Here is a 116188-nt window from a genome sequence, read left to right as displayed (position 1 = left end):
CGGTGCTTAGTTACTATTTTTTCTAAGAATCTTAAAGAAAACAGCATTTATCGAAATCTGTTGTATAACATCGAATGTGATTTTACCGAATATTATGTCTGCCCCCTGTAGCTCAGTGATCAGCGCGAAAAAAGGGCTATCCGAAGGACCCGGGTTCGATTCCTGGTGGAGTCGGAGATTTTTCTCCGCTCGGGGACTGGGTTTTGTGTTGTCCTAATCATCACCATTTCATCCCCATCGACTCGCAGGTCGCCGAAGTGGCGTCGGCTCGAAAGACCAGCATCCGGCGAACGGTCTACCCGACGGGAGGCCCTAGCCACACGACATTTATATGGAATATTATGTTATTCAGTATGTATAGCGAGCAAGCAGTAAAGCAAACGAAAGAAAAATTCGGAGTAGGAATTAAAATCCATGGAGAAGAAATAAGACATTGAGGTTCGCCGATGACATTGTAGTTCTGTCAGAGACAGCATAGTAACAGGAAGAGCAGCTGAACGGAATGAATAGTGTCTTGAAAGGAGGATATGATGAGCATCAACAATAGCAAAACGAAGGTAATGGAATGTAGTCGAATTAAATCAGGTGATGCTGAGGGAATTAGATTAGGAAATGAGACACTTAAAGTAGTACGCCGGTCGGTGTGGCCGTGCGGTTCTAGGCGCTCCAGTCTGGAATGACCGCTACGGTCACAGGTTCCAATCCTCCCTCGGGCATGGATGTGTGTGATGTCCTTAGGTTAGTTAGATTTAAGTAGTTCTACGTTCTAGGGGACTGATGACCACACAAGATAAGTCCTATAGTGCTCAGAGCCATTTGAACCATTGAAAGTAGTCCATGAGTTTTTCTATTATGAAGGCAAAATAACTGATGATGGTCCAAGCAAAGAGGATATAAAATCTAGACTTTCAATAGCAAGGAAAGCGTTTCTGAAGAGGAGAAATTTGTTAACATCGAGTACAGAATTAGTGTCGTGAAGCCTTTTCTGAAAGTAGTTGTATGGAGTGTAGCTATGTATGGAAGTGAAACATGGACGAAAAATAGTTTGGACAAGCAGAGAATAGAAGCTTTCAAAATATGGTGCTACAGAAGAATGCTGAAGATTAGATGGATAAATCACGTAACTAATGAGGAGATACTGAATAGAATTGGAGAGAAGAGTAATTTGTTCCATAAGTTGACTAGCAGAAGTGATCGGTTGGTAGGCCATGTTCTGAGCCATGAAGGGATCATGAATTTAGTATTTGAGGGCAGCGTGGAGGGTAAAAATCGTAGAGGGAGACCATGAGATAAATACACTAAGCTCATTCAGAAGGCTGTGGGTTGCAGTAGGTACTGGGAGATGAAGAAGCTTGTACAGGAGAGAGTAGCACGGAGAGCCACATCAACCCAGTCACTGGACTGAAGATCACAACAATAACAACAATACCGAATTTGTTAAACTATCTAAGGAGTGATATTAAATTCTAATTTTCGTTTTGGCTTCACCTTTGTTCAGAGTTTTAAGGTGATGGGGTGGTGGTAAGTTCCTTTGGGATCAAACTGATGATCTCATCGGTCCCTATTTTTACACACTATTTAACCTAACTTAAACTAACTTACGCTATGGACAGCACACACACTCATGCCCGAGGGAGGACTCGAACCTCCGACGGGGGGAGCCGCGCGGACCGTGACTAGACGCCTGAGACCGTGCGGTGTAGCAGCCTCTCCAAAGTGCATAGCTTATGTTACTTACAGAGTTAATCGTGTGTGTTCCTTGTCATATTGCATACCGTCAACAAATATTTTGTTAATTGCTGTTCTTCCTGGTGTAGCGATTTTAAAGGACGGCAGTCAATATACCGAAGCAGAAGTTGCCTTGCCATCTGGGCAAGCGAGAACATGGCTACTGTGCATCGAGTACACTTTTCACCTAAAACAAGTTAGCCATAATAAGCATTGCCAAAACTGGGGTTTAATGTCTCTTGCTTCGGGGAGAGAGGGCCGTATCTAATTCAGTGGGCAGGCTGTAGAGCTGAACTTAACAACGGCCTGCAATAAACCCTAGTGCCAACGGCCTCGCCGCAGTGGTAACACCGGTTCCCGTCAGATCACTGAAGTTGAGCACTGTCTGGCTGGGCTAGCACTTGGATAGGTGACCATACGATCGGCTGATTGGTGTTGCCAAGGGGGCTGCACTCAGACCTTGTGAGGCAAACTGAGGAGTTACTTGACTGAGAAGTAGCAGCTCCAGTCTCGTAAACTGACGTACGGTCGGGAGAGCTGTGTGCTGACCACATGCCCCTCCATATCCGTATTCAGTGACGCATGTAGGCTTACGGTGACACGGCGGCCGGTCGTTACAGTTGGACCTTCATGGCCTGTTCGGACGGAGTACAGTTTTAGTTTATAACAATCCCTATTGTGTGTCGAGGGAACATAGATGTGTGGAGAATACATACATACTTCATTAAATATTCTGTCGTCTTTTGACGCTGCAGGATCAGGAAGAAAAGCTATTAACAAAATATTACTAGTTGTCTTCACTTTTCTGAGCGCCTGCAGCTTTGTTGGAATGTGTGTGAAATCTTATGGGACTTAACTGCTAAAGTCATCAGTCCCTAAGCTTGCAAACTATGTAACCTAATTTATCCTAAGGACAAAGACACACACTCACACACACACACACACACACACACACACACACACACACGCACGCGCACACACCCATGCCCGAGGGAGGACTCGAACCTCAACCGGGACCAGCCGCACAGTCCGTGACTGCAGCGCCTGAGACCGATCGGCTAATCCCGCGCGCCGCCTGCAGCTTTGCTGTATAGTTAAATAATGAGGGCACACTGTCGGGTAAAATGTTATGGAGGTATGGTAGTCCTCCATGAGGATCTCTGGATGGGGAAAACTCGGGAGGATGTCATCAACAGAAAAAAAAACCGAAACTGGCGTTATAGAGGTCACAGAGGGGAATACGTTAGCCGTTTAGGTTGGTTATAGAATTTAAAAAGGAAGTGAACAGGTTCAATTTAGTTGCAGTGGGAGTAGTGAAGTGTGGTAGGACGAAGGACAGGACTTCTGGTGAAGTCAATATAGGTTTACCAATACAAAGTCAAATGGGGTAATGTAGATGCAGGTCTAACAATGAAGAAGAAACCAGAAACGTGGCTAACGCACTGTAAACAGCGCAGAGAATGCATTATCATGGCGAAGATAAACAGGAAGCTAAAACCAACGAAAGCAGTACCAGTTTTATACGTCAACCAACTTCGCAAATGATACATAAAATGAAACAATTTAATATGAAATAAAAGAAATTATTCATAAGTTAACGCAGAGCAAAATTTAATTTTGGTAGGGGACTGGTATTCGAGTGTAGGAAAAGAAAGAGAAAAAAAATTCACAATGTGATCAAAAGTACCCGGACACCAGCAAAGACATACGTTTTTGGTATTTGGTGCATTGTGCTGCAACGTACTACCAGGTCCTCCATATCAGCGACCACATTAGTCATTAACCATCGTGAGACAGCAGAATGGGGAGCTCTGCAGAACTCACAGACTACGAATGTGGTCAGGTGATTGGGGTGTCACTTATAAGTCTGTACGCTAGATTTCCCCATACTTAAACATCCCTAGGTCCACTGTTACAGATTTGATAGTGAAGTGGAAACGAGGAGGCAGACGTACAGCACAAGAGCGTACAGGCCGACCTCGTCTGTTGACTGACAGAGAGCGCCAACAGTTGAAGAGGGTCGTAATTAGTAGTAGGCAGACATTCATCCAGACCATCACACAGGAATTCCAAACTGCATCAAGATCGACTGAAAGTACTACGACAGGTATGTGAGAGGTGAGTGAAACTTGGATTTCGTGGTCGAGCGGCTGCTCATAAGCCACACATCACGCCGGTAAATACCAAACGACGCCTCGCTTCCTGTAAGGAGTGTAAACACTCGACGATTGAACAATGGAAAAACGCTGTGTGGAGTGACGAATCACAGCACAGTTTGGCAATCTGATGGCAGGGTGTGGTATGTCGAATGCGAAGTGAACGTCTTTTGCCAGCGTGTGTCGTGCCAACAGTAAAATTCAGAGGGCCAACAGTAAACTTCTACACGTGTTAGTTGTAAATAAGCTGGAAAACAGTAACACTAGACAGAGCGGTGGACGAGTATACTCCCATATCTTGTTAAGCTGTTTTCTCAGACCCCAGGTTCCATATCTCATGTTGTTCAGTGGAGCAATCTCTATGTCCTGTCGAATATTTGTTTGGCCTTACGGAAACACCCTGTATGTAATGTTAACAGTATCGGTCCTTTGACACGTCGTTCTGATGCGAATGAAATCACCTTTCCACCTGACGATGTAGTTCCTTTAAGAGCAGAGTGCTGAATTCTGTCCGCAGGGAAGGCTTGAGCCTGGTCCCCTGACCGGCGACGTCTTGTTTCCTCAGCAAACGGAGAGCCTGCACTGTCCCAAGTGACTTCCTGAAGTCAGTAAACTAGCAGGAATCAAGCTGGCCGCCGATGTCTACAGCTCTCTGACACTCAAGGAGAGTACGTGATACGTGAGCATAAAATTTGTTCCATAACTCAACAGCAGCTTGACGTCAGCAATGATTGCTTCTAATTTCCTTCTTGGAAAATGTCAAACCTTGTGCCTTTTTGATTTATTTCGTTGCTCCACTTGTTCTTGTTTTAAAGCTGTTCCTTTGGTTTTTGCCATTCGAATTTTCATTACAACGGCAACAAGAAATGCACTGTCCTTTAGTTCGTGTTATATGGTCGCAAAACGGCACGCTCTGGTGAAGGCGAGGCCAGCGCTATCGCTGGCGACCCCTACGCTGTTGACCCGCGACGCGTCCAGGGAGGGCCTGAGTGTTTTCCTGGTGGACAGTCACTCATCAGTGCAGCTGGCCACTGGTTTCAAGCAAGCTGCGAAACCACAACTAAATAATTCGACTGTCATTCCACGACGAAAGGAGCTCCACAAAACCTTCAAAAATAATTATATCTTAATGTCTGATGATGTGTTCATTGCACTGGTATGATTTCACGTTGTTACATTTCATCTCTCTCATTCTATTAAGTCCATTCATTTCAGATCATTTATTTTACTCAAATATGATATATTATATTTATTTTTCTCATATTAATTGCAAATATATATAGGGTTTGGGAGATCAGCTATTAAAATTACCATATCTACAGCATTTATTGCAAAATTACAAAAAGTCTTAATTGCATCATATATACTGAAGGAGCTGAAGATACTGGTACTCCTGCCTATTTTCATAGAGGACCCCAGCGAACACGCAGAAGTGCCACAACTCGACGTGTCATGGACTCCACTATTGTCTGAAGTAGTGCTAGAGGGAACTGACCCCATGAATCCTGCAGAGCTGTCCATAAATCCGTAAGGGTACGAACGGCTGGAAAGTTTTTCTGAACAGCACACTGCAAGGCATCCCACATATGCTCAGTAATGTTTTGTGGCCAGCGGAAGTGTTTAAACTCAGAAGAGTGTTCCTGCAGCCACTCTGTAGCAATTCTGGACGTGTGGTGGTGTCGCATTGTCCTGCTAGAAATGCCCAAGTGCGTCGGAATGCACAATGGACAGAAATGAATACAGGTGATCATACAAGATGCTTAATACGTGTCACCTATCAGAGTCGTATCTATACGTATCAGGAGTCCCATATCACTCCAACAGCACACACCCCACACCATTATAGAGTCTCCATCAGCTTGAACAGACCTCTGCTGACATGCAGGGCCCATGGATTCATGAGGCGGCGTCTAGACGCTAGATACAATTTCAAACGTGACTCGTCCGACCAGTCAACATGTTTCCAGTCATCAACAGTCAATATCAGTGTTCACAGGCCCAGACGAAATATCCTCAGACCACTGGAAGAATGTGAGAGTTCCTATTTAACATAATGCAGGTGCTCACAAGTGAAAATTCTACACATCCACAAATTTAGTGAGGTACAGTCGCCATATGTTCAGACGAATTACTTATGGAAGAATGGAAAAAGTGACAAAATACCCATATCATGGGAGATAAGCATATCTCCAAGGAAATGCAGGCATACACCAGGCTGCACTTGCCCTGCAACTTTCTCTAGAACAGAAAGGCAAACATTTTGTTATAGCGTTTGTAGATTTAGGGAAATTTTTTGACAATGTTGATTGCAATACCTCTTCGAGTTCTCAAAGACACTAAGATGAAATATACACTCTGTGATCCAACATATACGGACGTCCCAAAAACGTGCGTTTTTCATATTATGTGCATTGTGCTGTCACCTACTCCCAGGTACTCCATACCTTCGACCTCAATAGTCATTAGACATCGTGAGAGAGCAGACTGGGGAGCTCCGCAGAACTTACGAACTTCGAATGTGGTCAGGTGATAGCGTGTCACTTGTGTCACACGTCTGTACTCGAGATTTCCACACACCTAAACATCCCTAGGTCCACTGTTTCCCATGTGATACTGAAGTGGAAACGTGAAGGGACTCGTAGAGCACAAAAGCGTACAGGCCGATCTCGTCTGTTGAGTTACAAAGACTGACGACAGTTTAAGAGGGTCGTAATGTGTAATAGGCAGACATCTATACAAACCATCACACAGGGATTCCAAACTGCATCAGGATCCACTTCAAGTACTATGACAGTTAGCCGGGAGGTGAGAAAACTTGGATTTCAGGGTCGAGCGGCTGCTCATAAGACACAAATCACGCCGGTAAATGACTAACGACGCCTCGCTTGGTTTAAGGAGCGTAAACATTGAATAGTGGGAAAACGCTGTGTGGAGTGACGAATCACCGTACACAATGTGAAGATCCGATGGCAGAGTGTGGGAATGGCGAATGCCCAGTGAACGACATCTGCCAGTATGTGTAGTGTGGTGGTGTTACGGTGTGGTAGTGTATTTTTTGGAGGGGGCTTGCACCCCTTGTTGTTTTGCGTGGCACTATCATAGCACAGAACTAAATTGATGTTTTATGCACCGTCTTGCTTCCCACTGTTGAAGACCAATTCGGGATGGTGATTGCATCCTTGAACAAGATCGAGTAGCCGTTCATAATTGACGGCCTGTGGCGGATTGGTTACACGACAATAACCAGGATGAACTGGCTTGCACATAGCCCTGTCCTGAATCCTATAGAACACCGTCGAGATGTTTTGGAACGCTGACTTCGTACCAGGCCTCAGCGATCGACATCGACCCCTCCCTTCGGTGCAGCACTCTGTGAAGGATGAACTTCTGTTCCCCAAGAAACCTTCCAGCAACTAATTGCAGGTATGCCCGCAAAAGTGTAAGCTGTCATCAAGGCTAAGGGGGGGCCAACACCAAAAGGAATTCCAGCATTACCAATGGAGGGCGCCGCGAACTTGTAAGTCATTATGAACCGGGTGTCTGGATAGTTTTGATCAGATACTGTATGTAGTGAAAGGTTATTCACATTAAGTACAGAAACCAGAAGGTGGTTATAAGTGTCGAGAATGGAGGGAGACGGGACTGTAAACAATCGCCGCTTCTATTGAGTCTGTACGTGGAGCAAGCTTTGAAGTAAAATCAGGAGATATTTTGGAAGGTAATTAAAGTTGTAAGTAGGCTGTTTATGTTTTCTTTATGTAAGTAGGCTGTTTAGGTTCTTATGTAAGTAGGCTGTTTAGGATTTCTTATTGGTAACGCCACCTCTGTATGAAAATCACTGGCTGTGCTGTGTGCAGTCTAACAATACGTTACAGCACAGTACTTTCTTCATCACGGCAATAAGCGTAATAAGTATGATATCTCTACGCAAAGCATTTCACTTTTGTTTATCATGAGGTAAGTACATTGACTTCTGCAGAACTTAGCTTTCGGAGGACGATAGCTACGACACTTCCACAGAGATTATGTTGCAACAAGACGCACATTTAGCGCTACAGGACACGCATTTGAGTGATTAATTTTGTACTTTAAAAATTTATTTTTTAAGATATTTGAAGTACAATGATACGAAGTTTTTCCATGATACATTTCATTCCATTGCAATAATCTGTAGCACCTGAGGGTATAATTACATTAATCCTCAGGGGGGTATACGCCTACTTTGTGTACCATGTGTTTGGCAAGCACAAGCAACCCTAGCTAACATGGTATTTGCTTATACAACTTTACACATCGGTACCATATTTTTCTAACACTCAAATTACACAGCTATCTGATCATTTAACAGAGAAAGAAACTTTTTTACTACATCTGTGACACATGTTTACGCAATTACACAGTTGGGTAACTTCACACTTATGAAATTGTATTTTGTCTGTACTGTGTGAACTCTTCATATTTTTTCTGAACCACTGTGATACTACGAGAGCTTTGAATGATGTATTTGGTAAGGGAGCATGATTTTTAAAGTATGTTTGAGGTAGATGACACTATTGAAATGAGCAGAGAATTTTCTTTAGGTTTTGACATTATTGGAGCAAGCTACGACGATTTTGAGATTTGACTGAGGTGTTATGATGTTATTTTTACGACGACGATGTGTATTATGTTGTTGAGGAATGTTTATTATGCTACGTATTTCTCACGATGAAATATTGAAGAAGTGTCGACGAATATGTATATGTGTAATGAGGTAAGGAATAATGAGTAGTGTTTAGGGACTCTGATTTATGAAAAGGATGTTGGAAACCAAGAAACGTACTTTAAGAGTTATGAAATGTGTGTGTATATTCGTGAATGTATTACAATGCAGACGAAAATTTTTTGGACACTGTTATATCAATAGCATTTTGTTTCTACAGATTTGTAACGCAAATTCTTGACCTGTGAAATGTTTTTATGTGAGACTGTCACTGTAGCGGAAACTGCTGTCGTAAATATTTCCGTAAGAAAGTTAAGTGACCACCTGCACGTAATGCGTCGCGGGCACCCACCTGGGCGACAGCCGCCCGAAAAAAAGCCATTAGCCTTCAGCTGCACAGGTAGAAAAAAAAAAAAGGGGAGGCCATTATAATGACAAGTGTCTTTCTACGAGAGTTGGGAGCTACTAACTTATGAAATGTCACATGACTACTGAATGATATTTTTATGCTTTGCTTTTCATAGTTGCTTATTTCATTTGATATCTGTTTTCCAGCTGTGTTACAGCATTAGTTTTATAAAATAAACTTAGATGCATTTGCTAATGTGAACACTTTCTGTCAACAGATCTATTAAATAATTATTTTATGATCCACATTCTTTAAAAAAGGAGCACTTGGAAAGGAAAGAACAATAAGAAGGAACTAGTAACAGTAACACATAATTTTCTTTTCAAGTACATGGTAATATTTCTTTTTACAATCAGTTGTTGTGGTGCACCACTTTAATTACATAGACATTAAGATGTGAATATACATTTCCCTTATCTGCATTGTTATCTTTAGTGTATTATTTTTTCTGCTTTAGCTATGTCATGTTTAGATATAAGCTGCTGTTTGCCAGGCATAGTGCTACTGAACTTTAATTTGTGTTACTCTGCTAAGCCAGATTTATTTTTTTGTTGCTGCAGATTGGCTCATATTAGTTGTAATTTTGCATTTTTTCTGTTAATTTAGATTTACTGTAGCTTGCTTTGCGATTTTCCATTTTTTTTCATTGCTGTTTATATTAATTGTTTTATGTGCTGCTGCATTGCCTCGTCCCTTAGTTTAGCATCTGAGCTCAGTAGATTTAAGTTAGCTTAAGAGGGGGTAGACTATATGAGAAACTGACTATGGAGAATAGGTAAAGAATGCATTGCGAAGTTATATAAAAAGGATTTGGGCCCAAATGAGTATTGTACACTGAAAACGAACCCTGTCCTTTCCTATTGGTGTTATCCCACTATGTGTTTGTGTACCCTTGTGTATTTGTTTTCTTCCTGTCTCTGTGTAGTTTCATAGAAGTTTTTCTTCTATTAATATTAAGCTACATTCACTATGATGAGGAATACTGTTATCCTCAAATATAATTGGCATTCATAATATGTTATTTACCTTATAAATATGCTTACACATTATTTATTCTGTTTAATGCTCATGTGTGAAGTTGATGTTTCGAAAGTTATTGTGATCTTTTATGTATGTACTCATGTCATAATTCCTGTAACACTGATGTATATGTTATTTCGATTCTTTTGTAAAGCCCATATTACTACAAATGTTATCTGTATTATTATGTTTTTAATGATGTATTTTGTACCTTTGTAATTGTATTCTTATGTTATAAAATTGTAATTGTCACCAGTTCATGATATTATTAACTTGTTAGTTACATTTCACTGCACACGTTTCTGTTGGTCATAGTACATGGACAATACGTGAGAAGTAGGGACTGATAGTGTTTGCACGTGTGTTACTAATTCAGCAAAGGACTGGATAACAGCATTGCTGGTTCTAAGGACAATTCCAAAAACTTTGTGAGTGCACAAGTGGTGGTTTATGGACTTGCTATATTATCCGCAAGACTCTTCAATGGTGATTGTGCACCAGCACAGTCACAACAGATGGCTGCTGGCCATCTCTTCAAGGACTACAGTAGGTCTACATCTTTGATGATCCATCAATACCATTATTTCTACAAGGACTGCAGTGGGTCTGCACCTCTGGTGGCCCACCAATACCGTACTCTCTACCAGGACTACAGTGGGTCTGCTCTGTGATGACCTACCTACCAATATTCATCAAAACTTCGACTGACTCTGCTGTGGGTTTGCTCTGTTGTGGCCCATTACCTGTCTGCATGTCGAGAGTCAGCACTGTCTTTCCATTGGAAGGACAACACTACTTCTTCAAGACTGCATGGAAATCCACTACTTCTGTGTGCATTTTCTTTTACTGCTCAGACTTTGAGAAAAACACTGCTATTCTCCTGTTATGTACGATAAGGACTGTCTTTATGGACTGTGAGAAAATTTTAGCTTTTGACCAACATTGTATCAATAAGTGTGTGCATTTGATTTCTTTGTTATTGTAATTATGAAAAATTTTATCAAATCATTATTGGCCACTGCCCAAAAAAAATTTTGTAAAATTTTTTGTGGGGAGCATGGGGGCTATGTAAGTAGGCTGTTTATGTTTTCTTTATGTAAGTAGGCTGTTTAGGTTCTTATGTAAGTAGGCTGTTTAGGATTTCTTATTGGTAACGCCACCTCTGTATGAAAATCACTGGCTGTGCTGTGTGCAGTCTGTGGCTGCTTTGCATTGTTGTAATACTCGCCATTGTAGTGTTAGGCAGCTGGCTGTGAACAGCGCGTAGCGTTGCGCAGTTGGAGGTGAGCTGCCAGCAGTGGTGGATGTGGGGAGAGAGATGGCAGAGTTTTGAAATTTGTCATGAACTGCTATATTTATATGTGATGATATTAAGGTAAATACATTGTTCGTTCTCTATTAATATCTTTCATTTGCTAACTATTCCTATCAGTAGTTAGTGCCTTCCATAGTTTGAATCTTTTATTTAGCTGACAGTAGTGGCGCTCGCTGTATTGCAGTAGCTTGAGCAGCGAAGATTTTTGTGAGGTAAGTGATTTGTGAAAGATATAGTTTAATGTTAGTCAGGGCCATTCTTTTGTAGGGAATTTTGAAAGTCAGATTGCGTTGCGCTAACAAAATATTGTGTGTCAGTTTAAGCACAGTCATATATAAATTGTTCAAAGGGGACGTTTCAAAGTTCAGGGTAAAAAAATTAGAACATTTAAGTATGGTTACGACATCCTAATGTTATAAGGCTTGCGAAGGACTTGGAAGAGCACTTGGAATAAATGGATAGCGACTTGATCATATATTATAAGATGAACATCGAGATTAGTAATCAACGACAATTAAGTGTGGCAGAATTACATGAGGCAGTGCCACGGTAATTCGATTAGGAAATGAGACACTAAAGGTAGTAGATGACTTTTCCTGTCCCGCGTCCGGCCATCCTGTTTTAGGTTTTCCGTGATTTCCCTAAATCACTCCAGGCAAATGCCAGGATGGTTCCTTTGAAAGGGCACGGCCGACTTTCTTCCCCATCCTTCCCTAATCCGATGAGACCGATGACAACGCTGTCTGGTCTCCTTCCCCAAACAACCAACCAACTTTTACTGTTTGGATAGCAAAATAACTGATGAATACTGTAGTGCAAAGGATATAGAGTGCTGAGTGACAATAGCAAGGAAAGCTATACTGAAGAAGTGTTTGTTAAGGTGTAATATCAGTTTAAGTGTTAGGGAGTATGACATGTAGGTATTTGTTTGGCAGTAAATCGTGGATGATTAGCAGATCAGACAAGAAGTTAATATAAGCTTTTACAGCATGGTTCTATTTTTAAAAATGTTGAAGGTATGATGGACTGAATAACAAATGAAGAAGGTAGAAGAGACAGACAAAAATTTGTACCCAGGCAGGGATTTGAAATGAGGATCCTGCGCACTTCGGAGAAGCAGTAACCACTACGCCTAGCACAACGGCTTTGCACAACTCCACAGACTATCCTAGAGCACCTCCCTCCCCAAACCAAATCCATATTCACACCTGAGGTCGTTTGGTAGGAATGAGAATTTTAATTGAACATTGATGCATGCAAGGCTAGTGCACACTGTTCTGCAAACCCACTGTAGCAGGGTGGCGTACTAACCAGCACACCTGCCTAGTGTGCAGGCCGTACTGGTTCAGATCCTGGCCTTGGTATGAATTTTCATTCATCTCTCCAGTCTACATATATCTGATGTTTCAGACTTGAAGAGATCTCTGGAACCATATACTTTCATTTGATTAGGTGAGGAAGTACTGTTCTCGCTTCCCACACCCGGGTTCCCGGGTTCGATTCCCGGCGGGGTCAGGGATTTTCCCTGCCTCCTGATGACTGGGTGTTGTGTGCTGTCCTTAGGTTAGTTAGGTTTAAGTAGTTCTACGTTCTAGGGGACTGATGGCCATAGATGTTAAGTCCCATAGTGCTCAGAGCCATTTGAACCATTTTTTTTGAGGAAGTACTTAAATGAATTGGGGAAAAGCAAATTTATGACGCAACTTGACTAAAGGAAGAAGCTAGTTGATAGGAGACGTCTTGACGCAATAATGAATTGTCAATTTCATTGTGTAAAGATACGTGGGCAGTGGGGGTAAGAGTTGTGGAAGGAGACCGAGGCTTGAGTAGAGTAGGTACGTTGAAATGAATATAGATTGCTGAAGTTATACAGGAATTAAAAGACTGATGACCTCATCGGAAACAATCAACTGAAGTTGTATAATGATTGTAAGGTAGGACTAAAACTTGAATAAAGGTGGCTGATTTGAGTGTATACCAAAGCGGACTGCCCAACGTGTCTTAACGTTCACCTCCATGTAATGCGACGTGGGAACAGTGATCGTAACAAGCAAGACGAGTGTCACACCTCGTTAACGACAGCAGGCATCAAACCTACTATTGATTGCTGCTGTCACTGTATGTATGGCCATTTCAACAAGTTTGCGAGTGAACTTTGCTGAGAGAACCGTATACACTGGACATTTAGCGTTGGTAGCCAGCAGCACACGAGACTGCAGGTCTTCAGCTGTGCCAGACAGCACAGGAACTGGGCAGTAGCCGGTTGGAGGTGTGCCGTTTGGCCCGACGTATCACAGGTCTGCTCCCTCGTCAAGTGACGCGAGGCCCTGAGTGCACCGAAGAGCCAACGAGGCATTCTGCCCGGTACGTGTGGAGGCTGCAGTTCACGCTGGAAGCGGCTCAGTCAGCTTTCGCGGCGTTTCGTCTACCGTTACTCAGGCCCGTTCATTCAGGTTACTGTGAACGTGGACCACCGTGTGTACTTTGGTACATTCTCGGTGTCCAGGTGTTGCCGTTACTGAGCCGTGATATCCTGCGATGCTCTTGGCAAGATAGTTTCTCTGTCGAAGCTACGCTCTTTGCGGCGTCCAGGTTGGCCAGCGCCCTCTAATTGGGACGGCCGCGGCTCGCGAGGAGAGGCGGCAGTGACAGGGGTAAGAGGGCAGCGCGCGGGGCGCCGCGAGCAGCCGGTCGGCGCTCCGAGAACTGCGGGGACGCACCGTGTTGACACTCCGGCGCCTGGGTCTGGCGGAAGCAGCCACCGGCCAACACGGGCTCTGTTGAAAGAGCCGGGTCTGTCTGGAATCCTGAGCAGAGCGCCGGAGTTTACCCTGGCGTGCAAGTTAACGGCGATCTGCTGGACAAACTGTAAATGGTGAGCCATTTGTTGTAGAACTTTTGGATGTCATTGCTCCGTGTAGCCTCTTTGATTTCCGCTAGTCATTCCTTCAACCACTTGGATGTGGGATACTTGGTATTGCAAGTCCGTCTAACTGCACTGTGCACTGGTTCTGTTACTTTACAAGTGTGGCCGATATTCGGCGATTCCTTTTATTACTATTATTGTTAATACGTTAAGTCGTCAATTTTATGAGTCAAAGCTTATTCTCTGTATAAAACTCGAGCCGCGGCAATTTAAATTGGAATTGCCAACTTCATTGTCGTTGGCAACTGTAATAGTAACAACTTTGCAACTTCAAATGGCGCTTTGCTTTTTAATGATGTGTGCGGGTTGTCTGATCATTATCACCTTGAACTAGTTGTGGTTTAAAAATTTATCAAGTGAAATTTGACGTCATTGGAGGCTGCGTAATGAACTATTGCTTTAACAGTAACTGGGATTGGCACACTATAACGTTTAACATCTCGTCCTGCGTTTGGCGCTACCCAGTACTTGGCTGTTGGTTTTAGGATTTTAGTGAACTGTATATTAATACTGGGTTTGTGTGATCTAGAAGCCGTTATTGATTTGCGCAGGCCCTCCTGCCTGTTGGTGTCACTTTAGCTCTCGAGCACGGAATTCAGACGCGCGGCCGATGTGAACGCCAGACGTCGAGAGGGTGCCGATTGCTGTATAGATCTTTCAGGCTACCGTAACATCATATTGCCGAATGTTTTCCATAATAGTTAATTCACGTATTTATGAGACCTTACCATTTGAGTATTTGTTTTGAAAGCAAATAGCTTTTACAAATTGTAATTTTTCATATTCACAAGTGATTAGTGAGCTCAGAACTGTAGTTATGATACGGTTACATTTGTGTAAAGTAATTTTTTATTAATTTGGAGTTGTGGCCATGAGGCTGTTTCTCTTTAAAATTATGTTTTGAATTATTCTCATTGCTTTTATTCAATTGAATAACCGGTGTAGATCATCCCAATTTGCAAATGCAAATTAAGCATTGTGATGTTAACAGTGCTCTGTTTTAATTAACGTCGTGAGAATAAATTTTTGTGTCCACAAATGAGGCCAACATTCCACTCCAGAAGCCCATGTGCCCTGCTTACTGTTCTACCACCTTACCACTCACTTCTGCACTTCCTGATGAGCATGCTGTAGACACTCCCATTTCGATAGATTACAACAGCCACATTCACAGGACTGAATGGATACGTTCCCCTCTTGACAAACGCTCAGGAACCCAATCACATCTTATTAGCCCCACTAAATCTATCGATCTTAGTCCCATAGAAATGCGAGTCTGCGAGTTCCTGGAACAGCGTTTGATCGCAGCTCACCCCCGACTAGTAGCTCTACAGATAATCATCATTTGGTCCATGTCATACGAAATCCGTGTATTTCCTTCGTAGCCGAATGGAGGCCACTGTCAAGGGTACACGCAGTGTTGACGGTATTTGCATCCTCATGGCGTGCTTGTCAGGGGATGGACTGGAACAGGCTCTGATGTGAGCACCCTGCTGTGAGCAGGTCCCTGGCTAACACGGAGTCGGTTTGGAAAATGCCGCGAAGTCAGAATGAGCAGCAGAGCGGTTGCCATAGTTATCTCGTGCCCTTGAGGTCAGTGCTACGAGGCGTTGCGCAAGAATACTTCCAATGTCGGACGCCGAGAAAATTTGACCAGGAAGCGCGGCACTACACTACACTGGCTGCAGCGGCACAGAACAGAACTCACACATCTGGTAAGCTATGTGTTTCATCCAGCACTGTGCGATGTGCCGTGCGTATCACTTTCCTCAACTTGACGGTCTCCTGTTCTCAATGTTATCCTCCTTAATATCGGTATCTGTGAAAACGAGACTAGCTAGAGGTGGTATCGAGTTTTAACACAATTTTCTCAAATGTTTCTACGACCTCTAGCGCAACAACTCTTGATATGCATTCCGGTATCGGTTCCCGTCATCTTCGCATTTCAGCAGCTACTGAATCTTACGGCACAGTCGACGTAGTGGCGCCACTGGTCACACTAACTATTGTTACATGTTGTGTGCAGTAGACACAGGTTCCCGAGCGCATGCTACTTTCGATGCAAACTTGTCAGATCCGACAACTGAAGGAGTACAGATCTGCTGGAATACTGCTGTACAGTCCTCATATACAGGGTGATTCACGAAGATATGCAAATGTTTAGTTACGGAGTTATGGCTAGTAAAAATTTTGCCTAAAATTTAGCAACTTCGCTAATATGAAGATATCGCAAAACTGGATGAGATTAAAGTAAAGCACGATTCCCATTTATTTTGTTGTTATTGGTCTGATGAATCTAATAAAACGTGTCCCAGGCGTGTATCTACAATAGTTTTCCGGAATATCCAGAGAAGCAAAGGCGTAATTTCGTGAAATTTTAAATTTATTAACTACTTGGCCTAATTTGTTTTTTTAAATTCGAGACAATTGCAGAAAGTTTTCAACAGAAGTGGTAGAGAATTTAATTTTGGAAAAATTGTGGTAAAAGCGTTAACTGTATGAACGTGTCAGATAATCTGCTTTTATTTATACCACAGCACACGTGAATTCGTGTTAAACCGAAAAGAAAAACAAAGCTCACCGTTAAGAAACTTCTATAAAGTACATAAAATTTCTCAATACAATCACAATCACAATAAATGTTCAAAAACGTCTCCACCGAGTTCAGTGCATTTAGCTGCACGTGTATGAACAGATTTTGTTGCTTCTTTCAGTTTCGCAGACTTGTTCATAATTTCGTCTATTGCATTCATAATGCAACCAAGTAGTGCCTCACGTTTATTGACTTTGTCATCATAATCTATGCCTTTCATCCATCCCCATAAACGAAAATCCATTGGTGTTAAATCGGGCAATCTGGGTGGCCACAGACGTATAGCACCACGACCAACCCATTTCTGGGGAAAATGTTCATTTAAATGTGCAGTATCTGCGCTGGTGAAATGTGGAGGCGCGCCGTCATATTGAAATTACATTTGCAGTCGCGTAGCAAGCGGAATATCTTCGGGCAAGTGGGGCATTTCTTCTTGAAGGAATTGTAAGTACGACATGCCAGTTAGACGTCCTGGGAAAATGAATGGTCCAATAAAGTGAGTGTTGATTATACCAGACAACAAATTTATCCTAAATCGCTGCTGGAAATTGCGCTGCACTGTTACTTGTGGGTTTCCTTCAGACCATACGTACTCGTTAAAAAAATTGTTTATACTATCTCGAGTAAACAGTGCCTCATCAATAAATATAACGTATTTGTGTAACTGTCGATTAGTTTTTAACCAGGTGCAAAACTCCAAGCGAAGGGCAGGATCTCTTTGTGTTTATGGTAGAGTCACACATTATTGTACTTCAGTGTACATCACACCTTACATTGTGAAATGCCTAACAGTTGAGAGATACGCCGTGTACCGTACACAGGCTACCTTGAACAGCATCCATAATATCTTCATCATCGTCTTCACGTGTCGAGCTCTCGTACTGATTATGAACGCTAGGTAGAGAACCTGTCTCCTGTAACATTCGAAATACTCCACTAATGATTCGTCCATTCGGAATCCTCCGAGATGGATAACGTCCGCGATATTCGTTAATTTCAGCCGTAGCATTGCCATCACATTTTCCATAAATAAACACTATATCGGCGTATTCATACGTCGTAAATTTGAAAGGCATCCCTATTTCAGAAATAATCTACAAACTACAACAGTTACTATATGGTTTTACTTAAATACACTGTTCTTATTGTGTTCTTTGATTGAACAGTACAGAAAACTAACTCGTGTAAAGGTTAGGGAACGACTGAAACAACTCATTATTGGTAACCAACAATGACATAAACATTTCTACATTCTTAATGAAAAGTAAACAAATTTACTTGTATAACAACCTTGCCTTCTCTGGACGTTCCACTGCCGATAGACGTCTGGGTCATGTTTTATTAGATTCAACAGACCAGTAACAAGATAAATAGAAATCATACTTTAATTTAACCTCTTACAGTTTGCGAGCGTGATGCTTGGCTTATGAGCAGCCGCTCGACCACGAGACCCAAGTTTTCTCACCGCCCACCCAAGTCATAGTACTTGCCGTGGATCCTATTGCAGTTTGGAATTCCTGTATGATGGTCTGGGCAGATGTCTGTTTATAACACATTACGACCCTCTTCAACTGTAGGCGCTCTCTGTCAGTCAACAGACGAGATCAGCCTGTACGCTTTTGTGCTGTATCACATTGGAAATAGTGGACCTAGTGATATTTAGGATTGTGTAAATCTCGCGTGCAGACGTATGACACAAGTGACACCTAATGACCTGGCCACATTCGAAGTCTGTGAGTTTCGCAGAGCGCCCCATTCTGCTGTCTCACGGTGACGAATGACTGCAGATGTCGGTCATATGGAGTTCCTGGCAGTAGGTAGCAAACATTGCACCTAATATGAAAAACTTATGTTTATGGGGGTGTCCGGATGCTTTTGTTGTGGGGGTGTCCGGATGCTTTTGTTCTCGTAGTGTTTGCCTATGACCTCCCACTAAACCCCTGGACCCATTTCACCGAAATATGACAAACAAACAAACTACATGATGTATGAGCATCATCACTGCTCGTCTTGTAGCCTTCCAGGTCGATTGGAGTGGGAATATGGACCATATCGTATTTTGACAGCTCATGCCATATCAGCTGCTCCGTATAATAGGCATGTTGTGTTCATATAGAGGTGGCTGGTCTTAGGAACCTGCTTTGCTGTGATGCCTACTAATCGACTGTACAAAATGGTTTTACAGTGGGTAGGCTGTACTGAACAACAGTGTGTTGGGATCAAGTAAAATTAACCTGGTTTATCGATTTTCTTTGCATGACATCAGGGGCTCTGATTGGTTTCAAGTCCCTGATGAGTAAGCTGCAATCCACAATATGTTTGTTGTGGGAATATTATCAGCCTGCTTTATCGACATGTTTAGTAATGGCTACATATGTGGGTGGGCATGGCTGGGGAATTTCTAAATGGATAGAGGAGGGGATGGACTGAGGGAGGGACCAGGAAATGATGGACTGGGTAAGTGGAGGCAGGGGGAGATGATAGGAGGCGATGGACTGAGAGAGGAGCAGGAGAAGACATAAAGAGAGATGGGAGTGGGAGGAGGTGAACACTGAGTGGCCGGGAGTAGAAGATGAATGATGAGAGGCGGCTGGGGTAGATGAGTGGGGGATAGGAGGAGATGGGTAGGAGAGATGGGCAGGAGGAGAGGAAAAAATGTAGGAAAGAAGAGATGGTTCAAAATGGCTCTAAGCGCTATGGGAGTTAATATCTGAGGTTATCAGTCCTGTAGACTTAGCACTAATTAAACCTAACTAACCTAAGAACATCACACACATCAATGCCCAAGGCATGATTCGAACCTACGACTGTATCAGCTGCATGGTTCCAGACTGAAGCGCCTAGAACGGCTCGGCCACAGTGGCCAGTGAAGAAGAGATGGGTTTGGAGAAGAGGAGGACAGAAAGGTAGAGAGGTGTAGGAGATAATGGAAAGAGAAACGGTGGCAGGAGGAGATGGATAAGAGAAAGAGGCCAGGAGGAAGTGGATAGGGAAGGATGGGAGATGCAAAGGGAGAAGGTGCAAGAGGAAATGTGTATATAGAGGGGGCAGATTTAGATGGAATAACAGATTGGAGGCAGGAAGAGATGGAGAGGGAGAGTGATGGAAAGGCTATGGACAAAGTGGGGAGGAGGATGTGAACAGTGAGAAAAGGGAAAGGAGAAAATGGAGAGAGAGGATGCAGAAGATGGACAGAGTGAGAGGGAGGAGGAGGAGATGTAGAGAGAGAAAATAGAGGAGATAATCAGAGGTAGAGGGAGAATGAGATGAACTGAGACAGGGGTTGCAGGAGCCAGATGGATAGTGTAGGTGAGTAGTTGTAAGATGGAAAATGATGAGGGCATAGGACTGGGCAGACAGACAGAGGGGTGAGGAGGAGATGGATGAAGACAGTGTGCAGGCAGAGATGTATGCAATATATGTGCCATACAGGTTTGCAAGTGAAATTGTGGGAACAGTGACATACAGCTGATCCTGCAAACTGTACACCCATATCACAGACATTATAGTCAGTAAGATTTTGGAATATACAGGCTGATCCAATTTTATAAAGTACCTTGAATCATCGGCACATGGACAGCACTGACTCAGGAAATATCTTTCTTATGGAACCCTACTGGGTTATTGTCCACACAAAGTAATTACTGCTATCGACAGAGGACCTGTAGTTGATTCCATAATTCTAGACCTACAGATAGCTTTTGACACCGTTCCTCACGACCAGCTTCTAATAAAAATACATACCTGTGGAGTATCATCTGTGACTGGATTCGTGAGTTTACGCTATAAAGCTCTCATTATTCATCTCTTGGTGCTCCATCTCCCTTTCCATCCCTCTTTATCCCCATCCATCCCCATCTGCTCCTTTCTCTAGCATTCCCTTCTCTGTGTATTTCAACCTCCCCAGACATGTAGCCCCTATTAAACGTGATGACAAAACAAGCTGATAATACTCCCAAAACACACCTATAATACTGTGTGGCCTACATGTCAAGGGCTTGAAACCATTTTCTTCTCTTGATTTATATGTTGTGGTGCTCTGTATGGCGACTGCAGGGTGAACCATCTCAAACTTGCACTGCAAATATTATGGAAATGGGATGTGATATTGACGTGCAGTTTTCACAGAATGAATTGGAAGCCAGAGTTTCTTACTGTTAGTCAATACACAGATTGTAATAATACTTAGAAACTGTATTTTCTGTACCTGCAATTTTTCAAATGAAACAAATCTTATTGCCAGTAACAAACTAAAAATGGGGTAAACTATTATTTCAGTGCTGTTTGCTGCAGAAGTCTAGTGCGAGCCAGTTATGGGATATCACATTGTGAAAAGTTTCCACATTGACACTTCTTTGTGCCATTCAACCAGCATAGTTGTTAGATCGATGTTGTTACGTTGGTTTACAGTGTGCTTGTGTGTTCCTTGAGTGCACTGCTATGAGTTACTAAGTGACAGTCTAAGCAGTATCTCATGTGTGTACAATGGGATTTATCGGTGCAGAAAAAGCTGACATGTTCATGGTGTATGGAGAGTGTAGGAAGAATGCAGTGCATGCGGCAGGAGCCCAATCTCGGCCATCTTCTCACTCAGTTGTGTGAAAATGATAGTGTAACAACTATGTAACGCAACAGGATGAAACAAGTGATGACAGATGGGGGGAAATTAATTTTCTTGCTATTGTTGCAGTTGATCAACACAGTACCTCCTGTGCAATCGATTGTGGAAGTGGCATGAGTCAGGCAAGTGCCCTACACATTCTCCATCAGCCTAAATTCCATCCCCATTACATCTACCTCAGTCAAGAGCTCCATGGAAACAATTATAAGACTCGTGTTAACTTCTGTACATAAGCATTACGACTAGTACTCCAGATGTGTCATGTGTCTTCTTTAGTGGTGAAGCCAGGTAAACGGTGAAAACGTGCACTGTTGGTATGTTGACAATCCCCATTGGCTTCCTCGGGTGGAACATCAGTGCCCATGGAGTGTAAACATTTGCTGTGGGATAGTAAACCATCAAATCATAGGCATGAGTTTCATAGATAGAACAATGAATGCGCACAACTATCACAGCCTCCTAACAAACCATCTCCCACAGATACTAGACGGCTTTCCTCTGCGCACAAGGAGGAACCTGTGTTACCAATATGACCGCTGTGCACTACATAGTGCGTGGAGTATTACAGTGTGTCTTCACAAATTGTTTCCAAAACGTTGGATTGGATGGCGAGGACCAGTACGTTAGCTGCCCCATTTTCCAGATTTGATGCCTGTAGACTTTTTCTGTGGGGAAAGCTGAATGACGCTGTCTGCAAGGACATACCGACTACACTTGATGATACGCAACGAGTCATAACTGCAGCCTGCTCTGAAATGTTCGACGAAATGCTAGCATGTGTGCAGCAGTCGCTCCATATCAGATAGGAAACGTGTGCTGCCGCTGCTGGTGGTCATTGTGAACACAACCTGTGATGGTCAGTTACCTCGTTACTGCCCGGAATCCACATAACTAGTGCATGCATTTACGTTGTCCTTTAGTGTGTACTACCACAGGTATTGTACAAGTGACAGTGTGGCAACTTTACAAAGTATTTATATTGTAAGCAGCTTGCACTAGAATTATGCAACAGACCAACCAACATTATAATTTACACTATTTTTAGTTTATTAGTGACAGTAAGCATTGTTCCATTCAAAAAGTGTACCTTTGCACAAAAAATACACTTTACAAATATTATTACAAACTGTTTATTGGCCAACAATACGGAGCCCTGACTACATGTACGTTCTGTGAAAACTGCGCATCAATAGCACTTTCCATCTCCACAATATTTTCAGAGCAAATTTTATGTTAGACACCCTGTATGTATGCTTTACATTTTCTGTTACGCATATAGCTGCAGCCAAGCTGCTGTCCTAGAAACTAGCATGAGTTCTTGCAGTTCCTATGTGACCAACCAGTACATCCGAACATTATGATGCACCGGAAGAAAACTATCTATTGACACATAATCAGCAAGGACTCAGAAAATATCGTTCTTTTAAAACACAACTAGGTCTTTTTACTCACGAAGTAATAAGTGCTGTCGACGGGGGATTCCTATTTTTAGATTTCCAGAAGGCTTTCGACACCGTTCCTCACAAGCTTCTTCCAACCATGCCTATGGAATATCTCCTGAGTTGTGCGACTTGATTCGTGATTTCCTGTCAGAAAGGTCACAGTTTGTAGTAAAGGACGGAAAGACATCGAGTAAAACAGAAGTAATATCCGGCGTTCCCCAAGGAAGTGTTATAGGCCCTCTATTGTTTCTGGTCTATATTAATAACATAGGAGACAAATTGAGTAGCCGTCTTAGGATCTTTGCAGAAGATGCTGTCATTTATTGTCTTACAATGTCATCAGATGACCATACCGAATTGCAAAATGATTTAGATAAGATATCTGTGTGGTGCGGAAAATGAGAATCGACACTGAATAAACAAAACTGTGAAGTTATTCTCATGAGTGCTAAAAGAAATCCACTAAATTACGATTACGCGATGACTCACACAAATCTGAAGGCTGCAAATTCAATTAAATACTTAGGCATTACAATTACAAATAACCGAAATTGGAACGAGCACATAGATAAGGTTGTGGGTAGAGCAAACCAAAGACTGCGATTCGTTGGCAGAACACTTAGAAGGCGCAACAGGTCTTCTAAAGAGACTGCTTACACCACGCTTGTCCGCCCTATTCTGGAGTGTTGCTGTGCGGTGTGGGATCCCCATCAGGTGGTACTGAGGGATGACACCTGAAAAGTTCAAAGAAGGGCTGCTCGTGTTATATTATCGCGAAATAGGGGAGATAGTGGCACAGAAATGATATGTGAATCGGAGTGGGAATCATTAAAGCAAAAGCGTTTTTCGTCACAATGGGATCTTCTTATGAAATTTCAATCATCAGTTTTTTCCTCCGATTACGAAAACATTCTGTTGGCACCCACCTACATAGGGAGAAATGATCATCACTATAAAACAAGAGAAATTAGGGCTCACACAGAAAAATTTATGTACTGGTTTTTCCCACGCACCATTCGAGAGTGGAACGGTAGAGAGACATCTTGAAGGTGATTCATTGAACCCTCTGCCAGGCACTTTATTGTGAGTAGCTGAGTAATCACGTAGATGTAGATGTAGATGTAGAACCCTGCGTAGGATATGGGGCTCTATCTAGAAAAATCCGTTGACAGGGTACGATTTCATTCCCCTGCTGAATGTACCCCACAGCCGTTTGGGAAGCTTGAGAAAGGGGTCACATGTTACCACTGGGCGCGTCCTGTTGAGCAGAGGACACTCAAGTCGCCCTCTTGTGACGCAGTCGCCATGCAGAGCAGACACTCCTGTATTTTCAGCTTTCTGTCGTAGCTGACCGCACTTTGCCGACTTTTCCTTCTCTGCTCTCTGGTACCTGAAACCAGCTTGCTCTAAACGCGCGCTTCCTTCTTCTCTCGTTCCTGCACCAGTACTTCCCTGACAGACTGATGAACGTCCCTAAACTCCAGCCTGGCCAAGACCTAGTGTACTCCGTAGTTTTCAAAATGTAGCAGAATGTTGGTTTCTCTGCTAGTGCTCTTCTCTCGCATTCTTGACACAGTCCACTTCCACAACTGGTGCGATTTGTACAATTATTGTGAACTGGTTTTGACTTTACCACTATACAAGAAACTGGTAACATTCTGTGTAATGCTGTGCAAATGCTTTGTTGTACATAAAGACAGTGAGTGAGTAACGTATGAGGGAGTGCCTGATTTTCTCTTAATATATGCGAGATGACTCATATAAGATTTTGACCTTGAAAATACACAATGTGATCAAAAGTATTCGGACACCTGGCTGAAAATAAGTTACAAGTTCGTGGCCTGTCCATCACTAATGCTGGAATGTAATATGGTGTTGGCTCACTCTTTGCTTTGATGACAGCTTCCACACTCGCAGGCATACGTTCAGTCAGATGCTGGAAGGTTTCTTGGGGAATGGCAGCACATTCTTCATGGAGTGCTGCACTGAAGAGAGATATCGATGTTTTTCTGTGATACCTGGCATGATGTCGGTGCTCCAAAACATCCCAAAGGCGTTCCATAAGACTCATATCAGGACTCTGTGCAGGACAGTCCGTTACAGGGATGATATTGTCTTCTACTGCCGCCTTAGGCTCTGCATTATGAAAGGTGCTCGATCGTTTTGAAAGATGCAATAGCCATCCCCGAATTGCTCTCCAACAGTGAGAAGCAATGAGATGCTTAAAATATCAATATAGGCCTGCGCTGTGATAGTACCACGCAAAAAACAAGGGGTGCAAGCTCCCTCCATGGAAAACACGACCACACCATAACACCACCGCCTCCGAATTTTACTGTTTGCACTACAGACGCTGGCAGATGACGTTCACTGGACATTCTCGGTAACCACATCTGCTATCAGCTGGCCACATTGTGTACCGTGATTCGTCACTCCACGCAACGTTTTTCCACTGTTCAGTCGTCCAATGTTTACGCTCCTTACAGCAAGCGCGGCTTTGTTTGGCATTTACCTGCGCGATGTGTGGCTTACGAGCAGCCGCTCGACTGTGAAATCCTAGTTTTCTCATCTCCCGCCTAACTGTCATAGTTGTTACAGTGGATCCTGATGCAGTTCGGAATTCCTGTGTGACCGTCTGGATAGATATCTGCTTGTTACACATTACAACCTTCTCAAGCTGTCGGCAGTCTGTCAGTCAACAGACGAGGCCGGCCTGTACGCTATTGTGCTGTATTTGGCGCTTCACGTTTCCATCTCACTATCACATGTCAAATAGTGGACCTAGGGATGTGTTGTTGTTGTTGTGGTCTTCAGTCCTGAGACTGGTTTGATGCAGCTCTCCATGCTACTCTATCCTGTGCAAGCTTTTTCATCTCCCAGTACCTACTGCAACCTACATCCTTCTGAATCTGCTTAGTGTATTCATCTCTTGGTCTCCCTCTACGATTTTTACCCTCCACGCTGCCCTCCAATACTAAATTGGTGATCCCTTGATGCCTCAGAACATGTCCTACCAACCGATCCCTTCTTCTGGTCAAGTTGTGCCACAAACTTCTCTTCTCCCCAATCCTATTCAATACTTCCTCATTAGTTATGTGATCTACCCATCTAATCTTCAGCATTCTTCTGTAGCACCACATTTCAAAAGCTTCTATTCTCTTCTTGTCCAAACTATTTATCGCCCATGTTTCACTTCCATACATGGCTACACTCCATACGAATACTTTCAGAAATGACTTCCTGACACTTAAATCAATACTGGATGTTAACAAATTTCTCTTCTTCAGAAACGCTTTCCTTGCCATTGCCAGCCTACATTTTATATCCTCTCTACTTCGACCATCATCAGTTATTTTGCTCCCCAAATAGCAAAACTCCTTTACTACTTTAAGTGCCTCATTTCCTAATCTAATTCCCTCAGCATCACCCGACTTAATTAGACTACATTCCATTATCCTTGTTTTGCTTTTGTTGATGTTCATCTTATATCCTCCTTTCAAGACACTGTCCATTCCATTCAACTGCTCTTCCAAGTCCTTTGCTGTCTCTTACAGAATTACAATGTCATCGGCGAACCTCAAACTTTTTATTTCTTCTCCATGAATTTTAATACCTACTCCGAATTTTTCTTTTGTTTCCTTCCTTGCTTGCTCAATATACAGATTGAACAACATCGGGGAGAGGCTACAACCCTGTCTTACTCCCTTCCCAACCACTGCTTCCCTTTCATGTCCCTCGACTCTTATAACTGCCATCTGGTTTCTGTACAAATTGTAAATAGCTAGGGATGTGTAGGAGTGTGGAAATCTCGCATACAGACGTATTATAAAAGTGACGTCTAATCGCCAGACCATGTTCAAAGTCCGTGAGTTTTTGTGAATTTTTTGATTAATTTCAGCCAAAAAATAACAAAGTTGCTCTGTGATATCCGCTGAAGATTGTGAGTATAGTTCTTCAATTACGTGCAGTGTAGCCATTCCGATTTTCACCTGAAATCAGAGAGGATTTGATTTTACGTTACTAACTTATTTTTTAAGAATGTGAGCCTCAGTGCAGGTGAAAATAATGGAAATTAAAAACTGTGCAGACGTTGGAACAATTTACTGCGATTTTCACGTTTTTTTTTCTCCATTTAGGCGAAGAAAAATACCCCTGAAATCATGACATCTCCTCATAAGTTGGTTCATATAATTAGTAATTTTATACAGAATCATACTATCACATTTAATAATGATCGATTCAATACTTTTTGAGTTAGACTGCACACAAATGTGAAAAAAGTCATTTGGAGATGAACGCGTTTGAGAAATCAATTCTTGGAAACTGGAAATTCAAGGAAGTCAACAATAATGTAAAAATACTTACCAATTGATCTGCGATTCCAGCAGCATATAGTAACCATTCTTCTTCCTCACAGGCTTCATTTTGCGCTTGCTGCAGTGCTTTGCGTGCCTTCCGACTTTCCTTCGATTCAAAGAACTACGTCGATTGTGCCAGCATACGCGCTGGTTATCCATTTGTTCGGCGTAACTGAAGCTTTACGTGTCTCCTACAATTCCTGCCTCGTTCATGGCCATCAGAAGGGATGAATTTCCTTCATTGAATAAGCCAGCTGCTAAATACGACGCCAAATCAACCACTTTTAGTCCGGAGTGCAAGTGATTGCGAGATAATCACCAAATAGTGGAATTAAAAGTTTCATTAGCATTTTGTGTGTGGCCACCTACACATTTCTCCAGTAATTCATCCCCTGATAAATCTTATATCGGAAGAATTTCTTTCTGTACGAATGCGAATTTCACTTTGAAATTTTGACAGAGTATTCTTGGATAGTTAGCTTAACGATTTATACAATAAAAACTGGATTTTTCGAACCTCCTAGTATGGTTTCCCCATTAACCATCCTAATCCAGATTAGGTTATTATATTAATTTAGATTTTCTATCCAGTTTGTTGAAAGTAAATAAATTGTGGAGATTTACTTACTCATCAACTTACAGATTCTCCAGCAGTTGTTTATTTGGCCTGACAGCATTGTCCTTACATCATGTTCTGCAGAAGCGTTAGTTGGTTCATCTGTATTTTTGTCGCAGTACTCACAGCTGCCGACTATAGCGACTCTCATCCCAGTACAGGTAAGGATTTTACTTGTATAAATTTACGTAAGTCTGTATATGATAATGAATAACCAGTTTTAGCAGGTAATGAAAAACATATTCCATATTTTCATTAAGTATTTTATATATTTGTTTCTCGATCCTGAACTCACAGGCTACCACTTTGGAACTGACAATTTGAGTAAGTGCCATTATTTTCCATTACTTCCAGAAACTTTTCATGGTTGAAGAAATTCGTGCAGTGCAAACTTATCTCATTGCTAGACTTATTTGATGATTTAATAACTGATTTGGGTCATTTGATTATCATGTGCAAAATCTCTAACTTCACTGAGTTCCTATATTATTACTTTTGTTTTTATAGTCTGTATGAGTTGGAATACAGTTTACATATGTGTTACATACGTATTGGTAGACCTAGACAGTGGTAATCATAGCCTTTTTCTGAATTATTTTCATAAAGGTTTACTGGTCCCGTCTAGGTCAATATAACACATCAATAGACGAAGCTAAACAGCATCTATTTCACATAAGTAGTCGTGGTATACAGGTATTTGACATGTCTTCCAGGATTACGGTAGTACATTGTACATCGCCTTCCATAAATTTATATTTACAGAAAAACCTTCTTACGTTCACAATATTTATATAACCAATTAAAACCACGAATCTGACAATGTTAATCATCTCAGGAGGTATCCATCAGAAATTGTAATGCTTGTGCTGACTACGTTATATCCCTGTTTCTTATCTGTTTAAATTCATTGAGGTATTGGTTCAAAATTATGGTACGTTTGCTTCCAACGTGTCCTTTCATCAGTGACAGAATTTTTAAATTAATGGTGGATGTCATCATTGTGGTTCAGCTGAACATTTGCTTTCATGTAGAACAGAGTTCCATAGAACCTTCACATGGGCACAGACAGTAAATTTTGAAGGAGTGTTAAGTGTTCCCATCTATATAGATAACTTTTAGCACTTACTCCTTCAATTTATTTTGAACAACATACTAGTTTCTCTTTTCTTGGAAATAATGGTTATTTTAGGAAGACAGGTATGAGCTTAAGAGCCAGTTACATGGCACATGCTGCAACTATGCCAGTAGCATTATCGTTCTCTTGTTAGTAACATTAGTAAATCAATAATAAACCATGTTCCTCTTCACAGTGTGAGATATGCCATGTTCTCTATTATGATTGCTATCTGAGTGAATGTCCATCAAATTATTGCTATTTACTTTCTGTAACAATACGTTACAAGTAGGTCTACATTTTTGAAACAGTATGTAGCTGATATGTACACTGTTTCAAAGGAACCACATGGTAAACAGAATGTCATTCAAGAATGGGACGTAATTGATGTCTGTAGATCATAAATTTTAAGTAACCACGTTGGTGTCGTCTGTAAGCATTAATTTAATTTCACACCTAATTAACGCCTGCTGTGTGCAGATTGTTACCAGAAATTCGAAGTATAAGGGGACGCTAGGCTATACAAAAATGTAACACCTTGTTCTGATGCCACAGAAACTTCCTGTGATGGGTCAAGGTTTTAGCCAGTTAACTGATGAGTTACTGATTTTATAATTGCTAATAGCAGGCTGAACAGCACAAAGGCTATACTCCAATCAAACAAGATATTTACAGAAAAAGAATTTCTGTTTCAGTGCTCTAAGGTATACACAAATACAAAGATAGGAATATTCCTCTGAAAGCCAAATTATTTTTATTCCTAATTGCAAAGTATTCAATACATTTAATTGTATGAATTAATTATTTTAATAATTTGAGGTTCTCCACATTTGTAACATCCAATTAGAGTTCCCTGGAATTTTGTGTAGGGCACCTTTTTCTAAAGAGATCATACGATGGTGTATTTCATTTTGATAAGACATTTACTGTGGTGAAGTGTTGCATTAAAACATAAGTGAAATCTGTTTATTCCATCTATTTCCCCAGAGTAGGTTTTCAGCTGTTTACGTGATGTACTGCCACGTCATGTGATGCTTATTTCTGGAAGGCAGGATGGTTTGGTTGAGTTACCAGTGGTTACAGACAGGTGACTCATAACTTTCATGTAAAATATTGGGAGTTAGTTGTTGTACGATATACACTGCAAGTCTAATGTCAGTGACATTTGAGCATCTCATGTACCTGGTCAATGTGTGTCATGTGCCTTCTGCCTAGTCTGATGCACTGTCACGACTTCCTCCCTGTGCCAACCTCTTACCCTCAGAGTAGAACGGGTTATTTCACTTCCACGTTGAAAATTCATACCAGGACGTGATATCTTAGAAATATTTTCCTTATGTTTGGTTGTAGTAGACACCTTCGGCGGAGGAAAGCCATCTTTCCCTCTGCATGTCTGCCTCTCAAATCCGCCTTACTTTGTCCTTCATCTGTAATTTTGCTTTCAAGGAAGCAAAATTCCTTCATCTATTTTGTGATCCCAGACTTTGACGTTAAATTTAATGCTAATCTCATTTCTGGTATTCTTCATTACGTTAATCTTTCATTTGTTCACACTAAGTACATATCTGCATTCATTTGACTCCCCATTCCATACAACAGACCGTATAATTCTTCCTGATCTTCACTGACAGTAATGTTTTCAGCGAATCTTCCCCATGGCACTTTATAACCATGACTGTTAATCCAACTCCTACATTTCGCTTTTATTTTCATTACGGTTTCCTAAATGTACAGATTAGACAGTTGGGGAGAATCACCGTTTCACTACCTTACACCCTCATTAAGCACATCTCTTTTCTCATAGTCTTCTGTTCTTATAGCTTCTTCTGTGTTCCTATACATATTATTGTATACCCAAATTTCCGAGTATATCTAGCCATTTCACACTGTAGAACGCTTTTCCTAGGTCGAAGAATTCTATACAAGTATCCTGATTCTTCTTAACTCTTGCATATATTACCAAGTGGAATGCAGCACTTGTCGTCTGGGTTCTGTCATGTTTCCTATGCACCTACGCTACATCTGTTCTCCAGAACAGAGCTTTCATTGTGGACCAAAGTCTCCTCCAGCCACTCACCGCGGATGTAAGACTCTTAACCTCAACATCGAGGCGATAGCATACAGGAGGATGGCACACTGTAATACTTGAGAATCGAGACAATCCTCTGAGCTGCCAGATCTGTCCTTTCGTTCCTCGCAATTCCGATGTGTCTTGGTACCCAGCAAAAAGACACCTAAATCCCAGTCGTTGTAGATGGAGGAGGGACTAGCTTCCCTGCTGAGTACAAACGTTTTACAGAGTGAAGGGAACTTAGAAAATCGGATGAGACAAGAAATGTATCACTGGAAGAACGTCTCACCTACTCCAATGACCGCAAGATCGCATAAAATTCTGCATAAAAGACAGTAAGCGCTTAAGGCAGTCTGATCTTGAGGACAAGATCTGTCAAAAAAAAAAGAAAGAGCAACCAACAGGATCCCCTTGTAGCGATAAATGCATAAAAACAGCTATATTGTTGTGGTGCCCAGGTAAAATGTCAGAAAATATGTCATTAAAAGCGGAAGCAGGAGTGTAATCTCTCTTGTAGCGCCCCAAATCTAAAATCACTCTGGGTATCTCCAGTAACCATGGCAGCAGGCAGTTAAAACCCTGGATTTGGGGCAGTACATGGTGCACGTGGATCGCAAATGGCATGTGGCTCTTAAATGGTTGGAAATAAGGGGGATGAGCAACATTATAGATTGTGGGTGAAGTTGGAGCTGTGAGGAACTTGCATGCCTGATGCACTAGGTGGAGCTGCTGGTGACCCCACAACCTCTGCGAATTGGCTGGGTATGGGACTGGTCCTATAGCGACCTGTGGCCAACTGAAGCCCCTCAAGGTGGACAGTGTCAATTCAAATCAAAAGGCCTCGCATAAACCATGCACCCATAGTCCAGCCATGAACGCATGAAAGCCGTATAAAACTTCAATGCTCAGATACACATTGCTGCGGCTCAATGCGAGTTCTTTAGCTGTCAGAATCTACATTCCTAAATCAATAGCTAGGTCCCGGGGTCTCTCTCAGGAATGCTGGTCCCCATGTGCCACAATGCATCCCTTGTGCATCAGCTCTCATCTGTGACAAGATTTTAGCTCACATTCCTGATGAAAACCTCCAATAGAATCTTGTGAACCTCAAAAATCGATTGCTCATCTCATGACTTCCTATCATTCAAGCTTCTGAGCAGGCTGCCAAAGCAGCAGCTTTTATCGAAGCTGTGTTAGCCACATAACCCAAATTCGAAGCTTTGCAACATTGGTTGTAGCCCAAGTCTGGAAAAGTCCTCAGTGCCATTTCCACAAGGTGAATTGTGTTACTAGGTGTTAGTGTACCCACAAAGCTGAAATTTGCCACAACTGCACTTCTATGTCTGTGGACTGGTGACTGGGCGACACCAAGGAATATTCTACCCATCCATATTTTACAGAAGCGACACTGGTACAGGCTATAGTCTTGCAGTTTACTCAGTTGCTTTCTGTACAAGCTAAGTTGTAACGCATGCCAGTCACCTTACAGACTGACACTGGGTCATCAGCTACAGTAATCGACTGGCCTACACAAGCCATTAAGTCTCCTCCAGGCACACCAGGCGACCGGTCTACCTGACGGGAGACCCTAGTCACACGGCATTTTCATTTCCATACCTTCACAACAAAGTTATGTAGTTTTAGTAACAACACCATTTCTGTTACAGGACGTATCTGTTAGAGGACTTTTCCATAACAAACGCTACTGTGGCGCCACAGTAACTCCAGCTTGGATTCCGATGGTTGTGGCGCCTCAGGTCTCTAATCTATCCAGCTTAGACTTATTCCATGCCTTGGGGCTTGAGTTCTGCGCCACCTCTGATGCAGTCCAAGCCCTGGGCCTCCCCCTACACCACCTACATCTTGGTTAAATTAGGACCAGTGTGCTGCCAGTGAGCATCCTGGGGTTCCAGTCACATATATCTCTTACTGCAGCTCCAAAATTATTTAAGGTCTGTAGCGTCGAGTTTTCATACCAGGATAAGTGTCAACAGGACTAGCAACATCTTCAGGACGAGAGTGTCTTCAACCCAGTAACACACAGCCAGTGGGCCCTTCCAACTTGACTGTGGAGAAACCATCAGGCACTGGCTGCATTTGTCGTGACTTCCAAGATACTGTAAATGCCCAATCTGTAGTCGTCAGATATATCACTCCTATGCTTCAGGACACTGTTTAAATCTCGCTGGGTCTGTGGTATTTGCCAAAAATGACCTTCATTATGCTTATTTGCCAAAAATGACCTTCATGATGCTTATCTCCACCTCAAACTGCGTAACGGCTCCCAGGAGACTGTAATCATAACCATCATAGCCACTCCTTTTGGATTGCTCCAATATACATAGCTTCCGTTTGGCATCGCCAAAGTTACATCGGTTTTTTGCAGGTACTATGTTGTTGTTGTGGTCTTCAGTCCTGAGACTGGTTTGATGCAGCTCTCCATGCTACTCTATCCTGTGCAAGCTTCTTCATCTCCCAGTACTTACTGCAACCTCCATCCTTCTGAATCTGCTTAGTGTATTCATCTCTTGGTCTCCCTCTACGATTTTTACCCTCCACACTGCCCTCCAGTGCAAAATTTGTGATCCCCTGATGCCACAGAACATGTCCTACCAACCGGTCCTTTCTTCTTGTCAAGTTGTGCCACAAACTCCTCTTCTCCCCAATTCTATTCAACACTTCCTCCTTAGTTATGTGATCTACCCATGTTCAGTATTCTTCTGTAGCACTACATTTCGAAAACTTCTATTCTTTTCTTGTCCAAACTGTTTATCGTCCATGTTTCAATTCCATACATGGCTACACTCCATACTTTCAGAAACGACTTCCTGACACTTATATCAATATTCGATGTTAACAAATTTCTCTTCTTCACAAACGTTTTCCTTGCCATTGCCAGTCCACATTTTATATCCTCTCTACTTCGACCATCATCAGTTATTTTGTTCACCAAATGGCAAAATTCCTTTACTACTTTAATCGTCTCATATCCTAATCTAATTCCCTCAGCATCACCCGACTTAATTCGACTACATTCCATTATCCTCGTTTGCTTTTGTTGCTGTTCATTTTATATCTCCTTTCAAGACACTATCCATTCCGTTCAACTGCTCTTCCAAATGCTTTTCTGTCTCTGGCAGAATTTCAATGTCATCGGTGAACCTCGAAGTTTTTATTTCTTATCCATGGATTTTAATACCTACTCCGAACTTTTCTTTTGTTTCCTTTAATGCTTGCTCAATATACAGATTGAATAACATCACGAAGAGGCTACAAACCTGTCTTACTCCCTTCCCAATAACTGCTTCTCTTTTGTGTCCCTCGACTCTTATAACTGCCTTCTGGTTTCTGTACAAATTGTAACAAGCCTTTCGCTCCCTGTATTTTACCCCTGACACCTTTAGAATTTGATAGAGAGTATTCCAGTTAACATTGTCAAAAGCTTTCTCTAAGTCCACAAATGCTACAAACGTAGGTTTGCCTTTCTTCTAAGATAAGTCTTCTAAGATAACTCTAAGATAAGTCATAAGGTATTGCTTCACGTGTTCCAACATTTCTACGGAATCCAAACTGATCTTCCCCGAGGTCGGCTTCTTCCAGTTTTTCCATTCGCCTGTAAAGAATTCGTGTTAGTATTTTGCAGCTGTGACTTATTAAACTGATAGTTCGGTAATTTTACATCTGTCAACAAGTGCTTTCTTTGGGATTGGAATTATTATATTCTTCTTGAAGTCTGAGGGTATTTAGCTTGTCTCATACATCTTGCTCACCAGATGGTAGAGTTTTGTAAGGACTGGCTCTCCCATGGCCGTCAGTAGTTCTAATGGAATCTTGTCTTGTCCCGTGGCCTTGTTTCGATTCAGGTCTTTCAGTGCTCTGTCAAACTCTTCACGCAGTATCGTACCTCTCATTTCATCTTCATCCACATCCTCTTCCATTTCCATAATATTGTCCTCAAGTACATCCTCCTTGTATAGACCCTCTGTATACTCCTTCCACCTTTCTGCTTTCCCTTCTTTGCCTAGAACTGGATTTCCATCTGAGCTCTTGATATTCATACAAGTGGCTCTCTTTTCTCCAAAGGTCTCATTAATTTTCCTATAGGCAGTATCTACCTTACCCCTATTGAGGTAAGCCTCTACATCCTTACATTTGTCCTCTAGCCAGCCATGCTTAGCCGTTTTGCACTTCCTGTCGATATCATTTTTGAGACGTTTGTATTCCTTTTTGCCTGCCTCATTTACTGAATTTTTATTTTTTGTCCTTTCATCAGTTAAATTCAATATGTTTTCTGTTACCCAAGGATTTCTACTAGCCCTCGTCGTTTTACCTACTTGATTCTCTGCTTGCTTCTCTACTTCGTCCCTCAGAGCTGCCCATTCTTCTTCTACTGTATTTCTTTCCACCATTCCCGTCAATTGTTCCCTTATGCCGTCCCTGAAGCTCTGTACAAACTCTGGTTTAGCCGCTTTATCCAGGTCCCATCCCCTTAAATTCACACCTTTTTCCAGTTTCTTCAGTTTCAATCTACAGTTTATAACCTATACATTGTGGTCAGATTCCATATCCGCCCCTGGAAATGTCTTACAATTTAAAACCTGGTTCCTAAATTTCTGTCTTGCCTTTATATAACCTATCTGATACATCCTAGTATCTCCACGATTATTCCATGTATATAACCTTCTTTTATGATTCTTGAACCAAGAGTTAGCTATGATTAAGTTATGCTCTGTGCAAAATTCTACCAGACAGCTTCCTCTTTCATTTCTAATCCCCAGTCCATATTCACCTACTATGTATCCCTTCACTACCTGAATAATTTCTTTTATCTCATCATACATTTCATAAACTTCTCCATCATCTGCAGAGCTAGTTGCCATATAAACTTGTAGTACTGTAGTAGGCATGGGCTGCATGTCTATCTTGGCCACAATAATGCTTTCACTACGCTGTTTGTAGTAGCTAACCTGCACTGTTATTTTTTTTATTCATTATTAAACCTACTCCTGCATTACCCCTCTTTGATTTTGTATTTATAACCCTGAATTCACCTGACCAAAAGTCTTGATCCTCCTGCCACCGAACTTCACTAATTCCCACTATATCTAACTTTAACCTATCCATTTCCCTGTTTAAATTCTCTAATCTACCTGCCCAATTAAGGGATCTGACATTCCGCACTCCGATCTGTAGAACGCCAATTTTCTTTCTTCTGATAACGACATCCTCTTGAGTAGTCCCTGCTCAGAGATCCTAATGGGGGACTATTTTACCTCTGGAATATTTTACCCAAGAGGACGCAATCATCAGTTAACCATACAGCAAAGCTGCATGCCCTTGGGCAAAATTATAGCTGTAGTTTCCCATTGCTTTCAGCTGTTCACGGTACCAGCACAGCAAGGCCGTTTTGGCTAGTGTTACAAGGCCAGATCAGTCAGTCATCCAGATTGTAGCCCCTGCAAGTATTGAAAAGGCTGCTGCCCCTCTACGGGAACCACACATTTGTCTGGCCTCTCAACAGATACCCCTCCATTGTGTTTGCACGTACGGTATGGCCATCTGTATTGCTGAGGCATGCAAGCCTCCCCACAAACAGCAAGGTCCATGGTTCATGGGGGGCGGTGGGGAATGAGCAACACTTAAAGGACGTCTCAGGGACCGTGAGCTGCCTTGACAAATATCTTGTTGTTGGAAAGTATACAGCTGATGTTGCTCTTCTCCCCATTCACAGAAGCTTACCTTCGTTGTAATCTTGGCAAATGTTCTTTTTCCATCCACCAGGTCGAATATTTACGACACATCTTCAGGACATCAGCCAAATGGCTTACACCACATTGTGTGCCTGCCATCCAAAAATTACTGGCCTCGATAGATGCAATCCAGCCGAAGTCTAAGTCAGCGAAACTGCTATAGATCATTCATGCCCCATGCTTCAGCGATTCTGGCACCACTCGCTCTGTAACAGAGTTCCCTGGAAGTGGCCATCTTAATGTAATAAGGTGTTCCAAAGCCTGAAGAAGGCCCTCTTCGACCTACTTGTCTCATGGCATACAATCCAACGAAACCATTGGTGTTAGTGGCCGATGCTGACTGGCACACTTTTGTCCCATATTGAGAATGGCGTGGAGCGACCCACTGCGTCTGTATCCACTTACAGCAGGATAGGGGAACCACATAGAAAAGGAGGCTTTGGTCATCATCTTTGGCAGCAAACGCTTCCATGCCTACATCTATAGCCGCCGTTTCACACTCATGACAGATCATAAGCCTCTAATGCGTCTCTTCAAGTATTCAGCAACTTGCCACTGTGCACTCTGTTTCTCTCAGGATATGCCTATGGTATCTAATATCACCCAAATGCCGCCCCTGCCAATGTCAATATCCTATCGCGATTTCATGTCAGCCAGAACCCAGAATTTCATGAGGATCCAGGTCTGTTTTCATGAGGACAGTGAGACTGCCATCATCAAAGACCTATCTTCCAAAATTGATGCACGCCTTTTGGGATAACACACAGTGACAGGCCATGTCCTCCACGAGGTTTTGCATTATACAACAGAAAGATGGCCCGCTGACAAAGTAATGTCTCGTGTACCCAGACCTCCAAGCCTTCTGTAGCACGCAGAAAAAGTCTTTATCCTTGCATCACATTGTGCTGATAAAGGTCGTGATGCGCCACGCTCAGGTCCTCATTCCCAGAACCCTATGGCATTGGGAAGTCATTTTGACTCTCCTAGCAATACATCTACTGGAAGGGTGTTCAAAAATGGCTCTGAGCACTATGGGACTCAACTGCTGAGGTCATTAGTCCCCTAGAACTTAGAACTAGTTAAACCTAACTAACCTAGGGACATCACACACATCCATGCCTGAGGCAGGATTCGAACCTGCGACCGTAGCGGTCTCGCGGTTCCAGACTGCAGCGCCAGAACCGCGCGGCCACTTCGGCCGGCTGGAAGGGTGTGGAGACACTTAATGCGAGAATGGTGAAAGAGTGCCTCACATGTCAAAACAAGCAAGCTGTGCCCCTGTCAGTATTTTCCATGGCCTCCTATGGGGACTCATTGGTCCTGTCTTCATTTGGACTTTGCTGGCCCATTCCTTGGATCTGTGTGGAGTCTGATTTTGAATGTAAGCAGTGGGTTCTGCTTTGTGTTTTTCATGTCATTCACAACCTCAGTGAAGACGATCCAGATTGTTTCATGGTTGTTCGTCCTTTAAGGCGTCCCAAAAGCCTTGGTCACTGACAATGGCCCCAATTATAATCAGCAGAATTCTGATTCTTGCTGTTCAATTTAATTTCATCAGTCCACACGGTCAACCTCACAAATCACAATTTTCCCTAGAATCAGAACAGCCCCATACCTTCTTGGATCAATAGATGGTGAAGGTTTTCTTTGCAGGATCCAGTGCAGCTGTGGACACCCTCCCTTTATTCTCCATTTGATTGGGCAGGCAATGTTTGAATTCCAGTTGCTGCGAAGACGCTGTTGCTGCTGGCATATCCATGAAGTATTGGCCCATCATGGATCCAAACCACTAATGGGTGCCATAACTCTTTCTTGCACTCCAGATGCCTGTAATGCGACTCTCTTTGCGCCATATACCATTTCCCCCACCCAAGACCTCCTGTGGCCAGCCACAATTCGTCACACTCTCATCCCATATGAATAGAAGTGGATCCAGTCCCCCCCCCCCCTCCCCCCCCCCCAGAATGGTGAATGCTCCAACACGGTCGAGGCCTCCAGGGCCTGCTGTGGCCTAGATGCACTTTTGGGGGAGAAGGGCGGGCAGTGGCAACATGAATTATGGTTGTACCATGTATGCCACAGAATGTAACACTCATGCAGTCCATAGCAGCCACGCAAGATTTTCAGAAGGCGCACCAAGAACTACAGATCAATAGATATCTCGACAGGCAAAAGTAAGAGGTCGCTGGCCTTATCTCGAGACCGTGCCTGTATCCGGTCACGAGTTAGAACGGGACAGCACGGTTCTTCTTGGAGAATAACTATTTAAAGAAACCCAGGGATCACTGTGGACAGTTCCCATCGACGAGAGTTGGCCGATTCATGCTGTTGTCTATACGCCATCGATGACGACAATGTAGCGGCGAGAAGTAGGCTTCTGATTTGGAAAACAGCTCTCACCCAGTGTTGGTCATTTCAATGTTTAGTTCCGGCTCCAGGGATTTAGGTGGAGCCAAATCCACAGAATTGTATTTTGTTCCGAAACGCAGAGGAGGTATAGTCAGATTGTAATTATAAATTGTGACAAACAGTTAATTTGCCTTTCGAACGGACAATAAAGAAACTAAGACAATATATTCTGCTTCAACTGGGATACTCAATAATGAAAAACAGATGGATTTTGCAGAAATTATGAGCTCCACAGTGAGAATAAACAGCTAAAGGGTAGTTCTGATGCATGAATGCATGAACCCCACAGGAATTCCCCCACATAGATGCAGCACAGTCGTAGGCCTGTCCTCAGAAACATGCTTTATAATTGCACGGAAGTTACCCATGTACTTGTCATCCTGTTTGTCAAGTTCAGTAGGATCTAAGTCGTTAACGGGGCCTTAATGCAATCTCCTGACTTCCACAGATAATCACCACATCGATGAGAGGGTCTAGCCCTTTTCTGTTTCCTTCCCACCTGTTCCACCAAGCCTTGGTCCTAGCGATGTTTCATTTCTCTTGCCTTGTTCATCGTCATGTGAACAAAATTTTGACCATGAATTGGAGTAGCTATATAGTAAGTACTGCAGGCCTGGATGTTGAAATATAGAAGATCATTACTTCTACACCAGAAACTTGGAGTTTTCCAGGGCTGTAACATTTTGATTACTACCTTTACCAGACTTGTCATAGCGAAAAACAGACAGTACTTACGGAAGACACCGTCCTCTTTGGCAAAGTAAACTAAAATAAAGTTGAATGTTCGATATTGGCAAATTTGCAAAGTGAGGGAAATATATAAATTGCATTAGGCAGAGAAAAGTTTTGGAACTGTTGTATCCTCAGGTGGTAATAAAATTTTTTGACACTTAGCGAACAAATACTTATCTCATAATTACAGCCCGATCCTGTATTGTCTCCACGCAGCCAAACATTACTATTTCCAATCAATGATCGGCTCAATGGGACCAGAGGACCCAGTCCACTCCATGTAAACACAGTCCACACCAGTATGAAGCTAGCACCAGCTTGCACTGTGTCTTGTTGACAACTTGGGCCATGACTTCGTCGGGATCTACACCATCCTCGAACTCTACAATCAGATCTTACCAAATGGCTAAGCCATGTCTCCGCAATATCCTTTCTTTCAGGAGTGCTAGTTCTGCAAGGTTCGCAGTAGAGCTTCTGTAAAGTTTGGAAGGTAGGAGACGAGGTACTGGCAGAAGTAAAGCTGTGAGTACCGGGAGTGAGTCGTGCTTCGGTAGCTCAGTTGGTAGAGCACTTGCCCGCGAAAGGGAAAGGTCCCGAGTTCGAGTCTCGGTCGGGCACGCAGTTTTAATCTGCCAGGAAGTTTCAGATCTTACCAACTTTAATCGGGACACTTCCAATCAGACCACCGTCTTCCAGTCGTCTAGGGTCCTACCAGTGTGATCACGAGCACAGGAGAGGGGCTACAGGGAAAGTCGTGCTGTTATGCAAATGCACTCACATTGGTCACCTGCTGTCATAGCCCATTAACGTAAGTTCGCTGCACTGTCCTAAGAGATGCGTTTATCGTATGTCTCACATTGATTTTTGCGGTTGTTTCGCCAGGTGTTCCTCGCTTCTTAGCACTGACAAACGCCGCTGCTCTCGGCCCCTAAATGAACGCCGTCGGCCATTGCCCTGTTTGTGATGAGAGGTACTCTCAGCATACTCTTGACGCTGTGGATCTCCCAATGTTGAATTGTCTAACGATTTCCGAAATGGAATGTCCCATTTGTCTACCTCCTCCTTCTAATCAGCGTTCAAAGTTTATTAATCTCCGTCGTGCGGCTATAATCAAGCTGGAAACCTTTTCATGTGAATCACCTGAATACAATCGACGGCTCGATCAATAAACTGCCGCTTCAAACCTTTTGTACGCCGGACTACCGTCATATGTGAAAGTGCATACCGCTATCCCATGATTTTGCCACCTCTGTGTGGATGTAGCAGCAGGCATCTCTCGTAGTTTGATCCCCGAACTTCAACCGTGGACTTCCTCTGGTATTTTTCTGGTATATATATGTCCATTGCACCTAAACAGATAATCAACAAACCCCTTCTAGCCAGCATTATTTTATTGATTTCGTTGTTTGTTATCTTATTAGTCCCTTTGACTTTTCACGGTGTGCCTGTAACAACACATTTCAAAAGTATTACGTTTTTCAGTTCCTCATATCAAGGATTCCAGGTCTCACATTTACAAGATGCAACACTACAAACACGCTTTTGGAAGCATTTTTCTGGTGTGTTAGCAGTCAGTTTTAGAGGCTAACATCTTTTTTCTAGGTTTTGTTCTGATTCTTACTTTTTCCTCGCTCCTGACACCTCCAGCTATTTTATTTCCTAAATAAGCAACAATGTGTTGGAGAACGTGGCCATCCACGACAGGTACTCGGACGCTGATTTGTCGTCGTTTTGTCACAAACCATTAAAAATACAGTTTCGTCGTGACTTCGTCCGCTTCATTTAAGGTGGAATCTAAGATGTGCTGGATCAAATGGTGTCGTTAAGGATATGTGACTCACGTGACTCATTTTTTTGACACAGGAAGAATGTCGTATTGTTGTACTGACTTGTGAAGAACAATATTTCTACTAGGAGTACTATGTGGGTCATTTTTGACCCAGCTTACCCGCCTCTATAATCATCGCACGACCAAATCCTCCCGTGACTTTTCATCATTTATGGGGTTGTACAACTTACCCAAATTTCATCCCCCCTAGCTCACTCACCTATAAGTACGAAAAATTTATCTATTATACCAGTAGTACGATGTGGGTCATCTTTGACCCGTACCCGAACAGTTTGATATCAGGTAATACCGGTTTTCTGGCACTAAATAGTTTCTGGGCACGCCTCGACGTTATTCATGAGCTGTTAGAGTATATTCTACTTTGGGCCAAAAAGAATGTTAAATACAAATTATTCGGTTGTCGAATGATACTTTATATCAGCGAGGCTTTCCGTTTTCTATGAACTGGCGACATGCTGACCTACACGGAGTAACACTGCAAAACTACAGAATAGTATGTGACATATTACACTTCATTATTTTCATCGAGGCAGCGACAGCATAAAAGAGGTAGTGCCGGAGGACATACGTTGCCATATGTAATTTTCTTTATGTTCGGAACAGGCTTATGTTTCTTGAAGCTATTTTATTGGTCTTGACGCAGCTGCTGGTCTAAGACATTTTTCATTTATTTGTGTTTATGAGTTCTGAACAAGGCTATATTATTACAGCAGAAACCATGGTCCATATTTAAAATAAACAAAATTTAGTGCAACTGCGGGCTGTTTTTCATTCGAGACAGTGCAGAATCCTTCGCCCCCTCCTACACTACTGTCTGGAGCACTGCTAACAGTTCTCTTACCCTACAGCAGATGTTAGTCACGTCGCCCTTATGGAACGTTACGACTGACAGCTTCTTCACCTCCATGAAACAGGCAGATGAGCTGAAACAAAAAGGAACAAGTTTAGTTTGTGGTCTTCGGAGATCACTCAATGAGGTTCTTCCTGCAGCACGAAGTAGAGAGGACACATGGTATGCAACACACAAATCAGGCGACCATCTTCTCGCAGCTTACCACAGGAAAAAGTAAAAGATATCCGTATCCTGAGTAGCATGCATTCCATCCTTACCCGACGCATCCACCAGCATCTCAGGCAGCACCACCTCCTTCTCACTACCCAACGTGGCTTTCCTTCGCTGCTGATGACCTTCTCCCTCACCTCACTCACTTCCCCTCTGAACAACTCAACTCCCGTCTCTCCACCATCTCCCTCTCGCTCGACCTTGAACGTCCTTACGACTGTGTATCGTATTCCGGTCTCCTCTTCAAGCTCCAAACCTTCGCCCTTCCTATTAACTACGTCCGTCTGATTGGGTCCTATCTTTTACAACGTCCTTCCTATGTCACCATCCATAATACGGATTCCTACACCTTATACCCCTCCGCCAGTGTGCTGCAAGGTTCTGTCCTCTCCCCTCTTCTCTACCTTGTATGTACGGCGGACATGCCACTACTTTCAGCCCCCATTCACCTCCACTAAGCCGATGACACCGCCTTCCTTCCCCTCGCCCCCACCCTGCAATGCTGCCAACACCTTCTCCAATCGCATCTTGACCGATTCATCACATGGTGTAACCAGTGGTTGCTCAAGGTCAATCCTTCAAAGACCCAGGCGATCACTGTAGGCAAAACCACCCCTTCCTTCTGTGGATTTCTATCTCTCCATCTACGGCCATCCTATCAACCTCACCCCCACTCTCAAGTACCTTGCCTTGGCGTCACCCTTGACCGTCACCTCTCCTGGATCCCCCCATCTCCAGACAATCCAAGCCAAGGCAGACTCCCAACTCCGCCTCCTCAAGCTCCTTTCTGGCCGCACATGGAGTCTGGACCCCTCCATCATCCTTTACATCTATAAATCCCTCATCCACCCTATCCTCTGCTATGCCCATCCCTCCTGCACCTCTGACTCTTCCACCTTCTACAAATCCCTTCAAATTGTGGAACACCATGTGCTCTGCCTCGCCTATTGCATGTGCCTACCCTCCCCCACGTGGACCTCATTCCATTCCCACACCTCCTCCTTTTCCTTGAATTGATACAGATCCTCTACACCTCCTGAGACTTGATTCCCTTCACCCACTTGTCTCTTCCATGCTGTCCCACCCCCGTCCACTTCTGCGCCTGTACTCCCACATCCCACCCACTCTCCATCTCTCCACACTCCATACCGTTCCCCAAGGTGCCTTCTGCCAACTCCCCTTGCCTGATGATGCCCTCACCCCTTCCATCTACCCCTCCTACCAATTTTAATCCTCCACTGCCTCCACCTGTGGTTTTTCCCCAGGGCACCCTCTCTTCCTTCTCTTCCTCATCTCTTCCTCCCTCCCTCCTCTCCCCTGGGCGTACCGTACCCCTATCCTTCTTCCCCCCCTCACTTCTCCTCTGTCACTGGCATCTACACCCTCCCCCTCTCCATCCTACCCACACCTTTCCCCTTTGGCAAGTCCCTGGCTTTGTGCATGAACAGTGAATAGTCATGCGCCGGAGATTGTCGCTAGTGTTTGTGTGTGTCTTCGTGTTAGTGCTTAAGTGTGTCTATGTTAGTACTCCAACGTTTCACGTGTGTAATTTCTGTCTTCTCTGTTTGTGAACAGCTGCTGAACGTTTTTTATTCGCACATTGCGCCTGTAAGTGACTACATGTAGTTTAATATGTCTGACTACTGTTTTTTATCCACCATGTTCGTTTTGTTTTTTCGTTTCTCATCATGCTACATGTGTGTTATCTGTGACCAAAAAGCGGCATAGATAGGCCGCTGCCGGCCTACCTTTCTTGTAAAGGTGTTTAAGTAACAATAAAGAAACAAAATAACATGCCTGCTGGATGTCAGATGAATGAGAATACTGGGAGGTAACTTCCATAAACTGTGAAATTTTATAATGTTTTTGACCAAATCGGTAGATACTACAGTCTCTGAGTTGTTACCGAACGATACCCTGTACGTGTCTTTTCCTTGTCCTCGCCATGATTAACGCTCGCACAATTTTTAAGTTACCTACGTCTAAGAAGATTTCACGTCGGGACCTTATCCTCAGGGTAGCAGATGACCGTGCTGCCTCTTACACACTGCAGACAAAAGTCAGTCTCCCCTTACAGGCACTCGATAGTGCCAGTGGCCAATAAGGAATTAGAAGGTCTTCTCAAATTCAGGTTTCCTGCAGACAACAAAACAACAAAGGGAAATAAAACGTCAAGTGCAACAAGTACGTGTGCAAAAGTTGACGGGCAAAAACTCTTGTCGGCTTTCTGAATCCCAGAATCCCAGATTAGGCAATTCTGTCACGTCCTTGTTCCTAAATATACTTAAATACTTATAATTATAGGCTGAAGTTATTTGTTCTTATGATTTATTTCCTTCATAGTAATAACTACAAAAAATGCAGAGCATTTTAGTCACCTACGGCTTTTTAGAATCTTTCACAAATATTTGGTACTCATCTTATTATTATATAAAAGGAAAAATACTATTAATACATAAACAATATGTTTTGATTCTGTTTCAATCTTTTTATAAAGAAAAACATTGCAACATTGCTTTACCAAATTTACGAAAGATTGTGGAATTTCTTCTGTGACATTTAAAATAAAAAAATGTTTACTTAGAGAAAATTTATATTTTAACGTGTACTATTCATTTTAGAGACGTATTGTCAACATGAAGACACTCAAAATACCACCCAAATACGAACAAAATGGTGGTTTTCTACTGCAGGTAAAAAATGACCCACATGATACTACCAGCAGTATGGCGAAGTCTACTTCTTTTAGTGTTAGGAAGTGATGGTTGACGCAGATCTACTTGTGGCTCAAGCATGTTCTCACATGGAGAGTGCTGTGCAAGGGGGAAGGTCTACTCAGTGACGCTGTGTTTCAGAATCGCCCACAGCAGGACAGGTCCAGGAGGGGAAAGAGGCTGCAGCTGTGGACCTGGGCACCCTGCTGGACGCTGGAGACAGCGCCGTGGTGACTCTGGTGGCGGGCGACACACGTCTGGCAGCGCACAGGGCCGTCCTGGCCGTCAGGAGTCCCGTGTTCGCCTCTATTTTCAGCCACGGCACGCTGGAGGCCACAGTCCCAGACGTGGGGGGCCAGTTGCTGCGCCATCTCGTGGCCTACATGTATACCCTGCAGGCCACGCAGCTGGCCAGAATGGCCCCCCAGCTGCTGGTCGCGGCTCATAAGTACGGCTTGTCAGGCCTGAAGGCACAGTGCGAGCAGCAGTTGGCCTCACAGCTGTCTATTGAGACTGCGGTGACCACAGCTGTGCTCGCTATTCGGAACTCCTGTAGCACTCTTGAGAAGACCGCCGCCACCTTTATAAAGACTCATATTTTACACGTCATGGCCACGAAGGGCTGGGCAGACGCGCTACATTGTCAGCCTGAAGATCTGATTGAAGTGCTCAAGCTGCTGTCTCAGCCACCGGCAGAAACCAGGTAAACACAAGACAAGCTACAAGTCTCCGTTGTCCAGTCCTGTGTAGTTCTGTGTGTGTGCGTGTATTTCCAGCTCCCGAGTTTCCTTACGTGTATCTGGGCAGCAAAATAAACCATCACTGACAGACATTTTCTGATATCTGGTGATACTTACATTGATTTCTCATGTTAGATTGATGTTGTTGTTATGGTCTTCAGTCCAGAGACTGGTTCGAAGGAGCTGTCCATGCTACTGTATCCTGTGCAAGCTTTTTCATCTCCCAGTACCTACTGCAACCAACATCCTTCTGAACCAGCTTAATATATTCATGTCTGGGTCTCCCTCTAAAGTTTTTACCCACCACGCTGCCCTGAATACTAAATCAGTGATGCCTCAGAATATGTCCAACCAACGGATCCCTTCCTTAATTAAAGTGCTACAAATTCCTCTTCTCCCCCAATTTCTATTCAATGCATCCTCATTAGTTATGTGATCTACCAATCTAATCTCCAGCATTTTTCTGTAGCACCACATTTGGAAAGCTTCTATTCTTTTCTTGACTAAACTATTTATCATCAATCTTTCACTTCCATACATGGCTACACTCCATACAAATACTTTCAGAAAAGGCTTCCTGACTCTTGAACCTATACTCGATGTTAACAAACATCTCTTCTTCAGAAACGCTTTCCTTGCCACTGCTGGTCTACATTTTATATGCCCTCTACTTCAACTATCATCAGCTACTTTGCTCCCCAAATAGCAAAACTCATGTACTACTTTAAGTTTGTCATTTCCTAATCTAATTCCCTCAGCATCACCTGATTTAATTCAACTACGTTCCATTATCTGCCTTTTGCTTTTGTTGATGTCCATCTTATATCCTCCTTTCAAGACACTGTCTATTTCTTTCAACTGCTCTTCCTGGTCCTTTGCTGTCTGTGACAGAATTGCAATGTTGTCGCCAAACCTCAGAGTCCTTATTTCATCTCCATGGATTTTAATTCCTACTCCAAATTTCTCTTTTTTTCCCTTTACTGCTTGCTCAATATGTAGATTGAATAACATCAGGGATAGGCTACAGCCCTGTCTCAGTGCCTTCCCAAACACTGCTTCCCTGTCATGCCTGTCAATTGTTATTGCTGCCATCTGGTTTCTGTACTAATTGTAAATAGCCTTTCGCTCCCTGTATTTGACCCCTGCCACCTTCAAAATTTGAAAAAGAGTGTTCCAGTAAACATTCTCAAAAGATTCTCTATGTCCCCAAATCTTACAAACGTAGGTTTACGTACCGTTAAGCTATCTTATAAGTCGTAGGGTCAGTATTGCCTCACGTCTTGCAACATTTGTATTGAATCCAAACTGGTCTTCCAATGCTCGCTTTCTACCATTTCCATTCGTCTGTAAAGAATTCGTGTTTAGTATTATACAGCCTTGACTTGTTAAACTGTAATATTCACACCTGTTAGATTTAAAGAAGTACTAGGTCCCACTGGGTTTATTAGCGGATAGGTTAGGTTAAAAAAGTCATTGGAGAACTAAATTATTCATTGATTTATAAATGGTTTTATCATTATTTGCGGTCATTATTTGTGCTGAACTGCATATGTGCATCAGCCTTATAGGTTGTGGTGTAAAGTATCTGAATAAGTGGTCAATTTGCTGTGAAGACGGCAGGAGCCATATCAGTGGTGGACACAGTGATGTGCTGCTCACAGCAGATGTACCGTGGACACAAGATGTGTAGTGTGAGCAGCCAGGGCAGCGAGCCTACAGGCTTTATTCTGTGTGATGTGCAATTTACCATAAATCTCTTTACTCAGTATTACATATATTGTTGTTTGCTGTCTCTGCTGGTGTTCACAATGAGATACTTACAAGCGGCATATGCTGCATAATGGAAAGATGGCGTTGATCAACAAGCGTGTAGTCCGACATTAACACCAGGAACTCTACAGCGCAGTTCAAACAGATCAGAAAAGAATTTAAAACTTTCCATCTCTGACGTTGTCATGACATAAATATCAAATCTTGGAAAAAATAGGTGATCTACAGAAGACGGTAAGACTGATCGCTATTTCCACATAACTACTGCATTTTCATTTCTATGTTTCTCCTTCACTTTCTATGTTTATTTCTGAAATATACCTACGGTTCAGACAACAAACTTCGTTTATTCTCCACAAATAGTACAGTGTTATTAGATACACGTCTTAAGATGTGTGCTAGGTTCCAAGAAGAATGGTGCGGTCCTGAATCGAATCATGAGGAAGACTTCCGTTGCAGGACGTGGCACAAGTACGTCTCCAGGAAGTTGTAGGTACTCACTCCTCAAACAGCCTGCGGTCACTTCAGGAGACAACAAGCCAGTCTCTACAACTCATGAAGATCCACAAAATGCGCAGATTTACACAACGCTTCCCAATTTCCTTTCGCATTTTGTTCAGTTGTTCCAAAGGATATATGCTGTAATTTGGACATTCCCATTTTCTAGCACATTAGGAGAGGTGGTTTTATTAGTCAAAACGCTGTATGTGCTTCTTGGTGGAACATCTGTCAGTTGTCTAGTAACCTGCCGGCCTTGCTTGTACTTCTGTATGCTGTTTCTGAAGGCTGCCCAAAGAACTTCACAGTGTTAGGACCTTCCCTAGCCCATACATTGCAGTTACTGATAGATCTCCCACAATATGAGCATTCATAAGACTTTTTGTCTCATTATAATTTTTTATATGCTATATCACTTAACAAACGCGCCATAAAATCCTAATGCCCAATAGTTCACACATATTTGGTTTTTGCAGATGTTTTTTAAATATATATATATATATATCTGTGTGTGTGTGTGTGTGTGTGTGTGTGTGTTTGTGTGTGTGTGTGTGTACGTGTACAGTGTGTTCAGAAATTTCCTTTAGAGACTTATATGATTTGTAGAGGGGCGTGAGAACTGGAATCTATGTCCAAAAACATACTGTTTCCCTCCTACGACGGTCTCAGTTCAGATGTTCAACTCATCCACTTCTGCTTGAGCAGCTGAGTTAGGTGTGATGCAGTACAGTCATTAGATAACAATTCGAAAGAAACACAACGAAAGATCCCTTTATCAGGTAATCCTCCTTGTTTGTATTGTCACTTAAATATTACGTGTTCACATTACTCCAACACCTAAAATCAACGTAGAATACTGTACATGCAGAAGGTAATGTTTAAGTGTTAATGCAAACAAATGTGCGGAACTGATAAATTGATGCTTCGTTATGTTTACTTTCGGTCTGTTACCTAATAACTGTACTACATCATGCTTAATTCACTTCCTGAAGCAGAAGTACATGATTTAAACATGTGAACTCAAACTGTCGTAGAATGCATACAGTACATTTCCAAACGGGATTCCTGTTCAAAATATTAAGTACTCTGCCCCCTTTACAAGTCCTAGCAGTTTGTAAAGAGAATTTCCGAACACCGTCTGTATGCTTCCATCACTGATAAAGTTTCCACTCATCAACCTGTATCTTCTCCTCACTTGTAGCAACCACTGCTTACTTTAGTCACATTTAATGACTAATAATGATTTAATGCGTCTTTACACAACATTACATTGTCTCCTGTGTTACGTAACCCATGTCTCCTTAATTTAAATCCAACTCTTTCCTTCGTTCTGCAGGAAATCCTCTTACCACAGTGTGATAGAACTGTATATATAGAACATAAGAATTAAACAGAATTTCTATTTTCATTCAAATAATAACTTCTGACTACATATCACCCATAAGTGTATGTATAGAATGCTTCTGTTTGCCTTTTTTATCTTACTCAATGCTCAATGTTCGCTAGTTTATTTACAGTGTTCGTTGGCCAACGTGAAACAAATATATTTACTTGCCTATTTTGGTGACAGTTAAATGTATTAAGGGAATAGATGCACAGCATCACACATTCTGTATCTCTTGCTTCTCTAAATTTCTTTTGGTGCACAGTTCAGAATCTACTCTTCTGTAGTTTACCAGCTGTGCATCCTACAGCCAAGTCCCTAACAGCTACCGATACTATCTGACGATAATGGTACAAGTTGTACATGTAAAGATTATTTCTATTTTTATTTCTGTAGGAATGTGGTTTTTATGTATTTAAACTACGCTGATGACTAGTTGTCATGTCAGTTCAACCTAAATGTTGACCTTAGCATGTATCTTTTCTTTGTACTTTAATTTATTCAGCCTGTTGTTTGCTAAGCAATGCTACTAGTGTGGGGGCTAAACCGATTAGCACAGGGGTAAGTCCTTCGTCTCAGAGGACCTACTACTGATGTTGAAAGTGTGTGTTCTATTAGTTGTGTCTGGACAAATTCTCAGCAGCATTGTCTGCAGTAGGCTGCCCTCTGTCCTCCGTGTGCACTGCGTGACCACACCCTGTGTCTCTGCACAGCACTCCAGCCACTGGAGACAGCGAGGTCACCCCGACCAGTCAGCTGCACATGGGCCACAAAAAGTGCAGCAGGGCTCCTGTTCCAGCTGCAAAGCACACAGCTACCTGCCCCACTCCCACCTTTGACGATGTTTCCGTCTCTTTCCTGCGGTGAGTACTGTCGCTATACATGCACGATTTCCTCATTCACCATATCACTTATGAGGGCGTTAGCCAAGTGATATTATCCTAACACAGAATTTCACTTTATTGTATTTTTCGATAAAATAGAAGTTATAATTGTCAAGAAACGGCATTTTATTTGTTAACTTTTGATGTTTGTGTAAGCATTTATCATAGTGTTTCTCGAGATATGCTTGTGGGAACAGAGTGTGAATTACAACCTGTTCAGACCACAATTGATCCACTCATGCAGTTATTTGACAAAGGTACGAGAAACAACATCTTCTCTCCAAATTTAGTGAATGAATAGGTGTGTTGGGTGAAAGTTATTGTGTCAGTGGTGGTTTCCCATCTCCTAAAGTAAATTTGTATAAAATTGGTGTTACAGCTACATTTATGGTGGTGGTGGTGGTTAGTGTTTAACGTCCCATCGACAACGAGGTCATTAGAGACGGAGCGCAAGCTCGGGTTAGGGAAGGATTGGGAAGGAAATCGGCCGTGCCCTTTCAAAGGAACCATCCCGGCATTTGCCTGAAACGATTTAGGGAAATCACGGAAAACCTTAATCAGGATGGCCGGAGACGGGATTGAACCGTCGTCCTCCCGAATGCGAGTCCAGTGTGCTACATTTTTGCATTGTAACTAAAAATATTACTTTAATGCGAATAAATAATTATGTACAAGTTCGTTATGGTCGTCAAAAGGAAATGATGATGGGTCATTATGAAGGAAAAGACGTAAAAATAATATCCATCAGCAGAATAAGGTTATGGAATGTTGTAGAGTGAAGATTAATTTTTATGTGATTTCCTGCATTTTTTCTTCAAATTAGTTTTTGACGTTTCAGTATTTAGCAACAACTGAAAATTTGCGCCATACTGGGTGTAAAATACTTGTTTAACATTTGCAACAAGCAGTAGCCTTAACTAGTAGGTCATCCTATCAAACAACCTCACTTGGCTCAAACTTTCAGCTGTCAGTTTTATTTCCATGTTTGTTTTGCAGGCACTATAATTGCATTTCACAGAATGAGCCGGAACAGCACCATTGGATGAATGGCGTCTGTAAGAGACGGAGGTTTAGTCTGCCACGAGAGCTGAATATGAGGTCGTCTGGCAGTAGTTCTTGGAATTCATTTGTTTCGAACATCAGACTCAATGAAACTGGAAGTCACACGTGCAGTCGTGAGGTAAGGCAGCCTAGTAGTAAAGGCGACTGCTAGTGATGAGCAAGAAGTCCGTATTCGACAGCCAGTATGGGACAAATTTTCGGTGGTCGCTACATAATGGTCAAGATGGCTGCTCGTGCTAATCTGCAATCCTGCTGCGCGTGTGGTCGGGTGGAGTCGTGTGTAGTGGCATACTAGGCCTTCTGTAAACAGATCTTGACTCAGCATGGGGAAATTTTTGCCTAAATGGATCCTGATATCGACTTATATTAATGCATATCGATTGTCGATGGTAGCAGATAATGGTAGTTGACTTCACGAAAAACTGTGAAGGCACATTGCATTACATTTGTTGCATATTTAAAGACCTACCTGACATTTTAAAAAGCATCTCGTGCATTATGCAATTTTATGTATAATACTGCATTGTTCTACATCACTAGTAAAATTAGTTTTGAGCTATAAAAGGAGGGTAATAACAATTAATTACAAAGTAAATTAAATTAGTTGTAGGAAATAGATTATTAATAAATCATAGTAATTTAGAACAGAAAATAGAAACATAGGAAAGGAATGATCTCCAAATATTATTTCACTGTTAAAACAAAATATAACATATAAATTATGATTTGTGTGGTTGCCATTCCATGTGGGAGGGCCTTGGCAGAAACCTTACTAAATGAAATACATCACGAGTGACTGCGAGTTTATTCGTTTATACTGTCTATGGAGTAGTGACACTAATTAGATCTTATCTAGGGCATACTATTGCACTATTTGTGTTGCCATGGCTAGATGTAGTTACCCATATACATGTCATATGTGTGCTGTTATATTGTATGTCTCTGAGCATGATGTTTTTAAGCAATATCATAGGCTGGAGTTGAAACACAGAACCTAAAGATTCGCCTCACCATATAGCATATTCCTTAGATGTAATGAGTGTCTCAGTTCTTCAGTTAGTCGTTTTCCTTCCCATTTTTAACTGTTGTATTGAAAATGCATATCAGTAAATGAAAAAATCACATGCGATGCCTCCTTTCTTATAGTTATCTTTTTTTGTCTGTTTTAGGTATTGAACCTCTTATAATATGAGTCTTTGTCTGATGTTGTTGCTGTGCTTGTGTCATTTTCTGTGCCTACATCTACATCAATGTCTGTGGTGTGTCTGAGTTTGTGTCCTCCCAAGGATCGTGTTGTTGTGGTTGTTATGTGCCTGTCTGAGATCTGCCATATGAGTTTCCTCGTCTGTAGATCTCGTGCAGTGTTCTTGAAACCTTAACAGTTGCGTTGCTTAGAGCACACTATTTGTCTGCGTCTCGTAGCATTTCTTTGATGTCCGTATACTCTGTTACAGATCTTATACAGGGTGGTCCCGAATTCATGGTACAAACTTTAATGGTAGGTGCAGGACATTGTAACAAGGATATATTGTATAGGAATGTATAGTCCCAGGTGACGCGGTGAGGCGTAAACAGGGGAAATAACGGCCGAAAGGAAAACGAAAGATTTTATTGAAATCGTTGTTGACAAGTGTCATGTTTACAGTAAGTGTTCAAAATTGCGTCCACCATGAGCGATACATGCTTGACAGCGTCGGTGCAGCGATTGGCGTACACGTTCAAAGATGCCTGGTATTTCACGCACACCTGCAGCAGCTACAGATATGCGAGCAACGAGATCCTCATCTGAGTCAACTGGAGTCTCATAAACAAGACTCTTAAGATGTCCCCATAAAAAGTAATCGAGGCAAGAGAAATCAGGAGATCGGGGTGGCCAAGGGACTGGTCCACCACGCCCAATCCATCTAGCACCAAACGTGGCATTCAGGTAATTCCGTACAGCAGTGCTGAAGTGTGCTGGCGCTCCATCGTGCTGAAACCACATGCGGTTACGAATGGCGAGCGGAACATCTTGCAGCAGTTCTGGTAACACTTCTTGCAGAAAAATAAGATAGCTTTCGCCACAGAGTCGCGTGGGTAGTAAGTATGGCCCAATCAAAAAGTCGTTCACAATACCAGCCCACACATTAATACCGAAACGTTGTTGATACGCATGTGGACGCGTTGCATGTGGATTATCTGTTGCCCACACATGGGAATTGTGCGCATTAAAGACACCCTCGCGTGAAAATGTCGCTTCATCTGTAAATAGCACATGACCTACGAAATCCGGCTGCAACGCACATTGCTGCAACAACCACTGGCAGAAGTTCACGCGAAGAGGATAATCTGCCGGATTCAATGCTTGTACTTTTTGAAAATGGAAGGGGTGTAAGCGATTTTCATTTAACACTCTGCATACAGTCTGATGACTCACATGTACGTCACGCGCAACAGTTCTTGTGCTTGACTCGGGTCTATCAGCCACTATGTTCAAGATGCGTTCTTCCAGTCTTGGAGTGCGTACAGCTCTTAATCGACCAGCGTCATGTCTGTTGACGTCGAACGTACCTGTTTCACAAAGTTGACGATGTAACCGTTGAAAAATTCTATGATCCGGCATTCGTCGATTAGGATACTCCGCGCGATACATTCGTAACGCAGCTCTGGCGTTACCATTTGCACGGCCGTACATGTAATGCATGTCTGCTTTTTCTGCATACGTAAAGTCACCCATCGTCTACGGCAGCACAATTGTGAATGGCGCTTGTCCCTACTGCGATACATCATGTTCATCTACTGCCCTCTACCGGCAGTGACACCAACCGATCACTCCATTTCTCTTTCCCCTGTTTACGCCTCACCGCGTCACCTGCGACTATACATTCCTATACAATAAATCCTTGTTACAATGTCCTGTACCTACCATTAAAGTTTGTACCATGAATTCGGGGCCATATGAGTTTCCTCGTCTGTAGATCTCGTGCAGTGTTCTTGAAACCTTAACAGTTGCGTTGCTTAGAGCACACTATTTGTCTGCGTCTCGTAGCATTTCTTTGATGTCCGTATACTCTGTTACAGATCTTATATGTGTGAGGGTGTTGAATGTAATGTCACATGTTCAGGAGACCCATATGCCCCACATGTGCGTGTAGTACTCTAACTAAGGCCCACTCCGTTCAAGCCCAGTCGCAATGTGAACAACGGCACGGCTTGGATCCGTATGCTTGTGATGAAGCTGTACCTGTAAATTGTGGAAGAAGGAGAAAACACGATGGCCCTTGTCGGTCATCTCCCAGTCCATTTTTCAGGTCTCAAGGTGGCTGTTATTTAATTGACTCATGTCTACAAAGTTTTCCCCTGTTATTACTGGAATCTATTCATGTGTACCCCTCATGACCCAGCACACCGCCGCTCTGTGGTGGATAATGATGTCAATGCGGCAAGACCCCAGAACCACACACAAGGCTTCTACTGACGTGGTGCCAAAAGCACGCAGCATTCTGACCAGCGTGCTCCTCTTTCCTAGCCTCACTGTCCTTCCATAGGCCACTGGACACAGGCAGTGTGTTTATGCACCTGCTGCGAAGCATAGTAAGGCTCCCAAGAGAGCTGTATTATGTGTTTGTAGTGAATGCACGGGACCATATAGTGATTTCATTGCTAATGCACTCACTGTTAAAGTCAAAGACTACGTATTTTGCACGTGAACTATGCGTATACATGCCCTCAATTAGCAACAATGACAGTATTCAACATGCTTTCTTAATATAATTAATGCGTAATAAAATAAGGTATTGTGTGACATAACAATTTCTTTATTATTCAAGGGGATGTATGGGAGCGAAAGAAGTATTGTAAAGTTTATATTTTGGTACAAAGTCCATACGTGAATTTAAGGAAACACAACGCCTGCTCCACAGAGATTCCAGTACTTCGTGCTTTGGTGAACCAGGACATTCAGCTATGGGCATGCATAAACTGTAGATTCAATTTACATTTAAAAACATCGTACGCCATACGTGGACAATACAATTCACACACAGTAATACATAATCATGGAAGACAGAACACTTATTCTGAAGTTACATCACGAACTGGGAACTGACAAGCATTTGCCAAATGTCGTGCATAAAAGTAATGCAGGTGATGTAACACAAGAAGAGGTGCATGCTAACATCCAACGAGAAGAAAGTATACAAAAAAATTACTAAAGAGACAGACCACAGCGAGAATCTGTAGAAATGCCAGGTACCTCTCTGTTTGACGTGACAAGCAAACATGCACACCGCGAAACATACGATATCGTTAAGGTCAGTGTACATACTGTCGAGGAAAAAGTTTAAAATATATTGTATGCAGTATATTCAAAATTAGTCGAATCTCAGTAAAGTACGTGACAGGAAAGGAATTATACCAATTTATAGAGTTACGAAAATCTGAGGGACGCAATCCTAATAAAATTTCTAAAAAAGCGATGAGGGAACCACTGGAGAAGGAAATAAACGTTAGAACAGAACACAAAACAAACTACGACAATATTTAAAAGACAGGTCGAGAATTGTGTTAGTAAGGATAACAAGAAGAGAGCAGAACGTGTGTCGAGAAAGACTTTTGTTATACATGGTTCCAATAAGCACATCGATGTACAGGTAGAAGAAAGTTAAGACCTTCCTCGCTGACGGCTGTGCGAACACGTTAAACACCTTACATAAAAGATCACAAGTTATGAAAGACTAAGTGCCTACGAATGATAACCTCAGAAACGGAGAGGCTTTGAACGTGCCAGTGTCGTCGGCATCTAGAGAAAGTGGCTGGAGACCAGTAAAACCACGAGCAGACAGTGATGTGTTGAGCGCCCACATCCCATCTCAGGACACTGAGGTCAGAGTTTTGTACAGCAGGGCAGGTGATGGTCTGGCGGCACAATAGAATTCTGGTGCCGGCACAAGTGGTTCACAGCAAAAACCTGGCACACGTTGTTGAATGTGAATATGCATACTGCATGATCTGATACAAGTTTGCATGTGGACAGATTAAATCATCACTGTTGGATCTTGCCCACTCGTCTTGTATAGGGTGCCTAATGAATGCTGCGTTCTCAGAATTCTACACAATAACTTAAGCATAAAACGTTAGTAGTTTTAATTCTATAAAGCAGATTGACAATACTTAACTTTAATGTAAAAAGGTGTCACAAGCGATGGGCGACACGCAATATAAACTAGTCTAGTGCAATATGCAATGTTCTGGCAAGTCTGTCTCTCAGTTTGTGGATCACAACTATCAGTTCTCGTAGCACTCTCTGCTAGGCCATGCTAATGCTGTCCACTAATGTCTGGCCGAGGCTGGCAGGAGCGGCGCCTATATTCATTTCTTGCAGGTGTCAATCCATTCATGGTGCGGTCCTAATCAGTGCACCATTGGCCCATGTCGTTTCACTGCCTTCTCTGGTCTTGCGTTCTTCGTCTTCGTTAAAGGGGTCTTGTATTGAGTGCCACCATGGCGGGGGATGAATGAGTGTAGGCGCAACGATGGGCCGAAAGCTGTGGCTGCAGGGGACATCAAGCTTCCAGCCGTACCCCGCCTTCCGACCTGTGCTCTGGCAAAAATGACCCCCCTGGGTACCACCAAAAGGGTATGCGTCCACCTCCTAGTGCCATTAACCAGATGTAGATGGCGGCGACTGCTGTGTTGTGGGCGGATCCAGCTCTATCGGTAGGACGAGAGGAGGCGGAGGAGGCGAAGGCTCCACCTCAATGGGGTCGTCCTGCGGTGTCTTGAAGTGCTGTGTCCGCTTTGCTCTCTGGACCCGTGAATCAGCGGGAAGAGACACTCAAAAATCATTGTGTACAGGACAGTGGCGAAGTTGATTTTGATGGAGGCACTGCAAAGCATCTGGAACTTAAAGAAGATACATGCAAGCGCCAAGTCGACGGACCATCCCATCCTTGTCGCCAACTGTTGGGTCTTCCCCACTCGCCTCGTATAGGTTGCCTAAGGGATGCTGCCTTCTCGGAATTCTATACAACAATTCAAGTTAATAACTTTAATAGTTTCACTTCCTTAAAGCAGATTGACAATGCATAATTTTAATGTACAAAGGTGTCGCAAACGATGAGCGACATGCAATATAAATCAGAGTCTTGTGCAACATGCAGTGTTTAGGCAAGTCTGTCACAAAGTTTGTGGATCACAACTATCAGTTCTCGTAGCACTCTCTGCTAATCCATGTTAATTCTGTCGACAAATGTCCAGACGAGGCTGTCAGGAGCGGTGCTTATATTCACTTCTTGCAGGTGTGGTGCGGCCCTAATCAGTGCACCACTGGCCCTTGTCGTTTCACTGCCTTCTCTGGTATTGCGTTCTTCGTCTTCGTTCTGGCGCTCGTGGTTACGGCAGAACCGTCACTACCACTGTAGTGGGAGCAGGCGCATCGAGACTGCAGAGTGGATCACTGGAAACGTATGTTCTAGTAGGATGAATCATGTTCTTTTGGTTACATTATGCTGATGGGCATGTCCAGACATGCCATCGTCCAGGTGGACAGTTACCCAAAAGATGCACAGGTCCATATATGCTGCACAGCGAAAGCCGGACTATGTAGTGGGTGCAATCATCTGGGCTTACATGACATCTGTCAACGATGCCACCATGACAACTGAGGATTACCTGTACACTAATGCAGATAACCCGTACATTTTCATGCTCAACGACGATGACCCTGACACGAAGACAGGATTGTGGTACAGTGACTGGAGCAGAATGATACTGAACTCGTCTTGTCTCGTCCACATAAGTTGCATCGTGTGAACCTGATGGAACACATCTAGCTCGCTATCAGACGGCACCTCCACGCCTACAAAGCAGTAGTCCATAATTTTCGAGAGCACAGTTTTGTGTAAATGTAGAGATAACACACACATAAATTTAATCAGAATTATGCACAGGAAGGCTAAATAAGGGTGACAGTTATACTGAATCTGATTCTTTGGCCTGTGCTGTGGCTGGGTGGCGCCTGTGGAGAGAGCCTCTGATCAGAGTGCGTGGCATCAGGGCGCACGACCTGCAATAAAGTGCACCAAGTCATCTCTTGTTGGTGACTGGCGCCAGCAATCTCTAAGAAGGGCAGGGTAAACTACAATGTTGACAGATATGATCCTGAATTGTTCCCCTTCGTAGTTACACCATGGGAGGAACAAAGGAGTATGGAAAAGAGAGAACCTTGTTCGCCAAGGTATTTAGCCTGCAGCAGAATAGATGGGCACTGCTTTCTGGCTATAAAGCCTCTATTTTCTTTATCAAGAACCCTGAGGACGAGTTTGACGAAGTGGCTGTATTGTCGAAAATGAGAAATGTGGCAGTCCTAATTTAGACAGTATCGTCAGCCCAGCCCTGGGCATTGCTCGCCTGTGACCTGCTCAGTCATATTCCTTTTTCTGTCAACCCCCATCAACATGGTCCCCCACAACATGGTCGAGGGGACTATTTTCCGCCACAATCTTCTCTTACAATCTGACGACAAGCACCACACCAATTTAGAACAGTGGGGTGTTCACTTCATTCGGCATATCTATACGGGACTGAAAACCAATTGGGTTGCTACTGGCGCCTACATCTTGCCCTTTGAGGTAGGTTCATTTCCCAAAAAATCAAGGTGATGGTATATAGATGTGATGTAAAGCCATACGTCCTACCCCCTACATGGTGCTTTAACTGCTGGTAATTTGGGCATATGTTTTCCCACAGCAATTCCAGCACCACATGTTGAGACTTGCGAACCGTTGCAACATTCTCCTTTCAAGGCAACAATTTCTACTTGTAATGAAATGGCAAACATTTTCATGGCAAGAAAACACACTCATAACCAACTAACTGTGTAAAACACATAAGCACGTCGAGTAAAAGCCTTAGAAGGTACTGAATTGAAAAAACACACAACAGTTCTTGCTGGCTATATACAATATAAAATAATCCACTATGGCATACATTTACAACCTTGCTTTATTATAGCCATATATACATAAACACAAATTTACGTAAGTTAGAGCTTCCAGATGAGCAGGAATTCCTTATGCAACTGACTAGTTCTGACTACGAAGAAAAAGGAATTTTTTCTTCTTTCTTGGAGTACCTTTTACATCTGAGTCTAGTAATACCAGTTATGGCTGGCGAGAGAATGAATCACTCTTAGTGCCTTGCATTTTAAACAGTACAACCATTGGTGCCTAAAAACTTTCACAGACGTAGCAGAGGCTAACAGTCGAATAAACCCGTAGGTGGCCGGCCGTGGTGGCCGATCGGTTCTAGTCGCTTCAGTCTGGAACCGCGCGACTGCTGCAGTCGCAGATTTCAATCCTGCCTCGGGCATGGATGTGTGATGTCCTTAGGTTAGTTAGGGTTAAGTAGTTATATGTTCTAGGGGACTGATGACCTCAGATGTTAAGTCTCATAGTGCTCAGAGCCATTTGAACCAAACCCGTAGGTAAGCTGGGAGAGGAAAGAAGCAATCCGAACCACAGATTTACTCTGACTCGCCCCCCCCCCCCTTTCGTCCTCAAAAGGGGACAAACGGACCACCCATTCTAATATTACCACCTTCCCGCAGGTGGGAAGACGAGAGTGAGTGGCGGGAAACCCCCAAAATATACGGTTGATATAATTAACAAGAATAAGTAAATTGAATTCAATTACACTTCATAAAATCTGTAACAATCAGTACTCAACTTCTGGTGCGTTACGACTCCCAGGCTGAACCAACGCAACACCTCTGCCGAGCCACCCGCTGCCAGCCATTTCAAAGGACGCAGGAAGGCGCGCCGAATGTCAGAACCTCCTCGCCGGTCGACAGCATACAGCCGAACTGCAAATTAGGCCCCTCGCGACCCACGCTCAGGAAGATTCTTTTCGCGACAAGCAGTTAACGCCGCATACCATGGAGCCGCTGTTCGCGTCGCTTACGCTGGCACCAGCAGAGAAGTCGCTTCTTCATGCCGCAACTGCAAACTCTCCACAAGAGCCCATACAGTCACATCATAAACCCACGCGAACAGCCCACTTTTCCCCTTTCCCTCTAGAGGGAGACACCGAAGCCTTCAATTGCGACAACAGCACCACCGCCAGAGAAAGGAGGGCGACTGCTTCACGCTACGTGCTGTGGCGCGCTTTTCAAAGCTAACTTTACTATGGCTCACCAGTGGTCCCAACACCACCAGTCCCTAGCAGTACCAGGTCTGAGGACGTGGTGGAGATCGTAGAATCCCTCAAGGTCCTATATCTTGCTGACGCTTCAGACGCAACAGTCCTGGATACCAGCACTCATGGTGACACTGAGGCATAAACTGTCTCCTTGATCCCTTCATGCATTCCCAAATGACTGACAACCTATTGCTCCAGTGGAACTGCGGCGGTTTTTTGTCCCACCTCGCTGAATTATGACAACTTTTAAGCATTACATTTGCGTTTTGCATTGCTTTTCAGGAAACGTGGTTTCCTGTGATGTGGACCCCAGCCCTTTGTGCCTGACATGGGTACTACAAAACATGTACTGACTGTGACAGACTGCAAGGTGGAGTCTGCATCTATGTCTATGTCTGTAGCGAACCTATGCCCCTTGAAACACTTTTGGGAGCTGTGAGGACAATGCAGGAAATTACCATCAGCAATATATACGTCCCTCCAGACGATGAAGTTTTGCACCATGTATTAGCTGCCCTAATTTCTCAGGTCCCACCCCCACCCCCACTTTTCCTACTTCTGGGTGATTTTAATGCCCCTAACTTTGTTTGGGGTGGAACCAAGATTGCTGCTGTGGTAAGGTTTTCAATGATCTACTAACTCACCTCAGTTTTTGCCTCCTCATTATAGGTGCCCCCATTCACTTTAGTGTGGCATATGACACATACTGAGCCGTTGATCCCTTGGTTTGCAGTCCTGGTCTGCTCCTTTATATCCACTGGAGATCTCACGACGACTTGTGTGGTAGTGGCCACTTTCCACTCTTTCTGTCCCTGCCCCAGCATCGCCTGGACACCTGCCCATATGGGCTCTTACCAAGGCTGAATGGGATGCTTTCAAGTGCACTACAACTGTTGAATCTCCTTTGTATAGGACCACCATTACTGCCATTGTTGCCCAAGCTGAATCTTGAATCTCTAGTTCTTCAGGTTGCCCCAGTGGAAGTCAGTGCCTTGGTGGTCACTCAAAATCGCTGTGGCCATTACAGACTGTAGGTGGGCCCTTCAACATCATAAGCACCATGGATTTCTAGAGCACGTCATTGCTTTCAAACAGCATCGTGTCCAGGTATGTCAGCTCATTGAATGATGGTAGTATTGGGGACGATACAACTCCACCATTGGCACAAGAACCTCTCTTTCCCAGGTCTGGACCAAGCTCAGATGCCTTTACGGATATGAGACTCCTGCAGGTATACATGGAATTTCGAGATGGAGCTGTATATGCCGATCCACACATAATTGGAGAATGTCTTGTGGATCATTATCTTCGCACCTAAGCATCTGAGAATTAAACAATGGAGAAACGACAATTCCTATCTCTCGCTCCACACCAATCCGAGCCATATAGTGCTCCCTTCAGTGAGTGGGAATTGCTCAGTGCCCTTGCCAATTCTCCTGACTCAACCCCTGGGGCAGACCACATCAATTCCCAAAAGCTTAAACGTCTGTCAGTGGATTATCAGTGCCACTTCCTTGTCATCATCAACTGAATCTTGAGCGATGGCGACTCCCCATCGCAGTGCCAGGAAAGTATTATCATCCCAGTGCTAAAGCCTGGTAAGAACCTGCTAGATTTGAACTGTTATCGTCCTATCAGCCTCACCAACGTTCTGTGCAAGCTGCTTGAATGTATGGTGAGCTGGCCGTTGTGTTGGCTCCTCAAGTCTCAGCGTCTTCTGGCTCCCTCCCAGGGCGGTTTTTGGCGAGTTCGCTCCACCACTGACAACTTACTCTAGCCGGAGACTGCCATCTGAATGGTCTTTTCCCGGCGTCAGCACCTCATTTCCGCCTTTTTTGGACTGACGAAAGCCTACAATATCACTTGGCGACACCACATCCTCTCTACTCTGCATGAGTGGTGTCTTTGGGGCCCGCTCCCGATTTTTATACGGAACTTTTTGTCGCTACGCATTTCAGAGCTCGAGCTGGTGCCTCACACTGTCCACCTCACATCCAAGAGAATGGGGTCCCACACGGCTCTGTCCTGAGCGTTGCAATCTTTTTAATCATCGTTAATGGTCCTCAATATCTCCCCACCTATATGCTGATAATTTTTGTATTTCCCTTTGCTCCTCTTCTGTTGGTGTGGCTGAACGTCGACTGCTGGAGTCATACAAAAGGTGCAGCAGTGGGTCCTCACTCACAGGTTTCAGTTTTCAGCTGCCAAGACTTGTCATGCCCTTCTGTTTTTGTTGTACTGCCATCTCCATCTGGAACTTTACCTTGATGACCAACTACTTAACTTGGCTTCCCCATCTTCGTCAGCTTAAGGAAATGTGCTGGCAGCATGTTAATGTTATTCAATGCCTGCACCACAACGAATGGGGTGCCGATCGCCCTACACTGCTGCAGCTGTGCAAAGCACTTTGCAGTCCCTTCTTTCCTAAGGATGCCTGGTGTGTGGTTCTGCTTTGCCCTCAGCATTCCAGCTGCTGGACTCTGTACACCACTGTGCGACAGGAGCTTCCCAAACCAGCGTCCTTGTAAAGGCTGGTGTTTCTCCATTGAGAATTAGGTGACAGCAGTTGCTTGCGAATTATACTGCCCATATTCATTATTCGCATTACCATTCAAATTATGATCTCCTTTCCCTAATATGGCTATCCATCCCTGACAACAGCAGCTCAGATTGGCGATGCCAATCGCAGTTTGTGTTTGCTTCTTACTGATCTCGACACTTTCCTATCACTTTTCTATGTACAAAATTGTTATGGCTTTCGTGGCCACTTGTTGACAAACTGCCTATTGGCTTCTGTCTCGGGTTCTTCGGCCGACGTTCATCTAATGATTTTTCTGACGTTTCACCAGCATGAGTGGCTGGCATTGTCGAAGCTTCACCCTCCATTGCCGGTGGTGAACTGGAGGCGAGCTCGCGGCCGCAGACTATATGTACCTGGCGCGCCAACGTCCGAGGGCTTCTCCGCGGTCATTTCCGGTGCGGTTCTCCTCTTGCTACCTGCGACGGTCGTTCGCTGCAGTACGGGCAGCGGATCCGTTTACCTTAAGGCTTTCCTCTTTCTTGTTGAAACTGTTCGCGTGTTTTTGTATTTCTACAGCTTCTCTGAACAAGCACGTGTGATAGTGCTTCTCTACAGCCAGAACTTCCGTGTCAGCGAATTTTATTACGTGGTCGGTCTCATTCAGTGCATGCTCTGCCACGGCCGATTTCTCCACCTGCCCCAACCTGCAATGTCGCTTGTGCTCTTTGATCCTGGTGTTAATTGATCGTCCAGTCATTCCGACATAAACTTTTCCGCATGTGCATGGTATACGGTATATTCCCGACATTGCAAGTGGGTCTCTTTTCTCCTTCGCCGACCTAAGACACTCTTTGATCTTTCTTGTCGGTTTGAAAATCGTCTTTACGCCGTGTTTGCGCAATATACGACTGATTCTGTCCGACACTCTGGGAATGTATGGCAGAAAGGCCGTACTCGACATTTCTTCTTCTGGTTCCTTACTTCGCCGAGTGTTTGGCTCTGTTACACTTCTAATGTAATTTGTGGAGTACTCATTGCTCCGCAGAACAGTTTCCAGGTGTTGCATTTCTCGTTTGAGGTGGTGAGGCTCACATATTCGTCCTGCTCTCGTTACGAGCGTACTAATCATGCCTCTTTTCTGGCTCGGGTGGTGGTTTGACAGATTGTACAGGTATCGGTCCGTGTGTGTCGGTTTCCGATACACGCTCTGCCCCAGGTTTTCGCCGTCCCTTGTGACCAGCACATCTAGAAATGGCAGTTTCTTGTCCTTTTCTACTTCCATGGTAAATATTATGTTGGCATGGAGGCTGTTCAAGTGTCTTAGGAATTCACCGAGCTGTTCTTCACCATGGCTCCACACCACGAAAGTATCATCGACGTACCTGTACCACACCTTAGGTTTGCAAGTCGCCGAGTCCAGTGCCTGTGCTTCGAATTGTTCCATGAAGAAGTTGGCCACCACTGGATTGAGAGGACTACCCATGGCGACACCTTACAGCTGTTCGTAGAAATCGCCATTCCACGTGAAATAGCTCGTGGTGAGACATGCATGAAAGAGCTTTTTGATGTCTTGCGGGAACATGGAACCGATGTGCTCCAGAGCGTCACTGAGTGGCACTTTCGTAAATAACGAAACAACATCAAAACTGACCAGGATGTCGTTTGGCGCAAGTTTCAGTTTCTTCAGCTTCTCAATGAAATGTCCTGAGTCCTTAATGTATGTGTCGGTCTTCCCCACGTGTGGCTGTAGCAGAGAGGCCAAGTGTTTCGCCAGTTAATACGTTGGTGAGCCAGGAGCGCTAACGATCGGTCTCAGTGGAACGTTGTTCTTATGGATCTTGGGTAATCCATACAGCCGAGGTGGTAGGGCTTCTGTGTTGCGCAGGTTTCTCTGTATGTCCGCCGGCAGAGAAGACGCCTTGATTAATCGATTCGTATTCCGAGTGATACGCTGCGTCGGATCTGCGCTTAGTTTTCGGTACGTCGTCGGATCTAATAGGACTCGGATCTTTTGCTCTTCGGTCTTCATTACGACGGTCGCATTCCCCTTATCGGCAGGCAGTACCAATATACTCTTGTCGGCGTTGAGATTCTTAATGGCTTGTACCTCTTCTTTCTTCAGGTTGCAAGCTGGTGGTTTTGCTCGGCGCAATATCCTGGCTGTTTCAGTGCGTATTTCCTCTGCCCTTTCACAAGGAAGGGTCCGAATGGCTGCTTCGGTGTTGGCAATGATATAGGTATAGTTCTCGGGATGATAGCGAAATTCCCTCCTTTTTGAGGAACAGACACTTCCTCTTCGGTCAATTGTCGTTCAGTGAGGTTGACTACTGTGTGTGACATGTCGGGAATCGCCTTGTCGGTCTGCTTCCGGCATCTTTCAAACTTTTTCTTTTGCCGCTCGGTGCATCGCTCCGTTCGGCATTCTCCTGTGAGTGATGCTGTCGATCTTGTCCCAGTCGTCTCGATGCATTCAGCTACTTAGTTGATAGAAAATGTCCAGAAGTTCCTGATCCGTTCTTGCCAAGTCTCTCCGTGTTGTATGTATTCGCTCACGAAAGAAAGCTCGTTCCATTCTGTCGTAGATACGATGTGCTTGCACGGTGGTGAATAGGCGCTTGCATCTCAAGAACTTCGGTGTAGCACATTCATCTCGGCACCGTGACAGAAAGGCGAGAGAGGACATCAGTCGCGCTTTCTTCTTCCGTCGTTGGTCACGGCGTCGGTACAATCTGCAAATATCCTCCCCGTAGAGGCGTAATACAAAATTGTTAAGGCTTTCGTGGCCACTTGTTGACAAACTGCCTATTGGCTTCTGTCTCGGGTTCTTCGGCGGACGTTGATCTAATGATTTTTCTGACGTTTCGCCAGCACGAGTGGCTGGCATTGTCAAAGCTTCACCCTCCATTGCCGGAGGTGAACTGGAGGCGAGCTCGCGGCCGCAGACTATATGTAAACACGGCGTAAAGACGATTTTCAAACCGACAAGGAAGATCAAAGAGTGTCTTAGATCGGCGAAGGAGAAAAGAGACCAACTTGCAATGTCGGGAATATACCGTATACCATGCACATGCGGAAATGTTTATGTCGGAATGACTGGACGATCAATTAACACCAGGATCAAAGAGCATAAGCGACATTGCAGGTTGGGGCAGGTGGAGAAATCGGCCGTGGCAGAGCATGCACTGAATGAGACCGACCACGTAATAAAATTCGCCGACACGGAAGTTCTGGCTGTAGAGAAGCACTATCACACGTGCTTGTTCAGAGAAGCTGTAGAAATACAAAAACACGCGAACAGTTTCAACAAGAAAGAGGAAAGACTTAAGGTAAACGGATCCTGGCTGCCCGTACTGCAACGAACGACCGTCGCAGGTAGCAAGAGGAGAACCGGACCGGAAATGACCGCGGAGAAGCCCTCGGACGTTGGCGCGCCAGGTACATATAGTCTGCGGCCGCGAGCTCGCCTCCAGTTCACCACCGGCAATGGAGGGTGAAACTTTGACAATGCCAGCTACTCGTGCTGGCGAAACGTCAGAAAAATAACTTTTCTATGTGTTCACTTTGTAGTCCATATCACAGCCACTGGTTCGTCTGGACCTATCTCAAAGCCCAAAAGGCTCAGTTCTACCTGTGGCCTCCACTGGCAGTTTTTCTCTGTTCTTGGTGAGTTCCAGGACTCAGAAACAAACTACACAGATGGCTCAATGGCTCTTGTTGGCTTCACTTATGCTCACGTTGGACATGCTGAACAGAGCTCCTAGCTGGATTGCTTCAGTGTTTTCACTGCACAGTTGGTAGCTACCTCTTGCACTCTTCAGTATATCCATTCCTGCACAGGTGAGTCCTTCGTCATCTCTAGTGACTCTTTAAGTATGTTACAAGCTCTCAATCAGTGCTTCCCTCACCACCCTTTGCTGTTAACTATCCAGCAGTCTCTTTGTGCCCTTGGCGACAGCGGACATTCAGTGACCTACATTAGGACCCCAGGACATGCTGGGATCCTGGGCAGTGAACTTGCTGGCAGGCTGACCAAACACGCTACCAGTAAACCAACTCTGGAAATCTTCGCACTGGAGACTGATCTCCAGTTGGTCTTATGCTGTAAAGTTTTCAGGATATGGGATGCTTAATGACACATGGTCAGTACACCAAATAAACTATGTGTTGTCAAGGAGATTACAAATCATCCATGCAAGCCACTCGCAGGGAGTCTGTTGTCCTTTGCTAACCCCACATCAGCCGCACCTGGCTGACACATAGACACCTCCTCCGTCGCTAGGACGTACCTCAGTGTTGCTGTAGGTCCCACTTGACTGTCGTCCTCATCTCACTGGACTGCCCTAGTTTAGTTGCTCTGCAGTGGACTTTTAACCTTCCCATCACACTGTTAACGGTGTTGGGAGTCAATGTCTTAACGGTTGACATCGTTTTACGTTTTATTTGTGAGGGGAATTTTTATCACACAATCTAATGGTGAGCATCTGGCTTTTTCTACCTTTATTTTAACTCCTCCTCACTCTTTCTTTGCTGTTTTTTAGCCTTGGTGTTCGTATTTTTCCAGTCCAAGTTCGTCTAGCCTTGTCTTTAAGGCTGGAGGTTTTAGTGTGTTGCAGAGTGGCTCGCTCATCCTTTATTCCTGTTGTGATCACCCAGTCCTGGCCATCTGCTACATTGTTCTGATACCATCCACTGTTTTTTCGTTTAGTTTACGTTTTCCCCTTTGGTTAGCCTTTTTTGTTTTCTTCTTCAGTGTGGTTTCGAGTCAGTCTCTCGCCTTTTACTTTCCCGAAATCGTTTTGGTAATGTTTTTAACCTGAGAGCTGTTTGAATATTGGGAAGGGGACAGATGAGAGCGTAGTTTGATCCCTTTACTCCCCACACCAACCAACCAATTAAAACTGCTCTCATAAAGAATCGAACTCAATGCAGTTTTCGTAGTACTATAGCTAGGAACATGTCAGATCTATTGCCAGAATGTACAGATATATTTTATATCAGACCTCAGCTTGTAAATCACATCCAGCGAAAATAATAGTTGGGTTTGACAATGCATATGACTGAGTGAAAAACAATATGACTGTGAGCAAAATGCAATTTAACGGGTGAGTGACTAACATGATACACAGTGTTATAATTAACGAGGCATCCACAGTCATCGTTAGTCAGCATCTTATGACACCACTATACCCAGATTAGTATGGGATGGCTACTGCCAGCAAAATCACTTGCTTCTGATTTTAAATCACATCTCGTAATATGACAAGGATTTCAGGTTTCCAAGATGAATAATATATGTAAGGAAAATGCTCATAAATCAGTTTGCAGTTCAACAGGAACTAAAATTTGCAGAAAACTGTACACGTTTGAACAGCGAGACCAGTAATTGACTACGAAACATTTCCAGCTCATAAAAGCAGCCTAAATATCATCTCCATAAATGTAACAGACGAGAGGATGCTTGCGGATCTTATGTATTTTCCCACAATTTACAATATGGTTTGAGTTAGTTAGGAACGTAACAGTATGTCAGTGCTTGAAAGGCTAGACGGCTGTGACACAAAAATTACATGTAAGATACAAGTGGTAACTTTCATGAAGACTTATACCATTGGCAAAAGTATTTAGCAGTAGTATTTCCACTGTCCACAACATTTCCAAACAGAACACAGGCAGTGGTGTATTCCTTCATGTGTAATGACAGCACCTTCAAGACCATCTTTAGTGTCACAATGCTACAGGACATGCAGATGTTGGATCTCAAGCCATGGTACTGAACGTCACGAAAGACAAGAAATTACTGCTATGTCCAAATGCATTCTCATTCCATATGAAGCATCTAGCAGATACACTTCGATCAATGTAGATCTAATAAATCACAAGCTAGATTCTGTTTCCGAGTATTAGTTGGACACAGTTTTTTTTCAGGGAATAATCTAAATAATCCCTTGCTGATCACAAAACTCAGAGCCAGCAGGTAGGAGGTAATTTGTGATAATGTTCCCATCACTGATAAATTATACAGTTTCCTATCCCTCCAAGTTTACTTTGCCTGCAATTCTGAATAGTAGACAAACGATGAATGGAGCTGCATGGTGGAAAAAACATGTTCGCCAACAGAGCAACTTACAAACACACGGAATTCAAGTGCATTCCTAAACCGAAATATACTGATCACCAATGCACTAAATCACTATTTTAAAGAAAAGAAATCCTATTAACTGTCTCTCAAAGTGAAAGATTAAAAAATCTGTTAAAGTGCCTGTTCATGCTAAGCAGGAAATCTATCTTGCGGTCGTGATGTGAAACAAAATTTAAACTGTCACTAATGTTCATTACATTACTTTGCAAATTCAACTTTTCTGAGTGGTTTTCCAGGATATCATTTCACTTCAGTGCATGTTCATTGTTTTCAGTGTGATTGGCTTCTTCTTTCTTAGTGCATTAGATTAATTTCACTTCAATTATTGTTTATGGCACATATTGTCTCTCAAATGGTTCAAATGGCTCTGAGCACTATGGGACTTAACTTCTAAGGTCATCAGTTCCCTAGAACTTAGAACTACTTACACCGATCTAACCTAAGGACATCACACATATCCATGCCCGTGGCAGGATTCGAACCTGCGACCGTAGCGGTCGCGCGGTTCCAGACTGTAGCGCCTAGAACCGCTCGGCCACCCAGGCCGGGTGCCTCTCAAAACTACTTACTATAACTGAATTATATTTTTATAGTAGGTTTGTGTTCCTGCTACTTTCATGAGGTGAAACATTATTTTTCATCATTAGAGAGGAAAAATTGTGTGCCAAAATTATAAATGAAAAACACTGTTTTGAGAATCATTCGGCTAAAAGTCCGTTAAGTATAACAAATATTTTATAAAGTCATTCTTACATTTCAGAGTGAATCATAAGTTACGCCATTTCCTGTTAGTATTCTACGTACAGTAATCCATATGCGGAGAACGAACTTTTAATTTATGGGAGCACAGTCAGTCCCATGGTTTGAGATCCTACATCTGCATGTACTGTAGCATTGTGACACTAAAGGCAGTCTCGAAGATGCTGTCATTACATAGAAAGTGACACACCACTGGCTGTGTTCTGTTAGGAAATTTTTTGGGCAGTGGAAGGACTGCTGCTAAATACTGAAAGAATTGGGAGTGACTCATTATTATTAACAAAGTTTATATGTATGTAATATTTGTCAAAAATATGGGAGAAAATGCTAGGAAAGCTTATGGCGTGTAGTTTTTATTTTCATGCATGCAATTTTGGGCATGGTTTGCAGGTCTCCACCATATCCATTGTACATCAGTGCTAGAAACACCACTCAATAAATTGCCTGCTACACCACACCCCGTCAGAGATCACTCGTGTATAGAAGGTGGCTATCATCGGTTCACAGCTGAGGCACGCCCATGCTGGGTGGTACCACTACCAGCCCCAATAACCACACATATGAAAGGCAAAGACTCATCGCTCTGTAGACGTTGTGTGTGGCTGCTTCAGCAACAGATTTAGAGTACAGAGTAGCGGATCATTTTTTAACAGCGAAAAACTTTGTGGCACAAAAACCCACATACGACTGATCTAACAGAATATAGACTTGCAGCATCTTGTCCACCCAGAAAATCTGTTGGATTGGAGGAGTGGGGATCATGCACTGGGTGTACTCATGAGGCAACGAGCTGTAATTAAAGTGGGGATTCCATAAAATATTCAGTAGTAATGAGAAACTGTAGTAGATTAAGTGTCTTAAATCGTCACTGATTCTGGTCAGGTTATAAATGGTAACCATTAAAGTACCAGTAATGATAGATTAACGCCTGTTTGTGAAGCAGCTTCCACAGCTCCGTATTAAATTGCCCAAACAGCTCAGAGTCTGGCACTCATCTGTAGGAGTTTTTTGAATCTGGAGACGTGACTTTGACGTCTGTCAGTGATCTGTGCATTTAAAAACTAAGTAGCACTACTTCAAACATTCAGTGTCACACCGTGGGTACACCTTCACCAGACTACACACACACACACACACACACACACACACACACACACACACACACAAAACACACACACACACTCAAACGTGTGCGAGGCAAACATAAATACACTGCCTTCAACGGGACCACACCAAGTTACGCACTGTGGGAGTCAAAAGGGCTTCAGAGCTGTTGGTTCCTGTACAGTCATTCAGGATTCACGTCTGTTTCTCTTTATATAGAAAATAACCATTATTATCTCATGCAGTTATCATAACTATATAATGTGTTTTGAGTATGTCAACTGTATGATTTTCAATAGAATCAGCAGCATTTGCAAATCTGTCTGCCCAAAATATTTCTAGAAAAAGGAATTATATATTTTATCGATCAGCGGATATTGGATTCATTATTTTAATACGTCATTTACCAGAATAATGGAAATAATTACTTCTTAATTGACTTTAGTTTCAGAAAATGTTACTAAATTCTTCTCCTGAACACATGCCGCACAGTGCGTTGTATCAGCATGTAGATATTTTCGTTTAGACTCGTCCTAGCGAGATTGTCGCATGTAAATTACATACTGCAGCACTTTCCAGGAAACAAGATTTACTTTCCAACGGTTGTCATATCGAGACAAGTACATTAAACTTTAATTTACTCTCATGTTCTCGCTGTCGCCTTAGGGCGCATCACAGCCAGAGGAATATAAGACGAAAGTCTCTCTCTCTCTCTCTCTCTCTCTCTCTCTCTGTCTCTCTCTGTCTCTCTCTTTCTCTATGTGTATGTTTCTGTGTGTGTATGTGTGTGTGTGTGTGTTTGTTTGTGTTAGTTCTTGTGTGTATGTGCATCTGTCAATGAGTGTGATTGTGTGTAGGGGTAGAGGAGTCCAGTTTGGTATCATTGCTGTATCCGAAACGTCACCACTGAATGGTTTCCTGGTTAACAGTAGCTATCTCTGTTTGACGAGTTAGGGTCAAGAAACTTGTTGATAATTGGGTTTACTTTTGCTCCTGTAATAACAGAAACTTCTCTTTAAATAGCAGGAGACGTCATTAACATTATTTGTCACATTTGCAAGTGTCAGAGAGGACTGCTGCACACAGAGACGTAGTAGTGACTCAACGAAGTGGAAGGCAACAACTTCTGTAACGACTGGATTCTAAGGTCAAAAAGCTAACGATCACGAATTAAAGTGACAACATGTGATAACTTTGTATCTTGAGAGTTGGAGTGTAGGAATTTTTTGTGGAGAGTGGATGAAGAATTTGAGAGGATGACGTAACTGTGCATCTGTACGTTAATATAAAACAACTTTCTCAGTGTTCTGTATCACAGAAGGGAGATTTATCAGTTGTCAGAGAGATGAGTTTTAGAATTGGTTACAGTTGTACCACTCTGATACGCTTCTTCATCAGAAGTGTGTGTCTGAAGGAAAGTATGAGAGTTTCTGTGTTTTGTGTAGGACCCTCTCTGCAGCGGAGAAAGGCAGGAGGCTGATCAAAGCAGCTAACGATGGGACAGTGAAAGAGCTGCAAATGCTGCTGGCAGCTGGGGCTGATGTGGGTGCGACGGATGGGAACAAGAATACTGCGCTGCACTGGGCAGCCTGGGAGGGTCACGTGGAAACGGCGAGCTGTCTGGTGGGGGCTGGCGCGGAGGTGGACGCCGGGAACTGGGTCCAGAACACGCCGCTCCACTGGGCTGCATGGGGCGGCCGGCCGGCCGTGGTGCGGCTGCTGGTGGCGGCCTCTGCAGACCCCAATGCCAGGAACGTCGACGGGGACACGCCGCTGCACTTCGCGGCCGAGCATGGCCGCACGGAGGAGGCGACTGCACTACTCGATGCAGGGGCTGACAGCGGGGCCAGGAATCACAAAGGGAAAACCCCAGTGGACCGCGCCAGGCAGTTCAACCACCAACACTGGATAGACAGGATAACACGAGACTAGCACTACAATACACACCTCTGAAGTAAATAGAACACTGCTCTAGTAAAATCATAACAGTAGCGACAATGTGACATTCATATACACTAATGTGTGTAGCAAGAAGCGAATTTCCTTCCATGAAAACTCAACAATAATCGAAACGTATATCATTAATAATAAACATGTTTTTCACTAAATTCGTTATTGTAAAGTAATTGGTAAAAATATGCTGTTACACATAACACCACAGTCCGTGTGGCAGTAAGAGGCTGTACTGTTGTGGTAAGTTGCTGAACTACAGTAACAATAAATCTTGAATTTAATCAACAACAATTTATTTATTCAGCCAACTACACAGTTTGCAAACACTGCCAGTGAGGTCCGTCAAGTATTACTTTAAGTAAACAGTTATGATGAAAGTCCAAAGACAGTCGTCTGAACAGAAAAAGAGCATGTTGTATTGAGCAGGAACATCAGTCATCCCCAAGGAAACCCCAGAGGCTTAGTTTGTGTCTCAGAATACTGTAATACAGTATCACAGTAGCTGTGGAAAAAATAACAATGATTACTCAAAACAAATCATTCCTCTTACAATACCATAAAGCTATTACAGCACTTCTTAAAAACATCAAGAATTTTCTTACTTGCCAAGGACAAGCATTTACAAGAGAAACACACTCACTAATTATATCCATGTCTTGCGGAGATGCAAATGTGTTCACAATGCAACGATTTCCAAAATTTATGATAAGGCATACACCCACAGATATTTTCATTGAAGGAGTCCACATACATGAAAATAAATCATCTTTGGTAAAACAATTACTGACTGGTTCTTCCATGTAGTATGCTGCACAAAGTGGAAACCGTAAGATCACGACAACTTAAAGAAATAAGAGGTAAAATATTATTAATCTGGCCTTAAGAGTCAATGTAACAATCTATCAAACAATGCTCAGAGCTGTATCTCATCTAGAATAATTTAAGATTATGTTTACATGTTATTCTAAGCCAATTACATACATGAAAAACAGTTTTGCATCACCCCAGTTCCCAGAACTCCTGACGATAGATGTTGACTTTGGCTACTGTATCACGGAAACAGTCTATTTTACTGTTCAGAGTTGTCTATATCCACCGAAAGATGTAAACAACCATGTATGAGCAGCGCCTATTAGACGGAGGGAGTCCGACAGCTGATCAGTTCCAGTCATTCCACCAAGAAGGAGGTACACGGCTAGTGTTGTCTGTAGTTCAACCCAGCCTAGACGGTCAGTACTGCGGTCTGATTGCATTCGCATTGTTTGTGTCAGGAAGGGCTCTCAAGAAGGGAAGTGTCCAGGCGTCTCAGAGTGAATCAAAGTGATGTTGTTCAGACATGGAGGAGATAAAGAGAGAGAGGAACTGTCGATGACATCCCTCGCTCAGGCTGCCCAAGGGCTCGTATTGCAGTGCATGATCGCTTCCCACGGATTACGGCTCGGAGTAACCCTGACAGCAACGCCACCATGTTGCATAATGCTTTTTGTGCAGCCACAGGACGTCGTGTTACAACTCAAACTGTGTGGAATAGGCTGCATGATGCACAACTTCACTCCAGATATCGATGGTGAGGTCCATCTTTGCAACCACAACACCATGCAGTGTGGTACAGGTGGGCCCAACAATATGTGAATGCATCCCTCAGGACTGGCATCACGTTCTCTTCACCGATAACAGTCGTACATGCCTTCAGTCAGACAACTGTCAGAGATGTGTTTGGAGGTGACCCAGTCAGGATGAACGCATTAGATACACTGCCCAGCGAGTGCAGCAAGATGGAAGTTCCCTGCTCTTTTGGGGTGGCATTATGTGGGGCCGACGTACGCCACTGGTGGTCATGGAAGGGGCCATAATGGCAGCACGATACGTGAATTCCATCCCCCGAACGATAGTGCAACTATATTGGCAGCATATTAGCGAGGCATTCGTCTTCATGGATCATAATTTGCGCTCCCATCGTGCACATGTTGTAACGATTTCCTTCAGCATAACGACATCGCTTGACTAGAGTGGCCAGCATGTTATCCAGATATGAACCCAATCGCTCATGCCTGGGATAGGTAGTGCGGTTTATTGACGACGTGACCCTTGAACCACTCTGAGGCATCTACGCCGAATCGCCATTGAGGAGTAGGACAACCTGGAGCAACAGTGCCTTGATGAACTTGTGGGTAGTGTGCCACGACGAATACAGGCACGCGTCAATGCAAGAGGACGTGCTACTGGGGATGAGAGGTACCGGTGTGTACAGCAATCTGGATCACCATCTCTGAACGTCTCGCTCTATGGTGGTTCAACATGCAGTGTGTGGTTTTTATGGGCAATAAAAAGGGAGGAAATGATGTTCATGTTGAGCTCTATTCCAGATTCTGTACATATTCCGAAACTCTCCGAACCGAGTTGATGCAAAACTTTTCTTGATGTGTGCGTTTTACCTGCTCAAGAGGCATCAGACAAGGCGCTCTTGCCTAACTTCTCTCTGTAAATAAATGAATGTATGAAAAGGAACTTCATATACGTCGGTCAAATGTGACCAAACATATAATTTGACATAAACTTCTACCTATTGTGTGAAACTAGTATATAAAAAGAAGACGAAAATAAACTTAAGTAACCAATTGCTCTAACTGGAACGACTTAGCAGAAGTCTTGTTGGGCAGAGTAGTGCCCAACAGCCAACAGCGTTCCACAGGTTACAACCAGAGTAAAGTTAACACTACGCTATAGGAGGCTCACGAGGAAGAGTAAATAAGCTCACTATGCAATTAATACACACTGGCCTACGGTTACTATTAAAGGAAACGTAACATATCCAAATACCTCAATTACAATACGAACAAGAATGAGTGACGGTGGATAAACAGTGTTACGTGGATTAGTACAATTTTGAACAGCCAGACTCCCCTTTAAGACAAGTAACGACCTTGGTCACAAAACCTGGCTTAGGCCTGTACTATTCGTATTTTTATTTAATAATGGACATTTATACTAGATCTTAAGTCACTGGCAAGAATAGTAGGAATTAGTACACAACAACAAAAATAAATAACAAGCAGCCAGATCAGTAGTTTTCTCAGAACAGTCCATCAGTTGGCTCACACTAAAACATATTGTAAACCAGAGCATATGTCTGTAAGAGAAGCGTGGAATACTAACACAAATCAATCACAACTAACGAAATCTGCAGTTAACACCGAAGATCAGCTACTCTCACAGCCCATGAATTGACCACACAGAAATGTATCTGAAGTTCCACCACTGCACGCAATATATAACTGCCAAACTTTGTACAAATTGACCAGGTAAAGGCGCCAGCAAAATCGTTGAGGAGAACATTAACTGAACAAAGATAGAGGTGGAACCAGAATGCGATGGATTACTGCGATGTGAAACCGGTACTTGGTGAGACATATCAAGTGTCACAGTTAATTACAAGAATCGCAGTATCGGGCAGTCCAAACCATTTTCCTTCCGCCTAAGGCCTGATGTATTAATCACACAGCTCCATTGGTCATCTACAATCCAAGACTCTGCAAAGTCTAACAACCGCAAACACAGCAATAAAAGGTCCCCCTCAGCGTCCATGACTCTGACCACGAAATTCTCCATCGGCCATGTAAAATTGTCCTTCACGTGCCCAAAATACCCTGTGCTCGGGCACCTACAGCTGACCAGCGGAGCTAGGAACTCTTAGCTTCGCTGGAACCAAAGAGTGCGCGTGAGCTACTGATACACACTGGTACCAAGAAAACAGAACACGTGTGTGGCACATCCATATTACTGGTATATGAACTCTATGGTTAGAATGCATTTTCACTTCAAATCTAAGACTGCTTCTCTGTGTGCCGACGATGCATTAATTGGCGACCTCTGTTATAATATGACATTAATAGCAATATTCACACCACTTAGTTATGAACCCAGACTAAATTTACTCATGTGTCAGCAGTAGAGATGGTTTGAAAGCTAGTGTGTTCATAGCATGGCGTTAGTACCAATATTTGCACCATATCGTTTGCGCATAATATGAAATAATATAATAGGTTTACGTATATTTACAACGAATTGTACAAAACCGTTAGTAACACATGTCCCAACAGAGCTGTAAAACTGTAGTTCCACAGCACATTACGATGTGTGGGGTAAAATAGACCTTCACGGTGACATAGCAGGGTGCTGCTGCATATTTTCCCTTTTTCAATTTTTGCCTTCCATCCGTCGTCTGTGCCTCTCCCTGCACCAGGCGTCACATCGGCAGTGCGCCTACACGTGCAGCAACTCTGGCAGGGCGGCTGCCCTAGTCAGCTGTGTGATGAACTGCAGAAAATGTACCGCTTGTTCAATATGCAGATTGAATAGCATTTGGGATAGGCTACAACCCTGTCTCACTCCCTTCTCAACCACTGCGAGGGCTTTGTGTATATCTTGGCTACAATAATGAATTCAATATGCTTTTCGTAGTTGCTTACCCGCACTCCTATTTTTTAAATCATCATTAATCCTACTCCTGCATTACCTCTATAACCCTGTATTCACCTTACCAGAAGTTTTGTTTCTCCTGCCAAAGAACGTCGCTAATTCCCACTATATCCAGCTTTCACCTGTCCATTTCCCTTTCTAAATTTTCTAACCTACCAGCCAGATTAATGGATCTGACATTCCACGCTCCGATCTGCAGAACGCCAGTTTTCTTTCTCCTGATAATTATGTCCTCCTAAGTAGTTCCTGTCTAGAGATCCGAACGGGGGACTTTTTTACCTACAGAATATTTTACCCAAGAGGGCGCCATAATCATTTAACCATACAGTAAAGCGGTGCCCTCGGAAAAATTACGGCTGTAGTTTCCCCTTGCTTCCAGCCGTTCGCAGTGCCAGAGCAACAAGGCCGTTGTGGTTAATGTTACAAGGCCAGGTCAGTCAATCATCCAGACTGTTGCCCGTGCAACTACTGAAGAAACTGCTGCCCGTCTTCAGGAACCACACGATTCTCTGGGCTCTCAACAGGTACCCCTCCATCGTGGTGGCAACTGCGGTACAGCTATCTGTATCGCTGAGGCAAGCAAACCTCCGCGCCAACGGCAGGGTCTATGGTCCATGGATGGGAAATGGAATATATTACACATCAAAATTGAAACTGATACCATCTTCATTTCATCATGCACACATTTAATCATCCAAATAAAGTTGTCAAAAGGGTAGACGTTCCCATTCAGACAAAAGTGAAACTGCGACCTATGAACACAAGACAGTCAAACAAATTTCACAAAGATAGACATGAAATGGAACACACCCTAGGCAGAATGGTGCAACTGAGGTGGTAATTCAAATAACACAAGTACAGGGAATAATTTACTACTTTTTCTATAATTCAAGTAAATAATTGTGATTAGGTTAGTGATCCGTCTGCTGAGTTCCTGATATCCACATTGATGGAAGCTAAACAGCTTCTTTGACTCTCCGTGAATGATAAAGCATAATATGTCTATCAAACGATTGTAAAAGTTAAGCTATCATTACCCATAGATAATTAGGAATTCATACTTCAGCTGCACAGCTATTGACCTTCACTTGGGGAGTATCAACAACATATATGTCTACATGGATTCTCTGCGAATCACATTTAAGTGCCTGGCAGAGGGTTCATCGAACCACCTCCACAATTCTCTATTATTCCAATCTTGTATAACGTGCAACGAACGAGCACCTGTGTCTCTCTGTACGAGCTCTCAGTTCCCTTATTTTGTCGTGATCATCGTTTCTCCCTATGTAGGTCTGTCTCAACAAAATGTTTTCGCATTCGGAGGAAAAGTTGGCGATTGAAATTTCGTTAGAATATTCCGTCGCATAGAAAAACGCCCTTGTTTCAATGATGTCCAGCCCAAATCCTGTATCATTTGAGTGACACTCTCTCCCATATCTCGACATAATATAAAACGTGCTGTCCTTCTTTCAACTGTTTCGATGTACTCAGTCAATCCTATCTGGTAAGGATCCAACACCGTGCAGCAGTGTTCTAAAAGAGGACGGACAAGCGTAGTGTAGGCCGTCTCCTTAGTAGATCTGTTACATTTTCTAAGTGTCCTGCCAATAAAACGCGGTCTTCGGTTAGCCTTCCCCATAATATTTTCTGTGTGTTCCTTCCGATTTAAGTTTTTCGTAATTGTAATTCGTAGATATTTAGTTGAATTTACAGCTTTAGATTTCACTGATTTATCGTGTAATCGAAGTTTAACGGATTTCTTTTAGCGCTCATGTGGATAACTTCCCACTTTTCGTTATTTAGGGTCAACTGCCAATTTTCGAAGCATTCAGATATTTGTCCTAAACCGTTTTGCGATTTGTGTTGATCTTCTGATGACTTTATTAGTCGATAAACGACAGCGTCATCTGCAAAGAACCTAAGATGCCTGCTCAGATTATCTCCCAAATTGTCTATATAGATAAGGAACAGCAAAGGGCCTATAACACTACCTTGGGGAACCTCAGAAATACCATCTGTTTTCGTCGATGACTTTCCGTCAATTAATGCGAACTGTGACCTCTCTGACAGGAAATTACAAATACAGTCACATAACTGAGACGATATTCCATAAGCACGCAATTTCACTATGAGCCGCTTGTGTGGTACAGTGTCAAAAGCCTTCCGGAAATCCAGAAATACGGAATCGGTCTGAAATCCCTTGTCAACAGCAATCAACACTTCATGCCAATAAAGAGCTAGTTGTGTTTCACAAGAACGATGTTTTGCAAATCATTCTTGACTGTGTGTCAATAGACTCTATGCTTCGAGGTAATTCATAATGTTCGAATACGATACATGTTCCAAAATCCTGCTGCATATTCAATCCTCAATGCGTTTTCATTTAAAACATGTACATAAGTAGTTTTAGCGTAGACGAGTTACAATTTTTTTTGCCGCCAGCACAGCCGAATAGTTATCGTCATTGCCTTCAGTGCGGAAGGACGAGAGTTCGAATTCTGGAACCACCTTAGTTTTTCTATGAGGCCAGGAAGTCTGGAAAAGGTGTCACCCAGCCCTGTGGGACCAGTGGAGTAGCTGCTCGAATAAAGAACTGGTGATACCATCAGGATACATCTGTGGTAGTAGCAGGTGGAATTATTGGCTGTATGGCGATGACAAGGGCCACGGTCATAGATAGCTCATCTCAGTGATTTGTAGGTATAAGTTGCCCAGACTGTACAGACCTAAGGCTTAACCTCTTAATGATTTATGTTCTACATCCCCTATTTTGTGTGTACAGTGTACAGGTGATTTGTCACTAGGACAGAATGTACACTTTTTCACGATTTAACACAATGTGGTGACAAAAGTCTTGAGATACCTCCTAATATCGTGTGAGACCACCATTTGATCGCCGGCGCGTAGCAACTCGACGTCGCATTGACTCAACAAGTCGCTGGAAGGCCCCTGCCGAAATACTGAACCATGCTCCCTCTACAGCCGTCACTAACTTGTAAGGAGTGTGTCAGAACTCTCCACTACATGAAACAATATATCCAACTCAACGCTATTCTTTCCATTGTGTAAGCATTCAAATATCGGTAGTAATATATCTGAGGGCGAAAGATGGGAGTGCACTGCTGTGAGACGAGGTGTGTCTGCGAGAGTGGAAGCAGTGGCGTCGGTCGGCAGCTCGGAGACAGAAGACGTGTCACGCTGCCCTCACGGCTGTGACGGCAGATCTCACCACACTCAAGGCTTGATTTCATTTATAAAGCCAGGAGAGATTTAGGTGGCTTAACTACGCTTGGAGATGGAATTCAGGGTAAAATTCGGAAGCATAGCGCAAAAGCAACTGCAAGGTTAGACTCGTAATAGTTAGTCCGAGTTTGCTAAAATCCCATGTTTCGCTTGTCAGTGAAAGAAGGCTCCTTAACGTCCAAATAATAATAAATATTCTCCATATGTAAATAATATGCTGTGGTTACTAAATGTTAACGCAATTCTGAAACTGAAATAATTTGTTAATCTGGCACTCAGCCATTATTGACACATACGTCATTTGTCATTGTCATTATTAATACTTGTTCATGATGATTCTGAAGTTTACAATAGACTTAACTGATAAAATCCCTTCTCACAAGTTATTTAGCAGGTAACAGGGCCCAAGTAAACTACTTTTTATTAAATTTACTCTTAGTAACAATAAGCTTTAGCCGCTGCTGCTGCATAGTGCTGTGCATTGCTGTAAACCACATGGGAAAAGGCAGTCATCTAAAGAGGTGAGTGGGCCAAAACAGAGACACTGTCTCATCAAAACATGTCATGTACTCGAATCCAGTACATTCCGTTGCACAAGTCAGATTCTGCATCACTTTTAAATTCCTGTTCAAAAATGCAGTCACATAATTTGAGTATTGTTTCAGGTTCATTTGTTCCTGTAGTTTTTCATACTGAAATACGCAGTGAGATAGCTAATCCAAATGTTAGTTTTAAGTTTTTCATTTAACGGTCTGCTGAGGGCTGAAATGACAGTGAATCTGACACTCATACAACACGCACACAGTGTTACATGCAGCTTATATTCCGCTTACTGATAGCTCACGTTGCTTACCAAGTCAAGTTTCACAAACGAACACAGGCAATTTTGGCTATAGCTACGTTACATATATTAGTTGAATATACGTTACAAACTGCGGAAATGTAGCCATTGGAAGATTTTGTGACGAAGTGACGTCGCGATTATTTCTCATATTTTTCCATTCATGTCGGCCGATCTGGGAGGGCAGTTATTCGCGCGAACTGTGCAGAAAATTCTTAAAACCAATCTTGAACTTTTGTGGCCCAGTGACATGGGACACCGTCATCTACAAAAATTCGACTGTGGTTTGGGAACATGAAGCTCGCGAATGGCCACAAATGGTGTCCAAGCAGCACAACATAGCACTTTCCAGGCAACGATCGGCTCAGTTGGACGAGAGAAGCCAATATGCTCTATGCAAACACAGCCCACGACATTGTGGAGCCGTCCCCGACTTGGACAGCGCCTTGCTGTCAACCTGGGCCCATGGTTACGTGGGGTTTGCTCTTAGCAACTGAAATCTGGATTCCTCTGACCAGGTCGCCGTTTTCCAGAAGTCTAAGGTCAATACTCCAAGAGAGGCGGTGCAGGCGATGTGGAGTTGTTTACAAAGGAACCTGCGTCGGTCGTCTACTGGTACAGTCCATTAACGCTAAATTCTGCACCACTGTCCTAACAGATACGTTCAACGTACGTCTCACAATGATTTCTGCAGTCGTTTAACGAAGGTTAGCTTGTCTGATAATACGGGTAATACTGACAACTCTACGCAAACGCTGCTGCTCTCGGTCGTTAAGTGAAGGCCGCGACCACTGCGTTGTCCGTGGTGAGAGATGATGCCAAGAATTTGGTATTCTCGGCCCAGTCTTGACGATTTGGATCTCGCCATATTGAATCCCCTAACGATTTCCGAAATATAATGTCCCATGACTCTAGCTGCAACTACCATTCCGCATTCAAAGTCTGTTAATTAACGCCGTGGGGCCAATCACGACAAGAACATTTCCACATGAATCACCTGAGTATAAAAGACAGCTCTGACAATGCGCTGTCCTTCCACACACTGTGTGATCATGTGTGTCCGGACACCCCCAAAACCAATCGTTTTTCATATTAGGTGCATTGAGCTGCCACCTACTGCCAGGTACTCCATATCAGCGACCTCAGTAGCAACCAGACATCGCGAGAGAATAGAATGGGGCGCTCCGCGAAACTCACAGACTTCGAACGTGGTCAGGTGATTGGCTGTCACTTATGTCATACGTCTGTAACCGGGATTTCCACACTCCCAATTATCCCTAGGTCCACTTTTTCCGATGTGATAGTGACGTGGATACGTGAAGGGACACATGCAGCACAAAAGCGTACAGGCCGACCAAGCTGTTGACTGACAGAGACTGCCGTTGAAGAGGGTCGTAATGTGTAAAAGGCAGACATCGGTCCAGACCATCACACATAAATTCCAAACTGTATCAGGATCCACTGCAAGTACTATGACAGTTAGGGGGGAGGTGACAAAACTTGGATTTCATGGTCGAGCGGCTACTCATAAGCCACACATCACGCCAGTATATAAAAAACGACGCCTTGCTTGCTGCAAGGAGCCAAAACATTGGAAGATCGAACAGTGGAAAAACGTTGTGTGCAGTGACGAATCATGGTACACAATGTCGCGGTCCGATGGCAGGGTGTGGGTATGGCGGATGCCCCGGTGAACATCTGCATCATCTGTAGTGCCAACAGTAAAATTTGTAGGTGGTGCTGATATGGTGTGGTCGTGTATTTCATGGATGGCGTTTGCACACCTTCTTATTTTGCGTGGCACTACCATAGCACTTTTCCACATTGGTGTTTTAAGTACCTTCTTGCTTCCCACTGTTAAAGAGAAATTCGGGGATGGCGATTGCACCTTTCAACACGATCGAGCACCTGTTCATAACGCACGGCCTGTGTCGGAGTGATTACACCACGAAACATCCCTGTAATTGAGTGGCCTGCACAGAGTCCTGACCTGAACCCTATAGACCACCATTGGGATGGTTTGGAAAGCCGACTTCGTGCCAGGCCTCACCCACCGACCTCTGCTCAGTGCAGCACTCCATGAAGAATAGGCTACCATTCCCGAAGTAACCTTCCAGCACGTGATTGAACGTATGCCTGCGACAGTGGGTCATCAAGGCTAAGGTTGGGGCAATACCATATTGAATTCCAGCATTACCGATGGAGGGATCCACGAACTTTTGAGTCATTTTCAGCTAGGTGGCCGGATACTTTTGATCACATAGTGTACTTTGTGTACGCGATACTACCGCCACCTGTATATGTGCATATCGCTATCCCATGACACTTGTCGCCTCATTGTATTCTCTTTGAATGATTATCAACTAATTAAGACCTCATACATGGCAACCAGAACGGATTTCCATCACGAATTTCTCCCAAAATACCCCGACAGCAATGGATTAACGGCCGCACAATGTCGTAAGCAATGGGAAGCATATACTGCCATGTAGTTCAACACTTTTTAGAGTGCGGATATTGCTGGAGAAATGTTGATAATCCCAAATGCACAATGTATAGTAAAACACCGAGTATACTCCATACAAGTATTGATTCAATTTATAGTCTTTTGTAGCTTCTGCGTTGAGTATGTCTATCAAGGACAATATGTAATTACATTTCTAAAAGCGATGCTACAGCAGATCGTTTTATTCGTTACAATAGGCCTGCTATGATAAATAGCTATCGCCAGATTATCTGCAAGTACTTGGTACAAAGTTTTGGTACAATGCTCCTAGAATCACAGGTAAATATTAACTAGAATACATTATTATAATTACTTTTACATACATCGGAGAGGTTTGACAACCGTAAGTTATCGTATTTCTATCGCTGTCTCTTGGTTTTAATTATATTCCATTAGTGCTCTTGGAGTAATACCGGTCGGTTTTACTAGATGTGAATTATTATCTGACATAATTTTCAAATTGTCTTCTACTTCTGAGTAACAATTATCTGACAGCATATTTAGCAGACTTATCAACGTTATTGTATGGTTACAATCAGTTTATCATGCTGTAACTGCAAGAGCCTTTACTACTGGTACCATGAGTGGACAGCAAAAAGAAAATAGTCCTACTGTCGTATTCCAGAGATCTCTGCACTGATAAAGAAAGCAGCCACATGAAGTGTAGCACAATTTACCTTCAATACCGGTTTTTATATTTATCCAAATTGGGTTTACGGAAAATTTGTGTTGTGACGTTCTCAACGGCATAGCTACGAGCGCCCAACCTTTTCACTGTTTGGTCTCGCTATTTCCCAGATGATGATGAAATGATGAGGACAACACAAACACCCAGTCCCGGGCCAAAGAAAATCCCCGACCTGGCTGGGAATCGAACCCAAGACTCCGTGATCCAAAGACAGCAACGTTAACACCAAGAACTGCGGATTTTTTCTACAAATAGTCCCATTGAACTTCCCTACCACTCATTTCCTGCCAACCGATAAGTCTGCCTCATAATGACTGCAAACAGTGGTTCACTGCCCTAGGATACGAGTAAGTTGCAGTTCAAATAGTTCAAATGGCTCTAAGGACTATGGGACTTAACATCTGAGGTCATCTGTCCCCTAGACTTAGAACTACTTGAATCTAACTAACCTAAGGACGTCACACACATCCATGCCCGAGGCAGGATTCGAACCTGCGACCATAGCAGCAGTGCGGTTCCACACTGAAGCGCCTAGAACCGCTCGGCCACATCGGCCGGTTAGGTTGCAATAGTCTGTTGTATGCGAATTATTATTGATATGCACAACACTTTGAAGGAACCTTCCAAACAAATGTAATCGACCCACGCCCCATGGTGTGTATAGAATGACGAAGTTGATAACAGATAGAGTGATATTAATTTGCAGCCCACAGTAGTGTCACAGTTTTGATGAATGTAAAAATTTGGAAGGTGGGAATTGAAAATACATCCAAATTCCAAGGAAGTGGCAGTACCAGTTATTTGTACAAAATATTGTGACACACGAGGCAGAAGAATGGACACTGACAATGTGAATAAAAGAAAGGGTCCACTGAGTACAAATGATATGTTTGATGAGGTGTTGCTGTAGACAGAAAAAGAGAACAGACCATGTGATGAGGATATCAGACAAGTTATGGAAAGAGGATTCAGTATTTATACTGATGCACCCGTGCTCTTGGGATAGCATCTATGATTAGTAATCAAAACGTCCTCGGTCCCTGGTTCGAAACACGCCACCACTCTACTTTTGATTAATAATCAGCATTGGCGGCCGAAGACTTCTGGCATAAGAAGTCAACCTGATTCTGCCAACGGCCTTGTCAAAGAGGGCGCAGGAGTGGACAGAGGTTAAGGGTAGTCTCTTGTCCTTGATGTGAGAAACCGCCCCTAAAGGCGGAGAGAATCAGCAATGATCAACGGCATGAGGATGCAGAAGGTATAGAACTTGTGAACTTTAATTGAAAAAGTGTCGTGATGATCTCTCCATTGGCAAAATAATTCATAATAGTTCCCCATTTGGATCTCTAGGAGGGGGGGGGGGGCGGACTGCCAAGGGGGAGGTGACTATGAGGGAAATACTGAATAATCAAGTAAACGATAACGTTCCATGAGGCTGGGAAAGGAATGTCAGGAGCTTTAATGTGGCAGAAAGCTAGAAAATCAGAAAAGGGAAAGTCTCAATCTAGACACAGAAGGTATCAGTGAAGTGGAAAGAAGACAAGGCTTTATGGTCAGATGGGTATAGAGTAATATCAACAGCACCAGAGAATGGTATAACGGGAGTAGGATCCGTTATGAGTAGGAAGGTATGGGAAAGAATGTGTTATGATCAACATATCAGTAATAGGGCTTTCTTACCAGAATCGATAGCAAACGAACAATGACAACGATAGTTGAGGTATACATGCCGACATCGCAAGCTGAAGATAAAGACAGAGAAAGATATGAAGATACTTAAACTGTAATACAATATTTAAAAAGCGATGAGAATCTAACAGTCATGAGGGACTGGAATGCAGTCGTAGGGGAAGGAGTAGAAGGAAAGGTTACAGAAGAATACGGACTTGGGACAAATAATGAGGGAGTGGGAAGACTAACTGAGTTCCGTATTAAATTTCAGCTGGCAATAGCGAATACTATGTCCAGGAACCACAGGAGGAGGCGGTATACTTGGAAAAGAATGTGTGATACAGGGATATTTCAGTTAGATTACGTCATAGTTAGACAGAGATTCAGAAATCAGATACTGGATTGTAAGGCGTACCCAGGCGCAGATACAGACTAGATCACTGTGTAGTAGTGATGAAGAGGAAGCTGAAGTTCAAGAAATTAGTAAGGTAGAACCAATACACCTAGAAGAGGGATACGGAAGTACTAAGGGATGACGAAACACTCTTGAAGTTCTTACAGCAATAAAGAATAGCTCAGTAGGCAGTACAGTTGAACACAGTTGCACGTCTCTAAAATGGGCAGTCACAGAAGTTGAAATTAAAAATGTAGAATCAAAGAAGATAAGTGCGACGAAACCATGGGTAACAGAAGAAATACTTCATGAAAGAAGGAAGTACAAAAATGTTGAGATAATTTCAAGAATACAAGAATTCAAGTTGCTGAGGAATGAAATAAACATAAAGTCCAGTAAAGCTAATACGAAATGGATGGATGAAAAATGCGAAGAAATCGAAAAAGAAATGGTTGTTGGAAGGACTGACTCAGAATGTATGAACGACAAAAACAACTTTCCGTGACCTTAAAAGCAAGGGTCATAGCATAAAGAGTGCAATGTGAATGCCACTGTTAAATGCAGAGGGGGAAGATTCGTCTGATGTGATAGAAGAAGAATCAGGAGTCGATTTAGAAGAGATAGGGGATCCAGTAGCAGAAAAAGAATTTAAGAGAGCTTTGGAGGACTTAAAACAAATAAGATAGAAAGGGTAGATAACATTCCATCAGAATTTCTAAAATCATTGGGAGTATTGGCAACAAAACGACTCTTGACGTTGGTGTGCAGAACGAATGAGTGTGGGGACATGCCATCTGGCTTTCGGAAAAACATCATGCACATAATTTCGAAGTCAACAAGAGCTGACAAGTGTGAGAATTATCGTGCGATCAGCCTAACAGCTCATGCATCCATGTTGCTAACAAGAATAGTACACAGAAAAATGGAAAAGAAAATTGAGCGTATGCTAAATGACGATCTATTTGGCCTTGGAAAAGGTAAAGGCAAATGACAGGCAATTCTGACATTACGATTGATTCTGGAAGGAAGATTAAAGGAATATCAAGATACATTCATAGGATTTGTCGACCTATAAAAAGCGTTCGACAATGTGAAATGGTGCAAGATGTTCGAAATTCTGAGAAAAATTGGGGTAAGGTATAGGGAGAGACGGGTAATACACAATACATAAAAGAGCCAAGAGGGAAAAATAAGATTGGACGAACAAGAACGAAGCGTTCTAACCGAAACGGATGTAAGACAAGGGTGTAGACTTTTCCCACGACTGTTCAATCTGTACATCGAAGAAGCAATGATGAAAATAAAAGAAGGGTTCAGGAGTGGAATTAAAATTCAGTGTGAAAGGGTATCGACGACACGAATCGCTGACGACACTGCTACCGTCAGTGAAAGTGAAGAAGAATTACAAGGTATGCTGAATGGAATGAACAATCTGATGAGTACAGAATATAGACTGAAAGTAAATCGAAGAAAGACGAAAGTATTGACAAACATTAGAAATGGGAACAGCGTGAAACTTAACATCAGGAGTGAAGTTAAGGAAATCTGTTAGCTAGGCAGCAAAATAACCAACAAGGGCTCTAGCAAGGAGGACAAAAATGGTTCAAATGGTTCTGAGCACTATAGGACTTAACTTCTGAGGACATCAGTCCCCTAGAACTTAGAACTACTGGAACCTAACTAACCTAAGGACATCACACAAATCCATGCCCGAGGCAGGATTCGAACCTGCGACCGTAGCGGTCACGTGGTTCCAGACTGCAGCGCCTAGAACCGCACGGCGGCCAAGGAGAACATCAAAAGCAGACCAGCACTGGCAAAAAGGGCATTCCTGGCTAAGAGAAGTCTACGGGTATCAAGCATATGGCTTCATTTGAGGAAGAAATTTCTGAGAATGTATGTCAGAAGCACAGCACTGTACGGTACTGAAAGATGGACTTAGGGAAAACCGGAACAGAAGAGAATCGAAGCATTTCAGATGTGGTGCTACAGACGAATGTTGAAAATTAGGTACACTGATAGGGTAAGAAAAGACGATGTTCTGCGCAAAATCGGAGAGGAAAGGAATAAGCAGAAAACACTGACAAAAAGAGAAGACGGGATTATAGGACATTCGTTAAGACATGAAGGAATTACTTCTATGGTACTAGAGGGAATTTTAAAGAGCAAAAACCGTAGAGGAAGCCAGAGACTGGAAGACGTCCAGCAAATAACTGAGGACGTAGGATGCAAGTGCTACTCTGAGATAAAACGGTTGCAGAGTTGCAGAGGAGAGGAATTCGTGGCGGCCGCATCAAACCAGTCAGAAGGCTGAGGTCACCACCCCCCCCCCCCCCCGCAAATAAAAAAAATATTCTGATTATCTACATCTACATCTACATCTATACTCCGCGAGCCACCTTACGGTGTGTGGCGGAGGGTACTTATTATACCACTATCTGATCCCCCCTTCCCTGTTCCATTCACGAATTGTGCGTGGGAAGAACGACTGCTTGTAAGTCTCCGTATTTGCTCTAATTTCTCGGATCTTTTCGTTGTGATCATTACGCAAGATATATGTGGGCGGTAGTAATATGTTGCCCATCTCTTCCCGGAATGTGCTCTCTCGTAATTTCGATAATAAACCTCTCCGTATTGCGTAACGCCTTTCTTGAAGTGTCCGCCACTGGAGCTTGTTCAGCATCTCCGTAACGCTCTCGCGCTGACTAAATGTCCCCATGACGAATCGCGCTGCTTTTCGCTGGATCATGTCTATCTCTTCTATTAATCCAACCTGGTAAGGGTCCCATACTGATGAGCAATACTCAAGAATCGGACGAACAAGCGTTTTGTAAGCTACTTCTTTCGTCGATGAGTCACATTTTCTTAGAATTCTTCCTATGAATCTCAATCTGGCGCCTGCTTTTCCCACTATTTGTTTTATGTGATCATTCCACTTCAGATCGCTCCGGATAGTAACTCCTAAGTATTTTACGGTCGTTACCGCTTCCAATGATTTACCACCTATGGCATAATCGTACTGGAATGGATTTCTGCCCCTATGTATGCGCATTATATTACATTTATCTACGTTTAGGGAAAGCTGCCAGCTGTCGCACCATGCATTAATCCTCTGCAGGTCCTCCTGGAGTACGTACGAGTCTTCTGATGTTGCTACTTTCTTGTAGACAAGCGTGTCATCTGCAAATAGCCTCACGGAGCTACCGATGTTGTCAACTAAGTCATTTATGTATATTGTAAACAATAAAGGTCCTATCACGCTTCCCTGCGGTACTCCCGAAATTACCTCTACATCTGCAGATTTTGAACCGTTAAGAATGACATGTTGTGTTCTTTCTTCTAGTAAATCCTGAATCCAATCACAAACCTGGTCCGATATTCCGTAAGCTCGTATTTTTTTCACTAAACGTAAGTGCGGAACCGTATCAAATGCCTTCCTGAAGTCCAGGAATACGGCATCAATCTGCTCGCCAGTGTCTACGGCACTGTGAATTTCTTGGGCAAATAGGGCGAGCTGAGTTTCACATGATCTCTGTTTGCGGAATCCATGTTGGTTATGATGAAGGAGATTTGTATTATCTAAGAACGTCATAATACGAGAACACAAAACATGTTCCATTATTCTACAACAGATTGACGTAAGCGAAATAGGCCTATAATTATTCGCATCTGATTTATGACCCTTCTTGAAAATGGGAACGACCTGCGCTTTCTTCCAGTCGCTAGGTACTTTACGTTCTTCCAGCGATCTACGATAAATTGCTGATAGAAAGGGGGCAAGTTCTTTAGCATAATCACTGTAGAATCTTAAGGGTATCTCGTATATGAAAGAAACAACTGAAGCAATAGGGCCACTTTAGACATGTGGATGGTAACCTGTGGCATGGTGGCTGTGTTAAGCTTCCTGTAACTGTGCTCATTTTGGCCTGTGCGTTCCACAAACACAGTCTCTCGTCTAGGGCGACGAACATTAATTCGGTCAAGAAAAGATGTAGAAAAATCGACTGAAGCATTCGTGTCACAAAACTATATAATGTTGAGTGTTGTTCAGCTGTAGGTTTGTTTCACATGTCGGATCTAGATGCACTAAGTAACTGAAGTAAGCACTTTGGAAAACATATGTTTCATGTGTTGGCATAAAGTCACAAAAATTGTCACCAAGCTTGTAACACGCAATGCACAGTACTTGCTACAAATGTCAACGTTAGTTTAAAGCAGTCAGTCTTTACGCTCTATCCAAAACCCGCCATCCTAATCGAACCAACGAGCTACCGGTAAGAAACTGCAACTAAATACAGTGTCATTGTCAAAATTGTTGTCATAATACTCTATGATAAGCATTGCTCTCCTAAATGTTTCATAGTTCATTACTTCATAGGTAGCTTGCACCTCACAGCACTATTGCGACTTGGATTACGAAAACTCACAATAAAAATACCCAAAATGGACGTTAATAATTATGCCGGCTTGATAGTGTTTTCTGCCATACTGTTTTTCACGAAACTATATGAATGAATGAATTTTAAAGACACCCTGTATTTTATCATACAGTGTGAACCACATCTCCACCTACGTACTTTCAGAGGTTTTCCAGGGAAACCTTCTAAGTGTTTCGGTATAAGGGACTCATGCTCTCTGGTAGCTTTATCTGAGTTTTTGTATTTATTTTGGTACTTTGCTGCAGTTAGCTCTGTACATCTCTTAAAGTGAAAACGTATGCACAATAGTGCGACAGAATTTGGTGTGTGCCTAACTTGGAAACAAACTTGTTCCATTCAATCAGCGCACCTGCTATTTACAACAATAATGCCTACTTCAAATCTCGACCTCAAGATAACATACGGTACGGCACGCTCCTGCCTCCTGTTTGTTTTTCCAGTGGTGTCCGTTTTGCGTCGGCAGAGATACACGGAAATATCGATAGGTTTGCTGGTAGGTATTTGCCCAACATGCACATCATGTACGAGTTCACTGAATGCAACGAAGAGAGGCATAGCGATGTCAGGCCGAGTAACTGCTTCCACGTCACACTACCTTTGCGATGGAGGTTTGTTGCGTAAGACTCTGCTCGATGACGTACATACTTGGCGATTTCATGTTGTATCATCTTTTATTGTTCTGAAGAAGTAAACCGACTAAATCAAATAACATTATTACTCAGTAATGGATAATTTACTATTTTTACCCGCGTGGTTGACGTGCAGTGCGATCTTAACCACGATCACAGTAAGGTGAATAATGCTATATCTACTGTTATAAGCTTACGAAGGATAACCGAACAACGTGCAGGTATGCATAAGAGTACTAAACAACTAGTCAAACTTCCCTGAGCCACTTCCCACCTCCCACATATTGTACAATAGTAGGGGAATAGTGTCCGCCCTGGGACAGTTTTTATTTATTCGAGATGATATATCCCCACTTCTCCCCCCTGTCCCCTGGTGTAGATGTCGCAACATCACATTGATAAAGGCACGGGTTTTCCCCCTCCCCTTTTTCCACTTTCACTCTCCCGCTTGCCCTCCCCCACTCTCCATCCCTTCCCAGAGTTCCCAGTCGAAAATAGGTGGGAAAAAGCTCAGTCTGTGAAAAGGTGCTGGTGTGGAAAGACGTAGGGCAGTTCCATGTGTTATCCTGTAGGAAATTGAGCTAAATTCCAATTTTAGGTGGCACATGTGTTCAACTGATGAGATCTAGGAGGGGTTTTTTGACGATTTTACCTGTGAGCATTCAACTGAAGACTATCTCCATAGTGCCCTACATGGCGATTGTAAAGGACAGATAATGGACGAGAATAAGAAGGAGAATACTGTTCAGTAATAAAGGTCATGCAGTAGGATGATTTGCCATATCATCCAATACTGTCAGTCACAGTGTGGAGGCTATACTTTTTATTTACAAAATTCAAATTGTTAACAATTTGCTGTGCTTGAGTCTCTTTTTTTTGCAAGAGTAGCTCATCATACTCTGCATTTTATTCAATTTTGGAAGGTGCAAGTGTAGTAAAATACTTTGAGAAAAGTTATCGACACACGGATATATCTGACAGAACTAACATGCCTGTGAATCCAGGTTGTGTAAGGTAAGGACATCACGCCACCACCGGTTTCATGCAATCTATCCTTTCCAAACACCATCTGTGCCTTTGTAAAGATTTCGGCAGAATTTATCTCTTACTTCACCCAGCTTTCCGTACCTATAACGATATCAGCTTCGGTGCTTTCTATCAGCGCTTGAAGTTCCAGTACTTTACCAACGCAGCTTAGACAGTTTACAATACTGACTGCTGCTTGGTCCCCACATGTCCTGACTTTGCCCGCACCCTTTGAGACTGTCGCCCTTTCTGTACATGCCCGAGGTCATCTAACCTAAAAAAAACGCCTAGTCCACGCCACGCAACCCCTGCTACCCATGTGCCTGCCTGTTGGTTGTAGTGGACTCCTGACCTATCCAGCAGAACCCGAAACACCACCACCCTATGGCGTAAGTCGAGGAATCTGCAGCCCACACAGTCCCAGAACCGTCTCAGCCTCTGATTCAGACCCTCCACCTGGCTCTGTACCAAAGGTCCGCAGTCAGTCCTGTCGACGATGCAGCAGATTGTGAGCTCTGCTTTCATCCCACTAGCGAGACTTGCAGTCTTCACCAAATCAGATAGCCACTGGAAGCCAGAGAGGATTTCCTCCGATCCATAGCGAAACACATCATTGTGTCAACATGAGCGACCACCTTCACATGGGTGCACCCTGTTCCCTTCATGGCATCCGGAAGGACCCTTTCCGCATCTGGAATGACTCCCCCCGGTATGCACACGGAGTGCACATTGGTTTTCTTCCCCTCCCTTGCAGCCATATCCCTAAGGGGCCCCATTACGCGCCTGACGTTGGAGCTCCCAACTACCAGTAAGCCCACCCTCTGCGACTGCCTGGATATTGCAGACTGAGGGGCAACCTCTGGAACAGGACAAGCTGGCATGTCCGGCCGAAGATCAGTATCAGCTGGAGACAGAGCCTGAAACCGGATCGTCAGACAAACTGTAGAGGCCTTCCGTTCAGCCCTCCGGAATGTCTTTCGCCCCCTGCCACACCTCTATACGACTTCCCACTCTACCGTAGGTGAGGGTCAGCCTCAATGTGGGCACTATCCCAGGCAGCCTCAGCCAAAGTCCGATCGGGGGATGTGCGGGACGAGCTGGCCGTCCCCTACAAATCCCCGTCTGGACCTCCACAGTTATGCCCATTGGCCACAGCCTCAAGCTGTGTGATCGAAGCAAACACTGCCTGAAGCTGGGAGCGAAGGGATGCCAACTCAACCCACATCCGAACACAGTAGTCGCAGTCCCTATCCATGCTAAACACTGTTGTGCAAAGAACGTCTGAACTAGTCTACTGAGAGCACGAACAATTCGACACAAAATTTAAACGGTTATTAAAATACAAGACTGCCCAGTAAATGCAGTAATGCTGCTACATGGGCACTGCTGACACACTGCTTGGCGGCAGAAGGCTAACTGTGATGTCAGTAACGTACAAAGACTTTTTGAAAGGAATAAACAAATGACAGACGACTACGCGACTTTACAATTCACAGATATTAAAGTGCAGATCTGCCCCTGCTAATTACGAAACTACACTATGATTTGACGGATTTAACTAAACAAGTGCGTTAAGAGCACTCAACTAAATTTTCAACTTGACTACTACACTTATATGAACGCTAAATAAGCCACTTGCTGCTACTTGCGCACTGCAGGCACACTGCTCGGCGGCAGAAGGAGACTACGCGATTTTACACTACTCAGGTACTAAAACGCGATGCTACAACTCTCAAATACTATGATACGCCCGAAATTTACGAGTTAAACTACGCAAGTACCCAAAAACACGCAAAGAAATTAAGAATTAAACTATGTAACAAATAAGTGAGCTAAGAGTATACGACTTGCTGCTGGCAGCTGCTTATCCAATGGCGGCAGGGAGCACACTAAGAGTAGGCTGCAGTAGTCTGTTGAATACGGATTATTATTCAGATGCACAACACTTTGAAAGAACCATCTTAACAAATGTAATCGACCCACGCCCCATGGTGTGTATATAATGACGAAGTTCACAACAGATAGTGTGACATTGATTTGCAGCTCACAGCAGCGTCATAGTTTTGATGACTATAAAAATTTGAAAGGTGGGAAGTGAAAATATGTCCATAATTCCAAGGAAGTTGTAAGGGGTCCATAGGTCCTTACTATAAGTTTGCACTCGGCACAGGTCGAAAGGGCAAACAATCGATAGTGTCGGGTTGCGAGAGCAAGTGAGAGTTGAAGTTAGTTCCCAGGTTGTGGGCCGAGCCGTGTGTGAGGCCAGTTGCTATATTTCCAAGGCTGTACCGACAAAGGGAGTGGCCATCGCCGCGGTTTAACCCCTCTGTGTTAGAATAATACGGTAAAGGGAAGAAGTACAATTACAAGAGTGATCAGTGATATTTTTGTGCCGATATTTTTGGTTTCGCGTCTACCGCGCCGGCATCATTTGGATTGCAGTGTTGGATTGCAGTGTTGGGTTACAGTGATTGAATTTGCGTGTGACGATAATGAATAGCGAGGAAGCCTGTGCTGAGATTAGCCGTTATTAAATATGTATGACGAAGGCAGTGACCGTCTTCCTTTTTCTTGTGTTTTTGAGACGAATATAGGTCTTGATTAGTGAAGCTGTGTTGGCGTTCTTCTTGTCACCAGACATTTCATTATTACAGCATTTGAGAAGGACAAAATGGAATGTAACAACTTCACAGCAGTCCATTCTGATTGCCAGCTCCATTAGGTACACGGTCACATTAGTTAATATTTATTTGGGCTGCTATTCAGATCCCGATTGAGCGAGATACATATATCGGAGGTGTTACACCCTTGGCTTACCGTGAAAGGACAAGTGCAATTTTCGGACGAATCGTAAAGAACAATAGGTAATTTTACCTTGCTTAACGCAAGAAAATATTTTGTCAATGTTGGATCGGGACAGAGCATAAACTTTAAAATCGCAACACGATTCAGTGCATTTTTGAACAATACGAAGTAATAATATCTTACGATTGCGAATAAACTGTTTTTTCTTGCCACATTAGATAAGAAAAACAGTGTTGATAAACTGTGTTGTAATGTGCAAACGCGTAAATCCGCACGAAAAACTGTGAAAAGTGAACACTAAAGAAAGACACGTGTGAACAATACTGTAGCAAAACGAACTAAGAATTCGTCACGAAAGCCTTAAAGAAGTGTTTAGTGGTAATATTTTGACTGAAATTGCTTTTTGAATAGTGAAATTCGGACAGCTTCAAGTGGACCCATAAACTGTTATGCGGACGACAATTCATGTGGCGACGCAATTGTTGAGTGACGTCACGCAGACCCGTGTAGCAGTTGCGCCAAAGAGCTTCGATCCGCGAGGTGATTTCACACGTCATCCCAACTACCTGTGCAAGGAGTAGGTCAAGCACAGACGCACTACACCGAGCGCCGATCCGGCATCTAGCGGCCGAACTACTAACTACGCCCGCCTGCAGCGCCATGGAGTGGCCGGCTGAGAACTACGACGTCCTGCCACAGCGAGCAGCGTGACTGCGAGACACCGAGCGCCGACCCGGCATCTAGCAGCCGAACTACAAACTACGCCCGCCTGCAGCGCCACGAAGCGGCCGACGGAGAACTATGACGACTCGCCATGGGTCTTCAGCGCGACTTCACGCTGCTCTGGCGGCAGTACAGCGCCACGACCACTTCAAACGTCAAAACATCGCGACTCGTGGTAACGTCAGTTGGTGAGTGAAGACGACTGGTTGACATAACATTTAATTGTAGTGTGCAGTCTTCACGGTAAATAAACGTTTGTAAACTGAGTTTCGCATTAGGAAAAGTGCCCAATTACAGTAATTTCCGAAAAGTTTGCGAAACATACTCTGAAATATAGCATACCTATTTATGCATACTGCGTTGTCTAAATGGTAGTTATACAGATATGCTTATTGTTTTTGGGGATTTTACATTTATAGATTTTATGAGCGGTGTGATTTATTTTGTTTAGAACATTTTACATAAGCTGTGTATGTGAGAATTGATATTTGACGTTATTAGGTTTTGAGAGTTGTTATGTTCGGTATTCATATGTAGTGTATCAATTTTGGGATTAACTGAAAACACTGCAGGTACTGTTTGATTAATTTCATGGTAATTAGGAGTGTTTTGGGTTACTAGAGGTTATTTTGTATTACTTGCCTGTGCTTAAAAAATAAACCAAACATGTCTACTGAAGATAAGGAGGTTTGTGAAGCAGTAGTTGAAAGGAAAGGGACAGGACAGGAAGACAGAGATGATTCAGGAATCAGTGCTATGGAGTGTCATTGGATGGCCCATCAGCACATTCAACTAGTTATCCCAAGACACCGGGACAAACAACGAGAGATAAGCCAGTTTCAGAGGATGCAGATATTCGGTCGATGTTAGCAGAGTTGCTAAAGGAGACCAAGGCATTAAAGGAAGATTTCCAAAAAACTGGAGAATCATTAAAGGAATATTTTCAGGAAACAAGGGGAAGGAGAGAAATATTCCACAAATCAATACAGGAAGGTTTACAAGAATTTAGAGAAAGCTTAGAAAAGTCATTTAAGGAAACTATAGCACAAGAGCTCAAGACATCGGAAAGGAAGATAGTATACAATCTGAAGAAAGAAATGCGGGAGTTACCAGAACGACTGAAGATGAACATCGACGAGAGAGAGAGTAAGCTACCGAAGAATATAGACCAAGTCCAGGGAGACGTGGAGAAGATGGAAGGAAAGTTAACATCAAAGATAGAAGACGATGTTGAAGAAACTAAAGCCGAATTGGGAGAAAAGATCACCGAGGTGACGCAGATGCAGAAACAATGCAACGATGCGGTTAAGGGGATAGGAGATAGGCAAAACCAATTGGCTGTCAGTCTGAGAAATGCTATAGCCGTGCAACGAGAAGAGGATAACCAGAGGGTTGCAATGGAAGGTGAGGCCTTCACTTGGGGAGTCAAGAAGAAGGAAGGAACTACTAGTTATGATCAGTTTGAAGGAGAATTCTTGAAGAAATACTGGTCCAAAAGTCATCAGTGTGGAGCACTTGAGGACCTACTACATCGCAAGTCACTTAATACATGGAGAGGAACGTTGAGAGAGTTTGCCGAACATTTGTGGGAATTGAACGAGACCTTGGAACAACCCCTGAGTGATGACGTAATGGTATCTGCGATAAAAAGAAGATTGAATCAGAGAATGCAAATAACAGTATCCAGGAGCCTAATTAATGATAGGGAGGCATTGATGGAGATACTGGAACAGTTGGAATCTGTTCAATCACAGGAACACAATCAAGCTAATGATCAAAACAGATAGGAAAGTAATGACCCAAGGAATCATTTTAATCATTCGTCAGATTATAGAGGAAGAGGTGGAGGAACCAGAAAACTGAATGACACTCCAGGTGAGGTCCGATCAAGAGTGAAAGCTACCAGGACCCGAATAAACCTACTAAGATATATTTAGGACATTTAATTGTTAAACAGACATTTGAAAAAGGAAAATGTTTATTTACATTGTGTTTACTAATGTATTATAATTAGAATTGCATATTTCATATCGACGATTACCTGAGAATGTGTATAAAACCTGCAACAACTAATTTGTAGTATAATAATTCATATGTCATGTGTTCAAGTAATAATTTTTGATTGTATGTTGTGTGTTTCATTCAATATTGGACTATAGAGGACTATTGCTGTTTGATATAAAAAATTCTAATTTGGACAATGCCATGTTTATGAGATGTAATAACTTTTTGTAGAAATTATAGTGGAGGCAGCCCACTACCGGAATCGAGGGATTATTTGGTGAATTGTAATTTCATTAATTATTTACACTGTGTGTTTGGTTCAAATGTAGCAATGTCTAATTCCCTTGCCGATTCTTTTACGCCAGTGGCTCCAAAGAAGTTTTCGAGGGCGGGGATGTAAGGGGTCCGTAGGCCCTCACTATAAGTTTGCACTCGGCACAGGTCTAAAGGGCAAACAATCGATAGTGTTGGGTTGCGAGAGCAAGTGAGAGTTGAAGTTAGTTCCCAGGTTGCGGGCCGAGCCGTGTGTGAGGCCGGTTGCTATATTTCCAAGGCTGTACCGACAAAGGGAGTGGCCATCGCCGCGGTTTAACCCCTCTGTGTTAGAATAATACGGTAAAGTGAAGAAGTACAATTACAAGAGTGATCAGTGATATTTTTGTGCCGATATTTTTGGTTTCGCGTCTACCGCGCCGGCATCATTTGGATTGCAGTGTTGGATTGCAGTGTTGGGTTTCAGTGATTGAATTTGTGTGTGACGATAATGAATAGCGAGGAAGCCTGTGCTGAGATTAGCCGTTATTAAATATGTATGACGAAGGCAGTGACTGTCTTCCTTTTTCTTGTGTTTTTGAGACGAATATAGGTCTTGATTAGTGAAGATGTGTTGGCGTTCTTCTTGTCACCAGACATTTCATTATTACAGCATTTGAGAAGGACAAAATGGAATGTAACAACTCCACAAGAGTCCATTCCGATTGCCAGCCCCATTAGGTACACGGTCACATTAGTTAATATTTATTTGGACTGCTATTCAGATCCCGATCGAGCGGGATACATAAATCGGACTTGTTACAAAGTGTAATGGAAAAAGTGTCACGATGATCTCTCCATTGGCAAAACATTCTCGAACAGTCCCCATTTGGATCTCTGGGGTGGGGCGGGGGGGTGGGGGAGGGGGAGACTACCAAGAAGAGGTGACTAAGAGAAATACTGAATAATCAAAGAATCGATAACGTTCTACGAGGCTGGACGTGAAATGTCCGAAGCTTGAATGTCGTAGGAAGGTATAAAATCTGAAAAGGGAAATGCAAAGGCTCAATCTAGATACAGAAGAGTTCAGTGAAGTGAAATGGAAAGAAGACAAGGATTTTTGGGCTGATGAGTATAGGGTAATACCAACAACAGCAGAGAATGTTATAATACGAGTAGGATTCGTTATGGAAGGTATGGGAAAGAGTGTGTTACAGTGAACAGATCAGAGATAGGGTTGTTATTATCGGAATCGATAGCAAACGAACTCTGACAATGATAGTTGAGCTGTTTACATGCCGACATCGCAAGCTTAAGATGAAGAAATAGAGAAAAATATGAATAAAGAGTAGTGCAGTACATACACCGCGATGAAAATCTAATAGTCATGGAGGATTGGAATTCAGGTGTTGGGGAAGGAGTAGAAGAACAGGTTACAAGAGAATATGGACTTGGGACAAGGAATGAGGGAGTGGAAAGACTAACTGAGTTCTGTATTAAACTTCAGCTAGTAATAGCGAATACTATGTTTAAGAATCACAAGACGAGACAGTATACTTGGAAAAGACTGGTTGATACGGGAATATATCAGCTGGATACTGGATTGTAAGGCGTACCCAGGCACAGATGTAGACTAAATCACAGTATAGTAGTGACGAAGAGGAGGCTGAAGTTCAAGATATTAGTAAGGAAGAAGTGGGATACGGAAGTACTAAGGGATGACGAGACACGCTTGAAGTTCTTTCCAGATACAGAAATAAGGAATAGCTCAGTAGGTAGTACGGTTGAACAGGGATGGACGTCTCTAAAAAGCGCAATCACAGGAGTTCGAAAGAAAAATGTAGGTACAAGGAAGGTAAGTGCGAAGAAACCATGGGTAACAGATGAAATACGTCAGTTGAATGACGAAAGTAGCAAGTACAACAATGTTCAGAGAAATTCAGGAATACAAAAATACAAGTCGCTGAGGAATGAAATAAACAGGAAGTGCAGGGAAGCTAAGACGAAATGGATGCTTGAAAAATGCGAAGAAATTGAAAAACAAATGACTGTGGGAAGGACTGACACAGAAAATGGGAATTTCAATATAACCTTCCGTGACCTTAAAAGCAAGGCTGATAGCATAAAGAGTGCAATGGAATTCCACTGTTAAATACAGAGGAGAGAGAGGATAGGTGGAATGAATAAACTGAAACTCCCTGTTGGGGGAAGATTTCTCTAATGTGATAAAAGGAGAAACAGAAATCGATTCAGAAGATATACGGAATCCAGTATCAGAATCAGAATCAGAATTTGAGAGAGCTTTGGAGGACTTACGATCAAATAAGATAGAAAGGGTAGATAACATTCCTTCAGAATTTCAAAAATCATTCGGGGAAGTGCCAACAAAACGACTCTTGACTTTGGTGTGTCTCGTTAAGAAATGAATAACCCTCGCACATATCTTGAAAAACCAGATAGTAAGAAACATAATCGCTGGTATAAATAATCACGAAAAAGTGAACTCATACCACTTTACACCAATACCGAGGGAGGTGGCGCAGTGGCTAGCACACTGGACTCGTATTCGGGAGGACGACGGTTCAATCCCGCGTCCGGCCATCCTGATTTAGGTTTTCCGTGATTTCCCTAAATAGCTCCAGGCAAATGCCGGGATGGTTCCTTCGGAAGGGCACGGCTGACTTCCTTCTCCGTCCTTCCCTAATCCGTATGAGACCGATGACCTCGCTGTCTGGTCTCCTCCTCCAAAACCAACCAACCAACCACTTTACACCAAAGACACGCGTGTAAATGGACGGAAAATCATTAATGCTGCGAAAAACTGGTAATTAAAAACATGTTCACCGGTGGAAATAATCAGGGGGAACTGAAATGGCAGCTATCTCGTACGTAGAAAGCGGCAGGAAATTATACGTATCAGGGCTGAGTGCTGGGAGCATCCGTACCGTACACGGCCTCCCATCACTGTTTCTGACCTAGAAAAGTGGCCAGCAGGCGCCTCCCTTAGCATAACACCGGCGGCGACGACATGTAGCAAGATTTTCGAGCATTCGGACTGGTCGCACCGAAGAACGTTCTGTTTTGATGCGTCACACCAATACCCAAAAAGGGAATTACGAGTATTCCGATGAATTACAGGTCCATATCACTAACGTCGATTTGCAGTACGGTATTTGAACGTGTACTGTGTTCGAACATTATGAATTACCTCGAAGAAAACGATTTATTGACATACAGTCAGTACGGATTAAGAAAATATGCCTTGTGAGACACAACTAGCTCTCTATACTCATGAAGTAATGAGGGCTATAGACAAGAGATATCAAATTGATTCCATATTTTTAGATTTTCAGAATGCTTTCGACACATTTCCTCACAAGCGTCTTCTATCCAAACTGGGTGCCTAAGGAACATCGCCTCAGTTGTGCCGCTGGATTCGTGTTTTCCTGTCAGAAAAGTCACAGTTCGTAGTAGTAGACGGAAATTCGAGTATAACAGAAATAATATCCGGCGATCCCTCAGGAAGTGTTATAGGCCCCCTATAGTTCCTCATCTATATTAACGACATAGGAGTCAATCTGAGTATAGCCCTCTAGCCCTATTAGATTGTCTGCAGATGATGCTGTCATTTACCGTCTTGTAAAGTTATCAGATGGTCAAAACGAATTCCAAAATGATTTAGATATGTGTATAGTGCGAAAAGTGTCAATCGACCCTAAATCAAAAAAAGTGTGAAGTTGTTCACATGAGTACAAAAAGAAATCCACTAAATTTCAAAAATATGGTTCAAATGGCTCTGAGCACTATGGGACTTAACATCTATGGTCATCAGTCCCCTAGAACTTAGAACTACTTAAACCTAACTAACCCAAGGACATCACACAACACCCAGCCATCACGAGGCAGAGAAAATCCCTGACCCCGCCGGGAATCGAACCCGGGAAAACGGCCGTGGGAAGCGAGAACGCTACCGCACGACCACGAGCTGCGGGCCACCTAATTTCGATTACGCGACAAGTCACACAATCCTAAAGGCTGCAAATGAAACTAATTATTTAGGGATTACAATTACAAATAACCTAAATTGGAACGATCACGTTGATAATGTTGTGGGTAGGGTAAACCAAAGACTGTGATTCATTGGTAGAACTCTTAAAAGGTGCAACAGGTCTACTGAAGACACTGCTGACACCACGTCTGTCCGACCTATTTTCGAGTATTTCTATGTGGTGTGAGATCCGCATCGAGTGGGACTGGCGGATGAAATCGAAAAGTTTCAAAGAAGGGCAGCTCGTTTTGTATTGTCGTGAAATAGTGGAGATATGTGAAGTGGAGTGGGAATGATTAAAACAAAGACGCTTTTCGTTGCGACAGTATCTTCTCGTTAAATTTCAATCACCAGTGTTCTCCTCTGATTGCGAAAACATTCTGTTGGCACCCACCTGCATGGAGAGAAATGATCAGCACGACAAAATAAGAGATATCAGGGCTCGCACAGAAAAAATTTAAATGCTCGTTTTTCCCGCGTGCCGTTCGAGAATGGAACAGTAGAGAGACAGCTTGAAGGTGGTTCATTGAATCCTCTGCCAGGCACTTTACTGTGATTAGCAAAGTAACCTCGTAGATGTAAATGGGATAGTACAGGGTTCCACGTCCTGCTAAGAAGAAACACATTGTCTCTATTAATCAAATTATCCGCTTGCCTGATTTCTATTGCCTCCTTATAGACACTGCGCCAAAATCCAATAAAAGAATGGCAACTTTCAGTGTTTCGTCAGATTTCATACATTGCCCCTCGTTTAAGCAATGTTATGCTACGGCCGGTTTTTCCGACTGTTGTAGCCCTATATGACGGCGATGTTCCACGCACCTGTCATGAAGTGTGCATATCGAAGTGCCGATGTGAGCGACCTGCCTGCACATATTACACGTTGCACTGACGTTTCTGTATTACTGTATGTACGAATACTAACAAGTGACACATGAAACTTACGGTTTTATCAGAGAAATGTCAAAGCGAGAAACAAATTTGCTATACTTAAAAAAGATATTTGGTCAGAAATCTTTCCACAATTATCTACATTTGTTTTAGAAAAATATAGAACACAGAAATGTGTAGCTCGTGGTAAAAGAATATAATATCATATTGTTCGCATACCTTTACTGCAGGCAGAAACTGAGTGGAGAGCACTACAATCGCGATTGTAGTGAAACGGCGCCACATGAAGAGAAGGCACAGTGTATTCATTGCTATCACGAGAAGAAATATCCAATTACTGAGCAGCAGTATTCTCGAAAACAATACGAGAGAGAAGCACCGGATGAAACGAGTATTGTTGAATAGTACATTAAGTTCAAACAGAAGAGCAGTGTATTGGATCTTCTGTGAACAGGGCAGCCCTCTGTCAGTGAGAAGCCCTTCCAGATCGACTCGATGCACATCCCATGTATCATACTTTCCTAGCACCACAGTGTAAACAATTCTATACAACAGATTACACCTTTCTGCATGTAAGGAGAATATAAGACACGCCTTACACTAGACGATGGAACTTGCCGAGAAACATTTGCAACTAAGATTTTGGACCCAATCGACACTAGCAATGATTTCAATAAACTCTTTTTTTTTTCGGATGAAGCTACTTTCCACATATGAGCAACCATAGTCTGAGGATACGGGGTTCTGAAAGTCCACACATTGCCTTAGATCATGTTAGGGATTCCATTAAAATTAATGTTGGCGTAGTTGAATCCACAACAAAGTCACTGGCCCTATCTGTTTTGTCCAAACAAAAGTAGCAGCTACCATCTACGCCGAAATGCTAGATCAGTTTGTCAAATCGCAGAAGGATAACAGATGCTGTTGATGGTGTTACATTAGGAATACTGCCAAGTGTATGGCGTGAAATCGAATATCGATTAGACATTCTTCGAGCAGAAAAGGTGCACAAGTTGAAGATTTTGGACCTCATTACAAAACATTCGTGATTTATTCTTTCTTTTGTAACAAACTACAAATCTGTAAGTTTAATAGTGTTTTAAAAAAAGTATTAATAATTTTACGAAGCCTTTAGGTCCACCCTGTATATTCCACGTTTATAATTTATGAAACAATTATCTCCATTGCTTTGTTGCTCAAATTTTTCTCTCTTTACTGGCGTAAAATGTTATAATAATGTAGCACCCTATGTGAATTGGCAGGAAACAGAATCTAATGCCAAAACATCGTTCAGCAGCGATTGAAAGATAAATTACATTAAGGCTCTGAGAAGATATGTATGTCAGACACTATTAAGAAACTGAAGGTGCACTGAAATGAAATGGTATCAGTGCTAACCTGTCATGTATGCTGACCTTGCTCTGTTGTGTCATAGAACTTGGTGACACCTTTAAATTTGTGCCAGAACATGACTGAAATCCAAATTTCCTTATTAGTGTCAGCTGTTACCTTAGCCCTTTTGTTGAATCTCTCGCTCTGTGAGATAATCATTGGAGTTCATTATTTCTGAATTATGACTGTCATTATTCTTCCTATCTCCTAAAATAGTGACTTGGTATGACCAGTCCAAACCAGTTGAACAATATGTTTCAATTCTTTGTATATTTATTTTGCTTTAGTGACAGAAGCTCCATAAGGTATTCAGTCTAATATACTGCGTGTTTCCGTACGAGCGTCCAAAAATTTAACAGGACATAGAGAATGCTCCATAGAACAATTAGAGGTAGCGAAGCTGGAATCGGGATAGCCAGCTTAAGGAGATAATACGAATAAAATCACATTACTGCGTACTATTTAATTTAAATTAGTTACTGTTATCTGCAAATTTCGTTGTTGACACACTGAACGTACCATTTCTACCGTACTTTACAAAATGTGCTGAAATTGTCGGCCATTATCGTCAACGCAAGCATAACATCGGGGAACGAACTTACGACGCAACCTGGCAAATATCTCTGCTATGATCCTCATGTTGTCAGGTCTCTCACTGCTGCTTTCCAATTAACCTGTCTCCAGTATTCGTCGATCGAGAGAAATAAACAGTCGTCGTGACGGATGATGCCTGTTAGGGAATCGTTCCGTGTGCAATGTTTCAGCAGCGAGAGTATTGCAACCTACTTCCCCATACAGAAGGTGCACGTCAGTACGTCTCTGTATGGCACTGAGTAATGAATGGTTCTGTCGTTGATTCATAGCAGGTTCTGTTCAAAAATGGCTCTGAGCACTATGGGACTTAACATCCGAGGTCGTCAGACCCCTAGAACTTAAAACTACTTAAACTTAAGTAACCCAAGGACATCACACACATCCATGCCCGAGGCAGGATTCTAACCTGCGACTGTAGCGGTCGCGCGGTTCCAGACTGTAGCGCCTAGAACTACGCGGCTACCCCGGCAAGCTGGAACTTCTGCGGGCGCACATTCTGTCATGGGACAATGTAAGTACGGTACAACAGAGATACCTTATGGACATGTAATGTAAACTAAACCTGCATGATGACTTCCTAGTAATCAGCTTCGTGCCGGCGGTGTGCCTGAGCGGTTCTAGGCGCTTCAGTCTGGGACCACGCGAGCGCTACGGTCGCAGGTTCGAATCCTTCCTCGGGCATGGCTGTGTGTGATGTCCTTAGGTAAGTTAAGTTTAAGTAGTTCTAAGTTCTAGGGGACTGATGATCTCAGATGTTAAGTCCCATAGTGCTCAGAGCCATTTAAACCATTTGAATCAGCTTCGTCGTTCTTGTTTTCTTGCAAGAGATAAACTATGTACATGTCAATAAAGAGCACAGTACGTATAAACTTGTACGAATGTTAGTTGTAAATAAGCTGGAAAACAGTAATGCTGGACAAAGCTGTAGACAGGTTTGCTTCCATACGTCCTTAAGATGGCTTGCTCCACCCCAGGTTCAATACCTCAAATTGTTCAGTGGAACATTCTCTATGCCCTGTTATATTTTTGCACGCTCTTACAAAAACACCCTGTATAGGGTGCCGTAAACCTCCTATAATTCCTGCTTATCGTGACTGAAAGAGTACGAAATTTTCTACTATATTATTGACAAGGACTTCAGGCAAGGAAACCATCTGATTGATAAGAAAATCCGATACTAGCTTGGTATATAAATGAAGAAACATATATAGTTGTGTGTTGTGGTAAAGCTGAGCAAAATGATCATTTATAGAGTCAGAACTATCTTTATTACGTGTGAAGCATTGGTACAGAGCACGCTCTATTGTCGTTCTATTTATTCCCACGAGGTATGCCTCGTGGACTTGGTGTGGTGACATGAACTGTAGCACAGGTGCTCGACGGCATCGCAGGTGCAGCAAGTGAAGCATAATATATAGGAACAATGTCAACATACATTGAATCTTTTTGTAACAGCATTTAGAATCAGTATTAATTCATATTATCAACCTCCTGTCTTGCAGTAGCTATCTGTTATAGTACTTTGGGATGAAAACCGCCAGAATGTCAGACTCTCTGCCAATAATTTCTAATAACTGCTGAAAAGCATCCAGAGGTATACTATCAACGGTAGCTTCTCTACTTCTGTAGAATATTTGATGATTTAACATATTTGTTGTTTTGGGAGAGCTACCAGTACACTGTCGTTACCTTCCACAGTAATCCCGCATACAACGGCAGCCTCTTGATGCCCTACTTGTACACATTCACATAGAGTGTGCCAGAGTGTCTGGAAACGTCTTGTGTTGTAACGTACTTCCCCGGGCGCTGCCACTTGCCACACACGGAGATATCTGGCAGAACTAACGTGACTGTGACCTCAGGCCCTGCAAGGTAAGGAGGTCCTGGTTCACGATTAAACATCAGAATAACAGACATCACATATGCCCTAAAATATTTCAGTGAGGAAAGGATACCCTCTACTGTAGAACACAGAAACAACTGTTACCTGCACTAAATCTTTTTATTATAGAATCAGCAAAAACATTGGGTTCAAGTGTGTAGCTGGTGACATTGGAAAATCCTGCATAATTAGGAAGATCCTGACGAATTCACAAATGAACTTAATCGTCATACATGAACACGTAGCAACCTTTCAAATGCGTTTCTAAAAGAGAAAAGAACCCCTAGCGTAACTTACAATACAATTATCACAAAGCAATTTACCCTCCCAAATATTACACTCACAAGACTTCATTATTGCCCTATTGTCTATGCTATTTTAGCTGGGCAATAACATATATTTACCGATACGTTTCTCGACTTTTAAGCCCTATGAAGACACACACGATTCGTGGCTAGCTTGGACACAAGTGAATGGAAGGAAAATACGTAACACAACTCGAATCTTCAGTAGAACTGCAGTGCACGCACACGTTAGTGACTGCCTTACTGAGCGCCTGAGAAACACGACATCCAGCGCGCTCTGTCGGCGGCTGCTGTGGCCGGCAGTGGCGTCTGATGGCGGCGGCGCGTCGACGCTGTGCGGACGTCTGAACCTCGACGCTGTTCTGGCCTCATCTGTGCCAGCAGTCGGAAACCTACCCTCACTTTTCGTGAGGCTATACCAATGGCAATGTCCACTTTACCCTCTTAATTGTTCCGCAGAACGTGACTAACTCGGGTCGAAATCTGTAATCTCGACTCCGGACATGTTACGAGATTTTCGAACCCTGTGAACAGAAGTGTTCACTAAAAAACTCTTTTAGGCTTACGGTACAGTAACTGTTCCGTGTACACGTGGCCCTGGTCTGAAGAACCCTCTCCTCCTACCCAGGGTCCCGCTCTGTATACCTACTTCGTTCTCCCCCGCTGTACCCTGTGTTCTTCCCCTACCACAGGTAGTAGCGGCCAGTGGTGACTGTGGTGCCGACTTGCGTCGTTTCTTGGCGGAATGAAGCTTGAGAAGCGTATTGGAGGGTGGAAACTACTTTCCTTCTGGCCTATAGCATTCATGTTTCGTTCCTGTCCTCTCAGAGTCCGCCCATAAACGAGCTGGTCACATTGAACCTCGTGTTGTCCACTCCTTCATCACGTGATATGCGAGTCCTTGTTAAAAATAGCGGTGCTCTCCTCCGGTCTATTTTCCATCCTGAAAAAAAGAAACACAGGGACAATGTTTTTCGTGCTTGTCAAAGACCTCCCGTTGTCATTCTGAAAGCATTCCTTTCCGAGAAGCTTTCCGAGGCCTCTGGTGTGGTCTTTCCATGTGTGTTCTCCCGTCGTCTATGCCCCTCTCTGAACTTTATTTTTGCGACTTAATATTTCTCGCAAACGCAAATTCCGTGTATTGGTCCTCTCAGAGCGGCCATGTGGACCCCTGCTATGCTAAGAAGTTTCTTTCCGTTCCACGCAGCTTTCAGTCAGAGAAGCTCGATTAATGGATTACTGTCAGCTATTGGTGCCATTTTCAGCTGCTTTTCACAACCTGTTTGCCACGTTCTGCCCCACGTGTAAGTGATTTCTCACTGTTTGTTCAAATATTACTTAAACTAATCAAATTACTTAAATACACTTAATGTTGTTCTATGATCATCAGATTTAGTTTGCAGATCATGTGTGAGGGACACCGCTCCTAAACGTACTGCTTCTCACGCACTCCACCTGCTCCTCCCTCCTCGGCAGCCAGCGCCGCAGGAAGGCCGCAGGTAGCGCTTCACGCCACACGGTGCAGCCTGTGTTTCTCAGGGTTTCTTTAGCGGCAGCAGACGGCGGTGGGCGCGACGCGAGATCGCTCGTCGACTTGAAGTCAAGCGCCGGCACGCCAGTCGGGAACGATGGAGCAGAGAGCTTTGTGGAAAAGACGTCAGGGAGCCGCAGCCTGGCCGACCCCTCTCCAGGACGACAACGCGACAGCAGCGGCCACTATGCACGCCACGCCCGACTGGCCACGGCCCAACTGAACAGTAGCTTCAAGATAAGCGGCGTCTGTAGCAGCATCGACGCTAGTTACTTTCCACGTGCAGTCTATGTAACACGGACATGGGAAATCTTATACCAAAGAACATTGCTTATTTTGCATGCCGCCCTTTGCATGCCACACACCTCTGTAACATAAAGTTAAGTATTGTATTTTTTCCTTTTTTATTAAAACACAGTAATACGATTTGCTGTAATTGTTGTCTGGCGATACGAGAAAGCAGGTTTCTTAGACGACCAGGCAGGACTCAACACTGTATGCTCGCTTATGTACGTTTGTTAAATAGTTCAGTATATGTTATATAATCATTATTAATAAATTTGAGTCTCTTGTCGCTTATATCCATGTAATCATCAGTTTCCAATCACGCTCATAATTCGTTTGTATGAAATTATACTTGTAGAAATTGAGATTTTCATAATTATGCAGGAATTGTATATTTAGTAACATGAAAAGCTGAACATCCGAATATATGGAGAAATTTCGAGAGACAATATGCAAAATCACTGTAATATACCACTTTTAAGTAATATGAATTTAATTTTTACGAAATGAATGGACTTAATACGAGGGTTACTCCAAAAGAAATGCACACTATTTTTTTTTAAATCCATCTCTTACACTACATGTTTCAAAGTTTTACAGTGTGTAGATACATCCTTTAGGAACAATATTTTCATTTTTCCACATAATTGCCATCCCTCTCAACTGCCTTACGCCATCTTGGAACCAGCGCCTGTATACCCGCACGGTAAAATTCTGGACCAACCTGTTGCAGCCACTGTTTGGCAGCGTGCACAAGGGAGTCATCATCTTCAAAACTTGTTCCACGAAGAGAGTCTTTCAGTTTCCCAAAGAGATGATAATCACATGGGGCCAGGTCAGGACTGTAAAGCGGGTGTTTCAGTATTGTTCATCCGAGTTTTGTGATCGCTTCCATGGTTTTTTGACTGACACGTGGCCGTGCATTGTCGTGGAAAAGCAAAACAACCTGCTTTTGCCGATGTGGTCGAACATGACTCTTGTCGAGCTTGAAGTTTCTTCAGTGACGTCACATACACATCATAATCTATGGTGGTTCCACTTGGCATGATGTGCACAAGAAAGAGTCCTTCGGAATCGATAAACACCGTAGCCGTAACTTTTTCAGCAGAAGGTGTCGTTTTGATTTTTTTTTTTTTCTAGGGTGAATTTGCGTGATACCACTCCATTGATTTCCTCTTCGTCTCTGGTGAAAAATGATGGAGTCATGTTTCATCACCTGTCACAATTCTTCCAAAAAATTCATCTCCACGATTCTCATACTGTTCCAAAAGTTCGCTGCATACGGTTTTCCTTGTTTCTTTGTGAGCCACTGCCAACATCCTGGGAACCCACCTGGCACAAACCTTTTTTAACGCCAACACTTTCAGTATCCTGCAAACACTTCCTTCCACTATCCGAACGTAGCATGACAATTGGTTCACTGTGATGCGTCTGTCAGCAGTCACCAATTCGTTAACACTCTGCACATTGTCTGGAGTGTGTGCAGTACGAGGCCTTCCGCTGTGAGGACAATTCTCAATATTGCCGTGCCCGCTTTTATCACGTAACCCGCTTGCCAACCGACTAACTGTACTGCGATCGACAGCAGCATCTCCATTCACCTTTTTCAACCTCTTGTGGATGTATCCCACTGTCTCGTTTTCACAGCACAGGAATTCTATGACAGCACGTCACTTCTGACGAACTTCAAGTGTAGCAGCCATCTTGAAGACATGCTGTGACGGTGCTACGCACTGGAACAGGTGGAACTAAGTTTGAACACAAGCGGGAAGGATGTTTATACACACTGTAAAACTTTCACACATGCAGAATGAAAACTGTATTTTTACAAAAATAGTGTGCATTTTTTTTGGAATGACCTTCGTAGAATGAAAGAGGCGAGAATTGATACCATTGTAATACATATACAGGAGATGTGCTTTTTTTACGATTTTATCCTCGTTCAGAGGTTCTTTCCTTTCGAAGAAGAACGACTAATCTTTCACCCGCAGACGCAGGGTCTGTATCAAAATCATTCCCGAACTCCATTGGTGAGTGATTTACTCTGAGGAAAAAATAAAGACGCAGATTTTTCGGGTCACGGATCGTGGACGCTGGGTCGCCAGTGATAAGACGGGCTTTGGCTAAGTTGAAGCGGCGTGTTTTGAAATACAGCATCGCGTGAAGTAAGCGATGCATTTGAAAGGCAGTCTCAGCCAGCAAAAGTGCATCGTAGCGAGCACAGCAGGAGGGTTTAATTACAGGTGATTGCCTCCCACGAGGCAGCTCTGTTCGTCTGTGACTGATCTCCTTTCTTATTAAATTTTAGATGGCCCGTTTTCCTCAGTTGCGTGGTAATTTTCGCATTACGGAACCCATTACAACTAATTTTACCAAACCATTCTCAATTCGCTATTATTTTTTAAAACGTTTAGGAATGCTGCTAGAGTAGTTTTGCTAATAGCCAGTCGAATTTTCAGTAGCAAAGCACTGAGGATATGAACATTCATTTCCTATGGCTATGTTTCCAAACAGGTTAACGCTCGTTTCACCACACTTTCCACAAACGTGACGTCATCTTGACGTCACATGCAACATCTACCAACGCATGATCGGCTATCGACTTTCGTTAGCTTTCGATACAGGCTCCTGACAAGACTTAATGCGCACACACTGGATATTTACAAAAACACGACGTTCTTGGAATGATATATTATATTTACTGCAATAATAAAATGTTACATAATGATTTATCGATGGTTAATGGCTTCACATAAGAGTGCTCTCTTGGAAGTGAGTTATTATCATCAATCTTTTGGAAATTAAACATGAAACACGTTCGTTTCATAATTAGTAGTATGCCGTTTCAAGCCATCAGAGTACTGAAAATTTATTACAGAAATGTGATCATTATCGTTAAATGTCAATTAGTAACGCATCGACAGTGTATAAGGGTTTGTTTGTCTTGTTGCCCTGGGTGATAATTAGACGAAATATTTGTCAGGATTTGTTACCAGTGGGTCCTTCAGGTGTGGCACTATGTGAACGCCGAGAAGTAAGTTTAAACAGTTTTATTGACAAAGGCTGATCATAAAACATGCATCCTACGTGCACCCATCACCACTGTGTCTGACATCGTAATTATGGTCGTATCGAAAGTTTCCATGGTGAGCTAAGAAAAAGAGACATATTTGCACCTGAGGCCACGCTGCGGATGGCGACCAGTGGCTTTCTCCCTGCTTCGCACTGTGGCCAGATGCACGTCTACTGACCGAGCAGATTGTCAGCACTCCAGACAGGTCGGCTGGCGAGTGCGTGTTACGTACCGTATGTCTGCGTGCAACCGGTTGACCCATACATCACTCTCCCCAGAGAAGAAGAGCAACCATAGGTGGCTCAAATCGACTTCCTGGACGTTATGAATCTATTTCGCCATTTGTGGCATCAGAAGGCATTGCAACATGTATTTCATTTGCAGACACAGTAACGTTCGGTACAGAGAAGCGTGCCTTCAGGATGACAATTTAATACATGACAAATGCTGTTGACAAAAAAACAATTTAATAAAAGCAATAAAAACACAATACTGACAAGCAAGTATGCATTAACATTACTGAATGAATCGAAAGACTTAATTGTGTTTGCTGCTTCAATGAAGCTTAACTTATTATTGGCAAAAATCGCATTTCCATGGATATCCTTAATTAAATTACTGCAATTGGAAAACCTTGAAAAGAAATGCTTTCCATATGTTAATATGTATGAATCATTGTAATAAGCAGATAACATTCTCATTAATGGCAAATGCCCAGTTGAATGAAATGTAGTAGGCAATATACTAGGCATATAAAATAGTTCACATGATAAATCACAATGTGTCACATTCAAGATTAATCCACTATTATTCAATTTGAGTATAAAGGGTAGCTCAGTTGTATCATAATTTTTACATGTAAATGTGACATCAAGGTTGGAGTTAAATGAGACAATTACACCTTCCAAACATCATTTAAGAAATGGATGATAAAGATGCATTAAAATTCTAGGGCAATCATCTCTTGGAGAATGATTCATAAACACATCTTTCTCACAGCTATACACTCTACTATCTAAGAATACTTCTGATTCAGCGCAAATTAACTTATGACTACGTTTACACATACGCAAATCATTTTCATTTACTGACAAAATATCTTCGATGCACGCTGATCAGTAGATAATGTATTCAGTACACATCTTACTTGAATCCCTGCCTGTCTCCATTTCACAATGTAAGTATAAATCTTATACATTTCAAAATTATTATTTGATCTAGCAGTGGGTATAGAAGCAATAACAGTTAATTCATATTCAATCTTTAAAGAGTGTGAGCTGGTTTACTTATAGTAATTGTATAAATTGTAATAGTTAACAGGGTAAATCATAGTACAGGTTGCATCTACCTCTCGCTCTATTGATAGTAGGATCTGTAAAAATTGTTCTGGATGCAGTAGTACACTGCTCAAACAATCATTTCAACTACTTTCTAAGGCTGTTCTTAAGTTAAGGGCATCAGTTCTAGCATTTGATAAACTATTTGTAATCCTTAACAAAAGTGCTTTTAAATTTAAGTGTGCACTCACAGAATTTAATCCTTGGAATAGTTCTAGGATTTTTGCTTTCATTTCATTAGGAATTACGTGGAAATGTGAGATAAAATGCTTTACAATCTGTTCAATGAAAACTGTGTAGTTAGTAATAGTTCTTTGCATATTCTTTAATTAGGTAATTTCATTAGAGATGTTAGTTGAATTTGTACTGGACTGTTGTGCAAGAGCTAATACTTTGCTTTTAGCTTCAAGTAGATCTCGACTAGTTAAAGTACCAATAATGGTACGAAGGATACTCCCTCCGAAATCAAACCAGACACGTTTATATCTAATTAAAGTTTTGTGTGGCAAAGGCCTTAAAAAACAGTAAAACTCTTGTTCATAATTAGTAAATGTAGACTCTGCCTGCATTCTGGCTGTGACCCGGTTATTATACGAAGATGTACCCATTTCCAAAATTGTATCATTACCCTTAACAGAACGAATTAGATCAATTTGCTTCTTTACAGAACTGAACTGTTGCTGGATTTCACTCAGACTGTACTTGAGGACAAGTTCTGAATTACTTGTTGAAACTACCATGTTTGATAGTGCTTCAAACAAAACACCTGCACTGTGGTACTACGACTACAGCATAAGTAGAATACGCTATCGTAGGAAACATTAGAATAAAAATGAACAATGGTTAATTAAGTCTAAATACTAGAGTTAACAATGAACATAAATTAAATGAGTTTCTTGTGGTAACCGGTGGAATAAAAGGTTTAGTCTCACTTGTGCACTGTTGTAATAGCCTCAGTACAAAATTTTCACAACATATTCACATAAGCACATGGCTGAAATGAACATATGCGTTGCACTCTCACACCTACACACGTTTATGCAGATTGCAGAGGTCTCTGGAACAGGATCGCTCGGGACTTGGTGATGCCTTGGCCTCGAATTCTAGACCGTTACATCGCGATTCTCGTTTCCTGGGTTTAAGAAGAACAGATGTGCCTCTCGGTCTGTCCTCGTCATCTTGGAATACTACAGGGAGTCTACCCACAAATGACTTTACACGATTGACATGAACGACAATCGAACGAAAGGGCTGTTGGGGCTTAAGAATGACTTGTGACAACACCTCCAAGATTGGATATGGTCCTTTCCAAAACTTCTTAACTTTTTTATTTGACTCTTCTTTAACACCACATTGCTCAGATACACAAGATCTCCAACTCGATACTGTGGCACTGCTGCTTGGTGGTCGTTATCTTGCTTGCTGAAGATAGGATTGATGATTTCGCTGTTTCACTCCCCTCCATACTTCTTTAGCTTGCATGCTAGATCCCTTACATGTTCATTGCTGATTCCGGCAGTCTATCTCGCAAAGTCCAAGGGTGGATGCATTCTTCTTCCACAGACGATCTC

The 116188-nt window shown here is 43.0% G+C and overlaps 1 protein-coding gene across 2 annotated transcripts; it reads left to right on the top strand.

Moving 5' to 3' along the window:
• Positions 1–15917: 15917 nt before the first annotated feature.
• LOC126426910 (uncharacterized) lies at positions 15918–74359 on the top strand. Of its 2 annotated transcripts, XM_050089014.1 has the most exons (6): positions 15918–15971; positions 27913–28047; positions 45730–46291; positions 50694–50843; positions 51861–52044; positions 73072–73262. In XM_050089014.1, the coding sequence occupies exons 2-6, from the start codon at positions 27960–27962 to the stop codon at positions 73117–73119; spliced, it is 1032 nt and encodes a 343-aa protein (XP_049944971.1). In that variant the 5' UTR covers positions 15918–15971; positions 27913–27959; the 3' UTR covers positions 73120–73262. The 2 variants fall into 2 exon arrangements, with proteins under 2 accessions (XP_049944971.1, XP_049944970.1); XM_050089013.1 differs by lacking the exon at positions 51861–52044 and having other exon boundaries at positions 73072–74359.
• Positions 74360–116188: the final 41829 nt, after the last annotated feature.

The sequence above is a fragment of the Schistocerca serialis genome, chromosome 11 (genome assembly GCF_023864345.2).
Source record: "Schistocerca serialis cubense isolate TAMUIC-IGC-003099 chromosome 11, iqSchSeri2.2, whole genome shotgun sequence".
In the NCBI taxonomy this organism is placed as follows: Eukaryota; Metazoa; Arthropoda; class Insecta; order Orthoptera; family Acrididae; genus Schistocerca; species Schistocerca serialis.
The sequence above is the reverse complement of the archived record's forward strand: the minus strand, read 5'-3'. Positions and strand labels throughout refer to the sequence as shown.

Bases quoted from the DNA above. Each gene is read 5' to 3' on its own strand.
- LOC126426910 (XM_050089013.1), top strand. From the start codon at position 27,960: ATGTTCTGCAGAAGCGTTAGTTGGTTCATCTGTATTTTTGTCGCAGTA. The intron at 28,048-45,729 runs GTAAGGATTTTA...GCTGTGTTTCAG, and splicing joins CGACTCTCATCCCAGTACAG to AATCGCCCACAGCAGGACAG. The intron at 46,292-50,693 runs GTAAACACAAGA...GTCTCTGCACAG, and splicing joins CAGCCACCGGCAGAAACCAG to CACTCCAGCCACTGGAGACA.